At 39.4% G+C, this 144179-nt stretch overlaps 1 protein-coding gene across 1 annotated transcript; it reads right to left on the reverse strand.

Annotated features, from left to right (window-relative positions):
* Positions 1-45920: 45920 nt before the first annotated feature.
* On the reverse strand, positions 45921-74929 carry KIF18A (kinesin family member 18A; the record flags this gene model as incomplete). Its single annotated transcript, XM_084207948.1, has 16 exons — positions 45921-46069; positions 48287-48396; positions 51068-51172; positions 51698-52181; positions 60902-61140; positions 61318-61439; positions 61868-62032; positions 62564-62726; positions 65953-66062; positions 66306-66380; positions 67268-67441; positions 68677-68874; positions 71779-71889; positions 72773-72877; positions 73781-73938; positions 74602-74929. 16 exons carry the CDS (start codon positions 74927-74929, stop codon positions 45921-45923), a joined length of 2796 nt encoding a protein of 931 aa, XP_084064074.1.
* Positions 74930-144179: the final 69250 nt, after the last annotated feature.

Below are 144179 nucleotides of genomic sequence, written 5' to 3' on the forward strand. Positions count from 1 at the left end.
TCATGTTCAAGGGACTGTGTTCCATTGGGGTGCAGCCACTGGTGTTCAGAACTGGCTGAGGGAGCTCCTCTGTGCCTGGATTCTCCCGCTGTAACAAATAATCAGAGGAGAGGCCACTGCAACAGCACAAGAATTGGAGTTGTGGCCCATGTGCTGTCACCCTGAGGATAAATCAGAGAACTGGGGACCCTGTCTCACAGCCCCCCAAGCAGGGAGTGTCCAACCTGGCCATGGACACTGGGAGATGGGGCAGCCACAGCTTCTCTGGGCAGCCTGTGCCAGTGCCTCCCCTCCTCACCGTAAAGAATTTCTTCCCAATATCTGTTCTAAAGCTACCCTCTGTCATTTCAAAATGACAAAAATTGTCACATTTATATTTTCTCAAAAATCCCTTTGCCCAGGATTCTTCTCCTGGGACGCTGAGAACCCTCAGAGAAAAAAGAAAACAATAATGATCTGATTTGCTTCTCCTGTGTTTTGCTGCTTTGGAATGTATTTGGAGATTGTTTACCCACAGGTGATTGTTCCATTGGTTTCATGTGGGTTGTTTTGACTCTTTGGCCAATCGGTACCAAGCTGTGTCAGGACTCTGGAAAGAGTCACGAGTTTTCATTATTATCTTTTTAGCCTTCTGTCTGCATCCTTTCTGTATTCTTTAGTAGAGTTCAGTATAGCATTCTTTAATATAATATAGTATCATAAAACAATAAATTAGCCTTCTGAGAACATGGAGTCAGATCCATCATTCCTCCCTGCCACAGGACACCCTGCAAATACAATAAAAAAATCAGAATTCCCTCTTGATTGCTTGAAAGGGAACAGTTCCTCTCCAGGTTTTTTGGAGGCCCCCTTTGGGTGCTGAGAGACCACAATGAGGTGACCTTGGATCCTGCCCTTCTCCAGCTGATGCTCAGTTCTCTCTCCTGATGAAATGAAATGCTCAACATGATCCACCTCAATGTCATGTGCAAGTTCCAAAGCTTTGGAACTTGATGGAATATATTGTAATGTTTAGCCAGCACTTATAGAATTGTCATGCTGCTGAGGAAAGGCCTGCAAAGTTTCTTTCAGCTGTTCTAGGAGCAGTGTTATCACTGCAAAAGCCACTGCATTTGTTTCCCTAGAAATTTGTCTTTTTAGTGGTGGGGAGAGCTTTGCTTTTGAAACCACCACATTTTTCAGTATATATTAACATGATGTTTATTACCTTAAAGAGGTAAAGGAAAAGAACCCCTTGGTAGGAGCTTCTCTATCCAGTTCATGAATTTTCATCAGACTAGCCCAAGGTGGACAATCCAATTGTTCTGATCACAGATTCAACACCAAATCCTGCTTTCCTCCATCATTTGAGAAGCCCCACTGCCCAAAGTGAAACAAACTTGGGCTCTACACATAGCACCTTAGGTTGATGAGGGAATTTTGCTTTGGCAGGTTAGTGGCTGAGATGTTGAGAGGATAAAATACTGATTTTAAAGCCAGTTCAGGGGCCTTGTACTTCTCTCAGGCTTGCATTCCACTAAAGATAAAGAGAGAATTGTAGCCTGAATTTTAGTGAAAAGGAAGGCTGGGTGGCCAGCCTGGGAAAGCTGAGCCTCCTGAAACAAAATGTCCAGGTGACAAATCAGGAATTGGAAATTTAACCTGCAGGACTGGGTAATGAGTAACACTCTGATCTATCTGATCTTGTTTTGACTCACCAGCTACTGTAAGAGAGGAAGGCTGCTGGCTCCACAGCCACCTCTGTCACGAGAACTTTTGTTGGAGAGGCTCTTGAGAGACTGCAGGATTTCACTGAGGTTGCAAGAAGCTGGCAGACCACGTCATACCTGTGTGACCTAGGTCCAGATTTAGCAGAGGAGAAAATGTCAAGAGCCCCTCCTCAGCCACTGCCCTCACGGCACGTTTGAAGCCTGATTTGTTATTGGAACTGACGGAATGAAATTCTCAAACTGAAGCAGCACAGGAGATTTATGCAGCTGACTTGAATCAGGGCTAGGCTCTTGCACATGCTGTTAATTTACACAAAACAGCTGTTCTATAGTCACAATCAGGATGCATTTATAAAATGAGGCTTTGGAATACATTGCAAAACCTCAGAAGCAAACACTCAAAACACCAATTATTCAATCACTGTGAAACTGTGCTCATTTCCAAGAGAGAACATTTTGTTTGACGTGCCAGCTCAAGGCTTCTGTGTGCTTGACTGTGTTGATCCTTGAGAAATTACATACATTAGAGGTTTGAATAACATACAACAGATTAGCTAGAAATTGGAAAGCATTGTTTGGAAATGAATTTCAGACTACAAAAGGCTCAGTGGCGTTGGCAGGCATCCTTGAAACTGACAGCTGATGCACGGAGGGCAGGAACAATACACTATTTTTTTTTTTTCCAGGGGGGAAATTCTCTCAGGGAGTTCTCACAGCAAGTGTTACAGAGAGCACAATAGTGACAAAGTTGTAACTACATCTTGTTATCAGTGTGAAAGCCAGGAGAGAATTAATTAGAGTCTGTTCTCTTTGTTGTTGATGTCACAGTGGCTCATAGAGTCTCACATCCACAGTGCCCATGGCACTGCACAGACACAACGTTGGGTGGGGAAAGCAGAGGAAAGAGGAGCAGAGGAAAGGGTTTGCTCACCACCTCCTCAGCATCCTACAAGACCTAACTCAATATTTTTACCTGAAGTGCCATCCTTCAAGCACTGTGATGCTCTTTGCATATCTGAGCACTTATACCAAAAGTTGACTCTAAAATATTTGCATTTGTCTATTCCAAATTATTTTTGAATATTGAAACCACATTTTTGCAGCTGTCATGTGAGCTTAAAGGGGTTTGATGAGAGAGAGGAAAGGCAGGATGATGGAGCAATGGGATAGAGATTTTTTGTTTACTACATCCCAAAATTATTGCAAACATTTTTCTCTGCAGACCTGATTCCTTCACTTAACCCTCCCATATTAGCAACCCGTCCCCTTAGACAGGGTGACTTCTGTAACAGGTATTAAAAGATGTTTGAAATCTACAGAACCATTTAATGTCCCAAATTCCATGAAAGACCACTGCTGACTTCCAGAAAGATATTTTCCTACATTATTGGTCTTCTCAGGTTTTGGTGGAGTAATAGAATGAATATGAGTTTAAAATCTATTTTAAATTTAGCAAACTGTTGAGTCTACTAGGGTAGTGTTCTAAATTTTGGCCACTTAAACTCCATACTATAAACTCCTTTCTTCCAGCCAGTTTCAGGGCACCTTCCCAAATTAACCCCTGCATTTCTTGTCATCACTCCATTCAATTCCTCTTGTGAAGTGTTACCTCCTAATCAAATGGGACTCTCACGGATGGGCAGTAAATCATCTTCCCACCTCCTTCCACTGCAAAACACAGTCACCCTCTGTGGCAGCACATGTCACAGTTGAGACAGCCACAATACCCAGAGTGTCACCATACAGTATCAGAAAGCTTCAACCCATAAAAATAACACCACACCTCTTCAGAAGGCTTCTAGTGTCTGCCAATGCAGAGTAACACCACAAAACTTCAGGAAGCTGCAAGCATCTGCTCATCTTTGTCCCTCAGCCCAGCCTTTAATGCCCTCCTGTTGATGCCCTGCACTGTGAGCCCTCTGCTCCCTGTGTGATTGCTCAGCACCCCTGGGCACTCCATGGCTCCTCACCTTCCACAGCATTCACCTGGCCTGCACAGCTGGAGCCCGTTGGGGATGGTGCTCAGCCCCACTCCCAACCACCACAAACTCTGTGCCTACAAACCACTACATAAGAATTCTTACACAGATTAATTCAATAAACTTCTTCTTATTGGCCATATGAAAAGGTTTCAATAAATTCAAGGAGAAACCTTTGCCTGAGAAACCTTTAAAGTATAACCAGAGGATAAAAGAAATTGATAGTTTACCATTAATAATAAGGCATTGATAGTTGTTTGCTATTTTGAAATATTTTACCTATACATTAGAAGCGCTGGTAATCTCTGCTCTTCAGTGACTTCTGGTATCCAAGGAAAAATAGTTACCATGATAATTCATTGCCCTATGCTTAACCCATACACAGAGTAGGTTCAGCAATACTGCCAAGGGGTGAGAATGAATAAAATAAACTGAAAAGGAAAAGTTGTTGACTTGTACATGTTACTTCTGGTCAAGTATTTGTTGCACTTGGTAAACTTAAGATGGCAATTCTCAAAGATTTCATTTTATTCTGTCAGTCCTTATCCTATTAAGATTTCATCCTTTCAGCTCATTTGTGATCCACTTCTGCCTGTCTCTAGACCTTTTCTCTGGCCATGAGCAGCTCTGGTGAGGAGGAGGTGGGTGGAACATCCCAACTGCCAGAGCAATCACTGGGTGTGTGTAAGAGATCCAGCCCACGAGTTCCACCCCTGAGGCACCAGCTTACAGGCTCCTGACACAGACACCCACCCTCCAGTCCTTCTGCTGAAGCTTTCTCTTCAATAATTGAGACCTGGGAAACAAAAGGGGCAGGAGCACTGTGGAGCAAACCCCCATAACTCCAGCCCCACCACAGGGTGATGCCTCAGGTTTTGGCTTTTCTGTTTTTCACATTCTGTGCTGCTTTAGTGTGTGGGTCTGGGCTTCACAGGAGGGGATGGTGAGCTCTGTGCACAGAGCAGGGAGACAAAACAATTCCTGCTCCAGCTGGGCACCAAGGACAAATGATGCCAATGTCAGCCCCAGAGCACAAACCCCGTGGGCTGCAGAGAGAAAAACAAGCAGGGTGGGACTGCCTGGGCTAAAGCTGGGATGGGACAATGAACTGCAAGGTGCAAATGGAGCAGAACTGATCCCAGGGAGAGAGCCCGGGAGCGCTCGTGCATTTTGGGGCCATTTTGGTTCATCTTGGGTGCAGCCCTGGCTGGGCTCTGGTGCTGCCCAAGGTGGGTCCATGGAGGAGATCCTGGCAATAAATCCCTGCTTTATCCTTTGGCTCTGCCCAGCCTCTGCTCCAGGGCAGCCAGCACAAGGCATGGAGGGAGCAGTTCCTGGCTTTCTTTCCAAAACCCAAGTGTTGTCTATGATGAGGGACCCTCAAGTAGACCCCCCCTGTGCCCAGCCACAGGGCTGAACTCCACCTGTCCTTTTCTCCAAGCTCACATTTTCCAGGACACCAAAATAGATCTGATATTGGCATTTTTCATAACGCACATCATCAGCAGTGGTATTTCTTTTTCAGTATTCAGTCACTACCATTCCTTTTGGAAGTGGTGACTAATAGGAAATAGACATCAATGTGAATTAACTGGAAATTAAAGCAGCTCTCAAGTGGGGCCCTGGAAGTGTTCCTTACAGATACAGCAGGATTGAGACATTAAGGCAAGTCATCCTTGTTTTAAAGCAATGTGCTTGAATCCCATTCACTCTGCTTGTTACATCACCTCTTGTTCTTTCAACATGGAACTCAACAGAACCATAAAAAAATAAAAAAAGAAAGGAAAGGTTTTAATAACATTAATTTCTTTGGTTTTCAGAATTTATTTCATAGATATTTTTCCCATAATGAGATATTAATTCACTGCATCAAGATCACTTTTGCAACCAGACAAACTGGGGACAAGATCCTTTTCTCTCAGTAGACACCATTCCAGCAGCTTGGCCTGCAGGAATTACATCCCCAAATTGTCTGCACGCTCTCACATGACACTGCCACGTTTTACAGTGACACTGGGATGGATCTTATTACCTTTTGGGGTGAAGTAGCACTTGCTTAAGTCTTTCTAGAATTGAAACAGAACTACTTCAGAAAAATTTACATTCATATGGTATATCACAACCAAATAATAAGATTTTATGATACCATAGTATTTTAAATCATATAACAAATAGCTATATTGTCAAAAGCACAGCATGTACAGCTGGGGTTAAATTCTCAAAAGAGCTCAATTGTCCCTTTGGGTGCACAGATTACTCTGTTTTTTTTTTATTCTGCCTCTTTTTTCAGGTAAGTTTTAAAACCCTGGTCGTTGGTACTGTGTTTTTGAAATCTATTTGGCATGTTGAATACTTAAGAGCATAATACCCAGTAAGAAATACATTTGGACCTGACAGTTGTGAATAAGATGAACTTGGGGCAGCAGCAGAGTCATGTTTAGCTATTTATTTTGAAGTAGGAAATAATACAAATTCTAAGACTGAAGTCAAAGGTGTGAAAATGGGGCAGGACATAGGATAGGACAGAATGAGTTAAGTTAGGAAACATCCATTTTTTTCCCCTAGATAAAATGACATTCCAAACTCAGTTTAGTGTATAAATCACATCATTTGTTTAATATGAATTAGGAAAATAATCTCAGTGAAAGTAGTCATGAAAACTTCTCTGTAATTACCATAGAAAGATACAGCCTACCAATTCACATAAAAAAATTTTTTTTGCATATCTGATAAATTAGATTAGTAGTTAAATCCAGCTTAGAGGGGGTTCCTTTTTTCCCTTGGTATTTTATATTACTATAAATTGCACTCCAGTGGAACTTTTTCAACTACTTTTGGCATTGGCAAATGGCCATTTGAAATCAGGGGAGCTGGAAGGAGATTGGCATCCCTTCACAGGCAGATCCAATCTTCTAGAAATACGAACACTTAGAATTCAGAATAAAATCTGAAATGACTGTGTCTCCCATAGGATAAGTTCAAGGAATTTTTTTAATATAATCTAGAAATATTTCATATAGATGTCCAAAGTAAAAGATTGAAGATACACATTTGTCCAGTGCAGGTAATATTAAACTTAATACTTTTTAAAATCATGCTCATCATAATGGAATTAATGAACAGGATTACCTTAAAGTCTGTATCATTTTTTAAAACTTTTTTTAAACACTTATTCTAGGACATAATTATGAAAAATAAGTATGGGTTTTTTCTCAACAAAAAAGGAAGCACAGTGAGTCAGAAGATCTGGCTCTGGCCCCAGATACATCCTGTGATTAATTGCTCTGAATGCATTCTCTGTGTATCAAGGTTCTTTTTCTCTAAAATGGGAATAGTTACCTAACTCTGAATAGTTCAGGTTTTGGACAGCAGCTCAAACTGTTGGTGAGCAGAAGCTGAGGGAATACCTTTGCACATTCCCTGAGCATTGTTTGTGATGTACAGTGATAAACCTAAAACAATGCATTTTTTAAATAGTGTGAAATGGTTGTTGTCTCATTCAGATTTGCTCTTGGGGCACTTCAGTATACATCAGGAGAGAAGAAGCATGCCTTGCAAACACACTTACATGTCTCTTACGTTCATGTTCAGGGCACACTTTTCTGACAGAGTTTCTTTCACAGCTTTTCATCTGCTCAAGCCATCCCCACCCAGCAGCCCCCTTGGACCTTTTCCTGGCACACACACCCCAGGGAGGAGAGCAGGGGGCTGCACCCTGGATCCAGCCAGGGGGACTGCTCTGAACACAGATGTTCTGTCTGCTGGTTCCATTCCACACAGCTTCCCGACCCACTGGGAGCTCCTCCTCTTGTGCCCACACATTTCTGGGAGGCAGCACGGTCCAGGAACGAGCCCTGCTGGAATACACAATGCTGCCACCAAACACAGCCCTAGCTATGGCACCTGGGAAACACATTCCACTTGGGAAAGGCATTCCATTTCTGAAACGTATTCCACTTCTGAAACACGTTCCACTTCTGAAACATGCTCCATTTTTGAAACACGTTCCGTTTCTGAACCACGCTCCATTTCTGAACCCCGTTCCATTTCTGAACCACGCTCCATTTCTGAACCCCGTTCCATTTCTGAACCCCGTTCCATTTCTGAACCATGCTCCATTTCTGAACCCCGTTCCATTTCTGAACCCCGTTCCATTTCTGAACCATGCTCCATTTCTGAACCACGCTCCATTTCTGAACCCCGTTCCATTTCTGAACCCCGTTCCATTTCTGAACCATGCTCCATTTCTGAACCCCGTTCCATTTCTGAACCACACTCCATTTCTGAAACATATTCCATTTCTGAAACACATTCCACTTGTAAAACCCACCCAGCCACTGGCACCAATGAAGCAGGGCAGATATAACTCCCCCCAAAGTGAAACCTTGCCCAGGGGCAGTGCAGCCTGGGGCAAGGGGCATGCAAGGAGAGGGAACTCCATAAGGGGCTTGTGCCAAAGAGGGAGAAGGATTTTCTCACAGGCAGATCGTGGCAGGGGAAGGGAGAAGAGCTTGAAACTAAAAGAGGAGAGGTTTAGATTAGATGTAGGAAGAAGTTCTTGGCCCAGAGGGTGGTGAGGCACAGGGTGCCCAGAGAAGGTGTGGAGGGCCCATCCCTGGCAGTGTCCAAGGCTAGGCTGGATGGGGTTTGAGCAGACTGCCCTAGTGAAAGGAACTGGATGGGCTTTGAGATCCCTTCCAACCTGTTCTGTGGTTCTGTGAAGGAGAAATACCCCGTGGAAGAGCAAAAGGGCAATCACAGTCTCCTGCCTCTGCAGCATCTGGTGTCCTGCCAGCTTCATGGGAGCTGTGCATGCAGAGGGCCCTTCTCACACATTAATATTGCAGCCATGGGCTTGGGATCACAGGCTCAGAAACTCATACATTTTATCACATCCTAAATGCTGTGGCATAAGCTGATGACTTCGGGGGTAATATATTTCTTCTCATGTCCGGTGTTGGTTGGCTGGCAGCAAAGAATGTAAGATCTGGTATTAGCTATTATTTGAAGACAAGACTTTTTGGTGGATGTTGAATTAAGTATAAGTGGGAATTAGAGCTTTTTGTAACTAAGAGAAGATTTGATTTAAAGTACAGGATGTGTATAAAGGTCATAAGAGAAAAATGAGGCAACTGTAGATTATGTATTATTTATGGATATAGAGAGGAATAAATATTCATAATTCAAGGAAAACAGATAACATGGGGCTAAGTTATTGAGTGTTGTCTACTAAGAAAAAGAAGAAGTCCTTTTAAATGAAGAGAGATTATTCCTTCCCGTATGTGTAAAGACAGTCAGAAAAGTGTGATTTGTTTGACTGTGACTCATCCTTCCAACATTTGACGGATATGAATCAGATGACCTTCCCCTGGGAGCATATGCTGAAAACAAACCCAAGTTTCTGATTGTTTAGAACTCTTCAAAGATAGTTCTTGCAGTCAACAGGATCATGCTCATTTTTGTGGCTTTTTCCCTCTCCCATCAGGCACAGCCAAAGGGCATTATTCACCCTGGGTGAACAAGGTGCTCAAACAGGTCATCTGCTGGACCAGAGGATGGGAGACGCGGAAGGACTCCAGCTGGACGTGTTGATGGTTGGTTTGACACCACTGTGCCACAAGAGAAACATCTGGGGACACCAAGTCTGAGTGAGAACACTTGAGCAAACCGGCAAATTGCCCTGTGAAAAGGTCTGGTCTTCAATTCGTGGACAGGTCACGTACTGAGAAGGTCTCCCTGGAAACCTAGTTTAATTTTCATGAAATGTTCTCCATCCACCCAATGGACAATGACAAAGTTGGTTTGTAACCACTCCAGTTCCCCTGAGGCATTTAATTGACCTTGGGAAGAGGTCAAAGGGTCGAAGCAAGGAAGCTGCCAGTAATGAAAAAAACATTCCTTCTATTCCCACAGTTACTCTTTTTTTCTATTGCACTTTCTGAAAGCCAGCCTACTGTAGCTGATAAATCTGATTAAAAAGCAACCACAGAAAATGTGATGCTCAGGTTGGGATCTCCCACAGCAGAGAAGAACACAGCCGTGGGACTGGAGAAGTCCATGAGAAGAACAGTTTACATTCAGTAGGTACAGACACTCTCAAGCATTTCCATAGGGTTACTCACAGCCATGTGGCTCTGGATATATATACCTTGCACTGGAGGAACTAAATCCCAGCTGTCCTGTCAGCTGCAGAAGGCTTCCCAGCTCCATCAGTGACATTTTATATTCTCTTGGTCATAAAACACTAAGAACTCTTCTGCCTCGGTTCTCCTAATTTAAAAATGAAGATGTCCAGAGACTGAAGCACAGCCTGAACAGATTTTATTACTGCGAACGAGTCCAAAACAGCAAAGTACTGACATTTTTCTCAGAAGGCTGGGGGCAAATTTGAAAGCAGCAATCCTGAACCAGACCTAAGAGAAATGTGGAGGGCTGATAGAATGGGAGCTCACAAGGGAATGTGCCTCTGCCAAGGCACACTGTGCAGGACAGGGGCTCCACAGGGCTCTTGGGAATGCTGCATGGGAATGCTGCTCTTGGAGGAGCTGATGGGGATGCTGCACCATCTAATCTTGGCTAAGTTTGGCAAAATCACAGCTGCCAAATAACAGCCTCTCTTGTCTGAGTGTCTGAAAGGAGAAATACAGTGGAGGGAGAAGAATTAGGATGTGTACAGCCCTATCTGGAACAGGATGCAAGGAGAGCACTATTTTGTCTAGTTTCACAGGGAAAACAGACCTCACAGGGAAGGTACCTAACAGTGAGGTGCTCTGTATCACCAGCTCTGAAAGACACAGGATCTCTCTTACTCGAGATGTTTTAAATGGAATGGAACAAAGTGCCAACAGAGATGCTAGGGAAGTAGATTTCTTTAAGCAGGAAGATGCACAAATGTAAGAGTTCTTCACTAAGTTTGATGATAAAAAGAGAGATCTGCAAGATTTAACAACAAAGGGCAAAAATGCTGGTTAATGAATGATTCTAACAAAATTTAGGGATATTCCACAGCTTTTCAGAAGTGAGAAACATCATTAGCTATTCATCTTTGACAATTCATTCTAATACAAATCCCAGAGCATCACTCTGTTAGCCCTCTCTCCCTTTCCTTTTTGACAGCAGTGCCTCAGCTTGTTGCTAGAAGGGGATGAGCTCTTGCAGGAAGCCCAGAAACAGAGTACCATAAAAGATGGGGAAACAGATAAATAATTTACGGCCAAAATAATGCTGAAGAGATTTCTGAAATTAAGATTCAGGAAATTCAAAGGCAACACATTAAAACATAAGGATAAAATATTAAATGACTGTTTTCCCCTGCCTTTCAGATCCCTTTGTCCTTTCTACATTGCCTTTTGCTCCCTCCCACTGCAATAGTAGCTTGCTATTAGGGTGAATCAAGTTTATTTAAAGTTTATACCAATAAGAAACCGATTAACCACTCGCTTGAGTGGTTGTAAAAGTTGGCATTTCTACTCCCAAGCAGTGCTGGACAGGAGCAGCAGCTTTATTTCTGACCTACCAATGAGGCTCAGCTCACAGGCAGCGTCTGCTGATGTCAGGTTGAAATTCTAAATTAGTTTCCATTGCTTCAAGACATCAGTCACCATTGTTTACATGTGGGAACCACCTGAACAGCTAAATCCAGCTCTCCCCCATAGGCTTTACCTTAGTAATTCTGTTTCAAATTGGTCTAGTGACTGGTATCCCTGCCCAAGGCAGGAGGCTGGAACAGGATGCTCTTCAAGGTCTCTTTCAACCCAACCCTTTCTATGATTCTGTGATTTATTTTGAATTACAGGAGCACAAATAATTGAATAGGAGCGTGGCTGGTGAAAACTGAAGCAAGTCCAAAGTGAAAGAGAGGAAACCTGCATTGTTCCCATTCAGTCCCCTTGGAAAGTGAGAAAATCCCTGCACCCCTGCTGCCACTTCCTGTGCTAAATGAGCCAAGGAAAACAGCTCCTCAAGGGCTGTTCTCAAGGCAATGGGTGGGTTTGCTGGAGAGTGCAAGGCTGTGCTCAAAAGCATTTTGGCAGAGAGCAGAGTTAAGGAGTGCAGCAGGAGAGCCCCTGCAGCTGCTGGGGTGCAGTGTCAAACACCACAAGGGCAATGGTGCTGGTGAACAACGCAGTTCAAGAGACTGGACTGCAATTTCAGCCCCTGCCATGAGAGCTTGGGGAGCACTCTGAACCCAGAGCCAGATGGAAATGGTACTGGATTAAGATTATACTGAAATTTTTTTAGGAGGATGTTAGAGCAGGAGATGTGAAGTACATGAAAAAATGGTGTTTAATAAAGCAAAACCATAACCTTTGGTGGCATGCAATCACAAGCAGCTTCCAGAGGTCAAGGAGTCAGTTTACACAACCCAAGCCATGCCTGCACTGCCCAGCAAAGGTGAACTCCTAACTGGAGTCAGCTGAGTAAATATCCTGGCAAAGGCAAGGATTTCCCTGTGAATTTCCCAGTGAATCACTGAGCAGAAGCAAAGTTTCCTATGCTGTGAGCTTTTGACTCAACCTGGTAAACCACACAAAAATTACACCGTGCTTCATTGTCCATACATTGTCTACCTGATGTTTAAACCCATCACTTCTCACTAAGTGAGATAGACTCCTAGGGCTGCCTGTGGAAGATGGAGAGGTGGCTTTTGCAGGGATCTAGAGAAGTATTAATCAGTCTCATTTCTAAAATCTGGAGATTAAACCATAAATTCTTAACCAGATGTGAGCGCCCACACAAACCTCCAAGTTTTGTGTAAGCCTAGCTTTGGAAAAACCTGGGCTTTACTTTCAGTTTTGCTGTCAGCTTCGTGTAGAATGAATAAACAGATTAATGAGATCATCAGGTAATTTGCAGCTTAATGCTTCATTAGAGATTGAGGTGCCCCAATCTACCAAATGCTGGTAAAGCCGTTTCTTCAGGGGTGAAGAGGCAGAAATATCTGGGGAAGCATCCTACACTGGCTGAGCACAGAGACAGAAGGTTGGATATCAGGAGAAGGTTCTTCACAGGGGGCTGGGCACTGGAACAGCTCCCCAGGGAGTGCTCACAGCACCAAGCCTGGGGGAGTTCAAGAAGGGTTTGGAAAATGCTGGGATTTTTGGGCTGTCCTGGACTGGGCCAGGAGCTGGACTCGATGATCCTGATGGGTGCCTTCCAACTCAGCATATTCTGAGATTCTGTGATACCATCTGTAGCTACATAGCACAGTATAAAGCTGCCAAACATTCTTTTAGGAGTCAGTATCTACAAAAAAAAATAGTATAAAGTAATACTGGCATGCTTGGCTGGAAAGCACTGATATTCATGATATTCACACCCTGACCTATCCTCCTAATGCTATCTCACAACAAAAAATAAATGCACTAATAATTAACCGGCACTAAACCCACCACACTCATTAATACATTAACCAAAAATTTTCAAAATGAATAAAATTTCAAATTAACAAACCCAAACCACTACTCCTGTGCAAAAATAAAACTGGCATTGCAACAAGGCTTGTTGGCAAATAACAAGGTGATATAGGCAAATGTACAACGAGAAGCAATGTACTCAAGTACTCAGAAATCTCCACACAGATGACAAAAGAAGTCACACAAGTCACTTAAAAATTCAAGAGTTTCATCAAGGAATAAGAGTCCAATTCTACTTAACTTCTAATTTGCTGCACAATTTAGCAGTGTTTATCAGCTTTTGGTGAAATTCTGAGTGCCAGAACTTCTAAAAAATTATAGCTGATATTCATGTGAATTTTTGTGTTTCTGGCACTTCATTTGGAAGTTTAGACAGCAGGATTCTGAGTTTTGCCATAAAACTGACTCTTGTCAAACCAACGTGTTTAACCCAAACCAATATGATAATACAGTGGAATTGTGCTTTTTCAGCCTGAGGGTAGAAAGCAAAATTAACTCAGAAATATTTTTTTTTAAATTTACAAATAGCAGTTACTGGGCTCTCCTGACAAAGAAAAGGGAGACTCATTCCAGCTTTGATGTTCAGTTAATGCAATGATATCTCTCTCTGTTTTCTGTACAAGGCCCCTGAAACTGGGGTTTATTCAAACAGACCAAACTTTTATCAAAACTCTCTTCTTTATCTCAAATACTGCAACCTCCCTCCTTGACAAATGCAGCCTTGCCCCGCTGATCTCTGCACTGGATGTTTTTCTGACTCATCTGCCCGTGCTGCTCCTCCTCTGCCTAGCTCATGCTGGACGCTGCTCTTCCCTCCAGTGCCTCACACCCAAGTGTCCAGCTGCTAAGTGCTGGGACCCAGGACATTCCTCTGGCTGCCCTGGAGGACTCGAGACCCTGGCAGGGGGCTCAGAGACCTTGGCACGGAGTCAAAAACAGCTGTGCCTTTGATTTTAGCCCTTGGAAACAATTACCGACTTTGTGTGAGGAGTTACAAGCCAAAAGGGTTTGAATAGAATGATAGTGAATTTATCACAAAGCAGAAAAATAGAATTTTGGAAATTTAGAATGAAGGTTCAAGAGGCACAACAGAAGAATCTGAGAGTGTCCTGTCCTTCTTCTTCTTGTCCTCCATCTTCTGCTGGGATGGTGACACTTCTGGATTGGTTCAGAGCAGAGACAGACTGTCTAACATAGGTGATAGGTATTGGAAAATTAGTGTAAATAAAGTACACATAGTTCTTAGTATAAAAAGCCAACACCACCCCAGGGGTGTTCAGTGTGCCACAACCCAACCTGCTGGACAGATCTCAACAAGTCAATAAAAAGAATGTAACAGATAAGAGAAAATAAACAACCTTGAAAACCAGAACCAAAGAATCTCCACTTCTTCTTCAGTCACAAAGCTGAGGAAAAAAGACTCTTTAATACCTCTAAAGCCATTTCAATCACAAAAAACCCAAGAGCTAAGGACACCTGGTCTGCCCCTCAGCCTTCATCCACTGGAGAACATCTGCTGCCATTCTGCAGCAGGCACACTCCTGGTCCTGGTGCTTACAGAACCAGAGTGTGGGCTGCTGATGTGTGCAGCTCCAGCCTGCTGTGCTGACCAGCACTGCCTGCTCTCCTGGTGTGTAAAACCACAGAACCACTGAGGGTGTGTGGCCACCAGTTGTTGGGGTGGTGTTGTGGGTCCCAGGACGAGGTGAGAGATGAGAATTGACTCCCAAGCTCTCAGAAGGCTGATTTATTAGATTGTATTAAAAGAAAAGGATATACTGAAACTATACTAAAGAAAGAGAAAGGAGACATTGGAAGGCTGGAAAGGAATGATGATAAAAACCTGTTACAGACTCAGAGTCTCGACACAGCTGGCTGTGATTGGCCATTAATTAAAAACAATTCACATGGCACCAGTCAAAGATGCCCCTGTTGGTGAGCAACCTCCAGACCACATTCCAAGCCATCAGATAATTATTGTTTACATTTCTTTTCTGAGGCTTCTCAGGAGAAAAATCCCGGCAAAGGGATTTTTCATAAAAGATCACAGTGACAAGGGTGGAGGAGACCTCCAGGGCTGTCCTGTCTCCTGCCATCTCTCCTCTCAGGCCCTTTCAGGCAGGGCTTTTCTCTCTGCTGTGTATTCCACTGCTTTTGGGTCTTGCTCCATGTTAAAACTCCCAAGCACTACCACCACAGACAAGCACAGGTGACAGCAATAATTAACCATGAGGTAAATGAGGAATTCCAGAACCCAAAATGATGCAGCAATGTGATAACAGGCAGTGCTCTATCCTTTCCTGGAGACCAGGGCAGAATGCACTGAACCTCTACCAGCAGCTCAACCCAGAGTGAGCAAGAGAAGCTTTCTGCAGGAATGCTTGTACAGCTCAACTCTCCAAAATCCTTGCAGAGGGCTCCGTAAGAGCACAATGTTCTTGGTGCTTATTAAGAACAGCCAGAAGTTATTAGTTTTTATGCCTTCTGTTTTCTGTCTAGAAATACCCATCCATTCAGAGTGCAAGGCCAGGCAGGATGTGCTGGGTCTCCCTGAGAAAGGCATGCCCCTGAAACAGAGCCAAACCCTGCACAGCTGCTGTTTCTGTTCAGCAAATCCTGGTTTTCCAAAAGGCACAAATGTGGTACTTTAAAAATCATAACAGTGGGTACAAATCCATAATGAGATTTTGATGTTAAATTATTATCTAAATGCATAGTTAGTGCTTATCCTTTAAAGCTTGAAGTCTGTTGTTGCATCTGATTCTTTTTCCTCAGGGGATTTTTCATAATCATTAATATGAAAAAAAAATACAAAAGAAAATCTTTTACACTGATAAAGAAACACATGTTTTTGTGATGAGACCAAAACTAGTGGGCACCAAAGCATTGAAAGTTTTAATTGCAGCAAACTCCTTTGTTCTTAAATTTACTTATCTTTCCAGGAGATGAAAATCACTTTCTATTGCTTTTACACCTTACCCTTTTTTGACATTCTGTAGCTTATAAAATCGACTCCACTGCTTTGAGTGTGCATTAAAAAAATAAAAAAATAATAAAGGAAACCATACAACAAAGCTACAAAGAGCAGAGGCTGAAGTTCCAAAGATCCTAAGACTGAGCACCCAGGCTCATCTTTAACTTCTTAACTCCCATTTAGGTTTTAAACATTCTTCATATTTCTGAGATGTTTGAACTCTGGGATTACAGAGTTAGTTAAGATTCAGGGTCTAAGGCTGAAAATCACTTCCCCTGGAAACAGATTTACCTCAGAGTGTAATTTCTCCTAGGATGGAACTTCTTGTTGAGCCTCTTCCTTCTGCTGTGCCAAATTGGAACTCCAGCAATGCTGTGATGATGATATTGTGATGAAGCCTTACTTAATCCAGTTAGGGTAAATTAAATTTGAAAGGAGAGAGGTGTAGGATGCTGTGCCAAGTAATTTGCTCAAGTTACTGAGCAGAAAAATGAAGCACCTGTTAAAAATGTGTGGTGTAATCTTTGAATGGAGGTGCAGAGTATTCATGGAGGTGTTGTTGAATCCTCCCCAGGCTCAGGGAAAGCAGAGTCATGGTTTAGCAGTGGCATTCCCCAGTTTAGTGCTCCTAACAAAAAGATGAGTGGAAGTCTCTCCTCCCCAGCACTCTCCAGTGGGAGGCACAGGAGGCAGGGATAAGAACAATTTACTGGAAACAGCAATGAGATAGGATAAAGAACATCAACGTATGGAGGGGTTTGACAGCTGGCCTGCAAGCAAAGCTGAGTCAATAGAAGAAATAACAATTGATGATTTCTGAGTGTATCCATAGCAAGGAAGAAGACAAGGCTGTCAGCATGGAAACAGATTAGAAAAGATACATGAGAATTTTTGTAAGCTAGACTGCGTGCATAAGTAAACGTGTATACCTGTCTTTTTAAATTTCTGTAAAACTTTTGCCAGTTATATTGACATTAATTGCTTTGCACCAATGAATATATAAGTTATTGAGATGTAGGAAATGACTTCAGATTATGCTTTGTTTAGAGTATATAAGCTGGAGAACATGCAGAATAAAAAACATTTTTCTTCTTAGACCCTGATCATGTGTGTGTGTGTCACATCCTGCCTAAGGGTGACAGCAGCAGCGACAATACTGATAACAAAAGTGTGCAAAAGAGAGGGGATTCACATGAAAAACACTCACTGGCAGCTCTGGGAGACAGTGAACAAATGGCAGATGGCTTCCCCTGCCCCTCTCTGTCCCCTGGAGGCCCTGCCCTTCTTATCAGTAGCAAGAGAGTCCCCAGCAAGGATGTGGGGTGTTACCAAATCACTTCTCCTCATCAGTGCCTGTGCCAGAGAGCATTTTGGGAGGTCTTTGGCCGTAAGACTGGGGTGTTGGAGGTTCTGCTTGCAGGCAAGGTGGCAGAAGAATGAAGTGTGTGAGCTTGTGGGAATGCTGAGCTCCTGAGCTGGAGAGGGTGCTGACACCCCAAGGTGTGCAGAGCAGGCATCCCTGCAGAGCATGCCAGGGCCTGCCTGCCATCCAGCAGGAAAAACACAATTCTGCCCTGGCTGGCTGCAGGCTCTACCAGGTACCTGAGGCAGAAAGCCAGAGGAAGACCACAGCTCCTGACAACCAGGAGTCATTCATATTCCCACAAATATGTAGCTGCACTCCCCTGCAAAAAAAAATTAATCCCTTGCTAGGAAATAAGAGATAAATTTCTCATGAAGAGATATCACACAGATCCCTTCCAGAGGGATCCAGATAGGCTGGAGCATTGGGACATCTAGTTGCACTAGAGGAGCATCTTTAGTCTTTCCCAAATGAAATATTGTAATCTATCCTACCAAACTCATAAAGTATAGAATAACAGAGGATTGCATACCTACAACCCTTGTGTCTACAGCTGCCATGAACTACAAGTATTTCTTGGCATGAATACTCTGTGTAACACAGCCTTCAGTAATTTATCAGAAATAGAAATAAAGGCTGGCAGTCTTTTCAGTTCCTCATGTCTTTTACTCACATTCCTCTCTTTCCCTGTATGCAGATACAAGTGCAGGTCCTCAGGCCCTACATTGACATGGAATCATGTTCCCACTCCCATCCAGTCCCCAGCACTGCACCTCTGCCTGGTAGGAGTAAAAGAGCAAGCCCTTTCAACCAACCCACATCCTTTGTCTCCCTTTCCAGAGAGCTTGTCTGGGGTTGGTGCTGCTGGAGGTGTCTGACCACAGCTCTTGGTCCTGTCACATTCTATGGCCCCACTGCCAGGGGCACAGAAACCTCTTCTCCCTTGCACATGAGACTTGCAGGGATGGTCCACTGCCCTACCCTCCCTTCCCTAGACTTCCCTTCACTCCCCCAAATGTTACTGCAGCCACATTCCCTCATTGCCCATTTGGTGGGTTTAAGGATTTGTCAGGGGATAAAATATTTTGCACATGTCAAATCACAGCCCAGAGCAGTGAAATAGTCTATAAGACAGCAAACACCAAATATCAAACGCATTTGTGTCTGCACAATTTGCCCTAGACAATCACCTAATGATTGAGCTGTGCAAGGAATCTTGTCTTGTACTGCTGCTTTCATGTTCTATTACCCAAAGTGTTCAATTGTTACCTTACCAGATCAGGTTTCTCTCACTTTCATTATTTACAAAGGCTCAACCTGCACGGGAAAACAACCCCAACAGAAAATTTGAGGAACCCAAGGCCTGAACCTGAAGGAGCACAAAGCAGCACCTCATCTGAGGCTGTCTCAGCCTCCCTCAGAGTGACCCCCAGAGATCTCCACCAGGCAGACAGAGGGATGCTGGCAGATAACATTTCACTGCTCCTTTGATGTTCCACATGTCAGCAAACCGTGGCAAATGGTCCAGAGGAGCAGGACTGCAGCCCATGACTCTTTTCTCACCAGCACGGGGAGCACAGCGCTCAGCAGGACAATGCAGAGGAATGCTGCCCCAGGATCAGCCCAGCCAGGGGAGCAGCAGCTGCAGAGCACACACACCCCACTCCTGTCCCCTGGGTTTATTGTCCCGTGGCGTGGCTCACAGAGAAAGGATCCCAGGAGCGTTTGGAGCACTGCTGTGCCCAGGCTGGGCTGTGCCTGGGAGCGCAGAGAGCATTTGCTGCTGTGGAACAGGACACCGAGGAGCAGGCGTGCCTGCCATTGCAGGGATAGCAGCACAGCCCCCTCCCAGCCAGGGCCTCTGGGCAGGGGTCACTGTGGCAGTCACACCTTCTGGAAAAATCCCTTGGCCCAGGATTTTTCTCCTGGGAAGCTGAGAAGCCTCGGAGAAAAAGGAAAACAAATCATTATCTCATTTGTTTCTCCTGTGTTGTGCTCACATGTGGAATGTGTTTGGAGATTTTTTACCCACAGGTGATTGTTTCATTGGTTTCATGTGAATTGTTTTGATTTAATTACCAATCAGGGTCAAGCTGTGTTGGGGCTCTGGAAAGAGTCACAAGTTTTCATTATTATCTTTTTAACCTTCTGTAAGTATCATTTCTGTATTCTTTAGTATAGTATAGTCTAGTATTCCTTAATACAACATAGTATCATAAAATACTAAATTAGCCTTCTGAGAACATGGAGTCAGATCCATCATTCCTTCCTTCATGTGGGCACCCCACAAATACAATAGGTGACACCTGAAATGGGGGAGCAGAGCTCTTGCACAGCCACACAGGCAGCTTTCCTCCCCTGCCAGGACCAGCACAGCCCGAGAACACTCGTGTCCTTGTGACTCCAGCTCCAATTACAGACCCATCTGAGCTCAGCAGAGGAAGTGTGAAGCAGATGGACAGGCTATAGGTCACCTGAAAGTATTCCATGAACTGAATCCCTCCTCCAAACTAGAGTCTAGTGCTGAGAAATATTTCTGCCCTCTGCCATCAGACCCCGACGTTGATGCTCTGATCAGTGCCGAAAGCAAAGCCCTTGCCATGGAGTGAGATCTGTCATCAGGACAGCAAACACAACTTTAAAGCACATTCTTGCACAGCAGCTGTTGGTGCCAGGGGCTGAAGGTCCCTGATGTTTCTCCCTGAGCTGTCACAGAAGTGCTGAGATGCACAGAAGCTCCTGCTCCTCCTTTGCCCACACACCCCAAACCAACCCCACCCCAGGGCTGTTTCCATTGCTTTCCTCCTGGAGAATAAGGATAACTGGGCAGAAACCCTGGCACTTGGTGAGAATTAGGACTAGAGACCTTCCTTTAGGCCAAGAGCACTTTTCTGAGGCCAGCCCAGCCCTGGTGGAACTGCCTTCACTGGAAAGGGTGTCTGGTGGGGAAAGTGTCACCCAGCGTTCACGGGGCAGAGGAAATGCACAAAACCTGCCCACTGACATGATTTCAGTATTGTTTTGCCCATTACCTTCTAAAGATTCCTGCTGGTTAGCACACCTGGTCTGCATTTAAATAAGAATTAAATTTGCTGTTGAGTACTAATCCTAAAAAAATGGACATGATGCCTCTTCAGCCATGTTAAGAATATCAGATGCTAAGCCTGACTTACCAGCAATACCTCTTATTTGATAAGAGTGAAACCAAATCCACCAACCTAAATCTGATCATTTTTTTTTCAATACAAATGAAAAAAAGCAAATTCTGAACACTCCAAACAGCATTCAGACATCAACATTTGCTCTTATCATAATGGTTTTATAAAATAAGCACGTTTGCAAAGTAAGGCAAGGTCTTGGGTGACTTTTGAGGGATATGAACTCCCATATACATATATATATATACACACACACATACAGACACACCCTTCATTAGTTCTAGCAAGCCTGTACCATCAACCCCCATCTTCAAGGATCAACTTTTCATTATCCATGTCAAAGCACCAGAAAAGAATGAGAAGGGTGACATGGTATTAGAAACAAGGTCTTGTGTTTTCAACATAAAAGACTTCAGCTTGTATTTTGGATGTTGCCAGAGCTACTCTGAGGCTTTACCAAGGCATTTGATACTCCAACTTGTCACTGTGCATGAGTTCTCCCATCTTCAAAAGAGAAAGAGCACATCCCTTCCTTATGAGATGCTTCTTTCTCATTCCATAGGGGAAAGCTTTGAGGTCCAAAGTAAATTCAAACTGAAAGACAGAAAAATATTTTCAACTAAAGTAAAAACCATCAAGGTCTACAAAGACACTATTTTTCCCCTTAAAAAAAAAATCAAAAACAAAGTGAGAGGGAGGCTTTCTGTGCAGAATAAAACCTGCTAAATCTTGCTCTCTTGGATGTCCTAGACCTGCCCTCAGAAGTCTGGTTATTGAGTCCTTGGTGGGAATCTTTTGCCTCTCTTGCATCTTGATGGCTTTCTGAAAAAATGGCCTTGCAGTTTGCTTCCCTTACAGGACAGAAAGGGGTGGGCTCTCATTGCACTTGTGTCTCTTTGTATGACAAATCATAGAACGGCATGACTTGGAAAGGACCTGAAAGGCTGCCTAGCTCCCCCCTCTCTGCTGTGGGCAGGGAACACATTCCATTAGACCAGGTTTCTCAAAGCCCCATCCCACCTGACCTTGAGCACCTCCAGGGATGAGGCACCCACAGCTCCTCTGGGCAACCTGTTCCAGTGCCTCACCACCCTGCTGGGGGAGAATTTCTTCTAAACACCTGATGTAGACCTGCCCTGCTTCAGTCTGGAATTCCTGCTCCCAGCTGAGGTGTGGGGACATGCAGGGGGACCCACCAGGAAGCAGGTGGGGTTAGTTCAGGTTTAGCTCCCACCCAGAGCTCTCTGCCCACCCGGCAGTCACAAGGGTTCCCTTCCCTCCCTCCCTCCTCTGGGTGACAGCAGAATCAGCTGTCCTGGCAAGGGAGGAGGGGACAGCTCTGCTGGCCACTGAGTCACTCAGAGGTGCCAGGTGAAGACCAGAAAGTCTTGTCACATCTGCCACATCACTGCCAGCATTTAGTCATCATTTTGTGCCCTCTGACAACATCAAGCTGTGACCTGTGGAGGGATCAGACTTCTGCCCCCAGACTCAGTGCCACTGAAATGATTAGTGTCTATGCCAGCAGTCATGGGCAGATATTCAGGTCTCTAGTGACCTGGTACACCTCTCATGCAGCATCACAAACCTGAACCTGTGACTAAGGTGGAATAACAAAACCTGTTAGACATTGGCACTGTGATATTTTCTGAAAAATCCCTTCACCAGGAGTTCTTCTCCTGGGAAGCTTCAGCTTCTCCATGTTTTGCTGCTCTGGAATGTGATTTGGAGAATTGTTTACCCAACACGCGAATTGTTTTAATTTAAAGTCCAATCACAGCCAGCTGTGTCAGACTCTGAGTCTGTCACAGGTTTTTATTACTCATTGTTATCCAGCTTTCTGATGTCTCCTCTCTCTTTCTTTAGGATAGTTTTAGTATATCAATAGAATAGAATAGTATATAATGTAGTGTATAATATAGTATAATATAGTATATAATACCGTATATTATATAGCCTATTATATACTATATAAAATAATATACTATAAAAAGATAGAATACTATATTATAATACACGACAATAGAATATACTATAATAGATAATTTATAATATAAATGATATATTAGATATAATAGATAATGTATAATATAATATATTATAATAATACCATAATATAATGAATCAGCCTTCTGAGAACATATTCCCATCTCTCATCTCATCCTGGGGACCTCACAACACCACAAGACATCACCCAGAGAAGGGAGGACCATCTGCACACCTGAAGCAATGAGCAAGAACTGTCCCTCAGGCCTTAGGAAAAGTCAACTCCTGAAAATCCTGCTTATTTCTGCAAAAGCTCGTGGCCAGTCTAAGCATCAAAAATGCAAAATAACAAAAAAAACATCTCTAGTTATGCCTGTTCATTACAGAATACCATCATCTTAAACCAAGAACCCAAGAGAGTAAATGGCTTAACCAAGGATGTCACTTAGTTTAGGAATGCTCAGCAGGACAGTTTGCATTGGTTAAACTCCAGCAGGAATGTGTTCAGCAATTGGAAGCCACAAAAGAGTCATTTTGCTAATTGTTGTGTGCTTGTTTTTCTCTGTTTTGCAGACTGTTAATTACTTGTGCATGGTGTCAGTTGGCACATGCCAGTCAGTATTTTGTATTTTGGTCATTCTGCTGGCAAGCAAAGACTTTCAAATGCTGCAATTGTTCCTCCTTTGGCCATTTAGTGACAGCAGATAAAATAATGTCCTAACATTCCAAATGAGGGGGCCAGGACACCTTCAACAGTCTTTATTTGGCTGTTGAACCAAAGCTGACAGTAAACATGTAATCTACTGGATTGGCACTTCAGCAAATTACTCAGTTGTTAATTGGGACACTGGAAATTAAGGGTCATCCGTGTTATGCTCCCACACATATTCCTTGAGACAAAGACTTGGGTTTTACACATCTCTGTGATGCAGAAAAATCTCAGGGTCAGCAGGCCTGTTTTAGCTGTCTTACACAGGTTAGAAAGACTGAATTTATCCCTCATGGCCAAACTCAAAGCTAAGTATTCCTTTCCCAACATTCAAAAAGCATCCTGAAAAGAAAAGAGCAGATTTCCTTCAGCTCAGGTGTTTATCATTCTTGCCTCTTAATTGTCAATTTAAAGATCTTTGATTCTGAAAAGAATTACAGGCATTGAATACATGTGTAGTTAATACATTTGCCTAAATAAGGAGGGAGGAGAAAAAAAGAAAAAAAGGCATACAACAGCTAGGCAGAGTAGGGTGAGTTCTGATGAACACCAAATTGCAAAGATGGCCAGTACAGTTCTTCCACTAGAGTTATCTGTCCACTAGAGTTGCCACTATTTACAGGTAACAGATACAATTTATAAATACCAAACTGATGCATAAATATTATACATTTATTTATAGATAGTTTATTTATGATATACATTTATTTATAACTTGATATTTAAATAGTAATAAATACCATATGTATACATTTGGTATTCTGCAATATACATTAAATTTGAGTATGAGTAAGGTGAATGCTGTGGTAAAAGACACAATAAAAGCATTGCCCAGAAAGCCTTGTCCTCCTACCAGGATTTCATCCCATCTTTTGATACATGGGAATTCTTCATCTGCTTCACTTCCTGTCCATCAAGTGTCTGTTTTCCCTTCATGCATCCCATACTCCTACCTTGGCCCTAGAAAGGGGAATACAAAACCCCACGTGTATTTATTTGGCCATGGGTGAGGATCTCCTTCTCCCAGAGCTTTTCCTGCTCCTAGGAGACAAGGCCTGGCACGGAAAACAAATGAGGAAAATGTACTGTGGATGCACTAAAGGTCTGGCCTCCTGCTAGCTTAGCCAAGCAAGGTTTCACCTGCAGAAATAACATACATATCTCCAACTTCACTAATTAATAAGGTCTCCATGAAAATGAAAAGCACAAACTTATTTCGTATGAGAGGTTTATGAACAGAATATCCTTTGGGGTGTGGAATATATCAGTCTCAGTAACGGGCAGCCTGTGCTCTCCTCCTCTTCCTCTGAATAAAAAAGCCCAACAGAAAGGCAGAGAGCCACTAGGAAGGTATGGCAGAAGCAAGTGTTGTTACCTGTGCCAAAGTCACAGCCAGAGAAGGGACAGAAGGAGAACTCCTGTCAGGGGAGGTCACAGCTGGGGCTGACCAAAGAGGCTGAAGCATCCAATTGTCACTGTGATATTTCCTGAAAAATCCCTTCACCAGGATTTTTCTCCTGAGAAGCTGAGAAGCCTCAGAAAAGAAATGTAAACAATAATTATCTGATGCTTGGAATGTGGTCTGGAGGTTGCAGCTTTGATTGGTTCCATGTGAATTGTTTTTACTTAATGACCAATCCCAGTCCAGCTGTGTCGGGACTCTGGTCAGTCACAGGTTTTTATTATTCATTCTTTTCCAGCCTTCTGATGTCTCCTTTCTCTTTCTTTACTGTAGTTTTAGTATATCCTTTTCTTTTAATATAATATAATATCATAATATAATAAATCAGCCTTCTGAGAACTTGGAGTCAGATTCTCATCTCTCACCTCGTCCTGGGGACCCTCACAACACCACAACAATTGGTGACCACATCCAACCACTAACAACTCTGAAATTTCAACTGGTTTCTTAGCAAGTTCCAAAGCAGAACCATTTGCATCATTCACAGAGGCTCACAAATCACAGCAGTCTGTGATGTGCCTGTTTCAACAAAGGGATGTTACCCAGGACAGGGTGCATGTGCTGCATCCCTCTGACAAGAACGAGGGGCCAAATCTATGGCATCAACTCCCCACCTCCCAGCAAAACCAGCAATTTTTATAAAACCCTGTTTATTCTTAAATTGAGTCTGGAATCCCACAACCAAGTTAAAAATAACTAGGCCTGACTCTAAGTTACTGTTTATCTATATGAATATCTAACGATAGAAATACTCATAATATAGAAATATGATATAGGAAAATATTTATATAAAACATAAATATTATCTATATGAATATTTATTACCCTACCAATAAAGAGGAGTGTCAGTCTTATTGACACCTTATCAAGAATTTATTGATGATTATCCTGATTAAAGAAGACAAAGAATGCCATCAGACCACACAGAAACATCATTCTTTAACAGTATTGGCCACTTAAAAGTGTACCAAAGTCCCAGACTAGCAGCCAAGACGAGAAATCAGCCCCTTTTCCTCTTCTAAGCGGAAACCAAAAAATACAGCATAATAAGATGGTGAAATTCCAGACAAACTGTGCTTGTATAGGGAAAGAAGATTAGAAGAAATACTCTGAAATACCTCTCAGTATGAGATAATGAGAGAAGACAGAAGTTAAGCAGTCCTCATCAAAAAGATTAACTACATCAAAACCCTGTAACAATTCAGGAGCTTTTTAAAGTGTTTTTTCATTATGGCCAAATGAAGAGATTGCAGTACTAATGAAAAAATAATTTTGACATTTAAGAAGATTTTGAAAGAAAAGTTTATTTTTATGATGACAGACATAAGAGGCCTGTGTTATGATGGCTTTGTTAATGGCAATGAAAAATACTTTTTTTGTAGGAAAACCAGGTGAACAAACCCAAGAGGGGACCATACACATGTTGCACTTCTGAAATTCTTTCTGTGTCTGCTGTCATTCTGCTCACTGCAGTTATTCCACATTCATATACTATCATATAAAATATGATAATATATTATCATATATGATAATGTTCATGTATCATATGCCATGTATCATATAATATATATAATATCATATATCATATAGAATATAATAAAATAATAAGTCAGCCTTCTGAGAACATGGAGTTAAATTCTCATCTCTCACCTCGTCCTGGGGACCCCAGCAAACCACATTAACTGACATTTTAACTGACAGATTTCCTCCAAGGTTCTTCTATTCCCTGCCTAATGAACCAAGTGTAGTCCTTTTAATGAGTGTTAATGGGTTAACATTCTGCCAAGGATGTCCGGATGTAATTTTTCAGGAGTGGGATATCTTCAAATGCCTTACACATTGCTAAAGCCCAAACCCATAGAATTCAGTTCATTATACTAGCATACTGATAATGCATGCAGATTTCAGAAAAAATCAGACCATAAAGGTCCATAATGACTCTTCTGTATATGGAATTTGGTATCTCAAAGAGCAGAAAAACTCACAGTAAAGGATTAAAGGCTGTTAGTATTAATACCCGAGTTTTACTGCAGCATTCTTTCCCAAAGCTGAATGCATTTTATTCATGCCTACCTGCCCAAGATGAAACATTTTCCTGCCTCTAAAAGTAGTCCAAAAATGTAAATACCGTTTCATATTTTTTTTTTTAGTGATGTATCTTATCAGCAAATACAATGGATGTCCTATCAATCACAGGGAACATTTCATCCAGTGTAAACAGTTCTATTGACTGGAATGCTGTCAGTATAGCTGCAGCTCTGAAAAGCTTCCTGCCTTGAAGCACATGATTATGGGAAATGCACATTGTGCTTCCTTTCACATTAAGGGCTGATCAAAAACCAATAATAAAAAAAATTCTGAAAAACTATTTCAACACGAATACAAAAATCCAAAATTTTTTCATTTTCTTCTGTTTTACACCTTTTTAAATCTACACACATGTTTATGAATATTACAAAATACATTTATAGACTTGGGCATATTGAAAATGTCCTTTTCGGCAAATTAATTTTAAAATTATTTTAATTTGAAAAGAATTTCAGAAATTTTTTTCATTTGAAATGTGGACAAATTACAATTTTACCTCCATATTAAAAAAAATGGAAAGGGAGGCTATTAATCTATACCCCCTCCTTTTGTTATACTTTTTTCAATAGGCCCATGCATTATTGAAGGGGTTTTGCAGAGATACACTTACATGAGTTCTGTATCACATTACAGCTGATGAATGCCCAACACACAGGTATGTTATGAAAGGTCATCAGTTACAAGTGAAGCTGCATAATGCATGCCTGCTGAATACATCTGCCACTTCTCTGCACTGGCTCTGTGCCTGCTCTGGCAGCAGCAAGCAGGGCAGCTGGGAGCACCAGTTTAACCCAGTTTCACTCTGGGGAGTCACTGGGAGCTCTCACTCAGCGCTGGCAGGCTTTGCTCCAGTGACCATCCGGGCTCCTCTCAAGAAGGACCTCTAGAGAAACGCCCAAAGGTTTCCACAGTGATCTCAAAAAATTTCCCAACTCCTAAATTTTTCAGGTTTTCTTAATATAGAAAGAACCAAGGAGCGGTTCTGCATGTGGGTGAGAATGGAAGGAGGGTGAAAAGCCCGTGGCTTCTGCTGAAATTCTGCTCCACAGCAATTCCTCTGTGCCCTGGTGATGAGGACACCTTGCTCCTGACATCAGGGATGCGCTCTCTTTTGCTGTCCAGTCCTGTTAAGAACAAAAAGCCATTGCCTAAATGCTCTCCCCTGCCTCTTGCCACTACTAGCACTCCCAAAAACATCTCCCAATCTGACCCACTGCTTCAAGGAGCTCTCGGAGCCTTAGGGAGCTGCAGTCACTCTTAGTTTAGTTGGGAAGGCTTTCCACATGCCAAGAAGCATAAAAATATGCAAGTAAACACATGCTCCATCATTCACTAGCAGATCATGTTTGCACACAGCATTTAAAAGCTGGAATTTGATTCTGGAAAAGACCCCTGTGTTCTGGAGAACGCTGGATGAGCTGAAGTACTGTATAAAGCTCTCCTGATTGTTCCAGTGAACTTGTGCTTGCTTCAGGTGCTTGTGCAGCCCTCCCCAGAGCCCAGCCCGGGTCAGGTGAGGCTGAGCACGTGGGGAGAAGGGGAGGTGAAGCCCAGCCACCCTGGCTGCCCGTGCTCATCTTACCTGTGACACCCAGCAGCCCAGCAGGGTGCAAGGCAAGTTGCTCTTTTTCCAGCCTCTGTGGGCATCAATCCCATTAGGGCTGTGGAAGGCTGCTTCATTATCCAGACATCTATTTCATTATGAATATCTGTCTAGACGTGGCAGAGATCGGAGTACAGAGCGCTCCCGGGGCAGCACGCAGCAGCAGGGAGCTGAGCAGTGCCCTGAGCTCACCCTGGCTGCTCCTCCTGCCCAGGAACAGCAGCAGCACAGCAGCTGGGGACTGCTCCCAGGAGGAATCCTCCTCCCAAACACCAAGGGAAGGCTGGCAGTCTGTCTCGGCACAGCCTTGCGCTCAGAGCAGGGGGGTAAGGGGTTTTCTCCCCATAACAGGGGATGTGTTTTCAAAGGAGAAAAAATTAAAGAAGAAAGCAGATTTCATGGCCATAATTCTTCAGTTTCCTCTGGATTTCTGAAGGATAGAGAGGAAGGCACATGGGTTCATGGCTCAGCATTTGTCTGGGGGCATTAGCAGCTCCTCAGAGCAATAGCTACCAGCAGAAGCGACAGTGGCAGTGTGCACAGTGTGTGACAGATTGGCAGTGTGCACAGTGACATTGGCAGTGGCAGTGTGCACAGTGACATTGAGAGTGGCAGTGTGCACAGTGTGTGACAGAGTGGCAGTGTGCACAGTGACATTGGCAGTGGCAGTGTGCACAGTGACAGTGACAGAGTGGCAGTGTGCACAGTGTGTGACAGAGTGGCAGTGTGCACAGTGACATTGACAGTGGCAGTGTGCACAGTGACAGAGTGGCAGTGTGCACAGTGTGTGACAGAGTGGCAGTGTGCACAGTGACATTGACAGTGGCAGTGTGCACAGTGACAGAGTGGCAGTGTGCACAGTGACATTGACAGTGGCAGTGTGCACAGTGACAGAGTGGCAGTGTGCACAGTGACATTGACAGTGGCAGTGTGCACAGTGACAGAGTGGCAGTGTGCACAGTGACATTGACAGTGGCAGTGTGCACAGTGACAGAGTGGCAGTGTGCACAGTGACATTGACAGTGGCAGTGAGCACAGTATGTGACAGAGTGGCAGTGTGCAGAGTGACACTGACAGTGACAGTGTGCACAGTGACAGTGACAGAGTGGCAGTGTGCACAGTGACAGTGACAGAGTGGAAGTGTGCACAGTGTGTGACAGAGTGGCAGTGTGCAGTGACAGAGTGGCAGTGTGCACAGTGACATTGACAGTGGCAGTGAGCACAGTGTGTGACAGAGTGGCAGTGTGCACAGTGACAGTGACAGAGTGGCAGTGTGCACAGTGTGTGACAGAGTGGCAGTGTGCACAGTGACACTGACAGTGACAGTGTGCACAGTGACAGAGTGGCAGTGTGCACAGTGACATTGACAGTGGCAGTGTGCACAGTGTGTGACAGAGTGGCAGTGTGCAGAGTGACACTGACAGTGACAGTGTGCACAGTGACAGTGACAGAGTGGAAGTGTGCACAGTGTGTGACAGAGTGGCAGTGTGCACAGTGACATTGACAGTGGCAGTGAGCACAGTGTGTGACAGAGTGGCAGTGTGCACAGTGACAGAGTGGCAGTGTGCACAGTGATATTGACAGTGGCAGTGTGCACAGTGACAGAGTGGCAGTGTGCACAGTGACAGTGACAGAGTGGCAGTGTGCACAGTGACAGAGTGGCAGTGTGCACAGTGTGTGACAGAGTGGCAGTGTGCACAGTGACAGTGGCAGTGTGCACAGTGACAGTGACAGAGTGGCAGTGTGCACAGTGACATTGACAGTGGCAGTGTGCACAGTGACAGTGGCAGCGTGCACAGTGACAGTGACAGAGTGGCAGTGTGCACAGTGACATTGACAGTGGCAGTGTGCACAGTGACAGAGTGGCAGTGTATACAGTGACAGTGGCAGTGTGCACAGTGACAGAGTGGCAGTGTGCACAGTGACAGTGGCAGTGTGCACAGTGACACTGACAGTGGCAGTGTGCACAGTGTGTGACAGAGTGGCAGTGTGCAGTGACAGAGTGGCAGTGTGCACAGTGACATTGACAGAATGGCAGTGTGCACAGTGACAGAGTGGCAGTGTGCACAGTGACATTGACAGAATGGCAGTGTGCACAGTGACAGAGTGGCAGTGTGCACAGTGACATTGACAGTGGCAGTGTGCACAGTGACAGTGGCAGTGTGCACAGTGACAGAGTGGCAGTGTGCACAGTGTGTGACAGAGTGGCAGTGTGCACAGTGACATTGACAGTGGCAGTGTGCACAGTGACACTGACATTGACAGTGAGCACAGAGACAGAGTGGCAGTGTGCACAGTGTGTGACAGAGTGGTAGTGTGCACAGTGACAGTGACAGTGGCAGTGTGCACAGTGACACTGACATTGACAGTGAGCACAGAGACAGAGTGGCAGTGTGCACAGTGTGTGACAGAGTGGCAGTGTGCACAGTGACAGAGTGGCAGTGTGCACAGTGACAGAGTGGCAGTGTGCACAGTGTAGGAGCAGCTGTGCCTTTTGTCACATTCCTTGTCCCCAGCAGCCCAATGCCTTGTGTTAGCTCTCTGTTTTACCGCACAGGCTTCCTCCACATAGCGTGTTCAAAACGATCCTGTGGCAGCCTGGCAGCCTTTTCTCAATCTCTTGCTTCATTACCTTGTAGACATCATTGAATCAAGTAATGACAAATTTACTTTTTTTCACCTGCAAAATTTAGAAGCAAACTGTCATTGTTCCAAGTCTACTCTTAAAGTCACATCTAAGCAATTCCAGAAATGCCTAGCCATGGACAGCCACCAATTAATTTATTGCACAAACTAATTCTCCCTTGGTTAACTTTTACTTCCAATTTAATTAACTTTTAAAAATTAATTTATCAGTGATTATTAGTTAACAAGTAAGACGCTTTACACAAGTCAAGTAAAGGCCATCTAAACATATTTTCTGGGTAATTGAGGTGGTCTAGTGTGCAAAAACAAACACTGAAGCACTTTTAGAAAATAACAATGATGATGCTGAGAGCAAAAAGACTAACTGTGCATGAATCTGTAGGGGCAGTGTCTTACATGATCTAATTCTCTTCCTAAAAGTGAACAAGGTCTAAAAAGCACATTCCCTTTTCTGCTCCAGGTTCCCCTTAGGAGCTAAAAGAGTTGAGCTTTTTTTGGGCTAATCTTTTTATAACATAATTTAGTAAAACTTAAATAAAAATTTAAGCCCCCAAAGAGAAAATTAAATTAGGACACTTGGACTCCCAATTTTACTCTTTCAGTCCTGGATTCAGATGCATTATACAGCTATTTTTCCTACTGAGTGTAAAGTTTAATGGAAAAAAATATTTTGTCTTCAAGAAAAGAAACCGGAATTATTATTGAGAAATAAATATCGCAACTAAAAACCCTTGGTTTCAAATTTGTCCTTTTCCTTCCCCCTCTTATTTTTTTGACATTTCTATTACTGAAAATTGGCAGGTGCAAACACCATTCTTCACAATCCTTAGTGCCTGCCTTATAGATGAAAAATCCACTTGTTCTGCCACAACCTTCCTCCTTCTGCCAGTGCCCACAAACACACCACAGAGCCTGGGCCTCCCCCAGTTTGCCCAGGAAATAGATATTCCTGAAATTCTCAAGTCAGTTTTGAGCACCTAATTGGCTTAATTGCCTAATGCAATAGTTCAAGAAATTAACCTAAATTTCTATAGGAATGGCTGGTTTGACATCTTGATGTAATTGCCAAATGAGTCTGTGTTTTGTGGTGGTTTTTTTTCTTGTTTATTTCATTTGTTTAGCTGGTTTTTTTAGATTGATTGTCAGTTACTGTGTTGTCTTTACCCATGCACAGCCCAGAATGTCCCCATATGGGCCAATTATTGCAGTACTTAATCACCTGATTTAATTACCTCATTTAATTACCTTTCCACTGGCAAACATGCTTTCTTAACAGCTCCTCCACATGCTGACCACATGGATTAATAACACCCACCAGTTCCCACTAATTTTAATGTTCTCTGCCACTCTTCACTCTTGAAATGCACACACTTAAAGGAGATGCTGAATAAAGTCATGTTCCATCCACTTCTAGATTTCTATCAGCTGGATTGGAAGCAGCACAGCTGTTAACTGGAATTTCTGCTCAGATGTTCACAGCTCTGAATAGTTTGAACAATTCTGAGTGGCTTATTCATTTTTATTCGGTGGAACAAAGAAGTTTGGTGTTTCCCAGTCTGTAAATGCCCAGGTGATCTGACATAATGGGATTCTCAGGTTCATGACAGCAATTAAAATGCACTTCCCAAGCTGTTTCCAGAAATCCTCATTCCTTGCAGTCTCTGTGTGCTGTGTAAAGCTCTCTGGCAGGTGCCAGAAATACACAAGGTGTGAGCTCCAGAAGGTGTAGGGCTGCTTTTAAACCACATTAGCAGGATTCTCTCAGGGGATGATTAAACAAATACATCTCATTTACTTGAGCACATATTAACAGCACTAGCTACATTTTATAGTGGGGGAATGTTTAACTGTCCAACCAAAATCCCATTTCTGAGGGTGCAATGTGAGTGTGTCTGTGTGTCCATTCCTGCAGTACAGATGCCTTTCCCCTCAACATTGCTTTCTGCACTGCTCCTGGCACACAGAGTGGGCAGCACTTCCAGAAGGGAGGAACACTTCCCAAGAATAAAGGGTTCTATTGGTACCCCTCTCATGCAGTATATAATCCTGTGTGTTATTGACTTACCATAACCCAAAGCCCACAATGAATACAGAATTATTAATTTCCTTATGGGATTCTGGATGGTGATTTTACTACAGCATCTGAATTCTTTGAAAACATTAATGAACAGATCTTCTCAACATCCTTTTGAAGTTAGAGGATATTTTTATCACTATTTTACACAAGGGGAACGGAATATATAAGATAAAAGCCATAATGTTCAGAGTGTCAGCTAATTTTGTTTGCCAATTTTGGAAGTCTGAGGTTCTGAGTTTTCCAAGAGCTAAGGGTTTTTTTAGGGCTTTTTATATGCTCAGAGGAAAGAGCCTGATTCCACCAGTTGCTGCTGGGAACACAAAATGTTCCACATGTTCAACATTATTTGATACCAAGCTTCAGCTGCCTCCAAGCAGAGGAGCTTTGCTGTGAAGGGTGAGCCCATTTCATGAAAGGAACCATCACTCTGGCCAAAAACCAACACAGCATCCTTTCCCTTCCTTCCTTCCTTCGAGTGTTTCATGAGATTTCTTCCATCTTAAGCAAGAAATGAGATTTTGGATAGAGCTCTGTCCTCTTCACTGAACACTCCAAATCACAACCAAAGGAATTCCACCAAAGGGGCTGGATATTGGGAAAAAAAACCCAAAAATAAAAATCCATCTCATCTGCTTCAACTGGAGACTGGGCAGGTCCTGGAGTGACTTTGCCCCCGTTCCTCTGTGCGGCTCAGAAATAAGTTTTGCACCTTTAGGATTGGTTCTGAGAGCAAAGAGGAAGAAGAGTTGATTTTCAGAAAAAAACTGCTCTCTGTCATTCCTCCTGCAAAGCAACATTGTCCACAACACAAACGACCAACAAACCAGAGCTCTCCTTTCTTTTAGTTAGTTTTAGCTAAGTAAAGCAGATAAGTTCCCTAAACTGCAGTTTTGTTTCCTTTCCTTTAAATCTATTTAAACCTGCTCTAAACTAAAACACCCCCAAACTCACCAAAATCTCACACCTGCAACCCACCAAGCCAAGCCTCAGCCACAACATTTCCAGCACCAAAGAAATTGATAACAAACTGAGTAAACCAAGCTACAGCCCACAAAAAACAAATCTGTGTTTGTAATCTTTTTGAGAGCAACAATAAGTTTCATTTTTTAATATTGTTCAATTTTTTTTGGTGCTAGTGAATGCTTTGCCTGTTAAATAAACAGTTTTTTCCCACTTTTCTCCAAAAAATAGGGTTTTTTCCTGAACCAGTTAAGGAAAGAGCCACTTAATTTTGCTTTCTAAAAGAAACCCTTTTAAAAGTTTTCTTTTCCCAAAATTACCCTAAACTAAAACAAATATAATTTTTGGCACCCAACACGTAGCTCGAGAAGGCAGAAAAAACCTGTACTGATTGCATTTTAGTTTTGTTTACTCTGTAATGAGATAAAGCAGTCAGCAATCATTTTACTTAAATTCCTAAAGTCTCTCAGAGTAAAAGTGTCTCTTCATGTGTTTCTAGTCCCTAAGTTGTTTTTTAAGCCTTGACACCTTTCTAGTCACTAAAATTTTTTTCTTACTCCAAAATAATTGCAATATTATCCCTAACATATAGTTTTTACAGTAGAAAAGCACAGATTAAATAGCCATTGCACTGAGCTCAGTGATCATAGTTTATAGAGTTTACAAAAGTATATGTCTGTTCAAGATAAATTTATGGTTTCTTCATCCTACCCTGCAACCCAATTCCAATAACACGTTTTAAGATGCTTTATTAATAATTGCACCCAGTTTCTTGAAAGAAAAGCAAAAAATGAAGCTTTTCCTTTCCTTTCCTTCTTATCCTTTAAATCTATTACATCACTTTTTACAAAGGGTCAGTTTCCCCTAAATGTTAAAGATACCACTGTCCTAGAATTTAATCTAGTAAACTTCCTCTATACAGCCTACAACCTCTGTGAAATAAAAGCTAAAATATCCAGAACAACTAATAAAACCCCTTACCCAAAAGTACACCCAAGAGTAAAAAATCCTGAATAGCATAAAAATTAAAAATATATAAGCCAAACGCTAAAAATATTTTCTAACAAATTCAAAATCCAACTAAAGTAGAGAAATACCTAAAAAAAAAGTACCATAATGACTGTAAAGAGAAAAAAATCATTACAATAAGATAAACCCTAACCTGTACTTATCACACACTCCTAAAGCAACAAATAAAAGCAAAAAGACAAAACAATAAATCAGCAGCTCCCCCAATCACTCAAGCTACATCCAACAGCCCAGCACTCACGTTCTAACTTGTCACAGACACATTTTATGAAAAATCCTTTTGCTAGGATTTTTTCTCCTGAGAGGCTGAAAGGCCTCAGAAACGAAATATAAACAGTGATTATCTGCTGCTGTGGAATGCACCAGGTGCATCTTTGATTGGTTCATGTGGTTGTTTTTAATTAATGGCCAATCTCAGTCCAGCTGTGTCAGACTCTCTGGTCAGTCACAAGATTTTATTATCATTCCATTCCTTCCTTTCCTTTCGAGCCTTTGATGAAATCCTTTCTTCTATTCTTTTAGTATAGTTTTAATACATAATTTACTTTCAATATAATAAATATCATAAAATAATAAATCAGCCTTCTGAAACATGGAGTCGAGATTCTCATCTCTTCCCTCGTCCTGGGACCCCTGCGAACACCGCCACGATAACTAAACCAAACATTAAGCCTAAGGCTGTAGCTAAACCAAACAATAAACCTAAACCATGGCAGCCACTGCAAAAACAAACTACACAAAAACCCCAATTGGCCAGTGACCAACAATAACAACCCAGGGCAAAGACCTCCAAACCAAGCACTACCAGCGAAGTTAAAGCAACTAACACAAAATCAAAAACTATTAAAGTCCTATTCCCTAAACAACCTTGGTAGCCCAAAAAGAAATGACACTCAAAGACCTAATAAATCTATAGTTAGTTAGTTAGTCCCTCTTTAAAACTATAATTCTAAATAGCACTAAAGCAAAACATTGAAAATCCCCATCACACAATCCAATTATCAACCTAAGAATCATAAGGGGGGCTAACTCACACAATCTCTGGGCACAGATGCTAAGAAGTGTAACACAAAAATACCTATGTAAAAACCATCTCTATATACAACAAACTCAATAAAAAATTCAACGCTTAAAAAAAATGGCAGTAGCAGAAATTGTCTTCTCAAACAACCTAAAGACTATAAATCCAGACTGAGTATCATGGACACCTGCAATATAGTGAAAACTTGTACAACTTGGACCACAAAAATACACTTGTACTTTGACAATAATTTAAAAAAACCCAAAGAAACCATAGTTAGGACAACAAAAAAGCTCCAAACACATACAAATACTGTACATAACCCAACACATACAAAAATCAGTAATATAAAAGCACGTCTACAAAAATTAAAAAATAATAATTTTAAAAAATCACCAAAAAACTCAAAGAAAAAATGAAAAATACCTTCTCCAAATCCCAGCAGTACCAATCAAAAGTTCTAATACTAAATGTCAGTGTCCCCCAACCAGGGAGAAAAGGTGCCCCCACTACGTGATGGTAAAAAATCCATAAAGAAATAAGATAAAAAAGATCTACTGCTACTCTAACACAACAAGTGCTTAAATTGGGACTCAAAGAAAAAGACCCACCAAAAAAACCCAGCTCCAGTGACCCATAACCAAACCACCAAATATAAAAATAATAATAACAACACATCCAATCCCTTTAAAAAAACCTCCAAAACATGTACCCAAAGGAAAAAAAAACCAAGAAAAAAATAACAAGCTTAGAGTAAGTAAAAGATAGAAAAAACTGCTTTTTAAACTGTATAAAGTCATTAATCTAGCACCTCCAAACCACAAAAATATAAAACCTTTATCAACACTAGTACACAATACCCGCTAATCCCACCAAAATATATAAAGACAAAATCTGTTTGTATTACTAGAGTAACAAAAATACCACAGTTTTACCTTAGTTAAAACTAAAGTAAATCTAACTAAAAGGAAATTCAAAAAGCCACTCTATTGTAACTAGCCCAAAACCCCCATCCATTTTAAGCATAGACTTCCTCCCAAGTCAGTTTTTAAAAATCCCAAAGAAACTCAGGTGAACATTTAAAATAACAACTGTGAAAACAAAAAGCATCAAACTATTAAACACCCAACTTTAACTATCAAAAAACCCATCTACAATAAAGCTTCTTCAAAAAACCCCCACAAATTCCAATTACCACCTCAACAATTCACCAGCAGCAGCAGCACCAAACAACCCAAAATAGTGTAATTCCCATCCAAAAAATACACCATCAACTAAAACACCAAAAGAAATCAACAAAACCCACTCACCCTTCAACAAGCCCATTCAGCCTATACACAAATCTGAAACAAATGAAAATTAGCTATAAACTATCAAACCTTAAATACTGCTGTATTAAACACTAATACCACCATTAAACACTGCTGTAACAAACTTATTAAAACTGCAATACAAACTAAAACCCAAAACAACAAAATAACACTATTAACATTACCAATACATTTTTCTCCTTTCCTCTAACAGCAAAATATAAACCTGTTTAGTTTCACATAAAAAACATACAATAAACCTAAAACCAACTACCCCAAAAATAAAAACACAGCCCCACCATCTACCATAAACTCATCCAAACTACACTAAAAACCAGTAAAGCTCCAAACCATCTACAATACATTAATTACATCACTGAGTAAAAATCCACAGCAACAAAAATGTTTAGGAAAAAATCATCCAAATTCTCCTAAAACCAATTTCACCATCACAAAAATTAAAAAGCCTACTCAAAAAAATCCAGTTCCTAAAAATAAAATAACAAAATAAACAGCATCAAATTCCCACCAATGTAATCAACAAAATCACAACAATACTTCCACCAACCAATAATAAAACCCCACAAAATTTCCCAAGCATTATAAGTGTTTAAAAAATGCTCATTCCTAAATACATCTAAATTATAAACTCTCTTTACCTGATCACCCAAAAAAAGATCATTTTCCAATAAAACCCCAAACAACAAGAAACCAACAAAAAATCTCTCATATTATTACCCTGAACAGAACAAAACTAAGCATAAAAAATGTACTCTGCAACCAAGAGCCATCATCTGCCCTAAAACCTTTAACAGAAAGTACCTAATAAAACTCAAGGCCAACGACAAAAATTTAAAGTCAAAACTAAAAAACTCCTCAAAACCAACTGCAATAAAAAAAAAAAAAAAAAAACAGCTTATAAAAAAATCCAAACTACCTCAGAAGTAATGAACACTGCACCACAACTTCTCCTGGCACCCCAGCTGCCAATGCCAAAGTAAACATTCAAAGGCAAAATTCCCTCTGCCCACCACAGCACCAACTCCCCATAAAGCAGATTACCCTCATGACACAACACACCCATATTAAAACACTAAATCACCCTAGGATTTTAAAATAATTATAAATTGATCTAAAAATAAAAAATTTAGTCTCACTAACAAAAACTCTCAAGAGTAACACATAGTGAAAAATCTGCACCGTGTAACCAACTACCAACAAAAAAACCATGTTACACTCTTTTCACTAATAATTCCTATCCCATCATGAAAATCAATCAAAAAACCCCCAACCATATAAAACCCCACGCAACAAATGACAAAACTACTAAAAAAAGTATATCAAACCAACTCACTAAACTCAAAGCTATTCAACTAGCCCAAAATATTACTAAAAGAAACCCCAAAATTCTACCTCTACACTAATTTGTAAATAGTAACCAATACTCTATAAAAATAAGAAATAAAAGACTAAGACATAAAAACTATAAAACTAAGAAATAAAAAACTAATTAACACTGTAAAAAAACCCCAATTTAAACTACTAATGAGTAATGAAATATCACTATCAAAGTAAAAAAACTTCCTATAAAAGTCCATCATACAAAGACCCATATTCTCAAACATAAAGCTAATAAAAGCCACCAGAACAACAAACAAGTACATCAAGCTACAAAAATAAAAGTACCAAACCCAAATTTAAATTAGCAACACGAAAGTGATTCCCAACTAAATAAACTCAGAGTGCCTCCAGTCATCAAAATAAAAACACCACCTGTAAGTAAACACAAAACTGAAGAGTAAACCTAACCATAAAACAGCATTTCCCAAGCTGTCCATAACTGTAAAACATACACTACCATCAAACAAACACAACCCCCTATAAAATAATGAGCAATAATCCAAATATAAATATAAAAAAACTGGCAAATTAATTACATCACACTACCCCCAAACACACCAAAACAAATCCTATGTGCTCCCAGTAGTAAAAACCACCACAAAGTAACTAAAACGCTATAATCCCTCACACTACTGCCCATAATGCCATGCTAAACCTTAAAAACCTCATCCTTTAAAAGCATAGAAACCTAAAAAACTTAAATCAAACAGAACTCATTTCAAAATCAACCTTATCTACACCTAAACTAAAAAACCTACCATTAAATCAGTCTATAGATAAGTATATACCATATCCCCTACTATACACCAGCAACAAAGTAAAAAAGTACAATAGACTGATAAAAACATCTTAAAACATGGGGTGGGGATCTTTCAAAAATTAAGCACAACACCTAACAAAAGCCACCTAATTAATTAAGACCCAAATTTCTACTAACCAAACAAACCCTACCCAACCTAAACCCCCACATACAATAAACAAAGTCCTAATAATGCATGTCAAAAGTTTATTAAAAGACAATTTAAATTAATTCTACCTCAAATACAAACAAACATATTCATAAAGTTGTTTTTACTCAAAGAGGAAGTGACACATAGTAAATAATACAAAGAAAGAAAGCAACCCAATGTATACCTCAAAAAAAATCTAATTATCAAGTAAGAACTATGGGTAAATATCACTGCTTGTTAAACGTTACTGCCATTGTCTATATATAACTGTATACTATATATACCTATATATAATATATATATTTATAAAGTTAGAATATATATTAGTTTTAGAAATAAACCAACGAAATAAAAATAAAAAGTAAAATATACTAAAGTAGCTTTATAATACTCATATCCCCATTCACCTGTGTAACTCAAAAATAAGTTTTACACCTTTAGGATTACTTCTAAAAACAAACAAACAAAAAGAACAAAATCCCAGAGTTTGCTTTCAGGAAAACACCTACACATTCCTACAGCAAAACAATGCTGTCTATAACAACACAACACAGACAAGGAACCAGGGCTCTCCTTCATTGTAGTTAGTTTTAGCTAACTAAAGCAGGTAAGTTCCCTAAACTGCAGGTATTTTTCCTTTTCTTTAAACTTATTGAAAGCTACTCTAAACTAAAACATCAAGAAAACCACCAAAATCTCACACCTGTAACCCACCAAACCAAACCTAAACCACAACACTTTCAATGCCAGAAAAATTAATATCAAACTGAGTAAACCCAGCTACAGCCCACAAAAACCCTGAGTTTATCTTATCTTTTAAAGCAACAAGAAGTTTTATTGTTGAATATTCATTATTTGTGCTAGTAAATGCTTTACCTATTAAATAAACAATTTTTTCCACTTTTCTCAAAAAAAAAATTTTTTTTCCAAACCTATTAGAAAAAAGCCGCTTAAATTTGCTTTGTAAAGAAAACCCATTTAAAAATATTTTTCCCAAACTCTCCCAAAACCGAAACATGTGCCTGTGTGCAGAGGGGAAGACTTAGAGAGACACAAATTATCATGTGCAAGCATTCTGATCATCTCTGAAAAGTCTTAGACCAGGGACTGAGGAATAGGAATTGATTCAGTAGGAAAATATTCTAGAATTCCAATATTTTTAATCATATTCAGTATATATTTCTGTGAGCTTCCATAGCACCTTTAAATTCTGGCTGCAGGAATTGTGTGAAGGCAATCCAGCTTGCAGTTTCAAAACTTCTTCAGGGCTTAAAAATTTATCTTTTAACATGTCAATGAGCCTGAAATGAAGGCAATCACAAAATTAACCCCCCTGTATCAATGCCCAACATGTATTTTCTGTTCTAGGTGCAGGAGAACAGAAAAGTGTCACAGAATAGGAAGCCTGGGAAATGCATGATTTAAATGTCAGCTGGAGGAAAGATAAACTGAGAACCAGAGAAAAAAGCAAAGGCAGACTATGCAATAAGATTATGATGCAAGATAAAAAGACTAAAATCACTATTTCCAAGTTTTATAACTATACTGGAATATATGTGTATTCTGGGCTTTTGTTTTTGTTTTTTTGTGGTTTGTTTTAGGTTGTTGTTGTTTTCTCTGTCACTCTCTGTGGTAGTTTTACATGGGAGGCATCTACAGATGCAATACAAAAGCTTCTACATAACTAACAGTCTGTCAATCTCAAAATTAAACAACTCTCTAATTAACAAACCAAAACCACACCAAACAGCACTTGGTGCCCATTATGGTTCCTGGACCTCTTCATCTCCACGAGGGTGGACTCTCACCTGTGACTCCCAGCCTCAGAGAGATGCCCCAAACCAGGCCAAAAGGTCAGAAACTTTAATCCATTCCTCATCAGGGTGCATGATTCATTACAAATCCACACATATGGAATTATTATAAACTCACATATAAAAATGGTGAGTAAACATTTGAGAGTAAAACTGATTTGGGAGGAGACTTCCAGAACACCAAGCTTTAAGGTCCTCTAGGAACAACACTTACCTGCTTGGTGAGTGCATCACCAAAAGAATCCAAGCCAGCTTCCCACTCTGAGCTGCCTTCTGGAAGAGTCTCTCCCACCCTTTTGTTCTCTCTTGCCAACACAGGCTAACCTCCTGTGTGACAGCACGCGCCCCAGCTGAGACAGCCACCGTTCCCAGAGTGTCACCACACAATTCCAGAAAGCTCCAGCCCACACAGAGTAACACCTCAGCTCTTCAGGAGGCTGCAAGTGTCTGCTTTTTTCTGGTTCTTCAGCCCAGCCTTTAATGCCCTCCTGTTGATGCCCTGCAGTGTGAGCCCTCTGCTCCCTGTGTGATTGCTCAGCACCCCTGGGCACTCCATGGCTCCTCACCTTCCTGTCCTGCACAGCTGCACCCACTGCTCCCAAACACCCCAAACTCTGTGCCCACAACTGCATTCCAGCAAGTACAACAGTCATTAACCAACACTGAACCCATACTGTGCAGACCTGCAATCTATTAAAGCGTTAAAATAAATTTAAATAATTAAAATACTTCAAATGCTTGCTTTTTATATACTCAGCCCCACTCCCAATCCCCACAAACTCTGTGCCCACTGATGATATTATACAAGTACAACCCCCAGCCTTCCCCCTGCAAGGCAGCCCTTCTATGATTGCTGTCAGGTGAAGGTACCACCAGGTAGAAAATAATCATTCTCTCCCTTCCCCTTCTTTCAGGCTTCCATCAGCAGCTGCTGCTGGGCACTGCTGAGGCCTTGTGAAGGCTGGCCTAGAACAGAGACTAGACAGAGTTAAGGAATAAAGTATTCCACAGATCTGAGTAATCAGTTTTGAACTCAGTTCTTTTGACATCCATCACATTTTAAACTCCAGACTTCGTCATCACATATGCTATTCAGGGAGGAAATGCCATGTGTTTTGAACCTGGCATTTAGGTCTCATACAGTAAGAAGCAGTGAATAATTGTTGCCTAGTCCCTTTTTCCATGACTTGTTATTTCATACACTTTGAACACAACTCCTCACTTCCAGGGTGAAGTGCTCCTAAACTGTATTATTTGGATTCAGGCTGTTCACTGCTTTAATTGCTCCTCTCATCCATTTTTATACCTTTCTAATTCAACCACATTTATTTGAAATATATAGGACAACACCAGGACTCAGGCAAGGAATTTGCACGAGGGTTTGCTCCCCATGAGCTTTTGTGTTATTTTGACCACAGAGATGATGTTTTCATGGCATTTTTACAATAACTCCAAGGTCTCTTTCCTGACTAATGCTACCTATTTGAGAACCCATTGCCACATCTGTACAGTTTGGGCTGTTTTCCTGCTTGAGTTTCATTTGTTATTTTATTGCCCAGTCTTTCAGCAACTAACAATGCTTCTCCACCTCTTCATAGTTAGCTTTTGTTTCAGCTAACTGAATAACTGAATTTCAGTAGTTTTTGTCAGTTTTGCCTGGAACCTCTTTTGGAAATGATGTATGGCTAAATTAAAGCCTCTGCAGTGCCCCTGGAGGCCCTGTCCCAGCCTGGCAGGGGTGCCAAGCACAGGCACAATGCTCCACTCTGCCCTAACCCAGCTCCTGAGTGCCAAAGGACCACAAACCTCACCTGGGGAAAGGCACAGGGCTGGCTAAGGCCAAACATGAGATGAAGCTTTCATCTCAACCCTCCTTCCTCTTGAGTTTCCATCTGAACACTGCTGGAACTCAGAAGGGGGGAGTGTTCTTTTCTATCTTTCTAATTCCCCCTTCTTGGAGTTTTTGAGTAACTAAAAATCAAATGGGCTTAAAGTTTGCTAAGTTGAACAGGCCAAGTTAATGGTCTGAGAAGCATTTTATGTTGATTGAATGTTGCTATAATAAGCAAGTAAATAAATAATAGTACAAACCATAGCCTGCAGCCTTTGGATGTTTTTGTAGGAATTTCCCAGTGGGATGAGATCTTTAACATCCTTTTCACACTTGCAACACTGACACAACTTAACCCTGTGTGGGACAACAGTGAAATCAGCAAAATGTGTACTTCAGATAAATGCTATTCCTTAATTAGTTTGTAAAGACAAGCCAGCAGGTAGCAGAGAAGATTGGCAAGGAAATGAAATGGGCTATATCACACCTCTACTGCTTCCCAAATCCACATCGCTTTCTACCTAACTGGCAATCTGACAGAAAAACTTCTTAGGCAATGAAAAGTTATCAGAAGTTTTGTGCCAGTAATGTGTGTGGAATGTGCTGGGAAGCACTTTCTGCCTATGGAGTCTAGAGATGTTCACAGTAGGTAAGAAAACAAATACATGTACAATTAATAGTGCAGAACATTACTCAATAGCAATATGAAATACAAAAACCTCCCTTCAAGCTGCTGTATCTCTGGAAACAGTTTATGCTAGTTATGAATGGTAAATATGTACCCAGCTAACAAATCTATGATCAACTTCTGATTGAATCACTTCTCATGTCAGGTTTTAATTTTCTCAATAATGTTTTTTGTCCCTGCAAGTGTTGCAATTGAACCAAGTGATTCCACTCAAGCATGCCAAAGACATTAAGAAAACATGGGATTCATCAATTTTATGTTTTGACTATCAAAATGGTACATACACAAGCTTGTCTAAAAACTTTTCAAGATTGCTACGGACATCTACGTGCAAGTCTTATATGTCATGAGAGCAGTGAAAGTATCAAGAATATTTAGCAAAACCCAACATGCCTCTTGTACACACGTATCAACAAAAGCAGCTCCCTGTGCACATTTTATTATAAACACTGAGAATCTGAAAAAAAAAATCACATAAGTCAAAAATAGTCTTTTCAACTTCAGTTGTATCAAAATCATAAATTAAAATTAATTCCAAAAGCTTGCTGTTCATCATGGTAGGGAAATTTTGAAGTGACCCTCCCTCTTTATTCTACTGAAATGACATCACCTTGCTATGTGGACATGTCCCATATCCCAGTTTTCAGGCTCCACACAAGCCTGTTCCCAGTTCTCATTACACTACAAGATCCCAGGCTCCCCACAACTAGATCACCTATAATCCTTTTGGAAAGCAACTAGGAGGATTCAATTTCTCTCTCCTAGTGTTTTTAACCAGCAATGACTTATTTCTTAAGAAATTATTTCTTCCTCTTTGAACTTCCCCAGAGAAGACTGCTTCTGCACCATGGTCTGCTCCTCCCACAAGTGGTCCTGAAAGTTTCTGCAGGCAGCTTCCATTTCCTTCTTCAAAGGCTTGTGAAAAATGCTCCTCCAATGTGTCAAGCATGAATTCTGCAGCATATTAGTGAACTGATCAGGCGGGAAGCTCCTTGCTTCAGACAGTTCTGGCACCAGAAACTACCTACAGGATTTCTTCCTCTGGCTCTCACCAGATTGGAGAAATTCACTTCATTTGCACAGACCCAACACAGCAGAATGATATTCTGAAGGCTGGGCAGGCTGTCAAGGTTACAGCACAGCTATACATTGCTCTGTCTCTGAACGTGACTAATTTGCTAGAAGTCATTATAAACAGCATGTACTTACAACAATATTTGTCCAAATTGATTCAGACATTTTTCCTAACAGAAGGAACATTTTTTGCTAGAAATGCATTTCACGCTATATAGCTCTTAGTAATATTAAAATTTATTTGAAGTAATTAATAAAAGACATATTTACAGCTGAATTAAATTGAAAAAACAGAACAGGAGCATTTACAACCAAGTAACAGACTAAAAACCAGAAAGACAAAAAAAAAAAAAAGACAATTTTGGAAATATTTTTCTGTCTCTTGGAACTCCACAGGTCATCCATAGATGCTAACAATCTAAGAACATCTAAGGCATTGTAATGCTAAGCATGAACGTGTTCTAATATTAGCATCTGCCTAACTTGCTTCCAAATGAAAATCTATTTTAACACAAGGAAGCTACTCCAATGAAAATAATTTAGGGGGTCAAAATAACTTTTGTAAGATTTCCATCTCGAAACTGTCAGAATTATTTACAGGAGGAAATCACAATTCACCCTATTCACATTTGCTATCCATCAATCCTGCTTGACACAGGGATGAACTCAGAACTAAATCCTATTTTTTTTCTTGGAAACACGAAGTATAAGATTTTCTGATGTCCTTGATTTAACATCTCTTGGGACATTTCCTTGAGAAAGGCTTCCAATGAAGTTCCTTGGCATATTCTGGTCTTGCTTCCTGCTCTTCATTTTGCCTCCTAGTGAAGAAAGAAATGCTATTAGAAACAGAGAGAAACTCCTTCAATAAACATCAGTAGACTGTAGCTGACATGCACCTCCTTTTCAGAATAGGTCTAAGAATTTTTACACATTTCTTTCCTTTACTGAAAGCCTCATTTTAATATGCAAACATGTAATCACTCTTAGCTCAGTAATCCAGTGATTTAATTGTCTAGAAAGTCCCACGATTAGACCCTCAACTGACAGGAGAGGCTATTAAAAAAGCACAATGGCCTATAAAAAGATGTAGAAATATGCAAAAAAATGTTATTAATCCTTCTTATTATAGAATAGCATTGAAAAATGAACACTATATCATTATAGAAAATTTTGTCCTTTTAATCTGAAAATTACTCTTCCCCTTAGGTATTTGGTTAAGGTTTATTCTGCTCTTGTAATGCATGCTCTCAAAATTCAAGTCTATTTCATATTCAGTTCAAGCTGAATAATCAAAGTCTTATTCTCATTTCAAAACGTGCTTCCACATTACACAGTTCCTTAATTCCAGAGCTGGGATTGAAGAGTGGAACCTTCCTAAGTTGGTCTGCTGGAGCAGACATTGATACTGATATAACCCTGTATGCAATCTGCCTAATAAATCACTTGGACAGAGCTTTGACTCAGATAGTCAGTTTCCGAAAAGCTTCTTGTAACACAACCTCAACATTTCCAATGAATACAGAATAAGACCTTTTCCCTCACATTCCCTCACAGCAATTTTTACTTAAAAACACCTATGTGCTGTAAAACCAGCGTACTGCCCATAGCACTGGCAAAAGCTACACAGTGGAAATGTTTTCTCACACTGCTTTTCTATTTCATAAGAAAAGCTGACTTAAATTTTAAAACTAATACTGGATCTCCTCTAGATAGCCCAAGAAGATCATTAAGTGTATCTATGCAGACAGAGAGGAAAAGGAGGCAGAGATGAAGGAAAATTGTACAGATTTAGCATATTAAAAACCACTTCAGGTGCCAAGCAACTTAGTGCCATGCACTAGAAAAGGCAGAGGTTTTCTGAAATTGTGAAGACATGTGTGAACATTGGCTGAAAAAGTTATTTGTAACTGATTTTATCACAGAAAAGATTTATGCACCTCAGAGAGAAGCCATACAATTGAGGCAAACTTTCACACAACAGAACTTGCTAATATTATTATCAGCAGTATGTTAAAAGCAAAACAATTTTGCCTCTGTTATTATTTTTGCCCAAAATAGCCCCAAATTTTAAGACCAATAAATGTCTGAAAATACATTTATCTGTTAAAACAAATCAGTTTGGTGTCATAAAATAAAGCAAAGAATTAAGAACTGCTATGGAAATTATTACAGAATTCTATTTCTTGATAAGCCACACTTGGGCAAAGACAGAATTGGTAATAAAGTTCACCAAATTTCTCAACAAGTTAATAAACTATTTGAGGTGGAAGACCTTGGCTCTTGGGAAAAAGGATTTCCCAACAACCTTGTGATAATACTGAACTGAATTTTGATTAGATACTATCTATGTAACTAACATTGTGGGTCTTTTTTAAAAGAAAAAGGATACACTATTCAAACCAGTGGCTTAGCACACTGTTGCAGCAACACATGCTATTATAGTGACAAAACGAATTGGGAGGCAAGTGCAAAATTAATTAACTTCTGCAATCACTGTTACCAAGGTGATGCCTTCTGTCTTTCTGAGGTCACCAGAAGCTGATGCCTTGTGCAGGCTGCCCTGGAGCAGAGGCTGGGCAGAGCCAAAGAATAAAGCAGGGATTTATTGCCAGGATCTCCTCCATGGACCCACCTTGGGCAGCACCAGAGCCCAGCCAGGGCTGCACCCAAGATGAACCAAAATGGCCCCAAAATGCACGAGCGCTCCCGGGCTCTCTCCCTGGGATCAGTTCTGCTCCATTTGCACCTTGCAGTTCATTGTCCCATCCCAGCTTTAGCCCAGGCAGTCCCACCCTGCTTGTTTTTCTCTCTGCAGCCCACGGGGTTTGTGCTCTGGGGCTGACATTGGCATCATTTGTCCTTGGTGCCCAGCTGGAGCAGGAATTGTTTTGTCTCCCTGCTCTGTGCACAGAGCTCACCATCCCCTCGTGTGGAGCTCAGACCCACACACCAAAGCAGCACAGAGTGTGAAAACCACCAAAGCCAAAGCCTGAGGCAGCCAAGGCAGTGTCCCCCAGCCCAGCCCTGCCACTCACCAGTCCCCTGGGGCACTCTCAGGGCTGCGTGGCTCAGCAGCACGTCCTGCCGAGAGCGCTTGGCAGCGCCCGGGGCCTGCAGGCTGCCCAGCACCGTGTTCGAGGTGGAGCTGCAAAATGCCACAAAGAGTTTGCCTTCAGTACAGTGCTTCTGGCCTTGCAATGTAGAAATATTATCCAGTATACTTTAAATATTATGCAGTATTCACAGAATCATAACAGAATGCAAGGAATAAACTAATTTATTATGTCTATCTATGGATACTATTCCCCTTTCTCCTTTTTAAACATTTACAAGAACGCTTCAGCTGTGAAAATAAGAACTAATGTTGGCACTTGTATTTCAAAGGCAGGACAATATGTCACAGTTTTGTTTGAAACCACAGAAGCCAGTTTGATGGCCATCACATACAAATTATACTAAGAAATAATCTTAAGGCATGTTACAAAATCCTTGAAATGACCAAGCTGTGTTTATTGAACAAATCACTTTTTTTTATTGCTACAATAACTTTTCTTCAGCCTCCAACACAGTTGGAGGGGGTGGCTTCATAGCAGACAATACTTTTTAACTAAGCTGCAAGAAAACTGTTACAGCTTCAAATTCATTAAAACAAAACCTCTATATTTTATCCACAGCACTTTATGTGATGGACTTAAGGTCTACGGTGAAAATTATGAACCTATCTGATCTCACCCTTCTGCAATTGCCTCACAAACTTCCTCAGCTCCACTCTGCTAGACAGCCTCGTAAACAAGCTAATTGTATTTATGTCCCAAGTTCCTAGGCTTTTCCTATTCCTGTAATAAATATTGTATTATTTCCACTTTAGAGTCCCCTAACTCACACTTCCTTAATAATAATTTTCTGCCTAAATGAAAATATATAGGAAGCAGCAAAGACTAAGACTTCCCTTGTGCCAGTCCTAAAAATCTACTCATGCATGCCTCTACCAAGAGAACTTATGCCAATAAGAATATACCATTATTTGGTAAAATAGTCTCTTATGACTGACTTGCCTCTAATCCCTTGTTCTGAAAATGCAACTGTTTCAAATTATACTTCTAATGTGGACCATATGACTGAAATTTATATTTTGATTCTAGCATTAGCAGGAGATGAATGACTGGAGTGAGCCACTTCAATCAGGGAAAGCATGGGGGAGAAAAGAGGGAAAAAGTAAAGAAGAGAATGGAATGAAGACACTCTGAAAAGCAAGAGCATATTCCTTTTCTCCTTCAGAAATGTGTTTTCATTCCTTCTCTTCAGCACCAACTGCTAGATCAAGCCATAAAGAATTTCAGTCTATAGGCAAATTACTGAGGCACAATGATCTCTATAAAAGGAACAGAAGTTGTGGGATTTTTCTGTGGTGTACTGGGAAATAAGTTTGAGACACAAAAGAAACAAGGTGAACAGAAACAGCCATATATATATGTTTTAAATATATACATATTTGCGAGAGATATAAAATATATATTTATATATAAAATAAAAATATATTTATATATTAACTAAAAATATATATGTTATTATAAAAATATATATGTTCTAAAATTATTACACAGTTATTACAAAAAAACTACTTCAAAAGCCTGTCTGAGAACTTTTATCTTAAGACTAGATAAATCAGCCTTCAAAAGTTCCCTCACCTTCCCTTAGAGAGAATGTAGAAAAAACTAGCTTGGTTTCAGAGAACAGCTGATTTATTTTACTGAATTCATCATCAGCTGTTTGAAAATGTGAGCAGTGCCTCTTTTCTCATCCTAGAGCAGAAGAGTTTATTCCTCCTCCTAGCAAGACAGTTTAGAATAGCAATTGATAACAATCACAACAGTTACAAGGAACCAGACCAGATGACTGATCTGTGAGGATAATTCTCTATTTTAAAGGTGCTAATAAACAACAAGGCACTACAGCTTCTTCTGTGTCCTGTGATCTGTCTATAGCCTTGTCCCAACAGTCCTGAGATATTCATTGTAAGACCTGTGTGGTGGTAGCTCCACTCAGGTCTAGCAACAGATCATTTGTAACATGATTTTAAAAATGGTTGTATCGATTTTTGCTTTTGGAAATAAGAAAAAAAAAAAGACCAGCTGTTTCATAGCTAATCAGGTTTAAATACAGTAAAAAACCACCAAAACCAACAAACCAAAGAAATAAATACACAAAAAAATTACAATTCAACTTAATGTCTATTCAGGTTTAGCTTTTTTCTGGTGCTCCTACTAATAAATCTCCTTTAGGGTCATAAACCAGAAGTGATGATACAAAACTTCTTTCTAGAGCAGACTGCAAAAACTAAGTCACAAATATGAGACTGAAAATGAATTATCAGAAAAATCAAAGTTGATTACTGAAGCACTGTCATGTATATTTTTTCCCTGCTTTCCTTGTCGGTAGTTTCTTATGTGCTCCAGCAAAGGCAGAACATTCTCAAAAAACTTGATTTTTTTAATTGATGACAAAATTTTTCTTTTCAGAATTATGTGCCATCTTTCTACTTGGAGCAGACAGCAGCTGCACAAGACATGATATTAGTTTGCAATTATTGAAACAGCAGTTTTTAAACCAAGACTAAAGAAAAAAAAAACCTACTGAAGTCACCCAGAAAAGCAACAAAAAAATTTAATTGAAATCAAGCGTATTTGAATCAAAACATATCATATGCAGGTCCAAATGACTTCTATAAGAGGTTTTCAGATTTGAAATATTAGAAAGAAACTGAAGTAAGAAGAAATGAAAAGTCATTTTGTATAGAAGGATTAGTTGAATCTTACCTTAGTATCTTTCTTTTTCTCTGAGCAGCTGAAGTCATTGCCATATATGAGGGCTTCTCAAATACTGGAGCAGAATTTTTGGTTCTTAAGAAAGAAAAATCAAGTCTGAAATAAAACAATTATATTTTTGTAAAACATATTCTTGGTAAAAGTCAAATAAATTTGTTCTTAACTGTAAACAAATATATGGTAAGTTGAAAACCAAAACTGGATATTAATTGCATTAATGTTATTTGTGGAAGCTTTGAAGACTTCTGAGATGCACAGCAGCTTTAAGCATGGCATTTAACAATGTGGAGAGGTTAAGTATCCATTTTACAAGCAGAAAACATAAGGCTTAAAGAAAGTAGCTTGCTTGAGGCATCACAATCAATTTAGAAAATGCTGTATTTTCTTTTTGGTACATATCTTCTAAAACAGGATAAGCTTTCAACTTCATTTGTTGTCACTAACATACTACTCTTTTCAAATAATGGCAGAATTGAATTTGATGTTGATCAAAATTGAAGGTTTGATTTTCAAAATGTTGGGTTTATTTATAAAATGGATAGAAATGGAAAAACCCAGCTGTAAAGACAGGCAGGATTAAATGACTTGGTAATATTTCTCACCCACAAAAAAGGAAAATACCTTTGCACAATGCTATTGCTGCACGGCTGTGACTCCTTCACAGATGAGTAAGCAGACATTTCAGCTGTTTCATCTGTACCTTCATAGAGAATGATAGTGGAGTTCATGACAGCTTCGTGGCTCTCGGGGATCACGTCACACGTGGTGTCCATGATGCTGCCCTTGGTGGGTGGCACATCTACACTGCAGGCACTGACTGTCCCCAGGCCTGCCAGGTGCAAAGCCTCCTTCACCACAGTCTGAGCACACAAGCTGTGCCCTGGCTTTCTGCAGGAGTCTGGAGTATCAACTAGAGGGTACACCTCCTTGCCCAGAGAATCCTCCAGGTGCTGCAAGCTGAAGTGGCTGGAGGCAGGTGGGCTTGGAGCTACCACTGGAGAGTCCATCAGCTTCCTCCTCGTTCTCTTCTGTGGTGGTTCTGTGTATTCTAACACCTGTTGGGTATTTTTATTCATTTCTTGGGATGGCGTACCCAAAGAGGTGCCTGTCAAACATGAGTAATGATGGTTAGCACATCTAACATAGTACTCACATCTGCCTTTTCCCCTCCTCTTCCCTAGGGAGACATCAGCAGAAATTATTACAAATATTATTTATTTCATATACATATCAACTGATCGTGTAAGCAAAATGATTTCTATTGCAGCATTGTCTAAGATGGCATTTGCTGTGACAATCAAAGTATTACAAATGTGCATAGGTTGGCACAGCTAACCCCAGAACTTATAGAAATAAACAACTGAGATGGGACACATAACAGGAGGGAATGGAAGAGTAAGAGTATTGAAAATTATTGCACCACCATGACAAAACTCCTACTTTAAGGTGGTACAATCACAGTAACATAGAGCTGATTCCTGACCACAGCAGCTTTTCCCCCAGCAAGTACCATGCAGAATAACGAGAGACTCTTGAAAAAGGAATGACACAGAAGGACAAAATTTTCTGACACTGCCCCTTTGCAAAACACTGCTTTCTCATTTGCAAACAAAGGATTCTGTCACCCTACTAAATCAACTGTGGGGAGCAAAGCTCTTGACTAACAACTTCCCCCACCTTCAAAAGCAAAGCAAGCAATACAGTACAATTGGCCATTCTCATTCATCCTGATTTAAACTACTTTTCTTGAAGTGTCATAATGGTTTTATTTTCAAGCAAGCGGTAATAAAGGCAACATCCAAAGTAAGACAGAAAACGCCTTTCTCTTACTCAAGCTTTCAGTGAAGGAGGATCATTTTAAGACACAGCTCACTGTTCAAATGGTTATAATACAAAAAAGTTATGGAATTTTTTTTAAACAAATCAAGAGCAGGAGAGGGCTGTCAAAACCCCAAGTGCTTCTATATTTAACTTCCAGTGTAAATTTAAGAAATGAAGCCTAGTATCCTTAAAATGCCTATGGATTGGATCCCCTTCAGCTGGCAGCCAGACTCATACTCCTCCTTTCTGCATTGCCTACTTCATGCTTATGAGCAACTCAGCTGCAAAAAGAACTCCTGCTTTTTAAACTGATGCAAGTTACTTGGGAATTAGCTGTGGTATTCCTAGAACAGTGTTGATAAATATTTATTTATTCTAAATTTCATTCTATTTTTGCCTCAGACTAAGAAAGCTAGTTTGAACTCCTCAGTCTGAATGCTTCTGTAGCTCTCCCTCATGTGTTAACACTTAGGGCATTTTATCTGTTCCAAAAACATTCTTTGAACACGACAAAGATTGATTAAGAACACGTATGTATTGTATTATTTCACCTCCACGAGCTTGATTGGTTACAGAGAGCAAGGCTTAAAAACTGTAGCTTTTTCTCTGCTTACCATTTCTCAGGCCCCATTTAATGTTGACCTCATTGCCCAGTTGCATCCAAACTTGCCAAGAGACTTTAAAAAAGCTGGTTCCCCAAGCACAGAAATCAGATGTCTTGGCAAAAGGCCCAAGCAAGGTCCTCATGAAGAAAAGCCAAGGAGGGTCAATCCCAACACTGGTTTTGGTATACACCTTGGAACTAGACATGCCATATGATAGGATACTCAGCTAGGTGAGATGATGCCCAGTTAGAAGATGGAAAACAGAGCTCTAAGGGACAGCCAAGGATTTAAGGACCACAGTGAGACCTAGACCTGTTCCGGGAGGATACAAGAGGTAGCATCAAAATATGTACAAGTACCAAGGAAATTACATACAGGCCACAAGTCTATGCTATGTTGCCACAACTTAATTCAATAATGAAACCATTGAAAAAACAAAGCAAACATTAATTCCTTGCTTAGGGGCTCAGTGTCAGAATGAACAATGTTTAAACTGCTCATGGGAAAAGCAGTGTGGACAATTACGTGAACAATTCCAATTCCATGACACGGCTTGGAGCTTTGAAGAAACACATGGAAAACTTGGGTCTGAGAGGACTACCTGGCATGAAATAGCTGAATTGTGAATTTGTCTATGTGTGCACTTATGAGCAGCTCACTTGATCTATGTAAAGGACCTTCTCTTTGTTAAAATGCTAACAATATTGTCATCTTATACCACATCTAACCCACAGTCAGCTTTCACCAGGTGAAATGCAGCAGGTTGCTGAGATGCTGATTGTAATCTAAACATTAAGCTAATTCAGGGCCTGAGTGTTCCCCAAATCATCTTTACCTCCACTCAAAATAAAGAAGGCCTACTGTGATAAAGATATATTCCTCCAGGACTTGTTTGTTACTAAATCCAACCAAGAAACTTATTTATGAACAATTTAAAACAACTACTCTCTGTCAATATCAAAAATACTATGCTTCATTATGTACTTGATCTTTAATTTTGTTTTAATAAGTACAAGATATAGCTCCAGTTTAATAGACTAACAAATCTTAATAAAAAAATTCTAGTCATCACAACGAAAAATTGAATCCAAATCTTTTTTAAAAAGACTTTTGACATCCTATATTCTTAAATACAAGAACAAGGTTTATACAATCTAGTGATTGAAATAACTATCCATTAAATGACTCAGAACACATTTTAAATATTCATTTATTAGTTTTTACTCCTATTTATATGCATCTGAATGTCTGTTTCAGGAAAAATAATGGTTAGAATTCTATTAGTCCATTGCTACATTAGGACAGGGAGGTTTCAGTTTCACAAAGTTTGCTTACTGTAAGACACTGAGGTTTTGCTAATGTCCTAAAGTTACTAGAAGGAACTCTGATGGAGAAACATTTTGGTGGGAGTGCCAAGGTTTAGAAGCTTCTACAGGCCTAAATATTGGAAGCATTTTAAAATTAACTGTAAATACCAGCATTTAAATCATTAACTAAATACGTAAAGAACACAAAAGTACTGCCAACATAAATAATTTGATGAATTCCATCATACTGGAGAGCATTTTTACAGTAATACAAGTAAACTAATAACAATAATTGCAGGAATTCTATAAAAGGCAAATATTAGCTGTTAGTAAAAACAAAGACCTATTTTTAAAATCTATTTATTTCTGGAATAAAACTCACTGTAAAATGAAGTTAAAAAGCTTTTCTTGTTATTAAAGTGTTGGAAATAATACAAGATATTTAAGAAGTGTTCCTTCCCACAGCTATTTGTGAGGATATTAGGCTCCTAACACCATAAACAGGTAAACAAACCAGCAATATTGTATTTAACTTGGCTTACTAAATAACATAAACCAAATATGATGTGACAAAAAACAACTCCAAAATCCTAATTCCACTTTAGCTTCTGGTTCTACTGTATATAGCTCCACACAGTTATGACCTCAGGTAAATAAACATCCAGCAAGAAAAACATTGGGACCCACAAAATAAGGAATTGCCAGTGTTGCTATTTCCCCCTTACTAAGGAAGCAAGATACTGAAGCTAATTGCTAACTTCTTGGCAAGTGCTTTTAATAGCTACTATGGAGAAGTTTATGTAAAAGGGACTCAGACAACAGAAGTTGCTACAGAAACTCTTCCATACATTTCCAAATACCTGGTCCTGAGGATGATACAGTGGAGAACCAAGTAGGGCTATTTACATTTCCTTAAAGAACAAATCCAACTAGTTCCTGAATGAATGGCTAATGGTAATCATTAAATATTGTCATTATTTTCCTACTGAAAGATAAACAACAAGCTCCAATTATTAAAAAAAAATTTCAAATGTGTTCCATAATAAGGTTGGGATATTATGTTTATAGTCTACATTTGCTTCATGTTTTACAGCTACTTCAATCTTTTGCATCAATATCGTCATCATCATAATTCAGTAATTTTTTTATTTCATGTACAAAAATGAATCACGGAACAGCCACAGTTAACTTGATGAAGTAGCTTAAAAGAAATTTGGAAGTTTTATTTCCTTAACTAGTACTTTCACAGCTACAATGCATCTTTTTAAAAATAAACATTATTCCAAATATACTTTAGAGAAGAGATCACATATTTACTGATCCTTAATTTCAGGCTGATGTTGATAAAAGATAATTGTCAAAATTCTTTAAGATACTATTTAAGAGATTCACTCAGAAATTAAACATAAAAGCCATCACCCACTGATCAACCGCCCCCATCCAGTGACATGAGGTGGTGTTGGTCCCAAGTCTGCTGTATCATTTGTCCCCAAAGACTACTCAGAAGTACTGATTTATCTGACAAGAAACAGCAATAGCAGATATTTACAGCCCTGGGCACTAATACCAGAAGCAGAATGCACTATGTGTGAAACATGAGTCACAGGAAAAGTGAGCAGAGCTCATGGCAAAACAGCTCTGATGAATTGAGTTAGTTCTAATTGACATTAGGGACAAAATAATGGCCAAGACTTGTCTTCTTCTGGAACTCATGCTAATACATGCATAAGGGATTATTTCTGGAAACTGTGCTAAATTAAGTCTAGCAGGTTGTTCTGCTAAAGTGAAATTAAATATTAATGTATTCATTTCAATAAACATTTCTGGGCTACCACTGATTGATCAAATTACAATTCTAATCATATGTTTTCATTCCTTTAACAACTGACTCATGGAATTCCAAACTGCAAATCAGGTCTAGTCAATGCATTTCAATTACTGCATATTCCTGTGACCCAAAGGCATCATGACTGTGATGGCAAGTTTCACAACAGGTTCACAAACAACAGCTGTGAACTGAAAAAGGCTCAAATCCAAGCTGCATTCTTGCCAGTCCCAGTGATCAGGTGTACTGCTTTACACAGCATGAGAAAAAACACTCAGAAGCCACCTAAGACAGTATGGAAGAGCTGCTTAGTAGGACAAATCTTTCCTATTCAAGGCACATGCTTTTCCTACTTTTAATAAAATCTTTTACTATGTGCAACTAGACCTCAATTTTTCCTGCCCTACGAAATAAAAACCTGACTTTTCAGATCAGAATGTTTGTGACGAGGGGAGGCAATGGATTCCTTTTCTTTCCCCTATAAATCAATTCCATCCTCTCAGTGGTAATGTACAGTAAGGCTTCTGGAAATGGGATGCTTGAAACAATGCCAAGAACTTCCCCATTCAAAGAAATACTTGCAAATACCAGTCAGAGCTCTCCACCCATCAGACTGAACTCTGAATACTCTATGGGTCCCCATTAATGAACACTTAAGAATGGGTGCCCAAATATATTCTTAAATGAACTTGTTTCCACAGCTTGTGCTTCCTTTGAGACACACAGTTAAATTGCTCATGACATTGCATGCTTATAGTTACATTAAGCATACACAAGCTTCATCTAAATTTTTAATATATGTGGCAAATAAAAAAAAAAAAGAGGATATTGGAAAGCCAGCATTTTGTGTAAAAAGCAACAAATTTTACAAAATTTCACAGAATTTTACTAAAGGTGCTTAAAGATTTCAAAGGCTAAAGGAAAAAGAAGATAGAAGGAGGTCAACTCCTGTAGTGAAGCCCTCCATGTGCTTTGGCAAAGCACATGAATTTAGTTAGCTTTCACTAGAAATCAAGAGCTGATTCACAAGAATTGACCACCTTGATAATTTGACCATTGAATTATTGGCCAGAAGACATCTTGCTCTTTTCATCCCATACTCGGACTTTAATACTATTTAATAAATGAGAGACCCTTTCCAAGGAAATCATCCTCATTACAATCAAAGACTTGGGCATGACTGCAAATGAGCTGAAATTCTTTGATATTTTGAAACTCCTGATTGGAAGGAGAATCTTACAACAAGATAATATCAAAATCAATTAATATAATAAAGTAAAAGTATTTAGAATTATATTCCAAGAACTTATTTCTGTAGAAGACTTTCAACAAAACTAGAATAAATCTCCCCACCCTTTCACCTTTGCCATCCTTCTCTTTGCAATTTTCAGATCCTTTTCCCATGTCAATTACTAGTTTGACTTTGTTCTTCAGGACCAGTTCAACTCTAGTCAATTCCAAAGTAAAACACAACACCTTAAGGTCCTGCTTTCATAGTTTTACCTATTCAGCAGAAATTATGTAGCTGCTTTGACCTTTTGGAGAGTCAAAGTACTTGTAATCAGAAAAGTTATTTGACTTAAAAGACCTTAATTTTTAAGCGAAAACACTCCATAACAATTAATTTGCATTTGAACATGGTTCTCTCAAAGAGCCTCAGGCAAAAGTTTGTGTCATTAAAAAAGTTTCTGCAATGATTACTGCCTCATGTTCTGCAACACACAGAAGTCAGCAGTGCCTTTAAATACTGATGGTTTCCTGCACCCCTCCCAATTTCAATACACAGTAACTAAACAGGGTCCTGTAGTTTGCTCATGATTGGAATTTCCAAACTGGATAAGGGGTGGACACTGCACACATCCCTAGATACTCCTGAGTACAAGAGATACAATAATTCATTTTGTAAGACTACACTGAAGAGAAATGAACATTTTTTCTCATAATGCTTTGTTTTATACATTAGTGCTATCTCATCTTTGCAGAGGGATTTTTTTTCAAAAAATTGTCTTTCAAATGTGTTAACAAAGGTTCAAAGCAACACCTTTGATCAGTTACTAGCAGACCTAGTACACTCTCTTCCTCAATCTAAATGCTCCAGACTTGCATCTCATAGCAAGGAATCATTGCATTGCCATCAAACAAAAAAACAAATTGAAGAGGAGCTATTTAGTTGTGTTTGTGCTGAACAGAAAAAAACACTCTCAAGCATTAATAAGCGGATTACTTTTTTCCTCCCCACTTTTACTGGTAACCTTTGCCTAAAAGTTGCAAAATTTGGAGAACAGTTGTTTCTACCATGTTGTATCTTGCATCTAATGAGAGGGGGAAAGGAGTGACAGTAATGCCTTACTTCCTCTTCCAAAGACCAAAAAGCAAATAAAAATCATAAAAATACCACAAAAGATTTTTATTATGATCTTCAGGCAAAGACACCATTTACAACTGAAAAAAGTCGCTTAGCTGAAAATTGAAAATCATTTGCCTACTTGAACATAAAGTTCAAGAACTTTAGGATAATAGAATATTTGGAAAACCTACACATAAGGTTTTCAAGAAAACTCCTTAAATAATGTCTAGTGACTTTAATAAAATGAAATGTTATGTTTTAATAGTTCATGTGGAATTTAAATAAGAGTAATTTTAGTATTAATTTCACTAAGAACTGATGAGGCCTCTTCCATCACAAAACTTCAAGAAAGGTAGAAAAGAAGTAGATTAATCAAGAACTCTAACACAGCTTACTAGCATCAGAAACTAAAATTCACAAGAAAGATAACCTACATATGACAAGACAGAATCATTACAATCAATATTTCCTTACAAAGGACATTACAGAGCTTCTGGATTAGTGTCCCTATCTGTTCTGTCAGAAGAAAAGAGTACCTCTACCCAAAAACCCCAGTATCTAAAACCATATGCCCATGATTTAAAATAAATACCAGCTTTCAACTTTGCTGAATGAATCCCTGACTGACATGGGCAGAACAAGAAGGGTAAGCATGCAAATCTGCTAACTTTCTTTTCCTCCTCTCTGTAGAAACAAAAGCAAACACACATTAAAAAGAAAAACCAAACCCAAACTAAAATCAAACGAATGCCACTCGGGAATAAAACCCCTAAACCAACCAAAACACAAACAAAGCAAACCAAACAACTCCAGCCCACTGCCAACACAGTCTGAACTTCACACTGCAGACAGTGAAACACTATGTATCAACTATTTGGTACCATCAACAGCAACACAAACACGTGCCAAAAACCACAGACACTCCTTATGAGAAGAGGGGCAATACGTGGTTTTGATAAAATAATTCTCAAGGCGTAGAGAAGAAGAAAGCTCTCAAAAGGAGAGAACTCATTTCACACTCCACCAGGGGTCAATGCTCTTTTTGGGACTACCAGCTTTTGAGAAGCTGAAGTATTTTTGAAGCAGTATTTATCTCTTTTTCCCTAGTTACCTAGGGATGACTGTCAGTTATGGATTACTGGCAGTAATGAGAAAGCCTCAGGGTGTTGAGTGCTCCCTGTCCACAGCGCAAAACACAAGCATGGGCCCCACAGCAGTTGCACTATCAGGATGAAATTTGGCATGTAATCCATCAGAACAGCAGTTTCTATAAGGATTCTTCCTCCCTTTTTACCCAGACTGTGCTCCAGGGCAACTCCCTTTGCAGCTAAAGAAGAAAAGCCAGCTATACAGAATTATGGGGAAAAATTGGGGCCATCAGGATATAGCAAAAGTCAGTTCCATGGTAGATACGGTGAATCCTTTGATTCTTGGAAACAGAAACTCCTAAAATATTGCAGTAAATTGCTTCCAAGTGAACCTGTAATTAATAGTAAATCTCATCTCCCCCAAGGCTATTAGAAACTACACAAAACTATACCTGCTTAATGCTTCAAGTCACTTTAACAGAATTATAACCAACTAACACTGATTCCTTTCCCATCAATGTCACATGAATGATTCAAATGCAATTTTTAATAGCACTCACAGGATCTATGAACATTGATACATGGGGTATATTATAACAAGAAGAGGATGAATTCATCTGTTGCAGTGTGTCTAGCCCTTGAAAAAGTAAATTACTTTCCCATATCCAATTAAGAATGGTGCAAAATTTATAGAAAGTGGGTCTGAGAATCAATTTCATATTTGGCTTCAGTGTCTGCAGAAGTGCACATCTGTGTTTATGGATCATATCTGACTGTTGCAGGAGATATTTAAAAGTACTTCCAACAGAGAAAAACTTAATTATATACTTACTGCATGGTGTGTTTGGTCTGCTCACAAGCTGTGGGAACGAAAAGATAGCTGACATTTCTACTTCATGGTTTTGATTTTGATCCTTTTCTTCAGTCTGGTCAGCCCAAGCTACTGATTTTTGTCTCTGAATCAGTTGCTCAACCTCTGCATATTCAGTCTCACTTAAGTCATTAGTCAACCCAGCTTCTTTCAACATCAGGTGTTGCTTGCGAAGCACTGGAAGTGCAGTATTTAGTACTCTGTGAAACAGCAAGAGGCAAGACAAGTTCCCTTAAGAAAACACAATTTTAACCCAGAAAACAAAAAGTTTGAGAAGAACCTAGCCTCTGTTTCAATTAAAACTAAATTCTCTAAATAGGTATTCTCAAGTTACAAGTCAGAATGTCTTATCCCACCTGCCATGAAACCATACTTACTTTTCTGTTTGCTTGTTATACTGGTCTTGAAGGGACACCAGAGCCAACATGTGTTCAATCTGGGCTTTAAGGGTCTGAACTTCTAGGTTTAAATGGCAATACTGCAGATCTTGACAAAGTTCCTTTAGGAAATTAGGAATAAAAATGAAAATCAAACAGCTGTACATCAAACTGGACGAAAGAAACTAAAACTTCAACTAAAGATAATATGAGATCAGCCTGTATTGAAAAGTAAAGAAGGAGTAGAGTTATATTATTACTATAAAATGTTTTACAGTAGAAAAGTATTAATTATTTGATTTTTATTTACATGCATAAATATAAATTTGTAGATTCCTTTGACCAATAGTGTGTGTGTGCTGCAATCAGCATTAAAAGTCCAACAGGCCACATGGATGCTTATCCATGAATGCCCAAACATGGTTGCCTCTTTCTGTATACTCTTTCCATATACTTTATTTCAATTATTAAGCTGTTCCTAACTCAGAGGTTTTAGCCTTTTCCCAATTCTCCCCCATCCCCAACCATGACAAAATGAAAGGTGTTTTACTTTTGGGATGCTCCCATCTTGACCCAGGAGGCGCATTTCATTTTCCACACGGTGCAGCCACTTGGTGTTTTCCTCAAAGAGATTGCTCTGCTCTTCTTTCTTCTTCTGCATGCGTACATAGTGGCTGTTAAGTGCTGAAAGCCTTAGATCCCGCCTGCAAGTGGCCTGAAAAAAAAATCCCACCCCCCCCAATCATCAGCATTTAAGGTGGAAACTCTCAAATTATGTTCACCAAATTCTCTTTATATATAAAGATTTTTTCCTTCCTTTTATATAACATAACCAAGTATTTCCTAGTAAGTTGCATATGTCCTACAAAAAGCCTGCTAAAGGATAAAGCATTGAGGAAAAAAAGGAAAATCCTCTATCTTCAATTATCAAACTCTTCTGATGTTTGCACTGTTTCTGAAATATGACAACAGGCACAAACCCAGCAACAGCAAGTTGGATATAAGCAAGGTAGAGTCCTAATGAAGCAGAGGGTACCCTTTTCTATTTAGAAAAGGACAACCATACTCTGCCCTTGACCTCAAAAATTAGATCACTACATCAACAGTCACAGAGGAGTGATAATCTGTGCATCCCATTTTAATGAAATATTTATACATTAATTCATTACACAATTACTTAAGAAAAATTAATCAGTTATGCCAAAATGAAGAGATTAAACCCTGCACTACATTACAGAAAACTCACCTTTTCTACTCTTTCTTCAGAGCATATCAGTTGAATTTGTTCATGACACTGATTCTGGTAGTATTTCTTTAGTGTATTTTCTTTCAGTTTCTTTTCCACCTTGAGGTACTCCTTCCTGATTTCCTCACGATTTGTAAAAACATTTTTAAGTATTTCTTTGTACCTAAAACCAAAAGATAATAATTAATTATTTAGCAAAGACTTTTTATGACCATCTCTTTGGTAGGGGAATTTTTAAATCCAAATTAATAAAATAAAGAAATGAAAAGGAAATGAGTAAAGCCTAATATAGAAAGGCACTAAATAAAGTGTCAGTACCTCAGTAAGAATTTTATGTATTTGAAATGAAAATGGAATGGGAAATTTTGAAGGAGTCACTAAAAATAAATCCTGTTATAATTATGAAGACAACACTGGGATTTAAAAGGCTTATGTGAAGAAGCTTCAGATGCCTTTTTCTAACTCCAGAAGATACTAAATACTTATATTCTCTATTTCTTACATCTATTTATTAAACAGATCAGACTACTGTTGCCATAGACACACAAGGTGCTCAAAACCCTGCTAGCTATCCTCAAAGAAAAGGAGAACCACAAAGGTCTTTGGATGCTCACTTTCCCTGAAGGAGCTGTACAATTTCCATCACTCGTGGGTGACAAAAATCACAACATTCACCGTCTCTTAACATGTGGAGGAAAACCAAACTGTGGTAGATGGCACTCGAGGAGTTATTGAGTGACCAGTTATCTGGGTACCCCTAGTCTGCAACACAAGTCAGAGTAACAAGAAACAAGACCTGGAAGCATTGCCATACTGCAATATAACTTTCACTAGTGGCACTTCTTCCCTTCACTCCTGAATACTGAAAATGTACAGTACAGAATGGCCAAAAAGATACTGTACATCTCAATAATAACCAAGCACATATACAAAATATTTCATTACATCCTGTGTTGTTAGAACTTTGCACAAAAATAAAAGTTTAACATGCAAGTGTTCTAAAGACAGGCACCATTTGAGGTTATACAGTCTTTGGTATTAAAAACCTCATAAAATTAAAAATTGTAAAAAAACTAAAAAAACCCTTGTTCAACTACAGAACAAGCTGAAGAGACATTCTTGTCATGTAATTGACTTCTTGCCAGTGTTTCAGAAGTAGCAATTCTATCTCACAGACTAAAGTTTGAATAACTGAGTCTTTTATTCTATTCTGAGTGTTTTGTCATTCACCTTTTAAAAAGAAACAGAATTAAGGAAATAATTCTTCTCCACAGGTTTAGCAATACAAGAGCTTTCCACTGAGTGTCTAGAGGATGCTATTGTATCAAGGTAAAAAAAAGTGTACTGAAACACTCACAGAATTTATAAGAGTTATTTCTTTAAGGAACAACAACAGGTTAATGGTTGGAGTCTATGATCTTTGAGGTTTTTTCTAACCTAAAAGATTCTATAATAATTAAACAGCCAGCTGCAGAGTATCAGAGCTCTTACCCTACACATTTCTATCTATACAACTACACTACTAATTGCACTGCTTGGAGAATTTTTGTCCTCCATAGCATCCACAGAAACGTGCTTCCTCCCAGCTGCTTGGGAAACACAGCAATAAGCAATCAAAGTGAATCCTCCCAGTTTCCATCACAGTAAAAAGCTGGGCATAATTCAAGTAAGGGTGGAGATTCTGATTCTTTGTACCCTCCTTATGAGGAGCCACTGCTGGAAAACCAACCTTTTGTGTACTTATATCCACCAGTGTTCCAAATACAGCACCAAGTACAGAAGCCTTTGTGGATTCAGCCTTTCAATTAGCACATTTCTGTTCTTATGGAGTTACCTTTACCCTCTGGTCTGCACTGTAAAAACTACAAAGTTACCCTGTAGGCACACCCAGGGAATGAAGCCTCCTACACTACCTGGTGTCCAAGAGCTCAGGGACCAGCTGGTTGTAGTTCTGGAGCCAGCGCCCACTGTCTACCTTAACAGGCTCAAGACTTGAAGGACTGGCACAAAACCCATCTCCAAGTTTTAGCAGAAGGATGAATGACTTTTAGGTTTGAAGAAACAAGTGATGCTTCTTCAGCGATGCAAAAAGCATGGGTGCCTGGACCTAAATACAAGACCATGGACAAGGCTCTCTTCCCTGTCCCCACTAAAAGGGAGAAGGCAGCACGATACCTTCAAAACCTGTAAATGAATGGGAGAAATCAATTCATTACCCACACCACCTCAGTTGTGGTGAACTGGCAGGATACTCCTAAGAAGGAAGAGAATGAGACATGCACATCATTTCTGACACCCAGAGGGACTGGGACAGGTTCACATGTGGCCCTTTGGATTTTCCGTAACAAACATTCTCTGACCAGCAAACCTTGGCATAGAATATACCCAGCCTTTTGAAGAGATATTTTAGAGACCTTGCCCTTGACTGACTCTTCCTACACACAAAGAATGAAATAAAGGGCAAATCACAGGAAATTAAATCAATCTTAAAGACATACAGTGCAAAAATATGCAGGAAAACTGTCAGAACTATCAACATGACTTAGAAGCCCACACTTCTTTTGAAAATTTAATTTAAATAACCTGAATGAAAGGGTTTATTGAAATGTCTGGAATGCCACTAAAATAAAACACAGAATATCTTGCTTTGAATGGTTTCTTACTATACCTCAAAGTTTTCCAGGTTAAAAACCAGCACATTCAAAGGGCCAAAGAAAAAAAAAAAGTTAGCTGAATCAACTTAGGCAAGTAATTGTCAGAAAGATGAGATATGCAGAGACACATCCAGAAAGTCTTTCTCTACAAAACCCACCGTCTTCATGGAATACAACGACTTCTGCAACAAATTGATACTTCACATTTTAGTTTGTTACACTTTGTGTTCTCTCATGAGACTGTCACAAGAGAAAAGATAGACAGGAACACTACCAAGAAAAAAAGAGGCCAAGAAGTATTAAAGCAATAGAAAATAAGGAATCTACAAGCATTAAGTGAACCCTTTGTAGAAAACCTTCCAGGTTTTGTCTCTCTCAAGCCTTGCAGGAAAGATCCCACTTGAGCTAGTGCCTGCCAAGAGTGGCAGAGCTGCTGTCATTTATGCAAACGACATTCTGCCTACCCACAAACACAACCTGTTCAGGAGCTTTGCTGGAAGCCAGCACTCAGATGCTCCTTCCTATCACATGGCATTTCCTACATCCTCCCCTTTTGTTTTAAAACCACCACCAAGTTGTTCTGAACAGAAAAAACACGTTAGGCAAAGCCATACCTAGATCTAAGTAAAGGCATTTTAAAATGGGAAAACCAGTACTGAAAAGAGTAGGTTTGTTTTACAAATGCTTTTACAATTTAGACAAACTCCAGCTTGGAAGCAAATGTGATTCACTTACCTTTCTATTTCTACTCGTTGGTTGTTTGAAAGTTCTGCAGCATTATGGTTTTCAGGAATGCTTGCTTGCTTTTCTTCATATTCTCTCAATTTCTCCTTCAACATTAGGATCTAAACCAAAAGAAGCACCCTTTAATTGAAATACGGTATTTGGTTTATTTCCCAAAATTATCATTCTGTGCTGATATTGAACAGCTTTACAAATGGCAGCAGGTGATACTCCTCTCAGAAGACAAAATTTTCTTACTTCAAAATACATTAGACCCTCATATATTTAATCCCATTAACTATTTTTTAATATTCAAAGTTCACAGTTAACCTTTCAACCTCTTAACAACAGATTTTTTTACGTACCTCTTTCTTTTGTTCATTGCAAATTTTAGCATACTGGCTTATGTGACTGTCCAAACTAACAACGTTGCTCTTCAACTGTAAAGAAACAAGTTAGAATTCAAAGGCAGCTCCTTCATGTTTTCATCCATAATAAGCACACTGTGTATATGTATCACATAGTCACATATACACTGTTATGAGGAAAGAGATTAATAAAATTCTGACTTGCACAATGAGAATATGACTGTCAGCTTTTGATGTCATCTGTTGCACACCCACGGCCAGGACATTTCCCTCAACAAACCAAGAATAATTACATTTACATATGCAAGCATATTTTAATAGTAAAACTAATCTGAATAAATGCAAAATGTCTGTCTTGTTAATTTTATTATAAAAGCTACCTTTAAGTATACAACAAATGGAAACTACAGTGAACCCTGTATTACATAAAGAGAATTAGGAGCTGCAATAAAAAAGATAATGAAAAATAAAATTAAACAATAGAGAGCAGAAAAGGACATTGCAGCTTTTCATTTATTAAGACAATCTCACTGAGCTTCTTGACTCCAGCTGAATTCTACCTGTACAAACTTGGACTGGCTCTTGGACAACTGGTGAGAAATTTTATTAACGCACATTACAGTTCTCTGAGAAAGTAAGAGCAAAATAGTAAAAAAGGATGTGAATTCTACTGGCTGAGGATTATTTCTAAATCTCATGCTCACAAAACAAACTGTTTCAAACTGGCACCATCATATCATTAACAAAGCTATGCTGCTTTTAGGCCAGATCTAGAATCTACTTTGTATCTACTACACCTATCAGCCAGATAAGGAAGAGTTGACCATAAAGAAAGATGTAACAGAACAAATTTTTGAGTCAGAAGTGAAGGAAAATATAATATTCCAAAAGAAATAATTTTTCTTTTAATACTAGATTATTGTACTTTGACAAAAGATTAGTAAAAGCAATATACTCACAGAAGACTTGATGTCCTTTGCTCGGTTTGCATACTTCAGAGTGTTATAGGTATCATCATAAAACAAAGAGGATGGGCTAATAGCAGCTATCATGACTGTTCTGCAATTTCCTCCAAGAGAATCCTTCAATAAACGAGTAAGCTTGCTGTTTCGATAAGGAATGTGCTTCTTGCTCTAAGAAGAGTGAGAGATATTGGTATGGTTTATTTAACTGCACTTTAAATAAAAGTCTGCTTAGAGTTTCAATGGTAACACAAACCATGACAAACAGCCATGAAAATTTTCTTTGACACAAGTAATTTTTCTTTGATGTATCTGTACATCTTAAACAGTTTAAGTCTCTTGGAACTGTTCAACACCTTTTCAACACATGTATTACCTAGGTTATTTCCTGATGCCTGGAAATGTAACTTGTATTTCTGTGATGGGGCAGCTAACACAAAAAGTAAACTACATTAAATTACATTCAGTTTACAAAATCATCCAGATTGGGAAGAACCACTAAAATCCCTCTAGTTGAATCTCTCTGCTCAAAGCAGGGTCAGCTAAAGTAAGATGGCAAGGACTATGCCCAGTAGGGTTTTGATTACCTCCAAGGATGGAGATTTCACACCTTTCCAGGCAACACATACTCTGCTTTGTGAGGCTACAGAATTTTCATCTCATTATACCAAGTTAAGTCACTAGGAACCCAATCCCATATCAAGTAAATCAGTGTGATTCTTCTGTATGTCTGTGGCACAGATGTTAAACTCCACCTTCCCCTCCAACAAGGTGGTCATGAGGACATGCAGCATCAGGAAGGGAAATTACATCTGATTTTCTCCCAGCATATTTGCAGGAGGAATTTGCTAGTTCAGCAGGACAAAAAGAGTGTTATGGCAGATAATGGACTTCACTTATGCAAAGGTTCAGGAGGTTTTATATTCTCCTACCCAATTGTACCTATTCCTTGCCTTGAGCTGGTGAGCCAGATTGGGAGACTGACTCAGTGCTTTGAGCAAGGATGTGTGTGTGTATGGATGTATGTGAGATCCCAAAATAACAACTTGGAAGAGATACTGTTTTATCCTACAAAAGCTGCTTCCCCTAAGATTAAAGGTTAATTGTAAGGTTATTCATGTATTCATGCAAGCTTCTCTATGTATGCCTGATTTTGAAGAAGCTAGGTAAGAAAAGCAGGTACCATTCATCTTTGATGCTACCCTTAGGCAGCTGCACATAATTTTTGAGAATCTTCTCTCACTGGGACTGTCTTTGAGCTATCACAGATATGATGGGGGAAATCCTCAAAACAATCTTATATAGGAATGTTGGTGCTACTCACATAGCCAATGTAAACCACACTATTCAATCAGCTGAGCACTTTTCAAAACGTTTTCTGAACTGCATGGGAAAGCAGCACATACCTTAGGATCTGCCAGTGCATTAATAACATTTCCAAGAGCAAGCAGGGACCTGTTAATATTTGTTCCTTCCACAAAGCGAGCCCCCCTGGCACTGGTTGCTTTGGCACGTTCAGATCCTGCCAGGTCAATCAGAGACATTTTGGCAATACGAATATTTTGATTAATACTAGCTGTTTTATCTTGCTGCCGTAGGTAAATCTACAGTTAAAAAAAAAAAAGAAAACAATTAAAAAGTAACCACTAACCAATTTAAGCAGTAAATTAATTTCATAGTGTAACAACTGTTTTAAGACATTTGTATTGGATGTCCTGTCACTTAGCCTTCACTTAATCACAAGTTACCTCCTTCTCTTGCTCCTGTTCTCTCTCCCATCCTGCTGCAGAGGATTAAGTGACCAACTGGCCCAGGCTCACAAAGCAGCAAAGATAAGGGAGTTTTTGTTTTTTACAGGAAAAATGAATTTCACAGCTCTTGATTCTTCTGCACCAAAAATGCATATTACACTCCTGAACTTTAAATTGAAAGGTGTTAGTTTTTCAAATGCATACTTAGGAGTGCACCATAAAGACACGCATAGGGATAAACCAGGAAAATCTAAATCACTGACCCTTCAGTGCTTTAGATTTAATTGTATCTTCCATTAATAGGAACAATACTCATTTACTGCTGTGAAAATACACTCCAGGATCTTTTAAAATGTGATGCCTCCTGAAGCCACTTGCTCCCCTTCATGCCATCTTTCCTGAAATTTTCACAGTACCAAGATGTACAAAGAACTAAATGCTTCTGCTGTGGAAGGTATTCTTTCTTCAGGTTTATAAGGAGGCAGGCAAAGCATGAATATACAGTCAGTAAGAAGAAGCAAAGTTATCCTTAGATGGCTTTATACAGTATATATTTCCCCTTCTCTTGTGTTGAGTGCCATGCCATTTGTTAATATGGCTAATTCATGAATGCCCTTCTGGACAGTGAATTAGCAAAGAGCTGTCATCAACACAAGGTGACTGACTAGTAAAGACTCACCACTTCTGTAGCTTTAAGCTTTGTGCATGAGAAATGAAGCCTTCAGTAAGGCTTCATCACAAGTTTCTAACAGAAAACAGATTGACAAGTATTGTGAAAGAATAAAGTAATTCCTATGACTTGCCATGAAATGTAAATTATTTCAAACACACATGTTTCTATATCAAACAGTACAACTAAGTTCAGTTGTACTGTTTCCAATAGACAAAAAAAAAGAACCTCAGGCTGGGAGCAGGCTACCAAAACAACACAGTAACTATCATTAATGAAGGAGGGAAAGGTAGAGTGACAGCCAAACTGTGTTGTATGACTCAAGCTTTTGTAAAAATTCAAAAGATACAGGAAATGCCCCAAAGCAGAACACTCTCAATAGAACAGTGTAGCAATTCAGATTTTCCTCTCAGATGCAGTAATTGCCTGACCCAGATAGATATTTCAAACCTAAGACATATGGTACAGTAAAGCAAAACTTGCATCTCTAAAATCAGCTCAGAATGTCCTGGGCCAAGACTTACCAATTTCTGAGTCAGTTTCAGGAAATATCCTGATCCCATAAAGTTAACAAGAAAAGCCAAAAATAACCTAACTCTACAAAAAAGCAACACTTAAAATAATAGAAACTTTAAAAATAAAGAGCAATCACGACAGCACTGGGGATTTCTCATCGCTTACATCTCTGGAAACAAAGACACAATTTTGTTATGCAGAATGCCACAGATTTGTGGAAATCTAGGAGGAACTGAAGTGATTTATTGAATTGCTTGCCACTTATAGAAATGTACTGAGAAAAAGGCTGCCAGATAAGAAAATGCAGAGCTTTTTCCCAAGAGGTGAGGGAGATAAGAGATCCCAGCAGCAGGTAAACAAGCAGAAAGCAGCAGTTCCCTCTGGTCTGTGTGCAGCACTGCACCTGGAGCTTTTCTGAAGGCAGCACACATCCAAGACAATGCAGCTCTCAAGCCAAACCACTTCAAGAGAACTCTTTGTGCAATCCTGTACAGTGCCCAATGAGGGCAGGCCTCGGGGGAAATTCAAAACAGGAAGGGCAATTGCCAACATAAGTCTAAGGCATATAGGAAAACAGAAGCTTTTAGAGTGGCAATGGCTTTTGCTCTGTTCCATACTTAGAAGATGTTTTTTAAAACTTTGCTATAGTTACTTAACATTATCTAAGTCTGTAGATACTGTTAAAAACTTCCCAACAGTTAAGTGCCCTAATGCAAGGACCAGAATCAAATGTATTTTAATATTTTTCAACCCAGAGGGGAACAAATAAATCATTCAAGATATTGCTTTGCAGTATGTAACAGCGAACAGAAAAAAAAAAGATATTGTTGATAACAGGACTAGTTTTTAAATATCATAGGTTGTATTTAAAAAGAGAAGTCAGAAGAATATGGCAGTGTAACCAACACCAAAAATCTTTGGAGAAGTCTTAAGTTTTAGCATATTTGTACAACTCATTGAAAACTCATTTCTGAAAACTAAGAATCATCATTTCAGTTCTCTAAAACTTGATCCATAGCAGGGTATTAGGAAATCACTTTATTGTAGAAATTAACATTAACCAAGAAAGTAAAATAAGGAAATGCTACTTGAGATTCTTAGTTCATAGTCAGATATAACTGCATTCTGTAAGTTATTTTTCCCAAAGAACTGCTAAGCAACATCATGATACCAGAAAGCATTAAAAAAACCTACCAATAACTTCCAGTTTATAAAATTACAATATGGAAGTCTATTAAAGCTTTAAATTACCATTTTACATAAGTTATTTCTTCTAAGGAATATAAGTTAAGAAGGCATAAGTACACTTTATTTATATATATATATATATATATGCTCAAACAATTGGAATTAGAGATCTTTTTACTGAATTCCCTTTTTCCAACATAAACACTAACAACCATTACATCCTTCCAAGGGATAAGGAGTAACAAGGAGAGTAAACTGCAAACCTTCAAGCCCCTCTCCCCCAAAACTGACGTTCAACAGTTTAAAAGCTTCCATAGTATCCATCTTTAAACAAAGCCTGCAACTGCCAGTAATGGCCACTGTTCCTGGCTGTACCACCTTACCTGAAAGACAGCATGGGACCGGGAAGAGGAGGCATTCACATCTGTGGGATGCTGGGTCCTATTTTTGTTCCCATAATCCAACATCTGAAGGATTTCCTCTGCTGATTTAGGCTTTAAGAGCAGAGCACATGACAAATACAGGTTTCTTTTCCATCAACTATAGGAACACACTGATTCTAAAATACATTTACTTTAACATTCACCTTCAAAAAAAGGCACTTCAAACAAATATTCTCAGCTGAAAAGCAGTAAGGTATGAGAAGCAAGCACTTGAGTGCAGCAACGTAAATCAGCAAATATTTCTAGCTTAGAATTTAAACAAATATGAAAGATTCTCCATAGTTAGAATCAGCCTCTTTTAAGAGGGTCTGGACTTTAATTAGTATATCACTATTCAATGCATTAGTACAAGAAAAGTTTTTTCCTCACAAGACTCAAGGTTTGGGAAAAAGAATGTTCACAGAGCTACCCAAACTTAGAATACTGTTTCCTGTCACAGCATGTAACATACACATGAAGAAAGTAGGTCCACAGGAATTGATATTTAGATTGGAAAGCTAAGTTCTATCACTGACTTTACCAAAGAATTGCTGTGCTGGCCTGGAAAAGTCATTTAACATGGAACTCTTCAAATATGGTTATTTACTAACAAAAACCACCTTTAGACTTCACAGCTGTGTAGAGCACTCCAAGGGGCTAATGAAGGCAATACCAAGATATTTTAGCCCAATTCCACAATCTGCCGGATGAGCATCAAGCCAATTGTACCCTTTTGATAACAAGGACTGAATGCTTCTATATTTGCATTCAATGAGACTAGCAGGTTTTTTCCACAATGTGCTTTTAACTAATTAGTTAATTTTCAAGTTACTCGTGCTTATGGTCAGGAATAAACCCACTAGGAAATTACCAAATTCCATGCAATGTTCAGAACAATGGGAACGTTTCTCAAATATCTCAAGCACATTTTAAGTTTCTAGAGATATTCACATACCTGATGCAGTGTCAGACCTTGAACTACCACCCCTTGCTGGCCATCCTCACGAACAGCCAGAGGTCCGGAGTTGACCAGCAGATCACGAATCTGTTCATTGTAAACCTTTGAAAGGGAATTTACAAGATTTTGTTAAAATATCCTCCCATAGCTGACAGAATTAAATAAACAGAAATCAGCAGTCTATTTTAATACTCCTTTAAGACAAAGTAGTGAATTCATGCTGTAAATTTTTTTACATTTTTCCTATACTGAGCTTAAAACACTCAATTCATATAATTTTTTTTTAAGATTTTAGGAGTAATTCTTTTTAGTTAATAATCATTCTTTATTAAAAAAAATTAGGTTTTTTTACAAAAACCAGTTTTGCAAGAAGCATGAATGCAAAGCACTTCTTTTTCTCCATTGTACATCACAATCCATACTTCAGCAACATTACTTAGTTCAAACCTACTTCTGTTAAAATTTTTAAATCTCTTATTTCTTGGTTTGTGAAAGCATATGGCAATGCAAACTTTCCCCATCTCCTTCTACCCCTCCCAAATACCAACTAGAGTCCATGAAGACTTTGAGGAAGCTAAAAAGATAACCATTTTATTAGCACCATTCAGCAGTGGTGCCAAAACATTTCCTTGTAAAAACAGAAGATGATTTTGTTGTGCTTTTCCAGCGTTATAGGATGTTACTGTGAAGTCGTAAAAACATTACCCTGAAAAGATACTTTCTTGTACACATCAACAGACGCTCAGAGGCATGTAATTGGTCAAGAAGACACAAATCATGAACAATCAGTAAATATATTAGAAGTGGTGGTTGTTTTTGGGCAGCCTTCTGCAAATCAGTGACAGGTGCCGAGGAACACCAAGTTTGCAGAGCACAACACAGCTCCACTTCTGTAAGGACACATTTTGTCAAGCCCCAGAATTGACCACAGGAAAACAAAAACAGCTTGTCTTTATTTATAAAATATGACTTATTAAAAGCAACATACCAAGTGCAGGAACTCACCTCTAAATAAGAGACAGCAACATCACATGTTTTATCGTCTTTGATTTGATCCATGCGTTTATAAAGTGTCACCATGGTTAAATACATGACTCCAGGGTCTTCAGGAGAACCTAACATTGTATGAGTCTTTCCAGCTCCTGTTGCACCATATGCAAGCACTGAATTTCCCCCAAAAAACAACAAAGCAAAACCACATAATTTATTTGTAAGCTAATTAGGAAGATCAAAGTCAAATGAATATTCACAGACCACTGTCATTCTGCAAAACTGTTTCATAAATGGATAAATTTTCTTACTTAGGCTTTACCTTTCAGATCTATAATTAGAGAGATGTTTCCAAAAAACATTTTTGAATTTTCAGTTTAAAATTCATTCACTGATACATCTCATGAAAATATTATTTACTTAACTCTCATAACCCTAAGCCATCAACTTACTGCTGAGAAGCATTTAATTTCCTCACCACATTCCAGGAGGCAATTAAAAAACCCCAAGATCTTAAAGGGTTCATAAAGCAGGTTATGTCACACACTCAGTGACACAACTGCTTCTGCTTGAATAACTCTAGATGACTCCCATTAGCACCTATGCTTCAGATAAAATTCCCAAGTCTATTAGAACCCTAACACAAACTCATTATTAAAATAGAGTAGAACTTTCACATGCTAAAAAATCAGCCTTTCATACCTATCAATTAAACCACAATGTTTTATTTCTATCTCAAGCTTTTTTAACAGCTCTGCAGCCACTGGACAGAACAGTGGAAACTTAGAGCAATTCCCTTAAGATTTTTAATTAAAGAAGATAAATGACAAAGTTACCTGTACAGTTATATCCATTTAGGAAGCCATCAATTAGATTTTTGGTAGTATGCTCAAAAACTTCCAACTGGGATGAGCTGTCATCAAAAATGGCATCAAACATGAACTTAAGATCCTTCCTTTGTCTTTTGTTAATATCCCTGTGGGTCACTCTCCTCCTGTTGAAGAAGCTGACTTCCTCCTCCTTTGGATCAAAGACCAGCACGTGCTGGTCGATGACACGGACCACCCTGCTGAAGTTGCTCTGCTTTTCCTTCTGGCTCTCTGGGCGCACACGCACCACCACTTTGACGTGGCTGCAGACATCTTCTTCCTTGGCAGGAGTCATGCCTTCTGCTCCCCAGCTCCACTCCCAGCACTCTCTCAGACCCAGCAGCTGAATCCTCCCTGCAGTAGACAAGAGAGGTTTCATTTGCAATTCGAGCCTTTCACTCTTCCCAGCAGTTCCCACATTTGCTCAGGCCCCTGTGCCGGGCCACCCATCGCTCCTCAAGGGCTGCCCCAAGGAGACTTTGGCAAACTCTGCAATGGCCTCAAAAGGTGCCTGAACTCAGCACAGCCTCCAGAGAGCCGACCAGCCCTGCCCCAGGGAGTTCTCGAGTTTATTTCACAATTTAAACTCCTAACTGGCCTACAGGCTTTCCTTTGTAACAGACCGAGCTTTCAGAGGAGACACGGCATTTCTGTGGGCTAAGGCAAGCAGTCTTTTTGTTCTTGAGCACAAAGAGGAGCTGCCCATGTTGCCCTCCCTGGACTGATGCAGGCACGTCGCGCGTGCATTTAAAGAGCGCTAAAGCGGGATTGGCGTTACCGTGTCCCGCAGGGGATGCAGTAACCGACCCCAAAGCGGAATTCCCTTTAAACAGCCCATGGCTGCTGTTAGCAGCGCGCTGTCGGCTCACCCCTGCCAGCGGGCACGGCAAAGGCTCCCAGCGCCGCTGCTGCCGCTCCAGGGCCGGCTCGCATCTCGCATCTCGCCTCTCTCAGCCGAGCCGCCCGCCGAGCCGCCCCCCGACCCGCCCGGCTCTCCCGGGCCCTCCTCACCCACCGCAGGCGGCTTTTCCTCAGGGCACGCCGCCAGGCTCGGCCCTGCGGCCGGAGAGACGCCTGCCCGGCACCCGCTCACCCTGCGGGCCGGGCCTTTCCCTCCCCGGGCTCACCCCCGGCACTCACCCTGCGGGCCGGGCCTGTGCCCGGTGTCAGCCCCGGGCCGTGCCCTCGGCCGTTCCCGGTCTCTCTCTCACCAGTCCCGCTCGCTACCTCCCGCTGCCGCTCTCTGTCCCGCACCAACCGCCATCCACCGGCCGCGCAATTCAAACACGGGCAGGCCGCGCTCCTCGCCTCCTCATTGGCTGTGCGCCGTGACGTCAGCAGAGCGCCGGCGTTGGACGGTGCGCGCGGGGAGAGCGGCAGGGCAGCGGAGCGCGGAGGGACGGGCGGCCGTGAGGGAAGGGAGGCGCTCCCGGGACTGACGGGGAGCGGGCGGCCTGCGGCTCCAGCCCCAGCCCCCCGGGCTCTCCTCCCGCGCGGGGCCTGGTGTGCAGCGGGCCGCGGGCGCTGTTCCGGCCGCCTCCGATCCAAAGCGCCTCGGGCTGGGATTTCTGTCCTCGCCGCCTTTGGTTCTGCTCCAGCGGCGGTGCCGGCCCGAGGGGCGGCCTGCAGTGGTGCCCGCTGCCCCTTCGGGCGTGCGCTGTGTAATATGAAATAAAACACAAACTCTGCGCTCGCTGTGAGGAGGAGATGTCCGGTGTGCAGGGGGAGGTGGCTCTCTGTGAGCGGAGTCCCTCGCGTTCCCCCAGGGCAGGGATGGGATAGGGGCACTGCCGGGGCTCAGCCGCTCCCCGTCCTCAGCAGAGGGGCCGGGACAGAAGGGTGTGAGAAACACCAATCACTTGTTTTTAAAATCTTAAAAGTTTAATAGTAATAAAATGGTTATAAAAATAGCAATATAATTAGAGTAATAAAAATTTTGGACAATTTGAATTAGGACGATATGAGACAATAAAAATAGAGTTACGGACGTCCGGGTACCTTTTTCTGGGCAAAATAAGCCCGAGAAAGGACTCACGTTAACAGAGGATTAACCCTTAAAAACAGTAGCCTCTTGCATATTCATACACCTCATCCATGATACATCAATTCCATTCAAACACAGGATTCTCTCTCGTCATCCTCAACTTCTTCTTCTTAATCCTGACGGCGCTTTCAGGGCTGAGCGAGGTGAGAAGTTCGTTTCTTCTGATAATAGAGCAATAAATTCTCTTTCTCTGAAAGATTCGGGTGCCCTGTGGCTGCTATCTGATGCGAGTCCTTTCTTTAAAAAAACTATCCTACATAGCGTAGTTTCTATTTTAACATTATGTTATAACCTAAAACTGTATTTAACACACTACTTAGGAGAATTAATGCAGCATAACTTTCTAACACAACACATATAATATTCATTTTAATATTTGCGAAAACCCAATAATAAAGTACACATTTTTCACAGTGGGAAGGGACAAAAGGCACAAACTCTGCGGCTGCCATGGAGAGAGTTCAACAGGTGAGTCAGAAGCTGTGCAGACAAGCAGGGCAGAACAAGGAAAGCCTTCCCGTGGGCTCGGCCATCTCCAGGAGAGCAGGGTGATAATTAACGGTCACCATTATTGGGAACACCAGTGCCACCCCCCAATCCTCCTCTGCTGCTGTAAGAGCCTAAATGAGGGATGTGGGACTCTAGGAGCTCTCCAAAATGCAGTTTATTCCATCCAAGGCGTTGCAGCAGTCCAGGCTCGTGGGCGACAGAGCCTGTGCCTACAGCTGTCAGCTCCAGCTGCAGGCAGGCCTGGAGACCCTTAGTTCAGGTTACATTGCATTATATACTTTTAGTTACAAATGTATTATATCCTGTTCTTTGCTGAGCACCTTAATACAGTAGAACCAATCTATCCCTTCACTTTTACCTATAGCCTATCATAACTGCTATAGTTACCATATTCATGTTACTATTCTCCAATCACTAAAAGTCAGTACATTGCAGTGTAAGCCAGAAGTTGTTATTCAGTTTTCTTGCAGTGGAAAATTCTGAGAGCTTTTCTCTACTTGCCACATTTGCTGACTTGTTTGCCTGTGCTCTCTTCCTTCTTGGTAAAAACATCTTCTTGTTTGGGGTGGGTTTATCCCTTGCTCTAAGTCATAAAACCCCCTTCTAACTAACATACCCTTTGCCTCCTTGCTTACCCAGTAAGACTGGCTCAGCAATTCTTCTCTATGAAAACTTGCTTCCATCTCTATTCCTTCTTCAGGTTCTACATTTAAAAAACTTTCTGCTAAGGATAGATATCTGTGAGACTTTCTTGTCAAACTTTCATCCTTCCCAACATGCCCCCTTTCTGTCTGGACATGGTGTCCTTTGCTCTGGGGTCTCCTTTCTGTCCCTTGGGTCACTGCCCCAGCTGTGTCTCCTCCCTGCTGTGCCCAGCAGAAATCCAAAGCAGCCCCAGCTCAGCCCCTGGGGAGAAAATGAACTCCAGCCCAGACAGAGCCAGCAGGGCACACCATGGTAATACTTGTGTTTTCTGTAGGCACACCGGGGATTGTTGCAAAACACACATCTGTGTGTCTGCTCAAAGTTAGTGATGTGCACTTTCAGATTTAAGGTGGGGGGATTACTGCCAAGTCCCTGAAGTACTCCTGTCTTTGAAGCAAAGACTACAAATTAGATTTTACCAATCTACCTCACTTCTCAATGAACAGTCTGTTGCACTAAGTCCACACATAAAGAAAATACCTGGAATGCATAATTACTCAAAATACAATATAGAAGGGGAAAAAAAAAGGGATGATTTTCTTGCCAAGTCTCAGAAAAACACTAGATGAGATATTCCTCATTGTGTAAAAAGGTTTGGAGAAATTTCTTCTTAACCCACACCACTGAATCACCCTTATGTCAGGCTCCATCTGTAGAATTCTTACTCATGTAAATAATATAGGGCTTCATGTTTTCTCCAGTGAGTTTTAAACCTTTGCATCTCACTTGAAAAAGAAGAGAAAAAGTGAATCTCAGAAGCCTGATTTTGCCATTTCTAGCAGTGTGGAAAGGGGCAGACATAGAAGGAGAATATTTTTTTAATTGAAAGAATATGTAAGGTTGTGAGATGACATGAATTTCAGACTTTATTAGTAAAATTAAATGTGTAGTATTTAATATGTGTGAAGTCATCCTTCCCATAAGAATATTGGATATCCAAGAGATTTGTCAATTTCACAATAATATAACTGCCACAAATGAGACCATAATTAAAACCTTATATTGAAAATGATCTGTTTTTAAATTAATAAGTGTTGGAATAAAGGATCAGTTTCTCCAAAATGTTCTCATATCTGAAGCAAAACATCTTGCTTGCTCATTTGTGCAGACAGATACAAGCTACAGAAGGCAGTGACCGATGCCATAGAACCAAGTAGGGAAGAAACAGTTACTGAAATTGAGAAAACAGCATTTGTGTCACACCCATTTCAAAAGTCAGAACAGTCACTGTGTGCGCCCAGACAGTGGCATGTGGAGCGAAGAAGTGAGGGAAAGGCAGGATCACAAGGCTGGGAAGTGGTAGTGGGATTGTGGCTGGGAGTTTTTGGAGATCTTTTGGTCAGTTCAAGGGAATATAACCCTGGAGCGTGGCATCAGCGTAATTTGGCAGAGCAGCTGTGCCACCATCCCTGTTCATACAACCCCACTGGTCACTGCCAGCAGCAGAGCCCTTGGCAGAACAGGAATTAAAACAGGAGAACTGACAGGGAGATGTTCCCTTTGCAAGATGGGCAGATTTCAGTGGCAACGTGGGAGCACAGTTATTAACGAGAACTGAACCAACCTTTTCATCATCTCAAAGCTGGTGGTGATTTCTCCAGACTTTATAGTCCCCAGTGAGAAACTATTATTCTATTATTACTATATATTATTAATAATATATATTATTATATTAATATTATATATTATAATGACTATTTATATTACATATTAAATAGTATGTATTATATATTATAATTACAATATATAATATAATTATAATTAATATAGATTCAATGTATAATTAATAAATATAATTACTATATCATATGGACAACATATGACCTTAATAATATATAATTATCAATACTAATTATCAATATTATTATATTGTTATTATATAATTATTTATATCCTTTATAATTAATTATATTAATTAATTATTTATAACTAATTATTATATTATAATATTATGTTTCTACACAAGAGTGAGGGACAGTTATACAATTCTAGCTTTATATATAATATTATATATATATAATATTAGCTACATTTTTAAATAAAATAGATAGAGGGAAGAAGTGAACCTGGACAAGTGTTCCACTTCTGCACATGACAGAAATACCAGGAATAAAAGTAGTAAGAATATGTCCAAAAGGTGTGGTGCTGAAAAAGAGGAGCCATAACTAAAATTTTTTTTCTTGACTTTTGTAACGTGGTTTTGAATTTTAATAACTTCAAAAATGCTTTATTAAAAATATCCTATAAATCATAAACTACCTCACAAGATACCCTCCTGCTTTTCATACATCACTCTTCCCCCTTTCCAATGTTTCCTGCCCCTCTGATAAAGCTTATTGTCACCTGAGTTGTGGCAATTCAAAGCATTTATGGAAATATGCCGTAGATGCACTCAGTTAAAGTTTTCAGGTTAAATAACAAACTGAAAAAGCCTGAAAGCTTTTTTCCTCACCCAGGGAACTCCATGTGCAGAAGTGCTGGCACAACCAAAACTGCAGCATGGGGTCAGGAACAATTGCCTAGAAACAAAAGTCTTTAAAATTGGATTTCTGGCTTAAAAGAAGAAAGAATGCTACCAGAGTATGCAGGTAGGAAGGCTGCATTAAACAGAAATGTTGAAAAAGCACCATGATACTCATACTCTAATACAATCTGTAAGTGGGCCAGCATAACTCACTCAATTGATATAAAAAAAGAATCTCTGGCATGTCACAGAAATACTCATGAATAAAAGAAAAAAAAAAATCTCCTTTATAATGTTAACAGTGAACAATTAGTATGGCTCTAAAAATCCCCTTCTTATGCACAGAACTGGATAAACAAGAGAAAGAATGGCCTTGGATTCTTACCCTTTATTTGCCTTGAACGTCACTCAGAGAACAAAGATAATAGACTGCTTCACCTTGTCCCCTTTTGTGAGAAAGGACATCTGCAACATATTTATAGAAAAAAATGATGCACTATGTAATGAAAAAAACCTCTTGATGTATGTGCATGGTAGATAAAATAATTTGTGGGCTGAAGTTACACTGGAGCAGTTAACTCAGCTCTTCAGAAAGACTGATTTGTTGTTTGTTATGCCTGTGTCCTGGTTCTGGCCAGGACAGCGTTAATTTTTGCGGTGGCCAGGAGGGGCCAGGACCAGAACCCAGAGGGTGTTTTCCACCACCTCATGTCATTTTGTGGGCAGGAGAAAGGGTCCTTTCCAGGGCAGGGCTGTGTAGGGGCAGTCAGGTATTGTCAAACATCCTGTGGTACTTGGTGAGAATTCCCATGGGGACCCCTCCCCTCCCTTGGGCATTTGGCTGTTCATTTGTTGGTTACTTTTTATTTTCTTATCCCATTGCCATTTCCTGCAAATTGTTCTTACCTCAACCCATGGTCTTTGCCTTCTGTGCTTCCAGTTCTCCTCTCAGTGCCACGCAGGGAGTGGAGTGAGGCAGGGAATGGAAGGAGCAGTGCACGTTTTGGGGTGGTTGCAGCGGGAGCACCAAATTTAGGAGTGCATTCCAAAACCACACCAGCTGTGTTTGGTGCCCAGTGTAGGTCATGCAGGGTTGAGCTGACAGCAGACCTGCCCAGAGCAGGCTGGAAACAGGTTTGATCCCAGCATTTGCTGCGCTGGGTCTGGTGCTTCTGCTCCCTGCGTTGCTTGGTCTGCTGGTGTGGCCGTGGCTCTGTGCATCTTCCCATCCCTGCACTCTGTGCCCACCTCGTGCTCCTTGTCCAGGCATGGACAGGGGTCAGGATTGCTGTGCAATGTCAGTTTGTGGCATGGTGGCAGCAGGGGCAATGAAGGTGGTTTGGGATGTGGGTGCAGTGCTGCTCTCCTGCCCTTACGCCAGGTGTGGTGGTGTTTGAGGGTCCCCAGGACGAGGGAAGAGATGAGAATCTTGACTCCATGTTTCAGAAGGCTGATTTATTATTTTATTATATATATTATATTAAAAATGCTCTACTAAAGGAAGAGAAAAATACATCAAAAGGCTAGCAAAGAATGCATAATAAAATCTTGTGACTGACCAGAGTCCTGACACAGCTGGACCTGTGTCTGGTCATCAAGTAGAAACAATTCACATGAGACCAATCAAAGATGCACCTGCCACATTCCACAGCAGCAGATAATTATTATTTATATTTCCTTTCTGAGGCCTCAGCTTCTCAGGAGAAAAATCCTGGCAAAAGGTTTTTTCAGAAAATATGTCTGTGACACTCAGGCACTACCTTTGGGAGTCCATTAATAATCATATCCAGTGTGTGGATCCAGGGGAGGGTGATTTTCCCCAGCCTTTTACCTCCTTTTCCTCCTTCAGGCCTGTTACAACAGCTTTTGAGACTTGAATTCCCTTTGGGTGTTAAGGAAAGCATGGATGTTAATATCCTTTGGATGTTAAGGAAAGCATATTCTTGTTCCTAAGTCTTCCAGGTCTCCTTAGTGGGGCCCACACAACGTTTAGAGTCATGAAAGAGATTTCTAGGGAGAGGTGCCCCCGGAGTGGATAGACATGAGTGGCATGGAATGTGGGAGAAAATGGGTCATCTTCTGAAGGATTGTTCTGCTCCAGTGGTTTGGAAGTTCACCTGTAAAACAACTACAGGACCCTGATAAAGTGGCAGAATATTTGAAAAAAAAAAAAGCTCTGGCAGTTCCATAGAGGCATGCAGAATACCACTCCTAAACCATGACAGACTGCTTTTTTTACTCCACTCCTTCACAATTTTTGATATATATGTACATATTAAAGAGTTCTTGATGTACATGTAGGAGAAGTGTGAATTACTTGAACCTCACTGACATGGGAAGGTGTAAAAGGTTTCTCTGCTGTCTCTAAAAGTTCCAACAGCCTTTGACCAGTTAAAGCACCTTGACCTCCTGGCATAAGTGTTTACTCATCCACACTGTGAACCAAAGTGGGGAACTGATCTCACTGACAGGTGTCCAGCAGAGAAAATAATAGGATTGAGTTGGTTGAGCTCCTCAGCTGCACAGCTAGCTGTCCCAGCACACTGAAAGGGAATGAGAGGAATTAGCAGCTGGAGATGGAGCCTAATGCAGCCTGATGAAACCAGCACTGCTCCTGAAATGCATGGACATCCCAGAGCAGCCTCAGGCCTCCTGAATGTTGATTAAATGTCAGACAATACCACAGTGCTGCAGCTTACTTTGCTTATTTTTAGCAGATAGCTTCACTCCAGTGTACATCTTTTGACACGATGTTTAGGTTGTGGACAGCGAGGAACCTTGTAATTTTTACAATGTTAAGGTGTGTGCCATAGGATTATACTTGCCTTACTTAAACTAACAGTTTACATATGAATGTTTTAACAGGCACATTATTTCTAGGACTTCATGTCTTAAACACACCTGGGTTGCTTTCAGGTTTTATTTTCTGTGCAGCTGTTGAGTAAATTGAGAAAGCGAAACCAAAAGGAGCGTATTAAACAGGCACCCAAAGCCTGGGTATTCCTTTGATGACATGTGGAACCGATAACTGCGCTGAGAACAAAGCTGGGAGCGCCTCAGGATGCAGTAAGATGAGCCAAGAAAGTGAAATACATAATCCTTGGGAAAAAAAACCATCCTAACAAGAGCACACAGTGCTATGATTTGACTGAAGGACACTGACATTTGCAGGGATTTAAGAAGAAACCCGTAAGAACTCTCTTCCCTGATAGTGCTGGGACTTGTGATACTTTCATGAGACTTCATGTATTTTACAACCTGAAATGCCTTGACTCAGACTTACTACATTTTTTTAACCTTTTCCCTTACAACTCAAAGGCAAGATGCAATCAATCTTCCAGACTGCTTTTCCAAAAAATGAGACTTGTGTGCGCCTGAACCAAGAGGCACAGCTTTACTAATCAAGGGTAGCAAGTAATTACCTATTAACTACTGAGTAAGGGGAGACATTCTTCCTTCCCTGACCCTTTATTTGTCTTTAAGAAATCCACCTAAAAGGAAGTTGAAATATTCAGCTGCTCATCTTTTTGTCTTTGTCTATGTCTATGGAAAATAATATTGTGCTTCTGTACAATTTTGTAACAGACATTTTAATAAAACCTACCAACATTGCAACTTTCTACTATGTGAAGTTAAAATGACTATTGTCATTTTCTATCTTAATACTTATCTAATTAACGTATGGCAGGGTAAGCTGCTGTAACGTGGGATCTTACACAAACCTGAGGTTATACAGACAATCAGAGGCTGACAGGACTCCACCACGTGACCTGCAGGGCACAAACACAAGCAGCTGTGCTAAGCTCCTGCTCTAAACTGCCCCTTGGAAAAGTTGCTCTCTCTCCACTGACTGCTCTGAGAAGTGAGGGAGATTTATCCTGTGCTATAATTAGCTGGTGTGCATTCCTGCTCAGTACCAATGCAGAGATGTCCATCAACATCAGTCAAATTTCTACTCCATCTTCAGCTAGTACAGTGCCATTTGTGAAAATATCTCACATTAAGAATTCTGCTATATTGCCTGCTTGGTAGGGAAAAAAAAGAGATTCATAGCCTCAATTCATAATTCCCATTTAAAATTTAATTTTTTAATAATAAATATGTAAATCTGCTACCCATAAATAATTCCCAAATGTTAGTGGAATAATTTTGCACACTGCTTTCATGTACCTGGTGTGATTCTTGCAGTAGTCCTGTGCAGGGCCAAGACCTGGACATCAATGATCTTTGGGGGTCCCTTCCAGCTCAGGATGTTCTGTTCTTCTATGATTTTAATTTAATTTTCAAAGTAAAACAGAGAAATAAAATGTGTTCATATATGGTTTTGGAGGGTAAAAACCTTTTGAATACCCACAGTATCCATATATAAAAGTATATCATTACAATTACTATTACTAATCAGCCTGGAAAAATACAGCCTGCTTAGTAATAGTAGATAGAAAAATACATAATTGGTCACAATGTAGTATTGAAACTAAAAGAAAAATATTTAGGTGGTATTCCTGAAACCAAAATAACTTTTTTGGGAAACTTGACTTTCTTGTTGTGCCTGAAAGATCAGACCAAAAAACCCCAATACACAGAAATGGTTTAAAGCATAGTCTAAAATGTTTCATATAGAGCAAAACAAAGCAATGCAAGTATCTAAATCTGAAAAGGAAATCTTAAGAGCTCTTGGAAAAACAGGTGAGATGAGAAGCCAGGAGTGAGCGCTGCCTGCCAAACAAACCAGGCAGAGCCTGTGTGTGGCAGGAGCCCCAAGCTGGACTCCAAGACAAACCTTTTCCACTGGACTCGTGTTCAGGCTGGGGTGGGAAGAGGTAAGCCCGTCCTGGCACGGACAGTTTTGGGATCCTGCTTCCATGGACACTCCTCCCAGCTCAGCACCATCTTTTCCAGCTTTCTCCTCTCCACTTGTTACCCTCAAGCTGCTGCTTATGAAATCATGTCAGCTCCATCAATTTGGCCTGAAAATGAGCCTTGGAAAATAACTCCACAGGGCAGGAATGAACTGCTGACATCATGGCAAGAGCAGCCTGACCTGATGCTCCTGCTGAGAGAAACAGATGTAATAATGTTGTCATAAATGAGCAAATAATTGTTGATTGTGATTTTACAAAGGCTCAGTTCTCAACAAACGGGTTCTACACAAAGCAAACAGAAAGGACCATTTTATTTAGGTTTTTTGGAAGAGATTTCATTGATTGGACTAAAAACGTGGTGTTTACTTACACCTTGTGTTCTAAAAGAGGAAATACAGGGATTGTGCCAATATTGTGTGCTTCCTGCTTTTTTAATGGGAAAACTAATGCCAATTTTTGTATTTGACTCTGGCCTTACTAGCCTGTAATAAGCTGGGTCGGCACAAACCAGAAAGTTGAAATGGATGAACGTTTTCTTCTCAGCTAAATCTGAATGCTAATAAAAACAAAACATGTTAATTTTGGTAGGTAAATTCCACACATAATAGCTCTTCGGCCCCGGGGGAAAAAACAGAGGGGAAATACAATGCAAATTATTCAACTTTGAAGGCTGATTCTCAGTCTGTAGCAACTTGTCTTTTAACCTACCCTGTGGCAATGAATGTCTGAGGAGTAAGCACAAGTGAAGAAGATCAATAAGCTCCACAGGTTCTCTGGACAGACACCAGAAGAGTTTGTATTTATCTGAAAAGGGTCTGTCATTCATGAAGATGGAGTTCAATATGTCCTGTCACTGAACCTTTCTTCCCATCTCCCCCAGGTGACTCAAATATTTTGTCTTCACACAGGACGTCTGAGTATCAGGGGAAAGGGGAGAAAAAGAAATGAGGCATGTTTCTGTTAGATTTATGTTTTCTTATCCATTTAAAAGAATTTTTGTGTTAAATACTTTCTCATATACCAAGATTTTCTCATATACTAAGCTGATCATGTCTTAACTCAAAGAACTACCTAGATGTACCATTATTCAGTACCTTACATTGCAGTGATGACTAAAACCCCAGTGTTGAAGAGCTTTTCTTTTTTCCAACCAACATTCCTTTTTCTCTAAACATGTAAGTACATACTTATTTGAGTTTCCAGATTTATGCATTCCAAAGTTATGTGAATGCATTTCCATAAAACTAGGCTACAGCTAAGAAAAAGAATTTTTAAACTGCCTAAGCAGTGTATTCAGGCAGAAGAAGAAATAAACAAAAAAAATATTATTCAATTAATGGCAGCACTTGAGAGCCCAGTCCATGATTTGAAGGCTGGAGATAAGAGCACAAATCATATGTCTAAAACTTTTCAGGATTTTGTCATCCTTTATGGAAAGGGTAAGACAAACAAGATATGACAACCCTGCTCCTGCTTAGCCTGAAGCAATACTGCTGCCAAACGGGCACTACCCAAAAGAGCTTTATACAGCAGGGCTGCACACAGAGCAGAGCCCAGGAACACCTTTTACACCAAGTGCTCTGCAGCATCACGCTACATATTTCCTTCCCAGGCACACATATTGATAAGCACAGCCCAGCAGAACCCAGTGATGGCTGGTCCCTTGTCACACTGCTGCCTTGGGGCAGAGACCCCTCTTCCAGTGACCAAATTCACACACCAGGCTGATTCTCCAATGCCAAAAGTCCATTTCTTTGCCAGCTCCTGCAGCTGAGCAGAACATCAGTGAAAGCTGGGAATGCACAGAAAAGCCCCAGTGGAACATGGGGAGACAAGCAGCAGCTCTGTGTGTGCACATCCTTCCCAGATGCCCTGTGTGTGCGCATCCTTCCCTCATGGAAAGGGAAAGGCAGCAGGAAACTGAGGCACCGACACCTCAGCAAAAAGTGGGCTGGAGGTCCTCTGTCCTGTACCAGACTCGGCTCCAAACCTGCCCATTATCCCCATCCTGAAAAGCTGGGAACTGAGTCAAAATGCTGCCCTTTGAGGAGGTTATCACCATGGTAACTGAGTTGCTAAATGATTAGAGTGAAAAGAATAACTATTTGTATTTTGAAAAGTGTATTAGTTATCAAGTGAACAAAAAAATCTGAGAAAACAATCTTTTCCTCAGGAGTTACTGTACACTGGTTTGTGAGTGTGAGAGGAATACAGGCAGCTCTCTGTATGATCATACTCTTTTTAAGTTGCACAAATCCAAGGAGATGCATGCCAGTAACCCCAGAGGAGATACATCTTTGCACTTTAGTTGGGACAGGACTGAGATTACCAAAGGAAATCACAACTAGCAATTCATAGGAGGTATCTCATAAAGCAGGCTGCACCCTGGGCACACAGGATGAAAAATCTCACCTACTGCTTCTGGAAAACAGGTTCATCCAGCTGCAGGTTCCTCCCTTGCAGCACAGCCATTCCCCTGAGACACAAGGACAGAAATTCTGCTCCATTTCCATTTCCAGGGTGATGCTCATCAGGAGCTGCTCCTTCTCCCCCTGTTTGTGCCACTCAGCTGACCCACCCTGTCCCCAGCTGTGGAAACCCAGAGCACTAGGAATATTTCTCTCTCTGCTCTGGGGTGCCCTGACCCCCAGGGGAGCACTGACTTTGACCCTCATTCATGGAGAAAGTTTCCCAGACTTCAAGACAGACTGGAACCCACAAAAGTGTGAAATAGATTATAGAGAGCAGTGTAGGTGTGAGAAATTGAGGGTTTGGGATTTTTAGTGTGTTGTGGATGGAAGCAAGATGGAGGGCACAGGGTGTTGTCCTGGGTTTCTTCTTCATGCTGCTTCTTCCTTCTTCTCCATGGGTTTGGGAGGCATTTTGTAATTGGGCAGAGAAGTCTGCATTGCAGCTCTTTGGGATCAGTTATTGGGTTAAAAGGGAAAATAATCCAGGTGTCAGCTTTTAATTGGAGAGTTTAGTCTTAAAAGAGCTTGGAACAAGAGATTGTTGGGCATTTTGTGCCTTCTAATGAAAAGCTGCAGAACTCAGAGCAGTGAGACTGTTTTACTGACAAGAAATAATAACACCTGAGTCTGAACATGAACTACCCTCTCAAGTGCCTTCAGTGCAGACCCAGAGAAACCCACAGCTGGAACCCCCACACCCAGCAAACTTCCAGGAGTGGATATTTTACCTATGAGTTTAACAAAGGGGTTTCCATCAAATGCCAAGTGGCCAGCAGAGGAACAGCTTGTGTAGAGCAATGCACACATCTGCCGTCATCTCAGACCACTGGGGCTTTGCTCTCATGGTTACCATGATATCATCACCTCCCTCAGAGTGTGCACTGCCTTCTGCCTCAGCACACTGTCAATTATTAATGCTGCTCATCAGAACAGCACATCATCCAGAAAGGCCTCTTCTGTCTCCCTGTGTCTTCAATTAAAAAAAAAAAATCCCCTCTCGTGATTTCTAATACGAAAGCATGAGTTAAAAAAAGAACTGTTTGCAGATGTCCTAAGGAATTTGTCTCTCCTGGATTAACTGGTCTGCTAATTACCCTCAACAAGAGCAGTGAGTATTTGTCACTGGAGGAGAGAAAAGCAAGGCAGGTGGGAAATGTTTACACCGGCCAGATAACTGAATGTTCCTGGTGCCAAAACAAACAGGTGCAGGTTTTATTGAAGCAACAAACAAGGAAACAAAACCAAACAAATACACAGTTGATGGGGAATATTTCTGCTCCACAAAAACAGTACCTACAAAGTAAAACAAAAAATGTTTTCTCTCCTGGTGGCAACACTTTCAAAGCTGGGACTTCTCCTCTACCTTCTGAATTTCAACACGAAGGATTGCACCCAGGGGATTTCAAGAACCTTGTCCCAGAGCAATTCCAAGGGAATAACTGATTCCATTGCTCCCAGAATCACACATCAAACTGAAACACTGATGCAGATGCAGCCTGGGAGCTTTGAAGCCTGTCAAGTGAATCATTTCTGCCCATGTAACCAATGTGGTTCACCAATGCTAGGGTGTGCAGAGTAGAACTAAACCAGAAGATGCACACAGCTTCTAGTGGGGTTCTGCCCATAAAACCAGCATGGAGCTCAGCTGGAGCATATTCACCACCCTCAAAAGCCTACACCATGGGCTCTGGATCATCAGCACCTACTGTTCTACTCAAGAAACTCATTTTATTAAGTAATAACTCTTACTAACTCCACTGAGAAAAATCTAACCTCAATTTTTACCATCTATTTTGAACCAAATTAATTTTTTTCTCCTTTTCACTGCTTTCAAGCAACTAAGACTAGCAATTTACCTTCCTGCTAAACTGTTTTATATATGCAAATGTAAAACATTTGTTGTTAAGCTTTGTTTTTAAGAACAAAATACAGCTAAGAGAAATGAGATCAGCGATGGCTGTATGGTAAGACATGCATACTATCAAATAAGAGCTGCAATAAAGTCCATTGTTAAGACTGTACAAAGACCTGAGCTGCTTTCTAAAAGAAGATGTTTGATAGGTCTCATAAGAGCAGAAATTGGCTGTGGAGGTGCCTACAAAAATCATTGAGTAACATTCCATGCTCAAGCCTCATGCATGTTTTAAAAAGTCTTGTAAGGCTAAAAGATGTATTTCAGCAATTCTTCTGGCTGAAAACCTGAGGTGGAGGGAGATGGGCAGCTGTTTCACACTCGAATGATGATGAGATGTGTCAGGAGGATGGTGTCAGTTCTGGGGAGCTGGAGGTTGTGGTATTCCTCTGTAAATTACTGCATTCCTGCCCAAAGACAGGCATGAGGTTATCTCACATATCCACCCTTAGAGCTGCTGCTCCCCCCTGTCCCTTTGATTTTTTAAGATTTTCTAAGCCTTCTGAATTTTACATTCTTGTAACGAACTTTCTCACACACTTTCTGTAAGTAACTTATTGTTTTGCATTTTGTTATAGAAGAACAAAAATTTGATGGACTGTTGGTTTGTCCAGCGTCATTGGAGAGGTGGCACTCTCACCCTCCAATCCACTGTCACTTTTAGAAAACTGTAAATGTTCAAGTCAGAAAATAAGCTTCCCCTTTCTCTTCACCTCGAGAGCAGCAGTGTGTGTGCTCGTGTTGTGTCCTGTAACAATGCCCCCCCTCCTGATGAGAGCACTGGTAAATAATTGCTGCAGGAGCTGAAGCAATGCCTTCCCATACACCTATCACCACCTGCTCTTTTTCATATCACGGCAGATGTGCTTCACTTCCCCAGTCTGGGACATGGAGATGCCAGAGGGAGCAAACTGGGGAAAGCTGCTTACGCTGCTCTGGAGTTTTGGGAACCCCCTCAGTAAGGCCCTTGGCAGAGCTTGGCTGTACACAAGGTTAGGTGGGACAACAGCTCCCATTTCTGTTAGAGGAGAGGCATGCCACTGACCTTGAAATAGCAGAAGCAGCTTGGAAAGCAGTCAAAGCTTCCTCACGGATCTGTTTCTCAGAAGCACATGGCTGTGGATGAAATAGGGTAGCTGCTGCAGCGTGTTTTAACTCCCTAGCTGCCTGTGCACCCCCTTCTGCAGCCAGTCCTTGAAATCATTACCTGCACTGTGAGATGCTCTTTGTTTCCCATCTCCCTTCTGCCCAGGAAGGTTTCCCAGCCCTAGAGAAGGGAGGGCAGAAAGCAGAACAGCTCAAGAACTAATGCTTCACTGAACAAGATCGGGTTCTGGAGAGTGGGAATTGAGGGTTCCCCACGGAACAGAATCACCTGGCTGTGGACAGCCCACCAAAAGGCAGCTGCTGCCTGCTCCCAGGATGTCCCTCAGCTCCTCCCCCAGTGCAGCTTCCTATAAACCTGATTTTCTCCTGACAGCACTGCCCACAGAAGGAGAGGAATGCATTCTGCAGAAAAACTGACATGTCCAGGGCAGCAGGGAACCACTGCAACATGGCCAAATTTCAATATTTGAAATATTGAACATTGTATAGGAACATCTCTATAAACACTTGGTGGTCTCAGCTCTCAGTGGAAGTTGAGACCTTTATTTTAGTCTAGATTTTTGTCTCTGAATGTCTTCATATACTTGTAGTTGTCCTTTTTCATCTTTACGGCTCCTTTATTGTTGTCATTTTTGCTAGAAATAACTGAAAATTTATCAGGAATTATTTGTTTATATTTTTTAAAATTTGATAAGGTTTTGCTGATTTAAGAAGTAGCGGATCAATGGTTTATTTAGTGATCTTAATGACAACTATTTTTAAGTGCTTTGACATGCAAAGTTACTGAACTTTTTTCAAGAAATCTTACTTAAATCTGAGTCTTAGCCACCATACCCTATCACCATGAACCATTTTCTAAGTTATTTAAATAGAATTCTGTATTTTCTTCTCCCTTTTCTAGGTAACTGTTGCCTGTAAACGAAATACTTTCCAAAAGGATTCCCAGCTGCTGTTTCTTGCTCCTGTCTCAGCGGTCCATTTCAGTGATTAGTACCTGACATCCTTTTCTGTGCTAGTAACCTGTGTGGACTCAGTCTGTTCAGGCTCTTTTCTGTAATTGCTCATTTCCTACCTTTCTGAGCAACAACCTAAAACCAAAAATGACAAATCCATATTTCAGAGCACACTATTACTATGTACCCATAGCCTTGCAAGAGTTAGATCCTCAGCCACGGAGCAGAACAGGAAATTATTACATTAAAATGAAAGCCAGAATATTTATACACAACACACCATATTTCTTCATACCAGCCAGCTGCTTTTCTTATCAGTAGTGCTTGGAAAATGTTTAATTATGGTACCTCTCATTTCTTTCCACGAAACAGGAAATCTGTGAACATTTCCTTCAGACTGCTGTAAGTACTACAGAAGGAATCCCCTTCTTGTCTGGTGACAACTAGTGACTATGACAGTGGTAATTGTTTAAAGAACAGGCAGTTGTCAAATTAACTAAAGAATTAGTCAACATATGAGTGTGTAGAATAACAATTTATAACTGCTTAGGAAATATTTAGGTGAGGTTATTCCACAGAAAGCTCAGGGATATCTGAACTACTGTTGGAAACAAAAGGCATCTCTCATTTGTTAAACTGTCAGGAGCAATCAGGCTGATCCTTCTGTTGTGAAAGAACTCAAATATGTATGTTGAAAACTGATATATTCAAAAGCTAATATTTATATAATATACATAATTTTTATATAACATATAACATATAATATAAAATACACAATATATAAATTATATAATATACAATATATTACATTACATTATATTACATTACATTATATTATATACATTATATTATATATATTATATATTTATATAAATAAATAGACATTCATGTATTGCAATTATTTATTTATATATCAGAATTATATTTATATATTATAAATATTTTTATATATATTTACCTGCACAATGAGCCAAAAGTCTTCCCTATTCTTCAGTTCCCAGCCTGAAGGATCTGAGGTATTTACCTTGAGCCCTAGTTGTGTCTGCTACAGCTTTAAAGGCATCTTGCAGCACAGCAGAACCTCAGTGTTTTCACATCAAAGGATGAACTGGCATACAGGGCATAGACACAATTATTTGTTGCCACACAGGGTAACAGGAGATAGCAATTATTTTAAAAAATTAGTATTTAATGCTCTGCCATTTAACATTTTGGCCATGTACCAGGGAGTATTATGGTAAGAGTGGTACTTTGAAACCATAATCAACGTGTTAAAAATTTGCAAATAATTTGTGTGAATTTGAAATGATGAAAAAATAAACACAGAGCTTCAACAAAACTATTAACTTCAGTTTATATAACCAAATTGGATTCCTGGTAAGTGTTTCAGATTTGGATAGAAATAAGAATAGCAAATCACAATAGCACACATGGTGCCTTTTTGTTGGTAGCAGCAGTGACTTTGATGAGAAATATTTACAAACTGGATGAGGGTATGAACTCTCCTGCTATCACTGAGCTCTCCTAACAACGGGACAAACTTGCACGGATAAAACTTGTAGGAGTACATTTCTAAAGAAGACAGCACTGGCCTCCCTGTGTTTCTGAAACCAAGAAGATCAAGGTTTGGCAGCACTGAAAACTTCAGTGGGATACAATTGAAATCATCAAATAGAAATCCAATAATCTGGTGATCATGGCCAGACTGGAACAGATATAATGTTTTTTATTCACACTGTGATTATTTTTTCTTCTCTCCTTCACAGAAACACTTCTCTACTTCACAGAAATATTCTTCTACTTCTATTTCTTAATTAAAGAATGGATGACATTTAAATATCTCAGTTTTAAATAGAAATATATATAAAAATATTAGCTTTTGAATATATCAGTTTTCAAGGTATATCTTAATTTCTTCTATAGTCAACCCTTTGTCAAAGGACATTCTCAGCAGCAAACATTATCTGATGTCAAATAAAGCCACTTAGAGAAAACCTGATTTATTTTGTGTCTTTGTGTCCTAAGTTTTCCAGCAGCTCTGTATATATCTTTTGACAAGTTGGAAGGGAAGAATATATTTGGGCTTTTATCTTGTTCAAAATTATGTAGACACTGAATTTTTAACCACTATCTTAGAGCAGGAACATCTCAGTTGCTAGGAAAAGTTGTGTTCATGTATTGTATCACAATGATTGTGGATATTTTTGTTACCAAGGTCTTTCCTAGAAAAATTAGCTGACATTTATAAAATGCAACACATTTGATAAGGGCTTCAGTCTATTTACATTTTTTTCCCATGGATTTGTCTTTTCTTTTTCTTCAGTCATTGTCATACTGGTTTAGAGAAAGATTCAAGATGCAACTTTATATCACTTTTGCTGCAGTTTTAGGTTTGTGTGGCCAGCTTAATTTGAGATATATACATGCAGATAACACAAATATAAATACACAAATATAAACATAAACATACATAAAGATACAAACATAAAATATACAAATATAAATATACAAACATATAATATAAAATATTATATATTTATAGCAATATAGAAAATAAATAAATTTAAAAGTATAACATATAAAATAAATTTAAAATAAAAAATAAATATAACCATATAAATATATAACTATAAACATATAATCACAAACATATAAGTACATAAATATAAACATATAATGATAAACATATAAATACAAACATATAAACATTTAAACATATAATAGAAAATATACACATGTAAGCACATAACTATAAGCATATGCATATAAACTATAAACATACAAATACAAACACAAACCACAAACATATAAATATAAACATGTAAACATATAATCATAAGCACATAACTAAAAACATATTAACAAATAACTTTAAGCATATAAATATAAAAATGTAACTATGTAAACATAAAACTACAAACATATAAACAATAACTATAAACACGAAACTATAAACATATAAGCAATAACTATAAACATATAAACAATAACTATAAACACACAACTATAAACATATGAAAAATAACTATAAACATACAAACAATAACTATAAACATATAACTATAAACATATGAAAAATAACTATAAACATATGAAAAATAACTATAAACATATAAACAATAACTATAAACACGGAACTATAAACATATAAATATAAACATGGAACTATAAACATATAAACATATAAACATGGTACAATAAACATACAAACATGGAACTATAAACATATAAACATGGTACTATAAACATATAAACAATAACTATAAACATATAAACAATAACTATAAACATGGGACTATAAACATATAAACATGGTACTATAAACATATAAACATGGAACTATAAACATATAAACAATAACTATAAACATATAAACAATAACTATAAACATGGGACTATAAACATATAAACATGATACTATAAACATATAAACATGGAACTATAAACATATAAACATACAAACAATAACTATAAACAATAACTATAAGCCTATAAACAATAACTATAAACCTATAAACATGGAACTATAAACATATAAACATGGAACTATAAACATATAAACAATAATTATAAACATATAAACATGGAACTATAAACATATAAACAATAACTATAAACATAAACAATAACTATAAACATGGAACTATAAACATATAAACATGGAACTATAAACATATAAAGAATAACTATAAACATACAAACAATAACTATAAACCTATAAACAATAACTATAAACATATAAAGAATAACTATAAACATATAAACATGGAACTATAAACATATAAACAATAACTATAAACATATGAGCATGGAACTATAAACATATAAACAATAAGTATAAACATATTAACATGGACCTATAAACAATAACTATAAACATATAAACATGGAACTATAAACATATAAACAATAACTGTAAACATATAAACATGGAACTATAAATATGGAACTATAAACATATAAATAATAACTATAAACATGGAATTATAAACATATAAACAAGGAAGTATAAACATATAAACAATAACTATAAACATGGGACTATAAACATATAAACATGGAACTATAAACATATAAACACGGTACTATAAACATATAAACAATAACTATAAACATGGAACTATAAACATATAAACACGGAACTATAAACATATAAACAATAACTATAAACATGGGACTATAAACATATAAACATGGTACTATAAACATATAATCATGGAACTATAAACATATAAACAATAACTATAAACATGGAACTATAAACATATAAACATGGGACTATAAACATATAAACAATAACTATAAACATATAAACACGGAACTATAAACATATAAACAATAACTATAAGCATATAAACAATAACTATAAACATGGGACTATAAACATATAAACATGGTACTATAAACATATAAACACGGAACTATAAACATATAAACAATAACTATAAACATGGAACTATAAACATATAAACATGGAACTATAAACATATAAACATGGTACTATAAACATATAAACATGGAAACTATAAACATATAAACAATAACTATAAACAATAACTATAAACATTTAAACATGGAACTATAATCATATAAACAATAACTAAAAACATGGAACTATAAATATGTAAACATGGAACTATAAACATGTAAACATGGGACTATAAACACATAAACATGGAACTATAAACATATAAACAATAACTATAAACATATAAACAATAACTATAAACACACAACTATAAACATATGAAAAATAACTATAAACATAGAACTATAAACATATAAACATGGAACTATAAACATATAAACATGGAACTATGAACATATAAACATGGAACTATAAACATATTAACAATAACTGTAAACATGGAACTATAAATATGTAAACATGGAACTATAAATATATAAACAATAACTATAAACATACAAACAATAACTATAAACATATAAACATGGAACTATAAACATATAAACATGGAACTATGAACATATAAACATGGAACTATAAACATATAAACAATAACTGTAAACATGGAACTATAAATATGTAAACATGGAACTATAAACATATAAACAATAACTATAAACCTATAAACATGGAACTACAAACATATAAACAATAACTATAAACACATGAACATGGAACTATAAACATATAAACAATAAGTATAAACATGGAACTACAAACATATAAACAATAACTATAAACACATGAACATGGAACTATAAACATATAAACAATAACTATAAACCTATAAACATGGAACTACAAACATATAAACAATAACTATAAACATATAAACATGGAACTATAAACATATAAACAATTACTATAAACATGGAACTATAAACATATAAACTATATATAAACATATAAACAATAACTATAAACATGGAACTATAAACATATAAACTATAACTATAAACATATAAACAATAACTACAAACATATAATCATGGAACTATAAACATATAATCATGGAACTATAAACATATAAACAATAACTATAAACATGGAACTTTAAACATATAAACAATAACTATAAACATATAAACAATATCTATAAACATATAAACAATAACTATAAACATGGAACTTTAAACATATAATCATGGAACTATAAACATATAAACAATAACTATAAACACATAAACAATAAATATAAACATATAAACAAAAACTATAAATATGGAACTATAAACATATAATCATGGAACTATAAACATATAAACAATAACTATAAACATGGAACTAGAAATATATAAACATGGAACTATAAGCATATAAACAATAACTATAAACATGGAACTATAAACATATAAACATATAACTGCAAACATTTAAACATATAAACTATAAACATATAAACTATAACTATAAACCTGGAAAACACGTAACCATAAACATATAAACATATAACTACAAACACAGAACTATAAACATGTAAACATATAACTATAAACATATAAACATATAAACACATAAACAATAACTGTAAACATGGAACTACAAAGTTATAAACAATAACTGTAAGCTTGGAACTATAAACATATAAACACGGAACTATAAACATATAAGCAATAACTATAAACATATAAACATATAGACATATAACTATAGACATAGAACTATAGACATATAACTATAAATATATAAATATATAACTCTAAACATATAACACTGAACTACAAACATTTGAACAATAACTATAAACATGGAACAATAAACATATAAACAATAACTATAAACATGCAACTGTAAACATATAAACATGGAACTACAAACATATAAGCATTAACTATAAACATATAATCATATAAACATGTAACTGTAAACATATAAGCATATAAACATGTAACCGTAAACATATAAACATACAAATATAAACATATAATCATGTAACTGTAAACATATAAACATGTAACTATAATCATATAAACAATAACTATAAACGTATAAGCATGCAACTATAAACATATAAACAATAACTACAAAGATGAAACTATAAATATATAAACAATAATAAACATATAAACATGGAACTATAAACATAAAATATGTAACCACATAACTGTAAACATATAAACAATAACTATAAATGTATAAACATGTAACTATAAACATGTAACCATGTAAGTATAAGCATATAAACATCTAAACATATAAACATAGAACTATATACACGTAACTATAAATATACAAACATGTAACTATAAACAAACATGTAACCATGGACATGTAAACATGTGACTATAAACATATTAACATGGTAAACTATAAACTTGTACGTATAAACAAACATATAATTATAAACATACACATAACTATAAACATGTAGTTATAAACATTCAATTATAAACGTAACTATAAAACATTCAAGTAACTATAAACATACAAACATGTAAGTATAAAACTATAAACTTGTAAATATGTAACTACAAACATATAAATATGTAGCTACAAACATGTAAACATGTGACTATAAACATATGAACATGTAAATATATAACTAAACATGTAACTATAGACATAAAAATATGTAACTATAGACATGTAAACATGTAAGATGTAACTATAAACATATGAATATATAGCTGTAAACATATAACAATAGACATATAAACTTATAAACGTATAACTATAAACATGTAAATATGTAGCTATAAACATATGAATATATAATTATAAACATGTAACTATAACATGTAAACATGTAAATATAACTATGAACATGTAACTATAAACATATAAGCGTATAACTGTACGTATAAACCTGTAAACATAGAAATATAACCATATAACTAAAACCATATAACTAGACATATAACTATAAACATATAAAACATATAACTATATAATAACTATATAGCTATATAATAACTATATAACTATATGACTATAAACATGTAAACATATAACTATAGACATATAAGTAAAACATATAAATGTAAATATAACTGTAAACATATAACTGTAAACATAATAAATAGAAATATATCTAATTATAAACATAGAGATATATAAATATTAGCATATAAAATATAATATGTAAATATTAAATTTATAAATATATAACTATAAATATATAAATATAAATTTCTAACCATAAACATAATGATAAACATGAATATAAATAACATATATTTCCCCCTACATTTCTAGGTGTCCCTAAGTATATTTCACTGACCCTAGGTATATTGTACTATATATATAAGTAAAAATATATGAATATAAAAAAAAATATGAAATACTATAACTATAATTACACTAAAATATAAATATAAATATAAATATAAATATAAATATAAATATAAATATAAATATAAATATAAATATAAATATAAATATAAATATAAATATAAATAGCGTGTATTTTGCCCTAAATTTCTAGGTGTCCCTAAGTGTATTTCCCTACATTTCTTTGTGTCCCTAAGTACATTTCACTGTCCCTAAGCACATTTCCCTATTCCAAAGTAAGGCTGGCCACACTTCTCTGCATCAGGCTCTGTGTATTTCTCTGCATTGTTCCCTTCAGTGGGAGCTGACATGGCCCTGACCGGTGCCAGTTTATAGCATTGCCTTTTCTGCAGCGCTTCAATTAATTAACGTGTGCCTTGCAAACCCTGATCCCCTGCAGCAGCAGTGGTGCCTGAGAGCCAGCCCTGGCTGACACCCCCATTTCCTGCCAAGGTGGGGGGAAAGTGTCTCTCGTAACACAAGGCACAGGTGAATAAGTGAATGTTGGTAAACTCAAGGTCTGTACCTAGAAGTAAGCACAGCTGGCTGTGCTGCAGACACCAAGATCCAAATCAGACCTATTTTCCAAGTTAGCTGGTCTTGCACGTAGGCTCAGTCCTACCTTTGGAGAGGTGAGCAGAACTGAACTCAATGAAGTCTAGAATAGTGACTTCCACAAGTTCAGGGTAACTAACATTTGATCTAAGTTCTGTTCTCAGTCCTGGAGAGCAGCCAGAAGAATACCCAGTTTAACAATAAAGCCAAAAGAACACACAGCTTCCCCCAGAATCCTCCCCTGCAAAATATCTGCCAGTCAGATCCACTGACATGAGAGTAGAACAGAGAAATCTGTGGGTGAAGAAATGACTTTTCTGGGGAGCTGATGGCTCCAGAAGAGAGCCAAAGCTCTACATTTTACAGTGTTCCCCAGCCACTGTGAGAAGCTTTTCCACATAAAGGTCAAATGTGTTCCACAGGATTCCTCTCACCAACTGTGTAGCAGTCAGTGGGATTGTGAACATGACCCTCGAGGCTGGTGAGTAGGATGGCTCAGAAAAAATGGAATCTGTTTTGGAACCAAACCCCCCAATATACATATGGGAAGGACGTGTTTGCTAGCTCACAGCGCAAGGCCATCTATTCCCTTATTCCTCTATTTCCATTTGCACCCATTTTCTAGTTCTATTTCCATCCATTTCCTCTATTTGCACTGTCCTTTGGCACAAAGCTGCTGAGGGGGAAGGAGGCAATTACTGTGGGATAAAAGTAATCTGAACGAGGAGACAACTGGTGGGGCCCTGTATGTTTTTGGAAAGTTCCTGAAGGCTTCACGCTGAGACAGCTCAGCTCTACCACAACAAAACAGATATGTCTTATAGCTAAACATAATGAGGGAAAAGTTTGATTTTCTTTGGAGCCTTTTAGAAATTCTCTCAGTTGTCTGCACTCCCCCAGTCCATGCAGATAAGAGGAGTGTGTGGGGGCAGAAGAGAACCCACTTGCTGGAAGCTGCCTAGAGTGAGAGCAAAAGCAAAAAATACCAATTACAATGCAATTACTCCTCAGGCATGACTGTACTGCTACCCACTCACCAACTGCCCATGTCTGTGGGTTGTCTCTAGCTCAGTTTTACTACAGTTAAGGAAATATTGTATCACTTGTCGTTCAGATGGATGCCATGGATTTAACTACTGTACTGTTTTCTCCTTGTTATTTTAAAAGACGTGTTGCTTTTCGAGTTTTTTTTTTCTTTTCTTTTCTTTTTTTTTTTTTTTGGAAGACAGACAAGTACAGCTACTTTGACAGCACAAGGCAGATTTACCACTCTAGACCCATTTGCTTTGTTATTTTTATACCTAAGTAGTGGTGGAGATAATTCCAACATGGATAATGTGTTATTTACAAAGCATGTTATAGTAGGCCAAAATTAATCCAGAATTTCCTCCCACCTCCAATTCTGTTTATTAAGACCGGAGTTATTTTAATTGGAATAAGGTCAGCCTATATGAAAGAGCTTTGCAGAATAAGATGTAAATTTGTTACAGAGTACAGTAGAAGCCAAAGGGTCACTCTTAGGCAACTGAGCTGGATTTTGAACTAAGAAACATAGGGATTACTCTGATATTGGGGAGCACTGGACCACAAGAATAGCAGAGACAAAATTAAAGACCATAAACTTTTTCAGCCACAGAGACAAAAAAGAGACTGCTAAGAACAAGCAAACAAACCAACAGAAACAAGGGCACAGTGAAAAGAGAGGAGTGGCAGGTCCAGGAGCAGAGAAAGGCAGGAAAATGCAATTCTTCATTTGTGATCATTGCCATGGTTTAACTCCAGGTGGCAACTAACCACCATGCAGCTTCTTGATCTCCACCCTCACCTCTGGCCCCTGCCCAGCCCCACACTGGGATGGGGAGGAAAATTGGGGAAAAACCCTAAAACCTGTGGGCTGAGTTCAGGACAGTTTAACAACTGAAAACTTAATTTAATGATTGTAATGGAAAAGGAAACGAGGACACTAGAGGGAGAATGAAACCCAAGAGGAGCACAGGCTGCACAGGGATGGCATTGCTCAGCAGCCATGCCAGCCCATCCCCAGGCAGTCAGCTGGGACTCCTGGCCAACTCCCCACTTTCCACACTGGATGTGACCTTCCATGGATGGAAATCCCTCTGCCCACCTGGGGTCACCTGTCCCAGCCCCCTGTGCACCTTGGGACACTGAAAAGTCCTGGATTTAGGGTGAGCCCTGCTCAGCACCAACCAAATATCAGTGTGGAATCAACAGTGGGGTGTCAGTTATTCCCATAATGAATCCAAACCACAGCTCTGCACCAGCTACTGGGGAGAAAATCTATCTGAAACCAGGGCAGTAATTCATGCATCACCATGGTTTTGTGGGAACAACAGCACCCCTGCCTTCCTCTACAGTTCTTACTCCAGAAATCCTGTGGAATTTTTCTTTCTTGATATCCTATATTGTTTCATAAGAAGAAGTTATACTGAGCTTCGAGAAAACCTGTAAAAGATGTTTCTACCCTCGTAATACTCAGTGTTTTACAAGGGGCTTATAAAAATGAAGGGACAGTATCTACTAGACAACAATGTAACCTGCTTAGGTGTGAGGATTAAAAAAATCAGTCTGCCACAAACATAATGAGCAGGCAGCCATTTCAGTAGAGCCCAGTGATGTCAGATATGGTCCTTTGAAGGTCAGCAGTTGAGATGATCTACATTAGTACAGGTTTAGAAAAGGACCAAAAGTTCTTTGATCCGCATAAAATGTCCCACAGATTACTTTTTGTAACCTTTGCAAATAATTAATTTTAAAATGCAATGTGTTTTGGTGATCTACCTCAAGGAGAGAGAGGTCCATGGTTCAGCAGAAGGGTGCAGCCATTATTGCCTGTGTTCTAATTATTTCTAACTCTAGATCCACAGTGAAATCTCTTTTGTTTTCACACAGGTTGTTCAAGCAGACGTTAAATAATTCCCTTAAGATGGTTTTCTGATATAGCTGCGTATAATCATAGAGCAGTTGGAGCAGAAAAGGACCTTAAAACCCCATCAGGTTCCAAGCCCCTGCCATGGGCAGCCATGCCTTTCACTGGATCAGGTTGCTCAGAACCTGATCCAGTGAAAGGATCCAGTGCCCATGGCCCTCTCAGGTCCAGCCTCTCACCTACCAGCAATCTGTGTCTTCTTTTTTGTACAAATGTCTGCAGCTTTAAAGATCAATCTGTGTCTTCTTTTTTGTACAAATGTCTGCAGCTTTAAAGATCAAGTAATTCTATTATTATTATTATTATTATTATTATTATTATTATTATTATTATTATTATTATTATTATTATAGCTTTTTTCCAGCCAGCTAGTTCTAAGATTGGGGAATGTAATGCTGATAGACACATTTTGAGATTTTTATCTTTTAGCATAACAGGCAGACATGATGCAAAATAGGTTTGGAGCAGAGACTCCGTAACGGACCCAGAAATGAACATGAAATCTTTGAGGATTTTTAGATCTGGAGGAGATACATTTAAGCTTCTTCAAAAAGCAAGAAGACCAGTCAAATGGTTGAGGGGAAAAAAAAAAAGAGAGAAAGTGCAAAATGTCTGTATACATTAGTAGGAAATAAAACCACGATAAAGTATAAATGGAAGATATTACAAAAAGAACTAAGAAATAAGGAGGAAGTACATAATTTTGTGAAGAGAGGAAAATATGTTGGAAAAGAAGAACAAAAGAGAAAATTGTCACTGTTGGTGGATTTGATTTCCTCTTAATCAATAAACTGAAATCAGACTTACAGCTGACCAGAGGGGAGATTTATCACAAGTAAAGCTTATCTTAAAGGCAAAACTAAATCACTTTTGTTTTCACATAATTATTTACATATATCTTAAAGAAAAAAAAAATGAAGGAAAAAAAAAAAGAAGATAAAAAAATTTAAAAGTGCATGCCATGATTGCCATGATAGAATTCAGACCAAGCAAGAGGAAGGAGTTATACCAGTATATCAGTGTGTCTAGTTCACACAGCACAAAGGTTCTGTTTTGGTACTGACACTGATTCCTCAACAGCTCTTTGCACCATTTGGTTTATATCAGTGACATAGATCTATTTTTTCAAAGTTCTAGAAGCATATTAAAAAATGACCACATCTAAAAGAGCCTCTAACCTGTTGATGAGGATGTTCAGACAGGATTCATGTCCTGGTTAGGACATGAGAGTTATTAGTCACAGGCTTAAATGCAACTGAAAGCATGTGCAATAGTTTCTGAAAGTTTATTCATATGCTTGAAGTGAGACAAGTGCTTCACCACAGAGAAACCTGAACCCCTGTGTATTTCTCCTCCTCACCTCACCCTATTTGTGCACACTGCAGAGCACCAGCCACTTTGCTGCTGATATTTTGAATATTGGATGTGACCCATCAGGTCCTTTGTTGGCCCTGTTCCTTTGGTCCTGTGAATTTAGGGGGATAATTTTGATTTGCACTCATGCTAGCCCATGCTCTAGAGGAAGGTAGCAAAGAAGGGTTGGCTGAACAGTACTCTGGAGGCAAAATAAATGACACCTGAGCCGACAAACGAGGAGGCACATAAGTGACCCAGCAGAAGAGTCCTGTAGCAAGGAGTACACGTGGAAAGGGCACGTGGAGGTGTGGAGTTACCTCAGCTGACCTGAAACTGCTGAAACTGCAGCTCAACTTCCCACTGCAGAACCCACCCCTGCACAGCCTCTCCTGGAGGCAGGAAATCCAAAGGCAGCTCCTCAGGGCAGGCAGCAGGAGCCTGTGGCAGTCATATTTTCTGAAAAATCCATTCTCCCAGGATTTTTCTCCTGGGAAGCTGAGAAGCCTCAGAGAAAAAGAAAAACAATAATTATCTCATTTGCTTCTCCTGTGTTTTGCTGCTCTGGAATGTGTTTGGAGATTGTTTACCCACAGGTGATTGTTTCATTGGATTCTGCTGTGAGTTGTTTTCGCTCTTTAGTCAATCATGGCGACACTGTTGAGGATCTAGAAAGAGTCAGGAGTTTTCATTATTATCTTTTTAGCCTTCAGTCTAAATCCTTTCTGTATTCTTTAGTATAGTTTAGTATAGCATTCTTTAATATAATACAGTACCATAAAATAATAAATTAGCCTTCTGAGAATATGGAGTCAGACCCATCATTCCTTCCTTTGTCTGGGAACTCCACAAATACAACAGGAGCCCAGCAGCCTTGCAGTGCAGCTCCCTTTGGGCAGAGCAATGTTTGGGAGCCACAGCTCCTGTGTGACACCCTCAGGTGTTAAAGCTGCACCCAGCCAAGGAGAGAGCTGCAGTTCCAGTGGCTCTGCAATCCTTCATCCTCTGTGTCTCCCTGAGGCAAACAGCAGGTACTCACCTGCACGTGTGATTGTTGAGATTGAAATTTAAATCCGGGCAGTAACTGCAGCCAAGCTCTTGTTAGCGGAGAAAAACAATGATGAAACAGTGCCTTTGCTATTATTCATTGATATTGAATTAAAAAAAAAAAATCAATATCCCTTTTGAGTTGTACTAACTAGCATAAAATAAAAGAATCATATTTCCTGATGAGCATGGTTTGCTGCCCAGAGGCTGATACTCTGAGTAAATCTCAAAGTCCTCTAGTTATTTTCTGAAAGGGTTGATTTATGAACAGTGAACTGCAAGGAGCTAAAATTTCATCAGTTTTCATCATTTACTGTACTAAATGAGCTTTAAAACTATGCAATTATGCCCATTGTAGTAGTTACTATGTATATACATATAGATGCATAAATGGAAAATGAGATTTCTGTTATCTACAGATAATCTTATAATTCATAAGTATAAAAGATGGTGTGTTGTTTTTTTCTTATCACACGGGGCTTTAAGGTTTAAAATAATTTAATAAAGGTTTCTGATGAAGCTGGAATAGTTGGTGACTCATAGGTCATCAGTGGGTGGCAGGTGAGAGAAGGGAAAGCCTAAAGCAGTTAAGGTTTTAATGAGACTCAAAGCTAGTTCCCAATTCAGAACATTCTTATTATTTTTTCCCGTTATTTTAACCACTACACAATGTTAAATATATTCTCTTTTCTCAACTTTTGTTTAGTCTGATTTGTTCTTTCCCTTTTCTCCAGTGTGTTTCAAAAAAACAAGATTCTATCAGAGTTTTAAAAAATTGAAGGATTAGTAAATACAATATTTTAGCCATATCGTCATTCAGTTATGAGTTTTGTTTTTAAAGACTCCATAAAATTTAGAGATATTTTGACTACATGAACTTCTTTGAACAGCTTCTGGTCTTCACTTTTCACAGTTTATGATCTTCCATGGGGAAGACAAGCCTGGTTTCATGTGGTTTTTTTTTTTCCCCTAGAAACACACATCACCACTGCACACAGGCAGATCCATTTGCTGCTCATTATAAAACAGAAATGATGTAGTTTTGGTATGCTCCATTCATCTTCCACTCTTTTTAGCTTCTCCAGTCTATTCTGTTGTTCTTCACCAAAGACTTCAAGGAACAAACATGACCTCTCCTCTCCCCACACAGGAGCAATAGAACTGGAGAACAAATAATTTCCTTGTCTCACAGCCTGTCCAAATCCAAGCAACTTCAAAGAGCTTTTCATTATCACATAAACAAAGTGACAAGGCAAAAGGAAGTCTGAAGGTCTGTCCTCACCCACCTCTGCACCCCCTTTATTCTGGCAAAACGAAGCAGGTGCTGAGGTTGGGATCTCTGCCTGACTGTCTGGAGAGACAGGGTTCTCTCCCTTTGCAAATGCACAGGACTGTGAGCTGCCTGAAATCCTCAGCTTCTATCCACCTCTAGAAGACAGATGGTTTCTTAGATGTGCCCTCAGTAAGAGAATAAATAGTGTATCTTACTTGGATGAAAGAAATAAAGCAATGAACTACCAGCCCAGCAGCAGCACAGAACCCTGCTACCCTCTCTGAGGCTTTTTGAACAGGACTGACAGCAGAACATGCACAAATTTCTCACTGTGTTCCAAACAATTCTAAAGGGAACACCCTGGTCCTGCCGCAAAATGATGGTTTGATGCTGAACTCTCCTGCAGCTTTAACTTTTCTTCAAGAACCTCCACAGCATGTTGAGTACCAACCCCGAACTGAACAGAGCTAGAGGATTACTACAACCCACAAGAGTAATCTAATGACTGAATCTAAATCAAATCTTTAAAAAACCCCTAGGATTTAAAATGATTGGATCATAATTCTTATTCTGAGACTAACAGCCACATGTGGGTTCTGTTCCAGTGGCCACACCATGACTGTGTGTTGTCCTGTTGGGGCATTGAAACAAATAAACCCATTAAATTGTAACCAAAGAGAAGGATATCCATCCTCCCTGAGCTTCCACATTAGCATCCCTGGTGTCTGAAGGCAAACATTAACCAACTTCATGTTTTAAACCCTCTCATGTGGAAGCTGTCTTTGATCTATTAGAATGACCCCAAGGCTCTACCTGCTATTCACATCACTTTAATAATCTCTGGGCACAATATTTCTTAAGAGCTTAGCAGTAGCAAAAGTGATTTTGTGTTTCTTGATTTTATTTTCTTCTTCTGCAGAGCTCATGTTCAATCATTTTAAAGAATATGTTTTCCACACAGCTGCTTCTATGCATGTACAAGTGTTTTACGAAGGGAAAAAACCAAAAATGTCTTTTAACATAATAAACTAGGGATTGCTTTGACCTGGATTTCATTAACCAAACCTACAAAGAATTCAATGACTAATAGTATGGATTTTTAAAAATCTTATTAACCAATGATATCCTATTCTTCCTGTCACTGTACTAGGCCAGAAAAGGAAGACAGCATTTTGCTAGGTACTGTACACAGCAAGAAAGAGAGTCCCTTCCCTTTTAAAAAATGAATTATTCGAAATTTTGAAAAGAAACAAAGGAATTAAACAGAAGAAAAGGATGGGGTCAAGAGTGAAACAAAGCAATTCAGCCTGACAGGTGGCTCTCTTGGCACTCCACAGACTTTCTTTTTCTATGCATGACAGTGGAGAAGCTCATTCAATCACAAAGACTTACCATGATTTCATGTGAGATTCGAGGAGGCCCTCCAAAAAATATGCATGCTCTTCAGTTTCCTTGGTAGAGAGTGACAAGGAGGCAGTTTTGTGTGCAAGGACAACCAATTAATAGTCCAGCTAAGATCAAAAGCAAAAACCCTACTGAAGAAAAGCAAAACAGCCAACTATAATCTAGAAAGTGGTTTTTGGACAAAATAGATGTAGTTTTCTCCCTAAGATTACAGTGATAAAATTTAAAACAACCAGAAAATGTTTTTGTGAAATTACCAGTTGCAGCAAATTTAGGGTTAATTTGTAATAGAAACCAACATTGTTTTAACTTTTAACACCTTTAGTTTGCAAACACAAAATTTCCAGAGAGCCTTTTACTATGAAAGTTGATATAATACTTTCATAGTCTTGTATATAATGATGTCCAAACATCAAAAGAAAGACTAATGTACTATACAAACTGTGAAGGTAATTTTAAAGCATCAATTAATTATATGCCCTCTAGAACTGAATTTTGTGCATTTGTTTTAAAGTATCTAGAATCTACACACATAATTTTCTCATTCTGTTGCCCCTGCACTTTTAACTCAGCATTATTTTTCTTTTACTTTTGCCTCTCTTCACTCTTAGCCTATGGTGGTAGCAAACCCCCACTCCTGGCACTCCTGAATTATCTGAACGTGCTTTTGCTGGCTGTGGATTCTGATCTGGGCAATCACAGCTTGGTTTACTTAACTCTGCTTTCCCTCAGGTCTGAGCTGAGCTCCAGGGAAAGGTCAAGGAGTCTCCCTGGGTCATGCTAAGGAGGGCTCAGCAAAGAGACCCAGCCAGGGCTGCACCCAAGATGAACCAAAATGGCCCCAAAATGCACGAGCGCTCCCGGGCTCTCTCCCTGGGATCAGCTCTGCTCCATTTGCACCTTGCAGTTCATTGTCCCATCCCAGCTTTAGCCCAGGCAGTCCCACCCTGCTTGTTTTTCTCTCTGCAGCCCACGGGGTTTGTGCTCTGGGGCTGACATTGGCATCATTTGTCCTTGGTGCCCAGCTGGAGCAGGAATTGTTTTGTCTCCCTGCTCTGTGCACAGAGCTCACCATCCCCTCCTGTGAAGCCCAAACCCACACACCAAAGCAGCACAGAATGTGAAAAATAGAAAAGTCAAAACCTGAGGCGTAACGTCTTTGTCCCATAACTCTCACACTGAGTTCAGCAATAGCACAGGGTCTACACAATGATGAAGAATTACACAACTGGGATAAATCAGCTGCCTGCTAGCAAAAACCCTCTGCAGGAGAGTTAAAAAAAAAAAAAATATCATGCATGCATTATCCGAGAGCAACAATGAAACTGAATTTTGGCTTTTTAAGTGGTCCTTCATAACAGTGATAGTATTATTGTCTGAATTTCTGAGAAAAACTAGCCAATCCTGAACAGTGCACTCAGCTTTCTGGTGCATATCAAATATGTTCAGAACCCTTTGCAGAATTAAAATATGTGATTCTGTGGAAATGAAACCATAAGTCTTCAACAGGAAACAGGCCTGCACAGTGTTAAGATAATCTTTCTGGATTTCAGTGAGGTATTTGGTACTTACACAGTCTCTTTCTGGACAAGATGTTGTGGCTTCAGCTGAATGAACGCACCATGAGATGGCTGAGCACCGGCTCACAGGTGGGCACAAAGGCTGGGGTGACATCAGCCTGGTGAGCAGTCCCTGCTGGAGCTCTCCATCGTGGCACCAGGCTCTTCTCCATCCTCATGAGCAGCCCTAGAAGGCATCTGGAGTTTGCAGATGGCACCAGACTGGGAGAAGCTGGTGGTTGCCCTGGAGGCAGAGAGCCTCAGCACATTGAAGGCAAGGGCAATCACAACTGTGTGAATTCAGCAGGAGAATGCTGGATCCTGCACCTGGGGGGCAGCCCTGGCTGGATGGGTAAAATGGGGAGCAGGAAAGGGACCTGGGCTCCTGGCAAGCTGGGAATGGGCCAGCAGTGCCCTGGCAGCCAGGAGGGCCAGCCCTGACCTGGGGACATCAGGGACAGCATGGCCAGCTGGGCAAGGGAGGGATTGTCCTGCTCTGCTCTGAGCTGGGGCAGCCTCACCTTGAGTGCTGGGGCACTTTTGGGTGCCACACTATAAAAAAGTTTTAAAACTATTGGAGTGTCCAAAGGAGGGCTGTTGGGGTGGGGTTTGAGGGTCCCCAGGATGAAGGAAAAGATGAGAATTTTAACTCTATGTTTTAGAAGGCTGATTTATTATTTTATGATGTATATTACATTAAAAGAAAATGCTATATTAAAACTATACTAAAGAAAGAGAAAGGAGACATCAGAAGTCTAGAAAAGAATGAATAATAAAATCTTGTGACTGACCAGAGAGTCCAACACAGCTGGACTGGGATTGGTCATTAAGTAAAAACAATTTACATGAGACCAATCAAAGATGCACCTGTTAGTAAACCATCTCCAGACCACATTCCAAGCCACCAAATAATTATTGTTTACATTTCTTTTCTGAGGCTTCTCAGCTTCTCAGGAGAAAAATCCTAGTTTATTTCAACTTTTCTGGCATTAGAACTTTTGGCAACTCATTTGATATTCGTGGTAGAAAGTCAAAGCACCCTGTAGCCTCTCTGGCCAGGCAATAAATAGTGACTAATTTGTATTTTGGTGACTAATTTTGTATTTTGTACACTTGCATTACACACTAGGTCTCCAAATTCATCACTTTAGCACCTAGGACAACAGTTCAAACATTGCTATTTTTTGCACAATTCCAGGAAGTGAACAAGACCATTTTTTACCTTTGTGAAAAATAATGTTATACTGAGATCTAGGAAATGTACATGTAGAAATGTTTTGAGGCTCAAGAGAAGTGGCAGCAGGAATATTGAATAGTGGAGGAGGAAGAAATATCAGATTTCTGGTGGGTTGGTGAAACCCAAGGGGTTCAAGCCACTTGATCATCGCTACAACAATATCCCCAAAATGGATTGCACCGAAATTGCTCTTTTGTGGTAGGACATATAATCCTACACTTCTTCCAGAGAAAAAACAATCCTGATGTGAAGTTCCTTTGGAAGAATCTATTGAGTAAATTTAAGAATAAACCTGAATGCCAAGAACATGTTAGAGGGAAGTGCAGAGTTCTCCCTTCTGCCAAATGAAATCAAAAGAGAAATGTTTATATTCTAGTAAAGTTTTCTGAATAGCCTCTGTTGTACTTGACTATTTCCTTATTTTTCCTTGGACTTTGTTCAATTGCTAAATTTCTCATTAAAAAATTATATACTTGTATTGATTTGTAATATCAACTAGGCCAATACATGACCAAATTTCATTGCAATTTGACTGTAAATGATTCACTGTTTACTGGAGAACAGTGTTCCAGGTTTCATTGTTAAATTCATAATTGCTTCAAATTTGTGCTGCCTTGAAATACACTTCTATAAGTTTCAGATTCCTATTGTTTGAGGAGTACTTTCAAAATAATATAATATAGTGCACTGAGCTTAAACCAGCAGCTAAACACTGAACTTTCTGATTGTTAAAGCTCTGGGCTTAAGTGCCATGCATCTGCTGTCTGTTGAACCTTCTGAATAAGTGAAATAAATAGCAAATTAAGTATGGTATAAAACCACATTTCCTTTTCCTGTTCCTCTTGGGAGGTGCCTACAGTGACCTCTAACTTCAGGGAATCTTCATTGTAATTTTATTTCACACATGAGAGAGGGGAAAGTGGAATTTATCCAAACCAATAGGCTTGCCCCCCCCACACTCAGACCTTTGCAGCTTTCAGATCCAGACCTGGCATTAACAACTCAACATTCTCCTGCTCTGCAGCAGAAAAAAAAGGGGGGGGGGGGAAAACAGCTCACAACTCTCTGATCTCTTCTCCCAACCTTGCTGTGGGGCTCCAAGGTCTAACTGATTGCCATGTAAGAAAGATTCTGCTCATTGAGAAGAATCCTGAAACAATTGCTCCACCTTCCCTCTTCCCTGGCTGTTCTCTAGTTCTGCCTCCAGTTTTCAGTTCAGATGTAACAGGTGTAGCAGGTCTGGGCAGCAAAGCAGCTACAGGGGTCAAAACACTATCCCAGGTCCTGTCTGCTGCAGGTGGTGTTTTATGATGTCCTAGGAACTCGGGAAGAGTAATTTTTTCCCTTTACTTTTGTATCTGTGCAGAGTATCAGGGGAACAAGTGACCTTAATGAAGTGGCAGAGTCAGATCCTGAGACTGTGTGAATCAGTCTGCAGCTCACAGCAGTGAATGAACCAAGAGAAGGATGCAGTCCTCCAAATCTTATATTGCTTCAAATATTGCTCTACTGATTTCACTGCTTGTGAGATAGGAAATTTAATAAAAAATATTTTAAAAGGGTACTTTAAAGCTAATAGGTACCTTGTGGGCTGCTATCTTTTTCCAGGCTCACTTAGTTCTGTAAAACCACTGCAGAAATCTCAAGCTTAGGTTGTTTTTCTTTGCAGCGAGTTTCCTCTTCCCCCTTTCCTAGCCTTCTCACAAAAACAAGTCCAAAGTGAGACTCCTAGACTTCCTTCTCATTCCTTCTGATGGAGCTGATTGAGCTGGTGATAAGATTATCACATAGAGCTGGAGCTGCATTTTCTAGTTCTGAATCATACTACTAGGCTTTACAGCAACAATTATAGCCTCTTTCCCTCTTACTGGAAAAAGGATGTGATTTAAACATATTGAATTTACCCCATTTCCAAGAAATTGACATCAGACTGAAGTTTCTACCATAGTAAGTCTCTCCATATCTGTTGCCAAACCTTCAGCGTTTGCTTGCACATTTCTCTTAAGCTGGAAATGAATCCTGGGCATGCAGCATCACCTAAAAATGTTTCTGAGGTGTGGGAGGAATTTCAAGATCTGAAAAAGAACAAACCACAGAAAATGTCTTGAAGCCAAAATGCGATGGTAGAATGACATAGTGACTGCATCATGGATTTTTTTTCTGGTTGGAGCTGCCAGCATTCACTCTTCTAGAGATTTGATTTGTATTAAATAGACCAAAACCAGAAAGCTTCAGTACAGTTTTGTAAAGAATGTAAACGTCTCCTAAGAATTAATTATTCACTTTTTACCTTGAAATAAATCAGATTTTGATACAAAGTACAAGGACAGAAAAATTCTTTCTGTCCTAGCTTTCAATAGTCTCAAGAAAACTTATTCTAAATGGTCTGCCTTTAGTTCTCCTCTCAGCAAGATTGAAATTAGAGTAAAATTGCAAGCTTTGTGATTATAGGAGGTTAGCTCCAGCCAGCAGTTAGACCCTCACCCATTCACTTCCCTCAAATAGAAGAGGGAAAGAAATTGGAAGAGCAAAAACTGTTGGGTCTGTTGACCCTTTAATAAGTGAAAAAGGAGTAAAAAACTCGGCCCATCCAGAGTGACACAAAGGAAACCCCTCACCACAGGCTGATAACCAGCTAGTCCCTGGGTGAAAATTGGAAATATTGCTGCCTGCTCTTATTGCCCAGCAATGAATAAACCCTGCTGTGCCACCAGCACTGCTTTGGTCACTAATCTGAGCCCCAGCACCATACAGGCTCCTAGAAAGGTAATTAACTACACCCAAGCTAAACCCACCACAATGCTTCAGTCACCACAAGGATTGAGGGCGATTTCTTAAATTCTAGCAGTTTTTCCTCGTATTTTCAGACTAATTGTCTAACAACAACAAACTACCAAACATCCCTAAAAGTACATTACATTCCTGTGGTGTTTTCTTGTATTTTCAGTGTAGTTGTCTAACAACAACAAACTACCAAACCATCTGTGCTGATCTGTACAATTTCTGCCCTTCTAAATCGCTACCTTTTGTCTGTTGACAAAATCACAACACTTGGAAATTTCATATCTGGTACAACTGCTGCTCACCTAAGGGCTTCCCATGGCAGCCACTCCTCGGTGAGCTGAGAGGCGACAATCTCAGCAGCCATTTTTGATATCAGCATGGTTAGGCCAGGCTTGTCTCCATTGCTACCACCCCTTGGTGTGCAGAGAGGTGACAATCTCGGCAGCCATTCATGGCCCCATGAAGGTTAGGCCAGGCTTGTCTCCATTGCAGCCACTCTTGATGAGCAGAAAGGTGACAACCTCAGCAGCCATTTGTGACACCAGGATGGTTAGGCCAGGCTTGTCTCCATTGCAATCATTCCTTGATGAGCAGTGGTTAGGCCAGGCTTGTCTCCATTGCAGCCACTCTTGATGAGCAGTGGTTAGGCCAGGCTTGTGCTCCATTGCAACCACTCTTGATGAGCAGAGAGGTGACAATCTCAGCAGCCATTTGTGATATAAGGATGGTTAGGCCAGGCTTGTCTCCATTGCAATCATTCCTTGATGAGCAGGGGTTAGTTAGGCCAGGCTTGTGCTCCATTGCAGCCACTCTTGATGAGCGGAGAGGTGACAATCTCAGCAGTCACTCGTGGTGCCAGGATGGTTAGGCCAGGCTTGAGCTCCATGGCAACCACTCCTTGATGAGCAGAGAGGGGACAATCTCAGCAGCCATTTGTGATACCAGGATGGTTAGGCCAGGCTTGTCTCCATTCCAATCACTCCTTGATGAGCAGGGGTTAGTTAGGACAGGCTTGTGCTCCATTGCAGCCACTCTTGATGGGCAGAGAGGTAACAACCTCAGCAGCCATTTGTGATACCAGGATGGTTAGGCCAGGCTTGTCTCCATTGCAATCACTCCTTGATGAGCAGTGGTTAGGCCAGGCTTGAGCTCCATTGCAGCCACTCCTTGATGAGCAGGGGTTAGTTAGGCCAGGCTTGTGCTCCATTGCTACCACTGTTGATGAGCAGAGAGGGGACAATCTCAGCAGTCATTTGTGATATCAGGATGGTTAGGCCAGGCTTGTGCTCCATTGCTACCACTCCTTGATGAGCAGGGGTTAGTTAGGCCAGGCTTGTGCTCCATTTCTTGATGGGCAGAGAGGTGACAACCTCAGCAGCCATTTGTGACACCAGGATGGTTAGGCCAGGCTTGTCTCCATTGCAGCCACTCTTGATGAGCAGTGGTTAGGCCAGGCTTGAGCTCTATTACAACCACCCCTTGATGGGCAGAGAAGTGACAATCTCAGCAGCCATTCACGGCCCCACGAAGGTTAGGCCAGGCTTGTCCACCAGGTCTTGGTGAAGGCCATTCAGGGTGTTCAGTCTGAGGTGTCAACCCTGCCTCACTCCAGCTCCTCAGTAGGGCTCATGCAAGAACCACATCAAGTGTTCAGAAGTATTTCACTAGCAGGTAAAATTTCATTCAAATCAATTCAAAAGATTTTATTTGCCTCAGCATAACCAGGTCTTTACCACGAGTTCCTGCAAAATCCTTCCTGGCCTGAGTCACAGAATCAGGGGGGCAGGATCTGGGGATTGGCAGGGACCTCAGCCATCACCCAGTCCCAGAGGTGGACAGAGGCACCTCCTGACAGACCTGGCTGGCCAAGGCTTTGTCCAGCCTGGCCCTGAACTCCTCCAGGGATGGGGCAAGCCGCTGCCTTGGCTCGCCACTCTCAGAATTTCTTAAAGTAAAGAATTCCTTAAGGTAAAGAATTCCTTAAGGTAAAGAATTTCTTCCCAATATCTCTAACCTAAATTTCCCCTTTTAATTTTCACCCCTCACTTCTTCCCCTGCCCCTACAGTTTGTGACAAAGAATCCCTCCCCGTGCTCCCTGCAGAATCCCTTCAGACACTGGAGGGTTGCTACGAGGTCTCCACGCATTTCTCACTCTGACCTTAATTTCCCTGTATCGTTCATTAGCATTCACAGTGTGGTAAGTGTTGTCTACATGCTTCACTTTCCCACTCAAAAGCAGCCTGCCTGTTCCAGCAGCAGAGCTTCAGACAGCAGCATAAATTGCCTGTAAAAAAATGTATTTGCAAAAAGTCTCGACATTTCATGGCTTTGTATTTTGTGAACAAACTAGGAAACATGTAGGTGAAAAATCACTAGTCTGTCACCACAGAACATGGGTACTGTATCAGTAGAAACTGACATTAAATCTATTGATTTTAGGACTATTTTTCTGATACTACTTTTGGGTTAATTCAAAAGTACTGTAGGATGGGAAAAGGGAAAGGAAAAGAAAAAGAAAAAAAAAAAAAAGAGAAAAAGAAAGTAAAAAAGACAACTCTTTCAGCCAGCCATAGTGTCTCATTCACATTCTCTCAAAAAATCCTCTTGCCCAGGATTTTTCTCTTGGGAAGCTGAGAAGCCTTAAAGAAAAATGAAAACAAATATTATCTCATTTGCTTCTCCTGTGTTTTGCTCATGTGGAATGTGTTTGGAGAATGTTCCATTGGTTTCATGTGAATTGTTTTGACTCTTTGGCAAATCAGGGCCAAGCTCTGTTGGGGCTCTGGAAAGAATCACGAGTTTTCATTATTATCTTTTTAGCCTTCTGTCTGCATCCTTTCTGTAGTCTTTAGTATAGTTTAGTATAGCATTCTTTAATATAATATAGAGTCATAAAATAACAAATTAGCCTTGTGAAAACAGAGAGTCAAATTCATAATTCCTTCCTGCCACAAGAGTCCACACAAATACAATACCAGAGACTGCACAGTATCCAAGCACAAGACAAAGTGTCTAAACCCTGGAATAACTGATAGGCACACAATGCCCACCCAAGCTGAGGAGAGCAAGGATGCACCAGGACACTGCTCACCTGCAGCTGAAGGGAGGGAAGAACCAAAGCCTTTCCTTGGAGCAACACTCAGCACTGCATGTCTGTGCTCTTGGGGTGGTTTTTGCTCCACACATTGCTATTGGCATAATTCGGTGGTAAATCATTTTTCACTCTTTTGTATGAATAAACAACCATCTACAAGAACAAAATTGAGCATTTTTGGTTGTTCTCCTCTCTTTTCTTTCCGAGTAATCAAATTTCTAAATGTCAGGAGAACTTCTTGCTTCAACAAGGGTCTGAGAATTTAGTCATATCCAGACCTCAATTAAGCTGGGACTTTACATATTGACTATGGGATAAATGGATAGTTAGCAATAGTTAAAGGGCCGTGCTTGGCACCTTTTTAATGGGGGAAAAAAAAGAGCATTCTGTTCCTAAAAGTGAGGCAGTGGTCTTTCAAAATCTCTTCCTGAACTGACACTTAGAAATCTGAGGTGAGAAGTCTCTCTACCTGGGTTTCATCACACCCCTCTCAGTTTTGGATTTTCTTGCCTCTTTCCTTTTCTTCCATCCTCTCTCAGATTTTCTGTCTGTTGGCTATTGCCACATTTTTTGGGCTCAGACCCTCATTGCAGGAGGTAAGAACACAAGTGCAACTCAAAGCATTAATTCAGAGTCTGACAGAATATTGCCAGCCCCCAGCTAGCCCTGATGGATTAACACTCAAACTAATATATAAACAGGTACAGAAAAAAAGAATAAAACCATGGCCTACAATATCATCTTGTGTTGAAGACCAACAAAGCTTATTTAAGTCCAACAAAAGTTATGAGCATCTGCAAACCATGGAAATGTTAGGGAAAATAGAACTGGTTTTATATCACTAGATATTATATACTATTTAAATACAATAATATTTTATATTAATATATATTATCATTTAATCATTGATCCTTGTTACCTGGATGGTTTTCTAAACCACTGTCACAAGCTGAGGGGAAGTAGAAGATTTTTGGGTGAAAACAAGTACAAGCAGCTAGTAGATGGAGTATATGAAACTGGAAAGAACCTGAATTTCAGTCAAACCTCTTGCACTGTGGCCCTACATTCAGAACACAAACTTCTTGGAGCCTATCTCCAGAGAAAAGCAATTACAATAAACAAAAAATAATTATTGAAGTTGTTTTTTTTAATAGTTAAACAGTAAACACTGCTATGCCCTATAAATATTAATATCCAACAAACATTAATTTTCATACAAAATGAAGTCAAGCATCATAAAAAGGATCCTTAAAAAAACCCTCAAAAATCTCCTAACTGTACATTCTTTTGCTAAAAAGGAAATTGCTTTTAAATATGAAGTTTACGCTTTTCTTTTAATATAGATTTCTTTTTCTATTAGAAAAAAATAGAGACCTTTTCCATGATTCAGAATAAAATTTAATCAGGCTCTTCTATGTTTTCCTCCATTGTTTTCTGAAAGCTCGCTGTATATTTGTATGTGCAGTATGGCATGTACAGGAGAGGGAGAAACTCAAGAGTTCTTTCCCATGGTACTTTACCAGACACCCTCTTTCTAGATGTTAAAAGGTAATTAAAATACCTTGTCCACTGGGAAAAGGACTAATTGGACTTATCTGCCCTCACTGTGCTGTGTGACAAAATGAAAAATCCTCCCTAATGGTTGCTGAAACACCAATCTGAGATAGATGGCATTAGAGGATGCACAGAAGACAAGCATCTCTCTAGATTAATTATTTTTATTTTTTTCAGATTTGCTGATTTATTTTGAATTGGTCATGGGGTAGTTAATAAATGTCATTCACTTCATTAAAAAACAAAGTTCTCATCTGCTGTAAATAGTAATCAAATTATATGTAAGAGAGCAAAAAAAGTCCTGCTATAGTGCCCTCTGCTCGGTATTAAAACCACCCCTAGGAGATTAAGATATAAAACTAATTTTAAAAGGAATTATGCTGAGGCTCACTTCCCTGATAAAAACTTGCATTCATAATGGAAAATAACAATAATAAAAAAACCCTCCCAACCTTGATTCTGATGTGCCAGGGGACAGCAGCAAACAGCAGAGATGGGCAGCCAAAATGGGCTCTCACTACTGCCAGCCCGAGGACTGATACGGATAGGCAGATAAATTATTCCGCCTATAATAATTTTTTTTATATATATATATATATATATATAAAAATAATATATAACTCTAATATAGAATGATATAATATAGCAATAAGAATTATATATCAATATATATTATGTATAGTATGTTGATATGTTACATTATTATAATAAGAATAACATAATGAATAAATTCTAATATAATATGTCAAATGCATATATTTAATTATATAGAATGTATAATATATAATATAATATATCAAATATAATAGAATAATATAATACATAAAATATAATATATAATAATAGACTGTAATAGACTATAATAGACTATAATAGACTATAATATAATAGACTATAATATAATAGACTATAATATAATATAATATAATATAATATAATATAATATAATATAATATAATATAATATAATATAATATAATATAATATAATATAATATAATATAATATAATATAATATAATATAATATAATATAATAACATATATCAACATATATTATATATAATATATTGATATATTACATTATTATAATAGAATAATAATATATCGACTCTAATATAATATGTCAAATATATATAATATATTTGATTATATAAAATATATAAATTTTAATATAATACATCAAATATATTAGAATAGTATAATACATAAATATAATATAGAATAATAGACTATAATAGACTATAATATAATAGACTATAATAGACTGTAACATACTATACTATAATAATAGACTATAATATAATAGACTATAATAGACTGTAACATACTATACTATAATAATAGACTATATTATAATAGACTATACTATACTATACTATACTATACTATACTATAATAGACTATAATATAATAGACTATAATAGACTATAATATAATATAATAGACTATAATATAATAGACTATAATAGACTATAATATAATATAATATAATATAATATAATATAATATAATATAATATAATATAATATAATATAATATAATATAATATAATATAATATAATATAATATAATATAATATAATATAATATAATATAATGTAATATAAATAATATAATATATACTGTAATATAATACAATAATATACAATATATTATGTTCATCATTATGAATTAATATATAAAATAAGAAATAATTATTCCTCTGAGAACCACTGCCAGGCTCAGGCATGGAGTTACTCAGGAAGCCATGTGCTTTTGCACACACAGCATTCAGTGGGTTTGGGGTGAGGAAAAAGAAGCCAGGGCACTTTCCTAGCAGGTGCTGGAGCTCAGCAGCAGTTGACAGGAATCTCCTGTTCCATTTGGACACTGCCTCCCTTTCCAGCCCTCTGGAATACCATCACTGAACACAGAGCTGGGGCTGGCAGAGACTGAGGGCCTGACAGAGCAGAGGTCATGTGGAAAACAGAATCACACTGAGCTAATCACACTCTCAGGATTTATTTGGTGGCTTCCCTGCCCAAGACAATTCTGCAATACGCGGCTTGAAAAGCTGAACTGAACTTAAGAATTTTCATTTCTCCTACCCTCACACTCTCACTAATTAATGAATGCTCCTATATCCCTGCAAACAGTTCAGCTGATGCCCTGAGAGGCTGACCTAGGACAGAGCTAAAGAATAAAGCAGGGATTTATTAAAAGGCATTTAAAGGATGCACTTTGGGCAGTACACAAATACCCAGCAGCTTGGGCTACACCCATGATGAACCAAAATGGACTCTGAGTTTTCGCACTTTTATAAGCTTTGATCCCTGTCCATATTGGGGTGAATTGTCCAATTCCAGCTCCAGGTGATGCAGTCCCATCCTCCCAGACTGCTCCCCTCAACTCCCTGTTGTTTGCACTTTTTGGGCCCAAAGCTGCAGCGGTGTCCTTGGTTCTGGGGCTGGAGAAGGATTGTTTTGTGTGGCTGAGCTGTGAGGAGAACTTGCTAACACCCCGTATGAAGTTCAGAGTTACATACTAAAACAGTGCAGAACCTGGAAAAGATGAAAGTTTAAACTTAAAGTTTATGAAATATTAAAATAAAATATGAAATATTAAACTTAAAAAACATCACTGCCTTCTCCCTTCTACAAAAAAAATTTCTTTGGACCACATGATCCACTAGAAACAACTTTGCCTACAGATAGGGTTTAAAAAACTGCCACTAATAACGGACTTTTAAAGTTTCCTTAAAATTAAGCTTCGTGTGGCTAACTTAGGAGAGAGTGACTATCACACAGCAGACTTTGATTGCTCCAGAGTAATCAGGACAGATTTACTGCACTGTGAAACTCAGAAAATTCCTCAAGTCTCCTCAAACCCTACTAGAAAGGCAGAACCAAGAAAAAATTATTCGTGCTTATTATGTAGCCTTTTTCTTTGCTCTATTGAAGGAGCTACTTATTAAAAACCCCCACATTTTGATGACTTTTATCCTCTGCATCATAGTTCCGTCTTGCTGCATGCCCTTCTACTGGGTGCAGACCCTGTGCATCCTGAAGGTTCCCAATCCCACTAAAGGCGTTGCTGGCACCTGGGAAGAGGTGAGCCACAAGACATAATTCAGAGTCAGTCTTAAGGAATTTCCTATTTCCTCTTAACCCTCATGGGTCAAATGTGTTTTACTGCAACCAAAAGCCAAGGGAAACCACTTGAACCAAATGACTGACACAACATTTCTAACTCTTACCACCAACATAAAAGACTTCCCAAAGCGAGGGACACTTTTCAGTTGCAGAGGCATAAGTGAAAAGTAAATTCTTGGAGAAAGATCTTTCTGGTTGTTTTCCTAAGCAGCCTGAGACTGGACAGAACAGTGGAATTGTCCCCTCATTTTAAGTGCCATAGTGGCTGGAGACACTTTCCTTCAGCCCCAATCTGCTGAAATTTCCCACCCTGCTTTAGCTTCCCTGTTGGCGTTGAAAAATACACTTATGATTATAATGTTCCTTTTTGATGAGGTTTTTTTCATATATGTACAATGTTCTAATTTTTAAATAGAGAATGACATTAGTAATAATAAGTATTATGAAATATGAATAAACTTGTTCTTACCTCTTTGCTCAAGGTTGCCCTCCTACCTTAAATGCTTTTTTTCAGACTCTAAACATAAAGAGAGCACTTTAACACAACAATAAAAATGCACAAAATAAACAATAATAAAAAAATGTGACTACTATCTGATGAAAAAAATTACCTTAATGTAAAAAAAAAAATAAAGAAGCAAGATTACATTCTTACCGTGGATTTCTATATCACTGGCTTCATTTAATGAACTGGAAAATAAAAATTTAATCAATTTGCTTTAGATCAATAGTCTCAAAAGACTGGTGTTAAAATACTAAGCTATGTAGTACAAGAAATAAAATAATCCAGCAGAAAAACAGTGTACTTGCAGCATAACTTTAATAGCCTTAAGAAAGGAATCTTAATGCTGACATTTTATTAGTTCTGCTTAACATCTCAGGATTTACAGGTAGCCAGCTTACAGAGATCAATGACAAAGTCTAGATATTAAATTAGAAAGAAACAAAAAATCTTGCAACAGGTGAGCACGAACCTCACAAACCTCACAAGATTAGCAGCGTGTGTGTGCTGTCTTTGGGAGAAGTCTCCTTCACCATCTAACCTGTAATATAAATCTCAATTAATGCAAATATGGCACACAGCTTTGCCCCTACTTTTCTAACCTTAGCAGTAACTCATTTAGTTGAGTTCTGCTCTTTTGTAAATGCTGCCTCTGAGCTGAAAAGTGAACTGGTTCTTTAGGTTCTCTTCTATGAGTACTATTTTAAAATTCTTCTGCACTTGATAGATTTATTTTGTCCTAAGCTAGGCTAAGGCATTATGAAGCATAACTTACAAACTGTGCATTTCATCAAGACCATATATAAGAGTTTACTAGCATTCCTACTTCCACCAGCTTTCCTTGCAGGCCCTTTTCACTCTCTAGACTATGTGTTTGTACAAACAGGTTGATTAAATGCTTTTTTTAACATATTATTATGATCTAATTATTTTTAAATAGAGATATCTATATTTTAAAATAAATAAATAAAATGAACTATTGAGAAATATGTTCCCTGCTGCTGTAATTCCTCACCTCCCCTAAGACACTAATCTCAGACTAAATCAAACATGACAGAAATCTCCATTTCTCAGGTCTTTATGCCCCCAAGAAGACTTTAAACAGTGTACGAAGGCACGAAAGGAAACACATTTTGATAGGACTTCTGTGCTTTTAGTCCTCAAGGAAAAAATAAGATCACATACCTAGAGAACAGAATATCTCCCTAGAAGAGCCTTCCTGTTTTTTTGACTATGGATTTACTGGCTGGACAGTGAAGTGAAAATTTATTTATCTTTCAGTTTTTAACGGATAGCCTGGGAAGGGGTGATGCCTTAAGCTGGGGTGGGAACCAAAGGTGTTATCGGAATACTCTTAGGAGTATGACTCACAACATAAAGGGAATGGGGGATGAGCAAAGAACATGAAGCAAACCCGGGCTCTATAAAAATGCGACTGCTCTCATCTCTTGTTAGCTTCAACAAGAGCTGAGGGGGCTCAGGCCCCAGAAGAGCACCTCAGCTGTCTTTAGGACCTAGAGAACAAAGTAGCATTATAAAAAAGGTAAAACAGAGCAAGAAAAAGAAAGAAAATAATTCCTTCTCCACAAAAGCAGTCTTGTTTAAAAAAAAAAAAACACACCCAAACAAACACCACAAGACAGATCTATCAAAATAATTTAAAATTAAGCATACAGTGCAAATTGCTGCTATTTGTCAGCCTCTGGGCAACTTTACACGTAATGGCCAAAAATAAGCCTTTGGGTATTCATGGATAGGCTTGAAAGGTCTCAGAAAACCTTCAGGATCTTTTTCAGAGTACAAGGATTTTTCTTGGTGTAAATTCATTTGACTCAATTCCCAGTTGACTGATACTTATATATCATTCACTGAAACAGCAGCTAAGTCAAATTCTCCAGCATTACTGCTGTCTGTGTCAAATAGGCCACTGGACCACCAGACTTGATCTTCTTTCCTATTTTTTGAGACTTAGAGGGCCTACCATGTTTACAGAGCTTCTCCTTCCTCTGGAGGAATTATCATCATATAAGAACAATCAAGTCTCACATTTGACCTATGAAACCACTGTCCCAATGTCATGATTCTAAAGATACAAATGCACAACCTCATGATAGACAGCTAGAGCAGTCATTGCTAGCAGATGTGCTTACCAGTGAATTCTCTCAATTGTCTGTCTTCACTTCCAAGACATATATGAGGCCAGCCCCTTTGTCCTCTCTCATGGAACTTCATTTATGAAAACAAAATGTAACTGGCAGGATTATCAAGACACAGATTTCAATTAAGCCTTTCCCTTCCCCCCCCCACCCCAGGAAAGCAGAAGTGTGTGTTCATTTGTGACATGTCTCAGTTTTTGCTCTGCTGGTTCATCTCTAAATAAGCAGAGCAAGGATTGAGCAGCATCTTCAGTTTACTTGTAGGTGTAATTGCAATTGGAGATGGTAGCATAGATATTCAGGGGATAATTCTGGAGAAAAATGGATACCTTAGGAGATGTTTTTATCGAAACACATTAGTTGCTTCAGATACCCCAGAACAGCTGAAATGACTGCAAGGAACTCACCTCCCCCAGGGTGTGGGAAGGTATCAGTAACACTCAGGTCAGCAGGACAGGTGTCAGCTTCCTGACACTGGGCACCTTATGGGAGCAAGAGAGGTGACCCCACCTGCACACTGCTGGAATCAGGCATCTCATGGCTCCTGCTTCCTTACCTCCCATCTGCCAGTGTTCCATTTCAGGTGACAGTTCTTTAACTTGGTTTAGTTATTTATTAATATCTATATACAGAAACGTTTATATAGAACTTCTAGACATACATGCACACATACACAGAAAGACTTAAAAGCAAAATAAACCCATAAAACCCTACACCCTAGCCAAAGCTATCTTTCTCTTGGGTGTATACCAAGAAATCTCTGCCAAAAAATATTATATATATTCAATGCTGGAGTTAATATAACCAAAGGCAAAATTCCAAGAGCTGCATGCTAACACAGTAGTACAGTAGGTTAGAAAAGAGAGATTACTATATTTGAAATTATTTTCCATGCTATTCCCAGTAAATGCAACCCACTGACCACACTGCAAAGCCATTTGACATTTAGATTACATGAGACAGATAACCTGGGGAATGAAATGACCCACTGCTGCATTCCCTGTTTTGTGGGGAAGCCATCACTTTGTAGGTGACACTTCCCAAGAAATACTGCTGCCCATCTAGGAAGGAGCAAGTGGAAGACAGAGATGCTGAGAGTCTGCAAATCCCACTTGTCACATCTGGCATGCCAATACACTTCTTTCTCCATAATTTTATCTCAATTTTATTTCATTGTCCTATGGAAAACAGTAGGGACTAGGACTTTTCCAGCAGCAAAACTGGTGTCCTGAGCAAGGAAAAGGGAAACGGCCTGAAACAAAGACCTACATGACCAAGATCACAGAAAAGCTGATGAGCAACTGTAAGTAGGAGCTCAAGGACAAGCTGGATTTGTGCCCATCAGTGCTACAAGCAACTGAAAACCACAAAAATTGAAATAATGGATTTCGTATTGGGTCAACTTTCTCATTTATTTTTAAACTTAAAAACTTCAGTAGTTCAATAGTTTGGTAATTAAAGGAGTGTTTGGATTACTCCTCCACAGACAGCTCATCCCTGGCGGAGTAACTGTAATGATACTAAAGTCAAGTCTTGCACATTTATTTGAGTTTTAAGGGGAGAAGAGCACGGGTGAGAGGCAACCCCTACTAGTACTTAAGTTCCTGCATCACAGTGATGACATGTGCTCACATTCTTCTAAAACCAAAAGGAGTCAGGAGTTTTCCCTCAGTTTATCTGTTTGCAAATGTTTGCAATACATAGGGAATTGCTGTGGAAACTAATACAAAACAAAAAATTAAACCCAAAGCATGTGAAGAGTTTCAACAATATCAACTAGGACTGCTCAGCCTTCATTAAAAAGCTCCTATTTCTCTGTGGCTTCAAAGTGGAGTTTGGCTTTCCTGGTTTCCCTTTTACACACTGCTATTTATGAATTTGATGTGGTAGTTGGTTTGACAGATGATAGGACTGCTTGCAACTTACTCATGTTTGGATCCCTATGTGAAAACTTCTATCCCTTTTTTAAGCACTAACCTCATCTCTCTTTTTTTTTTTTTTCCCTTTTAAATGAAAGCAGAACTATTCTAGCTTTATTTCCTTTAATTAATCTTCCTTAAGCATATGGCAGCGACGGAATTATCGCGAGTGACCTCTAAACCCTCTGCATATATTAAGGCCTCGAGCTAATCTCGTTGCTTGTTAAATTTAGTTTCAGCTTGCTATTAAAAGCGTGGCTATAGTGGAATTGTTGTGAATTACTACGAGCGCGGTGCGCGTACGCATGTGAGCGGCGGGGCCAAGGACAGCGCCGCGTATCTCTCATCCCGAGGGGAACACAGGCAGCGAGGAAGATGCAGCACGGCGTGTTCTTGTCAGAGATCACACACAAACTGCCTCAAACACAGCTTCTGGTCCTCCCACAATGGGATATTTTTGCCACCCTTAATGACGCCAGGCAGGTGTTTACAGTTCTGATCTCTGTCCGTCTCGAGTTGGAATGAGGCACAGACACAAAATAGCAACGCTTGACGCACTAGACCGTGACATACTGTACGCACTGCAATTAAAATAAACTCTACTCCTGATCCTCATTTCTTCCTGTGAGCAAACAAGGAAAGCTAGGAGGATTCATTCTGGTTTGTGGAAGGCTGCGCACTATTCTGAGAAGTGTAAAAAAAATAGTTTGCAGAATGAACTAAAATTCTCCAAGCCACCTTTTTAGCCTTGGCTCACTCTTTGCCAGGTGATTTCAGAGAAGGAGGAAGGAAGGGAGCTTTCCATCTGTTGAGGTGTTAGGATTCTAAACATGTTCCTGAGTTAATTTTGACTCTTTAAAGTGTGAGATAAGTTAATATACTCTAAACCAATATATCATGTCAATCAGCAGTGCTTTTCTCAATATGAGCCCACTCACTTCCGCCGCCTGCTTACAGGCTCTAGAGGCTTCTAGCTCTGAAACTATGCCTCCCTTAAGAAATGAAATGTTCAAGTGGTATCAACAAATCAGAGATGTCTCTAATAAAATAAACATGAACAGTGTGAATGGGAATAGAGATGTTGACACTGTTTATTCCCTTTGTGTTGATGGAGCGTTTTTCATAAATACTTGCAATCATTCAGAAATACGAAGTAACACCTTATTTAAAAAAAAAAAAGTGTAAAGGAAAAAAATAGTGTAAAGAAACCTGAACTATTTTTAAAATAGTTACATCCCAATACTAAAATTATATTTACTTAATTAGATGCTAAAATTATATCTACTTAAATAGAAACATCCCAAAATGTCTTTTTTCTGCATCTCTTTCTAGTCTTTTTGAACCAGGCATGGAAGCCTCTGAAGTACATTCACTTTACCAGATACTATAAACTCAAAATATTTGAAATATTGTATCATCTTCGGGTCAGAATACATGAACAAATTTACTAAGTCTGGGCCTGCCTTAGTGCAATGAACTTTCCTAAGGGATTGAAGATGGTGGAGTGCATACAATAATTGCCTTTGTGTTATGCTTTAAGAATCCAAAAGCTCACAGGAAGCTGGAAGTTTTGTCTGGACCATCAGGTTTAATAGGTAATTCAGAAAATATAGTCCATAAATTTGGCTGATCCCAGTGTATATTTGTTCTCTACAACACCTTGTGGTAATGGTTTCTACAAGTATAAATCATGCAAAAATAGATCTTTCCTTAATTATAAATTTATTTACAAGCTGAAAATTTTGTTCAGTGTATCAGTTTGTATATTTGTATATCCTTCTCTTTTCTCACTTACCTCTTTTCCAAGCTGCAAAAAAGTAATCCAGTTCACATCACAATCCATATGAAAGATATTCCATGCTTTTGATCTCTCAAAGACTTTCTAGCTCTATTAGGCTCTTTTTAAAAATTAATCAAGAAAAATTGCACAAAGTATTCAAAATTTAAATTTATGAAATTACGCAACCTTACAAATAGATTTATCCAGCATCACAAATTAATTTCCTGATATGCTTTAAATTCCTCTGCTAATAATAACTAATATTCCATTTGCTTTTTTACCAGTGGTGAACATTGGGCTAATTTTTCAGAGAAATATTCGTAATTATTCCCAGCAGGAATTACCCGAGAGTCTCTAGTGTGGCACCAGGAAGTGAGCATTAGTAACCACAGCATCACGCCAGAGAACATCTCCTTTATTAACTGAAGTGTCAGCTGAAGTGCTCAAATAGCTCAAGAAAAACAATGCTCCCTACTAAATGTTGGTCTCTCATTTGACCCCTCCCTGTGTCTTAACAAAAACCACAAAAAAGCAAAAAACAAAACCCCAGCAGTGCTCCCATCACCTCCCCAGCCCGCCCCAGTGTCCCCTCTGGAAAATCAAGCAGCCCTAATACTGATTTCAGTGGGAGCCTCTGATGCAGCAACACCTTGGGGACATATCTAACTTCCAGGATGAGTCACATCCCTGTGACTCAGAATCAATAGTAATTTTAATGTGAAAAAAAAAAAATTAAGATGGCTCAGGATCCTTCCTTAGTTAGCATCCTGTTTCAATAGACACTGTCTCATGGTTTTACCAGCAGGATGAACGGAAGCTCAGCTGCCTTGATAAAATGATTGTGGGAGAGAACTTTCTCCAAGCAATCCATGGCTTCTTGAAACTGTGGAAATTCATCCTAACAGGATACACCCAAAGATCAACAGACTCCACACTGCCACCAGTGTAGATTTCTTCTTATTGTGATTAAAATGAAACAGTGCCCTAAAATAACTGGAAATAATTGTACAAGTTTGCCCTATTCCTTTTTGTTCCTTTCCACTAAACACGTACCTCCAAAATGTCAGCTTGTTATCAGCCCAACATCTGTCACCATTCCTGCAGATGAGGAAAAAGTTGTGTCCAGGTACCCATCCTAACAATTATTTTCCCACTGTTGTGAATCCTGTGCAAAAAAATCTTGTTGTATTTTCTCCAGTGCGTTCAGAATGAGACCCAAAGTCAGAGAGCAAAGCGCGCAAATTTATGTTGCTGTTTTCTACCTTGTAGTGAGCAGAATATCCCCTCAGGTTTTAGACATGGTCACCATCTTCTGCTGGCAGAAACAAAACCCAAGGAATGTCACACACTCCCCAGAGACCAGGCTGGATTCCTGTTGGGAAGAAACCAATATGAAGTTGGCAGTGGCTGACCCCAGTAAGGACCAGTCTGAAACTGAAGGGTGAAAAGGAGATGCATGTTGTTGGAACTCAGAAAGAAACAAATCCTAACTAATTCTGTTTCCAGGGAGATCTGGAAAATAGGGGTCTTTTTAGAATCAAGGCATTTTATTTGGAATTAATTTATTTAGCACTTCAGAATTTCATTTTGCTTGTATTTATTAAAAGTAGACAGACACATACATACATAAGCATATTAATAGAAAATACTATACCTTTGTTTTGATAAAGAGAACTGAGCATAGGCATGTGACCTAAATACAGGATTATTATCATTACTATCATTATTATAATTTCTTCAATAACAAAACGAGAACAAGAATAATAATAAATAATAAAAAATAATGATAACAATAATAGCAATAGCAACAACAACCACCACCACCACCAATAATAATAATAATAATAATAATAATAATAATAATAATAATAATAGGCAAGAGGCACAGGAAACAAAATCCATTCCATCCACAGACTACTGTACCAGACACACCAAGCATCTTTAAAGATATCAAGGAGAACATGAACTTTTTATTTGATAAAGAGTAAGATAAAGAACTCTTTATTTTGATAAAGAGGACTAAGCATATGTATGAGACTTAAATACAGGATTATTACCATTACTATCATTGTTATAATTTCTTCCATAACAAAATAACAACAACAACAACAATAATAATAATAAAATGACAAGAGGGGCAGGAAACAAAATCCCTTCCATCCACAGGCTGCTGCACCAGACACACTAAGCATCTTTAAAGATATCTTTAAAGGAGAACATGAACCTGCTCAGCTGACAATTTCTTCGACTGGAGAGTTTCCAGACGTCCAAAAGCTGCTGCATTTTGTCTGTGTTTTTGGTGTGGCTGCATTTTTGTGCTAAACCACAACACTTGGAACTCCCACCCGTGGCTCAGCAACAATTTTTGCCCTTTTTTTACAATAGTTTTTTAACTTGTCTCAGGTGAAACTCCTATAGTATTGGTGTTGTAATGCTAACTTCAATGACAAGTTCAGAGGGATCCAAACTGAGGTCAGGAAAGGAGAGAGGTCTTCCTGTCAGTTACATCCAACAGCCTGTTTCTTGGCTGTCTGAAATAGTAATAGTAATAACAACAACAACAACAACAACAACAATAATAATAATAACAACTATTATTATTATTATCATCATAAGCATCTACATTTAACAGTACAATATACATATATGTATCTCTTCTATGTCCTTCTGCATTTCTATTCCCCATAAGCTGCTGCAAATATCATGCTGACTGTTCAACTCTGTTAAACTCATCCATTTTGAGGAAGATTTTGGTTCTCAGCTATCCTTAGCTGCATGGTACAGATGGTTTTTCCTGACTAAAAGCAGTTCTGACCATTCATGCTCACAGACTTTCCCCTTGCCATTGAGTTGTGTGTTTCTCTCATTAATATTTAAATATTCTTTGCCACAAGACAGGGAGCAAACAAAAAAAGCTTTAACCATTTGAATAAAGACTCATAAAAATAACTTCAATTATTTTGTAATAGAAAAACACTAACACTCTGATATTCCCTCTCTCATAGACACAGAGCGCCTCTCTTAAAGCAATATCACAGGAAAATAAAATTTTAAAAGGCTGTCAAGTACAAAAATTCTGACCTTTCATAATCAAAAAAATATTTTGAGATGTCTAAAGAATTCTAGACAGTCTTCCCTGTAAAATTTTTAAATTCAAACATGATGTTACAAAGGTAAATTTCTTTCATAACATCTTGCTGTAAAAATTCTACAAATGATTCCTCAAAGCCAGAAATACTTTGCAAATTGAAAAGTAAGATCAGAAAATAAACAGTAAACTGTTCCATTTATGGAATAGAGAGAAATAAAGCATAATAGCAGTAATAGAAATAAAGCCTAAAGCTACATTAAGTGCACCTTATGCTTATAAATGGAGTTTTTATCTTCAAGAACCTCAGCGTGAACAGTAAGCACACAGAATAAATATCTTCCCAAATACAGCAGGTGAGTGATCCACAGCCTGAATTCCCTTACTTATTTCAAATTAAATCTAGGAAATGCCATTGAAATGCACAAAAGGCTGATCACAGACAACAAATTGCAGGCCTACCAGATAACATTAATTAGGAAATGCATGGCCATAAGATCACTCTGAAACAATGTGTTTGTCAGGCAAGCCAAACCAACAGTGTAAATTTAACCCCAAATTTCCCTCTATCTAAGAGTGTACACAGGGCATTCAAAGACCAAAGATGGCACCTGACTCTGACATTCTCTCAGTTGGTTCTGGGCTTTTGTTTGCATTTAAAAATTCCTTTGTTCAGCTTTGCATCTGAACATGGACATCCATCTAATTTTGTTTCCACTTATCTGTTTTTTAAAACTGATAATTAAAATGCCCCAAACAACTAATAATCTCAAAAGAGCTCCATACTTTTCTTCTTTGCCTTTAAAATATAAGTGTTTTCTATTCCCTTGCCTTCAAAGAATGACAAATTAAAGATTAATACAGTGGCAGACTATTTGATATTCACTGTTTTTAGTTGCATGCTTATAAGTTCAAAGGTGACAACATTTGCTTTTGAAATGTAAGCACTTGAGAATTTCTGAAAGAAAATTAGAGTAATTATTACATTATCTTCCAGCACTCAGGCACAGAAGGAGCAGAGTCCATTAAAGAAGTGACTTGGTACAGTAATTAATTAATTTTAATTCAACGCTGTGGGACACGTGCTACATGCAATATTAGCAAATATATATAACAAATACGTATAACCGTCTCTTTGCTTATCTATAAAATTTTTGCATGAACTAAGATATGAGATAAACCCAGTTTATTAGAACAACTAAACAGTTACTTAGAGTGTCTTTCAGATGTATCTGCTACATAGTTTCATGTGTTTTCATAAAGCACCTTGGATCAAGGGAGAAATATTCCTCTGACCATAAGTGATTTAATTCCTGATGTTTTGGAAGGGATTTAATGCCAGACCATACCTTCATCCACAGGAAATTAATTTCAACACAATCTTATTGTTCTCAACAGGTTTAAATATGCAGTTAGACTTCAGCTAGAGAAACCTGAAGTCTCCTTTGAAATTCACACCAGTCACCAACAGAACTTTGGCTTCCCAGGGTGGGCAGGGAATGCAAATAAAGTGCTGGTAGCACTATTTTCTGAATCTCTTATGGGCTGGCAGGTGCTTTCTGACTTCTGTTGGTAGTTGGATCATTGTAACATAATCACCATTGAATTTTTGCCAACAGTGGAACAAAAAAATTAAGGAAAACAAAAGAAACAAAAATTAAAAAATAAAAACATGACAATAATGCTGAAGGCTAAACTGCCCTACTAATTGTTTGTCTCTGGTATTGTTGCTTTAAGGTCATCTCACCAGAGGTTGTATTTTATAAAAGAATAGAATGTTATAGGAATGAATTTTACTCTTCTTTAGCAAATTCCCAGCACATCTGCTGTTGGCATCACGATGGGGTAAGTAGCTTTGTTACTAAATGTGTCTTGATTGTAAAACTCATTTCAGTGACCACAGGTTACACTAAGGGCTGGTCTATCTGGTGAAGCAGGGTTGACACGGCGGGAAAAAATTTTCATGGCACTGTTATTCTACCCAAATATCCCTGGAGAACAGACAGGCCATCTCTGTAAAATTAAGGGGTTTTTCAGTCCTCAAATACATGCTCTGGTGAGAGTACAGTGGGTGATGGAAAAGCCTCACTCGTTCCTGAGGGAAGAATTCAGGATACATGAGACATTTCTCTGACAGGTTCACTCAAGCAGTGCAGCCCTCAGCTCCCACTACAGTGTGGAGCCTCTGCCTAGAAAATGGAATTACACCCCATCAAATCCTAAAGCTAATCTGAACATCACACCCAAAAGGGGCAGAGTGAGCAGAACAGAGCAATCAATACACACGAAGAGGTGAAAGCTGTGGGATAGGTGCAGGACTTGGTGAGCCTCCTTTGTACTTTCACAGGCTCTGCAGGCAATGCAAAATAAACAGCAATTTAAGAGGTGGCTCCCTTGTACTTAAATGCAGGAAAGGAAAACCTGGATCTAAGCAGAAGAGCAGTCACTTATCCCAGGCAGCATTTTGATACAGGTGGCCTGAGCTCTGAGACCAGAGATGAAGATTAGACCAACAGGATGTCTGTGCTATGTTATTGAAGATTTTCTCCAATGCTTTGTTCCAGCTATTAAACGAGGACCCTCTAAGAAATCCACACCAGTGATATTGGACAAGCAGCCACTAAACCAGCTGGGCCTGTAATGCAGTGACCTCTTACCTGGAGTGAGACCTCAATCACATACTCCCTAAAGCGGGGGGGGGGGGGGGGGGGGGGGGGCACAAATCAATTAAATTTCTCTATGAAAAAGCAAGACAAACATTTGAAAACTTCAGGGGCCAACAGTCTTACTTCTGCAGCCTGGCAGCAAGGCACATCCAGTTCACAGCTGGCTCTGAAATGCCACTTGGCTGGGTTCAATCTCTAGGAAAAGGTTTCTTTGCTGTGAAATTTGCCACGGAAATTATCAGTATCAGTCGATTCAAATGCTATAAAATCCTCCTAGTTGGTTCAATTTCAGTATAGCTATAAAAGTATTATACATGTAAGAACATTTATAACTCTCTGATTATGTCCCTCATTAGCAAAGTCACCTCATGATTACATTTTTAAATTATTGTTTCAGGCTTCCTTAGATTTAAGTGGCCATCTCAACAGCCCATCTGCTCCTCTATTTTAGCCACTTGCATAAAAAAAGGGAGGTGTCTGTTTACTTCAGCATTTGTCATGAAGCATCATAAAATATCTGACATTTTTATACCCATAATTCTCATGAACTGGGCACCACATTTTTTAGAACTTCAATCTAGTTAGTACAAAAGTAACTGATTCCTTAACTACTGAAACATTTTCTGTGTTACAAATACATATCAAGAAGCCCAAATACCCCTGAAATACAGGGGCTTTTGAGAAAATCCATATTGCTATAATAAGGTCAGCATTCTGCCTGTGTGCGTTTGCTCACATGAGCCCAGCAGTGACAGGTAACAGTTTGAGAGAGCACTGGGTGAATAACAGCCTGCCCAAAGACTCTTGGGTTTCCCAGTGGGATTTCCAGCCATCCAGTACAGAAAGATTCTAAGAAAACTTAGGATCTATTTTTATGATCAGTATTGATCCTCACCGCAACCCTCTGATTTCAGAAAATATCCAATATGTGTGGAGGTGAACTGAAAACTTTCAAATCATCATTCAGTTGTTCATGATACCACAGCAAAGCCTTTTTTCCTTTTCCTAATAACATGAAGTACTATACCCTGTAAATGCTTCTTCTAGCTATTTGTCTAATAATAGGTCCATTTATTAAGGGAACACAACAAGTATGTGGAACATCTTATTTGTGACTGCTTTTCTGCTCTCTGATGAACCTTCTGGTGATTGCATGTTTCTAGGCATTGATCTTAACTTTAAAAAAAAGTTTTATTATTATGTGCTGCGTGGATTCATGACATTTGTACTCAGCACTCATCTCACTCAGGTAATTTTGTTTTTCCTCAGTTTGAGTGAGGGAAGAAACACACTTCAAGAAGAGAGGCTTGTTTAAAACATGCATTTGCTTAGCTTTTGGGGAAAGAGCACCTATTGACACAACCACATCTCCCTGCACTTCAAAAATAAATACAAGAGCAAATCTGACCAAGGTAAGCCAAAATCAACACACTCTTCTTCAAAGACAAAGAGCCAAAACCAGCTTTAAAACAGTACAAATCCCCACCTCATATTCGAGCCCTGAAAAGCACATATAATGCTCATGGACAGGTGTTTGTAAGAAAGATGGTACTGGGGAACACAGGAAACACACAGCAGTGAAGTTTCCAAATGGGGGAATAGTGAAGAGAGGAACAGTGAATGGATTGAAGAGAATGGAAGGAAATCTGCTGAATTTTTGTTCCCTGTCAGGGCAAGACTCACTAAATGGCACTGTGAAAAATCCAGAGGAAGTGCTGCAGAGGTTGTTACCCCAAGGGTATGAGCCATGTTACAGTTTGGGGGGAATGAAAAACTGCATCTTTGCAGTTCCTTGTTGGCATTTGTCTTTCTGGGATGCTGGCTGAACTGGGAATGCTTTAAGGTCTAGTTTAAGCAGATAGGCTCTCTGGGAATAGCAATATGCTTTAGGTAGAAGATCCCACACTGCCTGAATGCTGTAAATAGGACAAGTGGCATCAAGAATACACCAAGCATTACTTCCCATTCCAAGCATTGTTTTCATTCAAGTGTAAGGTTCTTACATCAGTTACTGTACTTCTCAAATTTTTCACATGGTATATATTTTAAATTTACTTCCATTTAGTTTCAGTTTCAATGTCCATGGGAGATTTTTGAGACACTCATTTGCTCGTCTGGGAAGCGATGGGCAGGAACTGCTAAGAAATTCAGAATTCAAGTCCAGCAGCTATGGAAACCTTTCTTTGGGACAGCCCATTCACAGAATCACAGAATAATGAGGCTGGAAGAGACCTCTAAGATCATTGAGTCCAACCTGTGCCCTAACGCCTCAACCAGACCATAGCACCAAGTGCCATGTCCAGGCTTTTTTTAAACACCTCCAGAGATGGTGATCCTACCACCTCCCTGGGAAGAACATTCCAGTACCTTATTGTTCTTTCCATGAAAAATTTCTTCCTAATATCCAACCTGTACCTTCTCTGATGTAGCTTGAGACTGCGTCCTCTGGTTCTGTCAGAGACCAACCCCACCCAGCTCCAACCTCCCTTTCAGGGAGCTGTGGAGAGTGATAAGGTCACCCCTGAGTCTCCTTTTCTCCAGGCTGAACAGCCCCAGCTCCCTCAGTGGTTCCTCACAGGGTTTGTGTTCCAGCCCCTCTCCAGACAAAAATTATGACAGTGCTCTAAAAATGAGTGGAAGCTGGATAAAGGATTGTAACACAAACTTGCCTGTATTAAGGGCATCAAGTCACTGCCTGTGGGGCTGAGAGAAGTATTCTGGCAGAAAGAACTATTTTATGGGAAAAAAACCCTATGCCATTTAAAATGGATCTATTACCTGCCCTTTGCCCAGAGTAACAAACCCAGAAATATTGAATAAGCTGCTTATTTACATATGACTGAATGGCTGTGGAAAAGGAGGAATAGGCTTGGATTCCTGACTGCTTTCCTTTGTTTAAATGGATTGCTCTGTTGGTGTTGGTTCAGCTATCACAAAGCATAAGGCATTCAGGGCACTGAAACCCTTTCTTACCAGAGAGGCTTGAGGCCATGGCTGCACACCCCCTGGGGAAGATCTGCATGCTGGCAGAGAACCAGGTCTCCAGGTGGAGTGGGCTGCACACTGCTGGAGTTTGAATTCTGCCTGGATGGGTAAGACTGACTCAACCAGTAAATGTGTACATTTTTAATGTGCTCACCAGGCTGATCAGGGCTCACACTTTGAGCAGGAGGCAAACACAAGTGGTGGAAGGCTCAGGTCATCTCTGTGCCTCACTTGAGGTTACACACCTTTGTATGAAGAGATGCTTGGTCCATTATACCAAAGGAAAAACCTCATTCTTCCTATCTCTTCCACTGCTGCTAGTTGTCAAAAATGGTACAATTTTCCTGTGATGATGACAGAAATGCAAAGCATTTTGTCACAAGTGATAAAGAAGAAAATAACAAACCACCTCTGACACTTGCAGGAAAAAAAAAAAAAGGAAGAAAAAACGAGTGTCAAAGCTTAGGTAAATGTTTGGAAAAAAAATTGAGGATTATAATCATATTTCCAAGCTAACTGAGAAATTCCAAAGTTTGTCAGTATAAATTACTTTATAGCTTCAACTTGTAGCAGACCTTTTGACTTTGTAGACCACACTCCACCCAGGAAAATTAGAGACTTTGAGCTCCTATTAAAGTTGAGTTCTAATACAAAAAAAAGCAGAAGAAATTTCAAGATATCCATGAGAGGAAAGAAACATCATTTTGACACTGCAGTCCAGTCACTACTACTCTGAACTCTTATGCTGGCTAAATAAACACACCCTTTTGTAAAAAGTATTTTATTTCCCATTCTCCAAATCTTTTCTGCTTTTTTTTCTTTTTTTTTTTTTTTGATAATCCTGTTCTCCAAATAGATACCCACAAAATTCCTGACTCAGTCACATTCACCTCTCAGCCATTCTCTTTTTAAACTGAACACCTGTTTTTCCCCCCAAACAGATAACAGATCCAGAAGTTTCCCCATCGTCATAGTTTCATTCTTATGGATAAGCATCCAAAAAAAAAAAAAGAAAAAAAAAAAAGGCAGAAGTGTAAATAAAAAACCCCTTAAACTGATGGTCCTCCCCAGCATCCCAGAGAACATCCACGCTGGGTCAGCTGATCTTTGCTGGGGAAAAGGAAGGTAATGTCCATAGGAACCCAGTGCAATCTAAGTCCTGATGGAACTCAAACAAGAAATTCCACTGCACAGGCTGCAGTGACAAAGAGCAACACAAATATCACTTTATACACCCTTGAGAGCTGGGACATGAATTTGCTATTATGTGAACTCCTTCAAGAACAAAAATAAGAGCACCCAGGCTCTGCACATGTTAGTGGATGTTTTCTCCTTTCCTTGGGGCAGGCCAGTGAGTGCTGAAGCGGTTAGAGGACATTCAGCTTAGGCAGCTAGATAAAAAAGAGATTTTTTATTGCCTGACATGAGGCTTTGCAAATTGCAAATATATAAACAAAGAGAGACCTATAAAGTGCTTTTAGTTTATTACTGAGTCCGTGGTACTTACAAATAGTCTGGCTCCAAAGACAAAAAATTCAAGCCAGCTCCTTGAAACAAAAAGTTATGAGGAAGGAAATACTTAAAAGTCCAGCTGAGTAAGGTGTATTTAAAACTGTGGTACAATTTTAGGCCAAATTATCCCTTGAATAAAGCACTTTGTGAGAAACAAACATGTAAATAGACAAATCCACAAGGAAAGTTGATACATCTTGATTTGTTAGAATCCTAGCAAAACGTCTACAAAATGATCAAATTCTGTTGACTACAACTAATGCTTTTCTTAATAAGAGACTGTGGAGTTTTTTCTACTTTGCTTAAACATTGAGATCCTTTGCTGGGGCACATTGTGGTTTTGATCAGTCAGAACCGAACACAATGGTTCAAATATCACAGCAGCCCCTCCTTCTATCACCTGTTTATAAGGAAAGAGCACTTGTGCAAGAAAACCTTTAGTTTTCCTCAACATTTTTTAACAATTGCATTTCCCATTTAAACTTATACCCATGTAAGAGGGAAAATGGGACAAACATTTGGCAAAGGCATTTCTTCCCTAAAATTGACACAAGTCAGAGAAGAAAGAAGTCTATCACCTTTACCTGGCACAAACTGATTCAAGCTGCTGGCACTGAAATCAGAAATAGGCTTACAAGATTTATTTTTAATACCTGTTGGAAAGTAAAAATACAGGTAGCTCAAAACACACTGCTCTTACTGGGTACAAGTAAAGGAAGATAACACTTCAGGAAGAAAAAATAAAAGAAAAATCAAGTTTTCCATAACAAATGGAGACTTGTGTCTGCCCTTCCAAGCAATGGGTTTAAAAGGTTGCCTGTGAAGCTTCCTGGGCAGGTAGGTGGCCCAGACACACCCTTGGGCCATTTCAGCCACTAATTGGGCCATGAGTCATGCTTTGTTTCTCTTGGCTGCTGTAAACACAGTATCTGCAGAAAAGAGATGTATATAAATATATATCTGTTGGAATTCCTTGTGGAGAGGACAGGTGAGTGCAGAGGAAGAAACCTCTCTCCCTTCCAGCAGTGCACTTAAAGAGAGTGTGCACCAAAAATAAATGCATGCATTTCCTTTGCATTATTGTATTATATCCTGCTTTTTGTATTATTATATTATTTGCATTGTATTCTATATCATTTGTTTTATATTCTGCTGCTGACCTTTGTAGTAATTCTGAAGTTCTTGTTACAACTTTAGTTAATTAAAAAAAACAAAACCAAAAACACTGAAGAGACAGAACGCAGCGTGGATCCAAACAGGAAAAAAAGGTTATGAAGAAAAGCTCAGAGGTTGAGAGGAGTGAAAAATAAAGAACAACCTGTCAGTTAACTACCACATCATGCAGGCTGCTCACAAGAGTTCCTATTTCAGTGGCTCAAAGGCAACAGATACCAACCATAAGTGCAATGCAAATAGAAGTGAATAGAAGGAAAAACATTCAGAAATGCAATATAAACAGCTGGTGTAAATTGTCACAGCACACTTGGCATCAACTAAGATACAATAGTTTTCCCAGATCAATTGTTATCATTTGGGTGCAGAAATGCTCCACTACAAGTTTGTCAGCTGCATTACCACTGGCCTTTTGGGAAAAAAGTTGTTGCAATGCAAGATCAATTGGTACCACCTGAGTACCCACATCTTCAAATCCAGGCAGGTGAGAAATCCCAAAACCTGCCAAATTCTGTTCCTCACCAACCACCATCACTCATCATACACCTGCCATGATTCAGTCATTTGTCATTTTTATGGAAACCACAAAACCTGACAAAGCAGGAGGTGTCTGTAGTGTACAGCACACAAAACAAATGTGCACTAGTTTGCATATGAAATTTCTTAACACCTCCCTGCACGTTTTGCCTAAAATGCTAAGGGTTCTGTAGTCAAAAGGCATTGTAAAAAAAAAGACATCTCCTCCAAAGATATCCAGACATGGGCTGTGTTGGGAATGAATGTTTTAAGGTTGCTTAAAAAAGCACCACCGAAGATCTCACCAAAAGCAGATTTAACACAGAAGTGAAAGCATGACAAAGTTTGCTGGCAAGGTTTAGTCTACTACTTATGGATGGTTGAAACACACAGAGAAAAAGCAAACTAAAACCTAAAAACAGTCAATCTAAAACCAGAATCAATCAAAAAAATTTTCTATGTGAAGGCTGCCCCTGAACACCATAGCCTCTCAAATATTATGGCAGGTGGCCTGGCAGCTACAGCAGTCAATTCCTTCAGGACCCTGGGATGCATCTCGCTGTTTCCCACAAACCTGTGCCAGGTTCCTCAGGTGGCCGTGACACTGATCTTCACTTCCAGTGGGAGGTGCTTTGCCCTCTCAGTCCCCATCCTGTTGTCCATCCACCCAGGAGGTGTGGGAAGAGGGGCTGCCTTTGAAGAGTGAAGTCAAGAAGTTGTGAAATAGCTCAGCCTTCTGCACACCTGTTGTTACCTTTGTCTCAGAGGAAGTTCATCTCCTTGGACCATTCCTTTCTGATTAATTTCTCTGCAGAAGCCCCTCCTGTTATTGTCTGCATCCCTTGCAGGTTCAGTTCCTGTTTTGCCTTGGCCCTCCTCACCCCCTCCCTAGACAATCATACTCCTCAATACTCTTCCCAGATCACCTGTCCTAGTTTCCACTGCTTGTGCATTTGCTTCTTGCCCTTTAGTTTGACCTGCATTTCCCTACTCCACCACACCTTCTTGCCTTGTTTGTCCTATTTCTTGCTCCTGGGAATTGCAAGCTCTTGCACTCCATGGGAGAATTTAAAGATCTGCCAGCTCTGTTCAGCTCCCTTGTCCCCAAGAGCAGTCTCCCAGAGGGTCCCACTAACAATCTCCTTGAAGAGCTGGCAGTCTGCCTTCCTGAATTTCAGGAGCCTGCCTCTACACCCTGACCTGCACTCCTCAAGGCTGCAGACTCCAGCAGTGCATGATCACTTCCAGCTGGGTCAGCTCCTCCACACCCCTGATCAGCTCCCTTCTGCTGCTGACCCTCAAATCTGGCATTGCATTCCCTCTGCTGGAGCCACCACCTGGCTCAAAAAGTTATTCCCTACACCTCCCACAAGTCTCCTGGGTTGCCTACAGCTTGCCATGCTACTTTTCCAGGGGCTGCTGTCCCCCTAGCTTGCCTCTTGTAGCTGGGGCAGGAAGGCTTCACCAATGGGCTGCCCTCGGTCAGGAGGCTCCTGAGACCCCAGACACAACGCTGCCCTTGCTGCCTCTCAGGTGTGCTGGCTCTCTGGTCACAGAGAGAAGCAGATAGCTTTTCCAGGCATCATCCCGGGGAAGCTGTGAGAAAGCTCAGAGAAAGAATGAAAACAATTCTTGTCTCACTCTGTGCACCGGTTGTCTGAGAACACGCTGTGTGTGAAACGTGGTGTTTACAAGAAGGTGTTGTTCCTAGTGAACCAATGGTGTGAGAAGTGTTTCTGAAGACCAACCAGGTCATAGCTGAAGGATCCTGTCTATAAAAAGTGTGTAGTTTCTAATAAATCTGGCTTCTGTGTCTTCTGAAATGCATGGAGTCATGTTGCCTTCATTTTCGCTGTCCCTAACTTATGGTCACACCGCCTCTGTCTCTGACTTTTACCCACAGGCTTTCTACCTGCTCTTGGCTGTTCTTCAGCCTGGATCCCTGCCTTCAGGTGGAGGGCAATGTCTCCATTTATCCTGAGCAGCCTCAAGCTGTTGACAGCCACGCTCCAGTAATGAAGAGCAGTCCAAGAGCAGCATTGGTGTGCCTATAATATGGCACATTCACAGCTGCCTGCACACAGATCTGTGCTGTGCTATATTCACAGCTGCAGGCACACAGATCTGTGCTATATTCACAGTGCAGGCACACAGATCTGTGCTGTGCTATATTCACAGCTGCATGCACACAGATCTGTGCTGTGCTACATTCACAGTGCAGGCACACAGATCTGTGCTATATTCACAGTGCAGGCACACAGATCTGTGCTGTGCTATATTCACAGCTGCCTGCACACAGATCTGTGCTGTGCTATATTCACAGCTGCCTGCACACAGATCTGTGCTGTGCTATATTCACAGTGCAGGCACACAGATCTGTGCTATATTCACAGTGCAGGCACACAGATCTGTGCTATATTCACAGCTGCAGGCACACAGATCTGTGCTGTGCTATATTCACAGCTGCAGGCACACAGATCTGTGCTATATTCACAGCTGCCTGCACACAGATCTGTGCTGTATTCACAGCTGCAGGCACACAGATCTGTGCTGTGCTATATTCACAGCTGCAGGCACACAGATCTGTGTGGTGCTATATTCACAGCTGCCTGCACACAGATCTGTGCTGTGCTATATTCACAGCTGCAGGCACACAGATCTGTGCTGTGCTATATTCACAGCTGCAGGCACACAGATCTGTGCTATATTCACAGCTGCAGGCACACAGATCTGTGCTGTGCTATATTCACAGCTGCAGGCACACAGATCTGTGCTGTGCTATATTCACAGCTGCAGGCACACAGATCTGTGCTATATTCACAGCTGCCTGCACACAGATCTGTGCTATATTCACAGCTGCCTGCACACAGATCTGTGCTGTATTCACAGCTGCAGGCACACAGATCTGTGCTATATTCACAGCTGCAGGCACACAGATCTGTGCTATATTCACAGCTGCAGGCACACAGATCTGTGCTGTGCTATATTCACAGCTGCCTGCACACAGATCTGTGCTATTTTCACAGCTGCCTGCACACAGATCTGTGCTGTATTCACAGCTGCAGGCACACAGATCTGTGCTGTGCTATATTCACAGCTGCAGGCACACAGATCTGTGCTGTGCTATATTCACAGTGCAGGCACACACATCTGTGCTATATTCACAGCTGCCTGCACACAGATCTGTGCTATATTCACAGCTGCCTGCACACAGATCTGTGCTGTATTCACAGTGCAGGCACACAGATCTGTGCTGTGCTATATTCACAGCTGCCTGCACACAGATCTGTGCTATATTCACAGCTGCAGGCACACAGATCTGTGCTGTGCTATATTCACAGCTGCATGCACACAGATCTGTGCTGTGCTATATTCACAGCTGCCTGCACACAGATCTGTGCTGTGCTATATTCACAGCTGCAGGCACACAGATCTGTGCTGTGCTATATTCACAGTGCAGGCACACGGATCTGTGCTGTGCTATATTCACAGCCGCATGCACACAGATCTGTGCTATATTCACAGCTGCAGGCACACAGATCTGTGCTGTGCTATATTCACAGTGCAGGCACACGGATCTGTGCTGTGCTATATTCACAGCCGCATGCACACAGATCTGTGCTATATTCACAGCTGCAGGCACACAGATCTGTGCTGTGCTATATTCACAGCTGCAGGCACACAGGTCTGTGCTGTATTCACAGCTGCCTGCACACAGATCTGTGCTGTGCTATATTCACAGCCGCATGCACACAGATCTGTGCTGTATTCACAGCTGCCGTCACACAGATCTAAGGAGAATATACAAGCTCTACACCCGTGAAAACTCTCCTCAAATTCAGTGAAGAACTCACACCAGATGCCTTTTCATCCTCCCAACAGGTGAAGGGCTAATCCTTGCGGGCTGGGGCTATCAGCCCAGGATCTGTCCTTGCCATTTGTCAGGGGTTCTCCAAGTACAGCAGAAGTTGGAGTTCTCTGGTTCTGGCAGGCGCTGGGAGGGAGGTGCTGAGCATGGCCAGCTCTGCTCCAGAGGGCTCAAAAGGGCTCTCTTACAACGGCTGGTTTTAGGGCTTTAGTCATAATACTACTCCACCCTGCCCACAATTTGGGTTGGTAACTCTCTACAAAAGTTTGATATAAAAAATGGTATTCCACGTGGGAGGTTCCTCAGACAAGAAAAGTCAGTTTCCAAAGCTGTTTGTTAAAAAAATGAGCAGGAGCTTGTTAGACAGTGCTAGTCCTGGGAAAAGATTGTGTTTCCAGAAAGCTCCAGAGGAGCTCAGCTCATGTGCGGCTCCTCAAGGCTGAGGCCTCACCAGCATTTCTCAGATCATAGTGTGGCCTGGAGGGGGAAAAGGCACCACCACAGGCAGGAATTCAAATAAAACATCCAAAACAACTGCTTAAAACTCAACTACTTGTATATACAAACAGCAAACATGCCCCAGAATTTTTAATTCTCTTATATTTACAGAAGTCATAAATCCCAGTTTCCTTGTAAAGGGAAAAGACTTCACCCATGATTTACATAAGTTAATATTA

Source organism: Fringilla coelebs (genome assembly GCF_963513975.1).
Source record: "Fringilla coelebs genome assembly, chromosome: 6".
NCBI classification, from domain to species: Eukaryota; Metazoa; Chordata; class Aves; order Passeriformes; family Fringillidae; genus Fringilla; species Fringilla coelebs.